The sequence below is a fragment of the Paralichthys olivaceus genome, chromosome 3, assembly GCF_024713975.1.
Source record: "Paralichthys olivaceus isolate ysfri-2021 chromosome 3, ASM2471397v2, whole genome shotgun sequence".
Taxonomy (NCBI): Eukaryota; Metazoa; Chordata; class Actinopteri; order Pleuronectiformes; family Paralichthyidae; genus Paralichthys; species Paralichthys olivaceus.
The window spans coordinates 28,205,302-28,322,722 of NC_091095.1; the positions used below are offsets into that span (position 1 = coordinate 28,205,302).

General features: G+C 39.9%; 5 protein-coding genes and 1 long non-coding RNA gene across 9 annotated transcripts; 4 read left to right on the forward strand and 2 right to left on the reverse strand.

Annotated features, from left to right (window-relative positions):
* Positions 1 to 20,405: 20,405 nt before the first annotated feature.
* On the reverse strand, positions 20,406 to 26,678 carry LOC138407309 (uncharacterized). Its single transcript, XR_011240740.1, has 4 exons — positions 26,594 to 26,678; positions 25,261 to 25,431; positions 21,467 to 21,644; positions 20,406 to 20,603 (listed from the first exon to the last, which is right to left on the reverse strand). It is a non-coding gene; the product is annotated as an uncharacterized lncRNA (long non-coding RNA).
* Positions 26,679 to 26,701: 23 nt separating this feature from the next.
* Positions 26,702 to 38,391, forward strand: thap7 (THAP domain containing 7). The gene is made up of 5 exons (XM_020105287.2): positions 26,702 to 27,005; positions 32,156 to 32,235; positions 35,288 to 35,425; positions 35,526 to 35,636; positions 36,770 to 38,391. Exons 2-5 carry the CDS (start codon positions 32,156 to 32,158, stop codon positions 38,103 to 38,105), a joined length of 1,665 nt encoding a protein of 554 aa, XP_019960846.2. The 5' UTR covers positions 26,702 to 27,005; the 3' UTR covers positions 38,106 to 38,391.
* A 2,778-nt stretch (positions 38,392 to 41,169) lies between these two features.
* On the forward strand, positions 41,170 to 48,220 carry s100v2 (S100 calcium binding protein V2). The gene is made up of 3 exons (XM_020105305.2): positions 41,170 to 41,529; positions 44,126 to 44,257; positions 46,495 to 48,220. Exons 1-3 carry the CDS (start codon positions 41,521 to 41,523, stop codon positions 46,663 to 46,665), a joined length of 312 nt encoding a protein of 103 aa, XP_019960864.1. The 5' UTR covers positions 41,170 to 41,520; the 3' UTR covers positions 46,666 to 48,220.
* Positions 48,221 to 49,763: 1,543 nt separating this feature from the next.
* On the reverse strand, positions 49,764 to 52,981 carry LOC138407310 (uncharacterized). The gene is made up of 3 exons (XM_069522788.1): positions 52,810 to 52,981; positions 52,543 to 52,588; positions 49,764 to 51,653 (listed from the first exon to the last, which is right to left on the reverse strand). The coding sequence occupies exons 1-3, from the start codon at positions 52,871 to 52,873 to the stop codon at positions 49,898 to 49,900; spliced, it is 1,866 nt and encodes a 621-aa protein (XP_069378889.1). The 5' UTR covers positions 52,874 to 52,981; the 3' UTR covers positions 49,764 to 49,897.
* A 1,822-nt stretch (positions 52,982 to 54,803) lies between these two features.
* On the forward strand, positions 54,804 to 82,615 carry sema4ab (sema domain, immunoglobulin domain (Ig), transmembrane domain (TM) and short cytoplasmic domain, (semaphorin) 4Ab). The gene is made up of 15 exons (XM_020105312.2): positions 54,804 to 54,964; positions 56,556 to 56,806; positions 58,458 to 58,618; positions 63,527 to 63,586; positions 63,872 to 63,970; positions 64,145 to 64,238; positions 65,307 to 65,429; positions 68,075 to 68,202; positions 69,514 to 69,695; positions 72,017 to 72,161; positions 72,732 to 72,921; positions 75,242 to 75,357; positions 79,131 to 79,294; positions 80,023 to 80,117; positions 80,996 to 82,615. Exons 2-15 carry the CDS (start codon positions 56,710 to 56,712, stop codon positions 81,823 to 81,825), a joined length of 2,484 nt encoding a protein of 827 aa, XP_019960871.1. The 5' UTR covers positions 54,804 to 54,964; positions 56,556 to 56,709; the 3' UTR covers positions 81,826 to 82,615.
* A 10,519-nt stretch (positions 82,616 to 93,134) lies between these two features.
* On the forward strand, positions 93,135 to 105,605 carry LOC109640997 (membrane-spanning 4-domains subfamily A member 6B). Of its 4 annotated transcripts, none has more exons than XM_020105289.2 (9): positions 93,135 to 93,274; positions 96,465 to 96,561; positions 96,836 to 96,949; positions 98,416 to 98,472; positions 99,118 to 99,255; positions 101,536 to 101,583; positions 101,733 to 101,846; positions 102,628 to 102,717; positions 104,073 to 105,605. In XM_020105289.2, the coding sequence occupies exons 2-9, from the start codon at positions 96,466 to 96,468 to the stop codon at positions 104,178 to 104,180; spliced, it is 765 nt and encodes a 254-aa protein (XP_019960848.1). In that variant the 5' UTR covers positions 93,135 to 93,274; position 96,465; the 3' UTR covers positions 104,181 to 105,605. The 4 variants fall into 4 exon arrangements, with proteins under 4 accessions (XP_019960848.1, XP_019960847.1, XP_019960850.1 ...); XM_020105288.2 differs by having other exon boundaries at positions 104,070 to 104,314; XM_020105291.2 differs by lacking the exon at positions 101,536 to 101,583.
* Positions 105,606 to 117,421: the final 11,816 nt, after the last annotated feature.

Below are 117,421 nucleotides of genomic sequence, written 5' to 3' on the forward strand. Positions count from 1 at the left end.
AAAGGTTTCACAAATCAGAGACTGTGTTATAATGAATGTTTAGCCTCTGTGGGATAATCTAGTCCAGATTTGAGAAGTCTAGGTACAGTGGTTCTTGATCTGGACCTGGTCCAAAGTGGCCTGTATGCTGAAAAAACGCTGAAATGTGCTTTTATTGCATTTTCACAAATAGAATAAAGGTTTCACAAATCAGAGACTGTGTCTGAATGAATATTTAGCCTCTGTGGGATAAACTAGTCCAGATTTGAGAAGTCTAGGTACAGTGGTTTGTGATCTGGACCTGGTCTAATGTGGTCTAGGTATAAAACAAAAACGGTGAATCTCCCCTTTGGCATTTTCACAAATAAAATAAAAGTTTCACAAATACAAGAGTGGGTGTCAGACAAAGTCTTACCTAAAATGTTTTCACATCAAGAAGTGTCACAAAAAGACAGACAATCAGTGGACAAACAGTCGCACTGCACCTTAAGTTAATTTCCCCTTAACTTTCCCGAATCGGAAGCCGGAAGCTAACTTCGTTCGTCAAAGTCCGTGTAGGAACTTTTCTCTGCCAGTCTCTTTCTGTTGTGTCAGGTCTCTGTTTCTAAAGTAACAGAAGCCAGTTCGACGGTCAGTTTAGAATGCTGTGGAAAGCAATTCTAAACCGACGTCAAAATTTCAGAGTCAACCTTTTTTAACCTAGATGGAGTATTTATAACTAGGGGTGAAAAGGTATACTGTATTTCGTCACCGTGAGCTTGGAAATCTTGGTGGTGACACCGCGAGATTTCCAAGCTCACGGTGGCAGTAATTAATTAATTATTTTAATATTATGTAGCGTTGCCAGCGCAACTCCACTTACACGAGTAGGGAACTCACAAATAAAACATTTCACTTCATGTTCATATTAAGATCAGTGGTGGTCAGTCGTCACTCAGTCACATTATAATCTAATTTTACAGCTGCAGCAGTAGATTGAAAAAGCGTTTCCTACCTGTGTGCTGCTCAAATGTATATTCCATTTAGTTCAGGGCAGGCTGCATGGTCAGCATCTTTTAGTTGGTTCAGTGACAGTCCGATCAAAAAGGTAGTTTTGGTAAACACACGCGAGACCCACATGATCCAGGAAGCTAGAAAAAAACATGGCTTGATGATGGCAGACTCCGAACCAGAGGCAGATTTACCCGCGGGCCCGGTTGACCGGGTGTCCCCTACTTCACCACCTCTTTTTATCCTCTGGCCAAGCGACTCTGTTCATTTATTTGGGAGTTTTTTAGCTACCCAAAACAACCGGATCCTTTATGGATCAAGGACGACGGAGAGCCGACTTGCAAACTATGCAAAAGGAAAGTAGTTGCAAGATCGGCGAATACATATAAAAAAAAATACATACAAAAAAGAATATGCACAGCTTAAGTCCAAGCAGGTAAGATGAATCATTATAAATCCCACTGTAGCCGGTCTACGATGTGTCATTCAAAGAGCATTGTTATTGTTGTTGTACGTCACTTTCATTCTCCGTGGAACGGCATGGTCTTGTTGTCTACAGATCTACAAGGCATCACTACGTCGCTTTGCAATGCTTTGTTCACTTGTAGATTAGTTGTTTGTTTGGCGCATGGCAGTGACGTCATGCCAAAGCGCAACCCGAATTTGATAGAGAGAGATTATGGTGGTTTACAGACAGACACACATACACATTTTGCTTAAATAAAGCAATGTTTTTCTTCTAAGAATGATACTTGTCTGTTTTGTTGGTTATTTCATGGCCCTTAGTACCAAAAAAAATCTTCAAAAAAATAAAATACTGTCACCATGAAATACCGTGTTATACTGTACTAACACCATCACCGTAAATCCCATACCGTTACATCCCTATTTACAACTATATGCAGAGTAAATCCACTTTAAGAGTAGAGTTAAAAGTCAGTGTAAAATTCTGTAGACATGCAGTGAAAAATATAACTCTACAGAGTGATGATTACGCGCCGGTCTGCATGACATCTTGAACGCCCTACTGGAGTCAGTCTGGAGAGGTGAGGCGTTCAGGTAAACAATGTTAACATTCCCATGTTCGCAACATTGTTTAAGGATTGTTTTTCAACTAAACACGGTTTTATAGTTTCATAGATGTTGACTAAGGATTTGTTGTGAACATATAACCCTCTATTGGATGACACGGTCGAGTAGCTACATGCAACATACATAGCTACCTACAGCTAACTTGCTAGCAGTTTATAAGTTCGACATGTGCTCTTAAGATGCACTTTCAGTATGTAGCTAACATGTTAACTATGTATTCATTCTGAATGCTGGCGAGACATTAATGCATGCTACTTGTGTTATGGTAGCGTTTTACCTCACTGTTTATTAGCATGCTAATCGCTAATTAGCTTGAAGCATACCACCACGGCAAAGCGACAACTGCCGTGGTGTAATTGCAATTAAAATGGACCAATAGCTGGTAAATAGGTTAAGGTTTGGAACAATATACTTTAATAGGTAACTGTTTAATAGCTTTTTCTCAGTTGTCATTTTTTCCCTTTGTTTAATTTAATAGGATATGCTGCTGCGTGTATTGTTTGGTGGGGAGCAGAAGTATGTTAGGCTGTCTGACCTAACATTCGACGCTTTCATGAAAAAAGGTTAGTGAGTACAGGATAAAATAAAGTCACAACTTTTTTCTTGGTAAATAGACCTAATTCATCTTAAAACCATTCCTTCTAAACTACCTGAGTCGCTAATTTTTTCTGCCGTGCCTTAAAATGGATGGGAATGACCTATAGACTTAAGTTTCATCTCAACAGCATTTTTCTCAGAACATGACACTCACTCTACTTAGTAGATGTTTTGATTCTCATCATAAGGAAATTGTCTTTCCAGTTTTGTTACAATAGATATCATATCCTTTTTCTTTTCATTTACTTCAGTGTGGTATGTAACATACCAGAAGGCAGGCAGCCAGATTCGAAGGTGTTTGACCAATCCGACACAGAAGTTAATGGAGAAGTCTTTAAAGAAATAGTGGAGTCACCTGGAACCTTCAGTCATGTTGAGCAAAGAATCACTGACCATTCACATATCAGAATCAGAAAAGCTTTCATTGCCAAGTAAGTTTACACATACATGGAATTTGTTTCGATGTTGTTGGTGCATGCTAGACATCTCTAAATATAAAAAGATAGGAAATTAAAATTTAACAATATAAATATAAAAATATAAACACAGTATGTTTTTGTATGAATGTAGGAGTGCAATGTCAATGTGATATATGCAGGCAGAGGTGGAGTGTGAAAGAGTGTCAGGGTGGGTTCTAGGCGGTCTAGCCTTGATAAGGCTAGTAGCGGATTGGAAAAAACAGTTCTTGTGGCGTGAGGTTTTGGTCCTGATGGACCTTCTGCCAGAGGGGAGTGTCTCAAAGAGTTTGTGACCGGGGTGGGAGGGATCAGCCACCATCTTTCCTGCACGCTTCAGAGTTCTGGAGGTGTACAGGTCCTGGAGCAAGGGTAGATTGCAGCCAATCACCTTCTCTGCAGACCGAATGACATGATGCAGTCTGCTCTTGTCCTTGGCAGTGGCAGCAGTGTACCAGATGGTGATGGAGGATGTGAGGATGGACTCAATGATGGCTGTGTAGAAGTGCACCATCATTGTTTTTGGCAGGTTGAATTTCTTCAACTGCCGCAGGAAGTACATCCTCTTCTGAGCTTTCTTGATGAGGGAGCTGATGTTCAGCTCCCACTTGAGGTCCTGGGAGATGATAGTTCCCAGGAAGCGGAAAGACTCCACAGTGTCAATGGTGGAGTCACAGAAGGTGATGGGGGCAGGTGAGGCTGAGTTCTTCCTGTAGTCTACAACCATCTCCACTGTCTTTAGAGCATTGAGCTCTAGGTTGTTTTGGCTGCACCAGTTCACCAGATGGTCAACCTCCCACCTGTAGGCAGACTCGTCACCATCAGAGATGAGATCAATAAGAGTGGTGTCGTCCGCGAACTTCAGAAGTTGACAGACTGGTGGCTGGAGGTGCAGCTGTTTGTGTACAGGGAGAAGAGCAGAGGAGAAAGAACACAGCCCTGGGGGGCTCCGGTGCTGATGGTCCGGGAGTCGGAGACATGTTTCCCCAGCTTCACGCGCTGCTTCCTGTCAGACAGGAAGTCGGTGATCCACCTGCAGGTGGAGTCAGGCACACTCAGCAGGGAGAGCGTCTCCTGAAGCAGAGCTGGGATGATGGTGTTGAAAGCAGAGCTGAAATCCACAAACAGGATCCTGGCGTAGGTTCCTGCGGAGTCCAGGTGCTGGAGGATTTAGTGGAGGGCCAAGTTGACTGCATCGTCTACTGACCTGTTGGCTCTGTAGGCAAACTGCAGGGGACCCAGGAGGTGGTTGGTGATGTCTTTCAGGTGTGAAAGCACAAGGTGCTCAAAGGACTTCATAACCACAGAGGTCAGGGCGATGGGTCTGAAGTCGTTAAGGCCAGTTGTCCTTGGCTTCTTGGGAACAGGAATAATTGTAGAGGTCTTGAAGCAGGCTGGCAAGTGACATGTCTCCAGTGAGGTGTTGAAAAAATGTCTGTGAACACAGGAGACAGCTGATCAGCGCAGTGCTTCAAGTTGGATGGCGAGACAGAATCCGGTCCAGCAGCTTTCCGTGGGTTCTGTCTCCTGAAGAGTTTGTTGACGTCCCTCTCATGGAGGGAAAGAGTTGTCACTGAGGTGGGTGGGGGGATGGAAGGGGGACCTTTAAGGTGGGCATTAGTGGAGGTGCCCAGGCCCCTGCTGAAGTGGCGGAGGTGGAGGTGATGCACTGTAGCTGGAGCTGTTGGGAGGTGTTGTGGGGGATGGTTGCAGGACTGTCCCTTTGCTTATATTGCAAATGTTGAAGCGCAAGCTACAAAGAAAACATTTGCGGAGGTGGTTTTTACGACGAGGAAGAAAGACCGGAAAAGCAACTGCCGGAACTTACGTTCTGAGCGGACCAATCACAGCGCTTGCGGTCCGCGTCGACACGACGCGTAGTTAGGATTTTTGGGAAGCGCGCGTCAGGATTTTTGGGAAGCGTGCGTCAGGCTACGGCGTAGGGGTCGCAGAAGCATAAACTAGGCTTTAGGCTTGTAGTTAGTGATCTGCCTGAGCCCTTTCCAGACAGATGCAGAGTCGTTGGCTGAGAACTGGTGTTGGAGCTTCTCAGAGTACAGTCGTTTGGCCTCTTTCACAGCCTTGCTGAACTTGTATTTCGCCTCTTATGTGTTCATATTAAACTTTAAGGTTGGGACATAGGTAATAACAGTTCCATTTAATATGCATCTGTTTTGTTCATATTCTTTATACACAGATGCCTCTCTATCATCATCATCATCATCATCATGCTCAGCAGTATCTGAAGATACTGTCATTCTGAATTTCACGATGTGTGACCCTCCTGAAGAAGCAGCTGCTGTCAAAGAAAGTCAGCCTAAAAAGCCATGCCACATTAAGTGGGCACTTTTAAGTCTAATCTGGATTTGGTTCCATTTGATGGGGAATGTTTTTATGTTATCATTTTCCAGTTGTACATTTGGTTTAAAAATTTGAAAAAATTGAAAAAAAATCATGCAGGAGTATGCAAAAACCAAATCAATGAAAGATGCCACCAGAAGACAGATGATTAACATTCTCACTGCTTAGATGACACAAACACATGGGTGAGAATCAGACATGTAGGCTAAAAAAACATTGTTAGTATTTGGATTGTTGTTAATTGTGCCCAGTTGAGTGACTGTAATCATTGAATTCATACATCAGGACACCCCCCCCCCCCCCCCCCCCCCCCCCCCCAAAAGTGTCAGAGTATTATATGCGCAGTCCATAGTTGCTCTATTTCCACCCATATTCACAGCATGGATATATAAGTAAAAAGGTCCTCACTATGTTAAACACATACTTGCCCTTTGTTGACAGTATAGTCAGTCTGTGTGTATTTTAATTACATATAGGAACATTACTACAACCCAGAGAGTGGGTCCGGATACCTTGCATGGCGGTTGAAAACCATCCAACGAAAAAGTGCGGAGGAAAGATGTGTGTCTGTGAGCAAATTTCCCAAAAGTAAGTTTACTTATCAGTTACATACAGGCTTGTCACAGTAATCAATAACTTGAATGATCGCAATTATTTGAGATAATCGCAATTATTATGCATAGCTGTCGTAATTGTTTACATTCATCGTTACAAAAACAGCAGGATGAAACTAACAGAATATTTCCATCCCTTTTCCATTCCTTCCATCACTATTTCCATGTTGTTTCCCACCATTTAAGGTTTGACTGGTCCTCTTTTAATGACATAATGTCATTACAGATCCACCATCAGCCGTTAGCTATTCCTGAAGATTTCAGACGAGTGTCTAAATATAGATGGTGCATGTTAACAGACAGTTAAGTGTTATCTGATGAGGATGTGGAAGCAGCTATTGCCATTTTGAAACACTCTGCTGATGAAGACACCATTCGTGAGAAGATGAAAGCTACCTTCATGCATGTTTTAAGGAGTTAGAAAATCCTTTCACAGTTCTTAATTCAGAATACAAATGATCAAAATGTTATCAGGCAAGTGGGAAACAGTGGAACCCATTGAATGTGTAATTGGCTCAAGATTTGACACAAGGAGAAATAAAAAGACTGGAACATATGATCAGATAGTCATTCAAGATAAATTCATGTATGTTCCCATTTTATCTACATTGGAGTCAATATTTAAAAGTCAGTATGTTGCAAAAAATGTTGAAAAGCTCAGACACTGATGACTCAAGACTCAGAGATATTCATGATGGATCTTTTTTTAAGACTCACCCTCTGTTTTCAACTGAAAAGCACACAGTGCAGATCCAAATGTTCTATGATGACTTTGAGGTCGCAAATCCTCTCGGTTCCAAGCGAGGTATTCATAAATTGGGTGCAATATATTTTCCCTTAAGAAACTTCTCTCCAAAATGGAATTCTCTTTTGGCCAACATACACCTGTGTGCCTTATTTCATGCACAAGATCTTAAACGGTACGGTTTTAGTGAAATTCTTGCTCCTGTTGTTCGAGATATTAAGGTTTTAGAGAATGATGGTATTGAGATTCCACTATACGCTGGTCGTGTTCCAGGCAGTGTGGTACCGGTTACTGTTTATAATTTAGGCTTACATAGCTTGTTTGGTCTGGTCGAGTCCTTCAGTGCAAGGTACTGTTGCAGATTTTGTTTAGCTGAAAAAGATGACTTTCAAACAGAATTCTCTGAAGATTCTTCCAAAATATTGTTGCGCACCAAAGACACCCACACTGCTCACTGTCAAGTAATGGTTCATAATCCATCTCTTCCTTATGTTTGAGGTGTGAAGAGGTCAAGTTCATTGAATTCATTGTCATATTTTCACACAACTGAGAACTTCTCAGTTGATGTGATGCATGACATTTTGGAAGGGGTAGCCCAGAACTAATTGAAATTCTTGTTTTTGTATTTTAAAGAACAACATGTAACAGTGGGGGAGCTGAATACAAGAATACAAAGTTTTGATTATGGATTCATGGAAAGAAACAATAGGCCTGTATCTGTGAATTTAGGTGGGGAGTGTAATGATCTGGGATTAAATGCAGTTCAGTCATGGTGCTTGTTGAGGAATGCACCACTCCTCTTTAGAGTATTTTCTCCCATGTTATCTCAAGGTCGGTGTGTATATTTGAAACATGTGATTATGGAACACCACAAACTGTTCAAAATGTTGCATCCCCAGAAAAGACTTTTAACAAAGCACAATTCTCTTAACCATTATCCTCGCTGCATCCAGAAAATAGGACCTGTACTTCATAGTTGGTGCATGCGCTATGAAGGCAAGAAACAGCTCAAGTCATTTAAAAATATCACTAAAACACTGGCCAAAAAACACCAGCATCATATGGCATATCTTTGGCGATCAAATTTTAGTCGGTTAGACATTGGTCCTGGGAAAATGGTGTTTTTGGAAATGGTAAAAGGAGGTTCTGAAATTGTCAAGGCAGTGCAAGTGCCTTCCAATGTTCAAGTTATGAAAGTGAATTGGGTTAAACGCAATGGTTTTGTTAACGGCCCACATCTGATTATTTGTGGCAAAGTTGAATCTGAAATGCCTGTCTTTTACCAGATTGAGACAGTGCTGATAATACATGACACATTGTTGCTGCTCACTTTGCCTATATTTAGAGTTACCTTTAAAGAACATTACCATCCATATGAAGTGACCAGGACAAAAACAATTTTGTGGTTTGTCATGCTGACAGCCTGCATTATCCAAGGCCAAATGTCAAATGGAGGGAATGACACAGCTCTTTTTGTTGTTCCATATTGCTTTATCTGTTGAGCATTAAAGCACACTGTTACTGTCACCTTGTTTAAATGTGTTTCTTCCATTTGATAGGTTAGATCACACACATACACATGGACAGATAGATATGTGTGTGTGTGTGTGTGTGTAGCATCATCACTTACATGTAAAAAATAACACTGTACGGAAATAAAAATTAAGATGCAGAGGAATTCCTTGCAATGTACAATGATTCACCGCCCTCAGTCATTCATCATAATAAAAGTCTGTCAAAGACAGTTGTTGAATTAAAGTGGGAGATCCAAGACCTGAAAGAAGAGAATGCTAATTTGAGGGAGTTGCTTGTCCAAGGTATCACTTCTTATCACTTATTTAACAAGTAGACAACCAAAACACTTTAAAAAATCACTTTAGCCATACTTCACAATGTGCTAAAGAGTGATGTTACATTTTTGTTTGTGATCTACTGTGTATAGATGTGCCTGAACTCTTAAAGAAGAATGAAGAATGTAATTGATTTGGCTGAACCTCCTAAGAGATTCAGTTCAGAGCTGACCACACCACGACTGCCCCCCCAAAGTTCTCCGCAGTCCAGGCCCGGATCATCTGCAGCTCCACATCAGAGTCTGTCATTCCATCAACAAAGGACTCCCTGCCATCCAAGGTAATTGATTTTTAAAGAATAAATAAATACAGTGCATAAATTGGATACTGCCTCTCAGATGTACATGTATGAGTATGGCAGATCTAATTTTTGTCTCCTTGTTAAAATAGGTGGAGATCCATCCTGGGACTGGAGTCATGGTAGAGAAACTGGCGTGAGCCTATGCAGTTAATGCAAATTCAGCTACAGTATCTGTGAGGCATCTGCTCACAGCAGTCTTCCCAGTGGAGATACTGCTGGTGAGCAATCTTCGAGGGGGGAAACGAGGCAGAGGAGATGCTCGTCTACCTCTGGACAAAAGTAAACTGGATGCTATCTACAGTAAGTTTTCAGCCTTTTATGGTGTGTGTTTTGACAATAGTCTATACTTTTTTGTTGCTGATTTCAGATGAGGAAAATGTATGGAGTCATACACCATACCAGCATTCTACAGTGTCAGACTTTAGTGGCAGATGTGTTAAATTCTGTTAGAGGCATGGAGAACATATTTACCCAACATTTCTAGACTGTATAACTGTTGATGAAAAATGGATTTGATGACCAATGTAAAGGTAGAGTAGACAAATCTGTCCAACATTGTGAAGTGTGCACTCAGGGAAAGTTTATCCAAACCAGGAACAGGGAGCCTGATGTAAGAGCCAGAGCAGCTCTAGAGTTGGTACACACAGACATAGCGGGACCAACAGACCCAGAGTCCAGAGATGGCTATAGGTTCAAATTATCATTCACTGATGACTATTCCAGTGCAGTATTTGTGTACTTTCTAAAAAGTAAGAGTGACACAGTACAAGCAACAGAGAAGTTTCTTGCTGACACTGCCCCATACGGAAAGGTTAAATGTATGAGGTCTGACAATGGTGCAGAATTCACGGGAAAGAATTACCAGGCACTACTCAGCAAAAGTGGGATTAAACATGATACTTCAGCTCCATACTCGCCACACCAAAATGGTACAGCTGAGCGAAATTGGCGCACTCTTTTTGACATGGCTAGGTGTATGCTAATAGAGAGTGAACTGCCAAAAGAGTTATGGACTTATAGAGTACAGACAGCAGCTGTAGTCAGGAACAGATGCTTTAACAATCGTACAAAACAGACACCATACTTAATGTTGACAGGGAGACGGCCCAACCTCTCTAGGATGCAGAAGTTTGGATCAGTGTGTTACACCTATAAACAAGATAAGCAGTAACTTGACTCAAGGTCTGACAAGGGAATTGTTGTCGGCTACGACAAAAATGGTCCAGCCTACGTAGTCTAGTATCATGACAATGGGAAAGTGCAGAAGCACAGACTACTGTAAAACATGCACTGAGGTATCTAAAAGGCAAAGCTAAGAAAGAGAAAGAGAATGACAATCTAAGACTTCATGCTTACACTGATGCAGATTGGGCGGCTGATGTAACAGACAGACACAGTACTACTGGTTATTGTGTAAGCCTAAGTGAAACTGGACCTTTGATTTCATGGAAAACTAAAAAGCAGCCTACAGTTGCACTATCTACTTGTGAAGCAGAGTATATGGCGTTGGCTGCTACAACACAAGAGAGTTTGTATCTAGTACAACTACTAGAGGGCACTGACGGATGTCAGTACCCACCACCTAAGGTTTATGAAGATAACCAAGGTACAATAGCTTTAGCAAAGAATCCTGTAAGCAGACTGAGATGTAAACATTTTGACATAAAGTACCATTTTGTAGGGTCAACTGTCAGTGATGGAAAAATAAGTTTTTCCCAACAGACCAGATGGTAGCAGATGTGATGAAAAAACCTGCAACAAAGTTTAAGTTGATTATATGTTGGGAGATTAGACTTGTGTGAAATGTACATTATTCAACGTAGAAGAAAAGAACCTTGTGATGTTTTTGGTTAAAGGAGAAAAAATGTGAGAGCAAGTGGGGGTGTTAGCATGAGAAATATGCCCTCAATTTTGTAAAGATATGTTTGTTTTGTCACAAACACTGAACTGGACTAACAGCCAATGATATGCGCTGGGTGAGTGTAAGTGTCAATAAAGTTTTTTCTGCACTGCGCAAGTTCCAGTCAGCAGCACTGATGCCTCACTGAGTTTTTAATGCCTCCGTTATTATTTCACGGTCTATCATTGGGTTCACACGCCAGGATCGTTGAGCAGTACACCTCTGCTAACAGAATACTGTCTGATCTTCCTTTTCTTATGTACTGCATTATATACACGTGTAATATTGATCTTCTCATGATATGCTATTGTAGGCTACCACTTTCTCTGCTGTTTCAAGAGCCTCTGAAATGTTTGGGTTTTTTGTCCAACAGCAAATAAACAAATGAACACATTTTGGAAAATATTTTTTTTCAGCAGCACAATCAATGGCAAGATCACAGAGCTCTGTGCCAAAAGTAAAATTGTTAATGTTACAAAACCCCCTTAAAACACTGTTTACCACACCACAAACATTATCCACCTCGAAGTTACTGTAACTGTTACAGTGTCAAATTTGTAGCCAGGTTTTACCTGTCAGTTCACTGCAAATAAAGCCCATTAAATAAAAAGTTTGCCTAACAGCCATTTTTTTCAGCCTTACAGATATTGAAAGATTGCATTTATAGACTGCAGTTATGTAGCCTGAATGGTAGTAAGTGCAGTAGTAAAGGGACAAATGAAGTTTCATCACTTTCATATGTAAGTTACATGTTTCTTATGATAGAAACTTATATGAAGCTGTACGAAATAATTCATAAAAAGTATGTAATTTTGATAATTGTATTGCAAATTTCATAGGCTGACTTTTAAGAATTCTTATACAAAAGACAGAGAAAACAAAATTATATTCCCTGAACATAAAAAAAATCTATATGTAATGGTTCATATTCCTTTATGTTTTTATAGAGATATTTATTAAATGCCATTTAATAAACCTATATGAAACATATAAGGACACTATAATTTCCCTGGGAAAAAATATTCGCTTCACATACAGAAAACCTACATACCGCCATACCGCCAACTAATAGCCAGGGCGTTTATTTGTTTCAATCACTTAACAGACCAGACGTTTATTTGGGACCAGGCGGTAGTTTGGGACAGACGTTTAATTTCTTCCTCACAAAATCCTTCTGGGCAAAAGTTGTACGTCTTCTGCAAGTGAACTTGTTGCAGCGGAGGAAACGATTTAGCCAACCAGCACTCGCGGCAAACTCCTCATCGCTGCTGTCACTCACGGTGGCGTACATTTGTTTCACTTTGCCCTGATCATTTTGCGGGACATTCTCTTGTGGCGTGCCCGTTTGCTGACATATTTACAAAGCAGAAGCAAATCTTCATCAAGCGCCTCAGATGTGACGAATATAAGCAATAATCAGGCAGTCTTTATTGCTGTCAGTGGCCTCATCCACTTGTATGGCGAAACTAGCGCCTTTCAGTTTTTCCACCAGTTGATTTTCCAGGTCATTGGAAATGTCACATATGTGCCTGGCAACAATGTCATTAGACAGGGGGACAGCTTTGAATTTTTTGGCACTTGTATCATCAATCATAATGGACACCATATCTATAGCTGCGGGGAGGATGAGCTCTTCCGCTATCATGTGTGGCTTCTTACATTTTGCAATTCTGTATTTTTATCACAGAAGGCATAGCAGCAATTCAAATTGTAGTGCAAATGTACGCATTTGGGAGTCAATGCCTGACTGAGTAACTTAGGCAATAATGTCAAAGAAATTAAATTAGCATAGTAGAATCAAAACAAAGGAAACAGAAAATGAAAAATTAATTAATTAATCAGCAAAAAAACAGAACAGACAAAAAAAAAAAAAAAAAAAGAGAGGAAGACCAATTAATCAGTTGAAAGAAGAGTTAGTAGTTGCTGACACCTAGGACGTTGGAACAGGAGTTGAGTATCGTTAACTAACAGAAGTCACGGTGGTTAGAGCACAGATGCCCCTACCGTGTGTTTGTTTGTGGCGGGCAGACAGTGAGGTATGGTGAGGAAAGTACCCAATGCAGACGTTAAAAAAAAAAAGAACCACTACAGTGACATTTCTCCAGGGGAGAGCTGGTTAACATAACTGATCAGTGGCTTCCAATGAAAATCAAATTTATCAGAGGAACCTCTGAGCGTGAACTTTATATTCTCAAGTTTTAAGAGGAACAGAGAATCGCACAGCCAGGCCTTAAATGAGGGTGGTAAGGGTGATTTCCACAAAAACTGAATCTTCCGACATTAACCTGAGTCACTGTCGTTTTGATTTTGTCTGGTGGTCTGCCAAAAATAGCTATATGAGGGGACGGACAGATCTTCAACCCCAAAACCCTTGAGACTGTATCAGAAAAAGACTGCCAGAAGTTGGGCAATTTAGGGCATGACCAGAACATATGGGTCAAGTCACAAGGAGAACATCTATTGCATCCCTCATCAAATCTGCCCGGGTAGATCTTGGCAAGCCTGGCCTTACTGTAATGATTTCTATGTACTACCTTGAATTGTATTAGGCTGAGTCTAGTGCAACTGGAGGAAGAATTGACCGTTTGCAAGGCTTTTTCCCAGAAATCATCCGACAAAGTAATCTGCAGTTCGTTCTCCCAGCTGACCCTAATTTTGTTAACCATGGAGTCTATAGATGGAGAAAGGAGGTTATAATAAAAGATATTGCCCTTAGGAAGAGTTTTAGCTTTGAGTATTAGATCCGCACCATTTGTAGGTGGTATTTGAGGGAACAGGGAGGAGTAAGTCCTAGCAAAATCACATAGCTGAAAATATCTTAGGAAATCTGAGCTAGTCAACTTAAAGATTGTGTGCAATTGTTTAAAACTTGCACATAAGCCACCTATGTACATATCTCTCAAGCAGCAGAGGCCATTCCTATCCAATGACTTATATCGAGGGTTCATTTTAACAGGCATGAATAAATGATTATTGCAAATGGGAGTTGTCTGAGGGAGAGTAATCCAGTCAGAGTGACGCCTAATTTGTTCCCAGATTTTCAAGGTGCCCCTCACAATAGAATTAGATGTGAAATTTAGTGGGGAGAAAGGAAGGCTATTACAAATCAGGGCCTGAAGCGAGGAAGAGGAACATGACTTAGCTTCGATCTGGCTCCAGTCACTCCGAGCTGAGGTGAACCATAGCATAACCTTATGGGCATTTGATGCCCGGGAGTAACCAATAAGACTAGGTAACCCAAGCCCCCCAAGGGATTTACTCCTCTGCAAAACAGATCTACCGACTCTTGCATGCTTACCAGATCAAATAAACAAAGAGATAATGCTTTCTAAGTTAGTGAAAAAAGACCTGGGTAAGAAGATAGAAAGGCACTGAAAAATATATAAGTACCTAGGAAGTAAATTCATCTTGACCGCCTGTACCCTCCCAGCCAAAGAGTGCGGTAGACTGCTACACCTCTGTAAATCAGATTTGACTTTTGTTGTTAAAGCCGTAAGATTCAGTTCCCGTAATGTGCGAATAGATTTTGTAATTTAATTCAGTTCAATTCAATTTTATTTGTATAGCGCCAAATAATAATATACATTATCTCAAGGCACTTTACATAGAAGGTCAGGACCTTAAAATCTAAATATAAAGAAACCCAACAGTTCCCACAATGAGCAAGCACTTTGGCGACTGTGGAGAGGAAAAACTCCCTCATTAACAGGGAGAAACCTCTAGAAGAACCAGGCTCAATGTGGGCAATCATCTGCCTCGACCGGTTGGGGTGAGCAAAGAAAGGGGGGAAGGAGATGAGAAAAGAAGGGAGAGAAGAGAGAGGGATAGTGGGGAGGGGGAAGTAGGTGAGAGAAAGACCGGGGACACTTGGGCGCCATCAGGTATCAGATCTGACTAGTTAAAAATGGAACAACAGTGTAAAGACTATTAATTACTGTGGATAACAGACACATTTTATATCGTAATGAATTACTGCGATATTGTAATTAGTAATAGGAGAAGTTGTTGTCCTGAGGTTCCGGGGTCGGAGATATCTGAAATGAGAGAGAAAAGAGAGAGAGAGAGACTATGGGAGTACAAAGTGAAATAGTCATTGACATGTATTAAAATAAATAAATGAGTGAATGTGGGGGGGTAGAGAGACAGAGAGAAGTGGAGAGGTGCTCAGTGCATGATGGGAGTTCCCCCAGCAGTCTAGACCTATAGCAGCATAACTAAGTGATGGTTCAGGACTCACCTGATCCAGAACTAACTATAGGCTTTATCATAAAGGAACGTTTTAACTTTAACTTTAAATGCCGAGATGGTGTCTGCCTACTGACTCTTGGAACCACAAGAGAGCCTGTGTTTTGTGAACAAAGTGATCTATTTGGATAATATGGTGTTATCAGCTCTTTGATATATGAAGGTGCTTGATTGTTAAGGGCTTTATATGTGAGGAGCAGGATTTTGAAATCTATTCTGAATTTTACAGGGAGCCAATGTAGAGAAGCTAAGACAGGAGTAACATGATCTCTCCTTCTAGTTCCTGTCAGCACTCGTGCTGCGGCATTTTGAACCAACTGGAGATTTTTTACCAATTTCCTGGGGCCTCCTGATAATAAGGAATTACAGTAATCTAGTCTAGAGGTAACGAATGCGTGGACTAGTTTTTCAGCATCCTTCTTAGACAGGATGTTTCTAATTTTGTTAATATTGAGCAGGTGGAAGAAAGCTGTCCTAGAGACTTGTTTTATATGCTGGTCAAATGACATGTCCTGGTCGAACATAACTCCAAGGTTCCTCACAGTTGAGCTGGAGGCCAAGCTGACACCATCCAATGAAACTATCTGGTCAGACAGTGATTCTTTAAGATGTTTAGGGCCGATTACAACAACCTCAGTTTTGTCTGAATTTAGAAGTAGGAAGTTTTGGGTCATCCAGGCCTTGATGTTCTGGAGACATTCCTGAAGTTGAACTAGAATTAGATTCATCATGCTTCATAGAAAATGTACAGCTGGGTGTCATCTGCATAACAATGGTAGTGTATGTGGTACTTTCTGATGATGTTGCCTAAGGGGAGCATGTATAAGGTGAAGAGTATCGGTCCACGGACAGAACCTTGTGGAACTCCATGATTAACTTGCATGTGCATGGAGGGGTCATTGTTGACGTTAACAAATTGAAATCTATCTGATAAATATGATTTAAACCAGTCTAGTGCAGTTCCTCTGATCCCTATATGTTGTTCTAGTCTCTGTACCAGAATCTTATGATCTATGGTGTCAAATGCTGCACTAAGATCCAACAGGACGAGTACAGAGACAAGTCCGTCATCTTAGGCCATGAAAAGGTCATTAGTGACTTTCAATAGTGCTGTTTCTGTGCTGTGATAGGTTCTAAATCCTGACTGAAATTTGTCCAGCAAACCGTTACTATCTAAGTAATCACACAGCTGGTTAGCAACAGCTTTTTCTAAGATTTTAGAAATGAAGGGCAGGTTTGATATGGGTCTATAATTAGCTAGAACCTCTGGATCAAGTGTAGGCTTTTTCAGCAGAGGTTTAATAACAGCTACCTTAAAAGCTTGTGGTACATAGCCGGTTAACAAAGACATGTTAATCTAATTTAATATGGAACTGTCAATCAGGGGGGAAATTTCCTTAAAAAGTCCAGTTGGGACCGAGTCTAATTGACAAGTTGTTGGTTTACATGATGAAACTAATGAGGTCAGTTCAGGAAGGTCAATAGAATAAAATTTGTTCAAACATAAATCTGGTTCTATGGTTTCAGGACCAGGCAATGTTTCTTTGTATGTGATATTCATTGGGAGGAGGTGGTGGCTTTTTATCCCTGATGGTTATAATTTTATTTGTAAAGAAGCTCATGAAATCATTGCTTCTTAGGGTTAGAGGAATAGATGGGTCAGTAGAGGTGTGACTTTCTGTCAGCCTGGCTACAGTGCTGAAGAGGAACCTGGGGTTGTTCTTATTTTCTTCTATTAAAAATGAATAATAAGAAGTTCTGGCATTTCTAAGTGCTTTCTTGTAATTTATCAGGCTATCCTTCCAGGCTAGGTGAAAGTCATGATTATTGGTGGAACGCCACTTCCTCTCTAGTTTCCGTGATGTCTGTTTTAGAACGCGTGTTTGAGAATTATACCACGGAGCTGATCTCCTCTGATTTGCCTTCTTCTTTTTTAGAGGGGCGACAGCGTCAAGGATTGTTTTTAATGAAGCTGCTGTACTATTAACTAAGTTATCAACTAATGTGGGGGTAAAATTTTGATAACTTTCCTGTATTGTACTGACACATGGCTGAGAGGTAAGTGTAGAGGGAAGCAGTTCTTTAAATTTGTTCACAGTTTTATCAGATAAACACCGACTATAGTAGAATTTCTGCCCAGAATCGGTGTAATTAGTAATTGTAAATCCAAATGTAATTAAAAAATGGTCAGACAGAAGAGGGTTCTGTTGAAATATTATTATATTTTCAATGTCTATGCCATATGTCAGAACAAGATCAAGAGTGTGATTCAGACAGTGAGTGGGTTTATTCACATGTTGAATGAAACCAATCGAGTCTATTATTGATTTGAAAGCTGAACTAAGGCTGTCGTTGAATTCTGAGTAAGGGGCAGGCGGACGATATATGATAACTAGATTAATTGGTTTATGTGATTTCAAGCTCGGATGAATGAGGCTGATTATAAGATTTTCAAAGTAGTTATAACTTTGTTTTGGTCGAGGGTTGACAGATAGGTTAGATTTAGAGATTGCTGCAACCCCTCCACCTCTGCCTGTGCTACGAGGAGTATGAGTATTAATATAGCTTGGGGGTGTCGCTTCATTTAAGCCTACATATTCTCCATCTTGCAGCCAGGTTTCTGTTAAACATAATAGATCAATTTGGTGATCGGTAATCAGGTCATTAATAAGTAATCATTTTTGATTGAGCGACCTGATATTTAATAAACTGCATTTTATAATTCTTTGTTTTGCTACCGGTGTATTGGCTGTGTTAACTTTTATTAGGTTTGAATATATTACTCCTGTCCTGTTTGCTTTCGATTTAGTGAGTTTAGGTGGTCGGGGGGCAGACACAGTTTCTATAGGATATTGTGGGGGTGACTGTTCGAATAGAAGCGCAGAGAAGTGTGTAAGACTGTGACTCTGCCTCCTGGTCTCAACTCTGGATTGTCACGGTGTGGACTGTCTAACAAACGTTGTCATGTTTCTAGATATGAGAGCTGCTCCATCCCAAGTGGGATGAATACGATCTCTCCTAATCAGACCAGGTTTCCCCCAAAAAGTTCGCCAATTATCTACGAAGCCCACGTTGTTATTTGGACACCACCTCGACAGCCAGCGGAGTCCGACATTGTCTTTGTGATCTCCGACAGGTTACCGGGGACTGGCTAACTACATCAGCTGAAGATTTACTCTCCATGGTGCAGAGCCGCGATTCAAAATGGCTAATCCTCGCCTCCATCCTGGCAAATAAGTTACATTTAACACACATACCGTTATCGCTAAAGGACGCAGAGGAGTAACTAAACATCAAGCACACTGAGCAGGAGAGTGAGAGGGAGAAGTCATTGTTAGCTGCTAATGCTAAGATAACACGGGTAGTCTCAGGACAACAACTTCTCCTATTACTAATTACAATATCGCAGTAATTCATTACGATATAAAATGTGTCTGTTATCCACAGTAATTAATAGTCTTTACACTGTTGTTCCATTTTTAACTAGTCAGATCTGATACCTGATGGCGCCCAAGTGTCCCCGGTGGTCTGTGTAAATCCCAGTGATTTAGTGAACGAGTCGCTAAGAGAGGGGGTGTGTGTGTAAGGAATTGTACAACTGTAAATGTGACTCAAAGTTAGCTTCAGTGAGACAGAGAGTAGCAGAATAGAGAGACGAAAGAGAGGAGTTCAACACACGGAGTTCAATACACGGACACCGGAAGTAACACAATACGCTCACCGCAATACGTCAGCACGTCAGTATCCACATGTGTCAATGCCTAAATATTTAAATCCTGTATCAGAGAATCTGAAGGGTATTAATGATGAAGGCAGTTCTGCAGATAATTGGTTGATGGCAAAACACTCACTTGTTTAGTTTGTAACCTGAGAGCACTGAAGGATTCCAGGAGTGGCAGAATATATGGGATACTAGATAGAGGGTTGCGAACATATAAAAGAAGATCGTCAGCATATTTTGAGACCTGTCTGTTCCCCATCTCTGAGTCCGCTTAATTCCTTTCTCCGCCTTTAACGGAATTGAGAGTGGCTCGATAGCAACCGCAAATACAAGCAGGGAGAGCGGGCAACCCTGATGGATTCCGCGGACAAGAGGGAAGGATTCGGAGCACTGGGTGTTCGTACAGAATGATGCATAGGTGGAGGAGTAAAGTAATTGAATCCAGGTGATGAAGCTTGCACCAAAACCAAACTGTTGCAGAGAGGAGAACAGATAGGCCCACTCCATCCTGTCAAAAGCCTTCTCAGCATCAAGAGATATAATAACCTCTGGTTCCGTAGGAGAATGTGGAGTGTGAATGACGCTGAGAAGTCTTCTGACATTAGCGAACAAGTGCCTCCCCCTTATGAACCCTGTCTGGTCCTCTGATTTAACTGAAGGCATGATAGACTCTAATCTGCGGGTTAGGACCTTTGCGAGTATTTTAACATCCACAGGTTGAAGCGAGATGCACAGTCCAGAGGGTCGCTGCCTGTTTTAAAAATCAAAGAGATAGAAGCCTGCATAAGAGTGGGCAGCAGGGAACCCTGGGGGTAAGAGTGATTGAACATTACTAATAATAATGGGGCCAATTGACAAGTTGTCCAAGTTGGCGATAGACTTTTCTAACTCTGTTCGACGAGCCTTGCAAGCTTTATTAGCGTGAGATGTAAATTATATAATTTTGCCTCTAACAAAGGCCTTGAGGGTTTCCCACAAAAGTGATGCAGGAGTCTCAGTCAAGTGTGTCAAGGAAAAAGTGTCAAGGAAAAAGAAATGGACTCAGATACATACTTGCAAAAGTTTGCCTCAGCTAACAAAAGAGGATATAAGTGCCAAAATTTGAATCCCTTGGTTTCAAGTCAAAATGAAGGTCCAAGATAAGAGTTGAGTGGTCTGATACAGTTATCGGAGAATACTGGGTGGAAACGATTGATGGGATAAATGTTTTGTCAACTATAAAATAATCTATTCGTGAGTATGAGCAATGCGCGTGGGAGAAGAAAGAATATTGTCTAGCAGAGGAGTGTAAAAACCTCCAGGGGTTGATATAACCATACTGGTCCATAAAGGCAGAGAGAGTCAAGGCCATTTTCGAAAGCGAAATAGGTCTTGGACTGAATCTGTCCAGCACTGGGTCCTTGACGCAATTCATATCCCCTCATAGTATCAGTAAGTGAGAATCTAAGTTTGTGATAGAAGACAAGAATGATTTCATAAAAGAATCATCGTCACAGTTGGGGGCTTTTGGTAAAGTGTGCCAGAAACAATAATGTAGCGGCCATTCGAATCTGCAATTGTGTTATCAGGTGTAAAGTTTATTTTTGACCTTATCAATATTGCAGTACCCCTCATTTTCAAATTAAATTTGGAGTGGAAAATTTGTCCAATCCAGGACCTGTTCAATTTTCAATTATCAAAATTATTTGATAATCTATCTTGTGTGTCTCGCTGCAGCACATTCTCTATTGTCATCATGGTACCACAGCTGCACCTGTAGAGAAAAAAGCGACATTACTAGTGACATAACGGCATGAAAACGTACTGTCATGTGTACGTGGAGACAACTGTAGGAAAACGTTAATTACATAACCACACGATTATACACAATGAAATGCACCTTATGTTTTTGTGATGTAATGTTTCTCTGTACACGGCACTCTAACTGAACTGTAACTCGGGACTGTTAGTTGGGTCATCTATAGCTGTTCTGTGACCGTGGAGAGCGAAGGTTCATTTCTCACTGGATTTTTCATCTATAAAGGTTAAAGAAAAAAATCTTTTAATGGTTTGGCCCATGTATGCTGCATAATACATGGTTTCTGAGACTAATTGGGTCAAGAAATTCATAAATGATGTAGATTTATTGATTTGACCTTAAAATTCAAGATGGCCACCAATTTTTGGCTCTTTAACTGTCAATTTTTCAAAATCGTCATAGAGCCTTAATATTAGGCTCAAATGAAAGCTCTGCTTATACTGAGTTCAGTTGTGGACAGTAAAATTAACACTTACACATAGGTCATCAGATGTCTTGGGTGGAACCAATAAAAGCAGGGAGACAGAGAAGATTCTTTAGCCTGCAGTTCTTTTTATTAACATTTTTCTTTTTTAATATGATTGTGGCGGCACGAGCATAGGATGTTTCAGGGCAGTATCAATTAGTTAAATTGTTACCAGACAACTCCTCCCTGGGAATTTCACCAAGGGACTTAGTTCAATGGATCAACTCAAGAAAAAGGCACTCAGGTCCATTTGACAAGGGAGGCAGAGACGGTAGTTCAAGTGTACAAAGATTGCGTTTCTTTATTAATTACAAATCACTAATTCAAATTTCTAACAGTAAAAATCACTCACTGAGGAGGTAAAAGGGGTCCAACCAGGGCTGAGGCCTACTGTGTCGAGGGGGTCCAAAGTAAAGGGATTCGAGGGACACCACATGTGACGCAAATAAGAGAAAAAGTGAAACACAGCAAACTAACAAGCGTAGGAACACCACCACCAGGACACCAATCCACCACCATAGGCTCAGCACCTGGACGGACAAATCAGAGAGAACAGGTCAGGGATGAAACAAATATAAATAAAATTGCACTTAATCACCAAGAGAAATCAAGGATTACATTTTCAATACTAAACCTATAATAACGAAACAAATTAACGAAAAATCAACATAATCAAATGAAATACAACCCACAATAACAAAAGTAAACACAAAACTAAGAAAATTATTATCTTTAAGGGGTGCCACAAAACCAATTTACTACAAAAGGGAAATAACTATGACCAAAAAGATCAATTAAAACAAACACACAAACAAACATACATAAACATGGTCCTGCACTGCTCTCTCACACACACCCACACACACACATTAAAATGTGGCTGAATACAAATCCGCCAAACAGCGCTGCACACAGTTTCGGCCAGGCGACGATGTGCTTAGCCAGCCGCACCAACTGTCCGGGCCAAGCAAGCTACCGCTGGGGCTGAACAAATCACGTCTTAAGCATAGTTTATGCTTGTGCTTCACGCGTAAAGTAGGTATGCCGTCGACGTGACGCAGTCGTTAAGCATTCGAAGTTCTGCGCCGAGGGAACGCATTGCTCTGCAATTCACCGCCATGCCGCTAGGGGAGTGCGGCTGTGTGTTTGTGTGGTTATAGCCGAATCCTCACTTTTTCTTCCGTAAAGTAAACAACAGTAAACAATGGCGACCGAGGTGGAGCAGCTGTATTTGGAGTTGGAGCTCATCAATATTGAAGAACAAATGTTTATATTGCAAATGTTGAAGCGCGGGCGACAGAGAAAACGTTTGCAGAGGTGGTTTTTACGACGAGGAAGAAAGACCGGAAAAAGCAACTGCCGGAACTTACTTTCTGAGCGGACCAATCACAGCACTTGCGGTCCGCATCAATGCGACGCGTAGTTAGGATTTTTTGGAGGTGCGCATCAGGCTACAGCGTAGGGGTCTGCGTCGACGCGAGGCAGAAGCATAAACTAGGCTTAAGCGTAGAGCAGTTTCAGTTGAGGCAAAAAGCAATTCAAGTCAAGGCAAAGCAGCAGTACTTCAGCGGCGATCAGCTGGCACTGCGCCGATACTTATTTCACCCTACAACAATAATAACAGACAAACAAACGTGAGCAACTTATGAGTGGCTGGAGGAGGAAGCTAGCGTCACCACTTTACCTACTGGTCAGGCCGTCCCCGACCACACGGCGTGGAGCGGAGGTCACGCCTAAGCAGCGCACCTCCCAGCAATGTGCAGCGAGCAGGCAAACAGGGAGCCGCCGACAGCAACGGGCCTACGACGCGGTGAGCAGCGTGCAGCCAACAGCAACACACAAGCGAACTTCCATGGAGCAAAACAACAATTAACACTGAATGACAACAACGGAGAAATACTGCAGCTGCGTCTAACAGCCTACCTGCCACCACACGGGAGCGGAAGCGACGGACGCAGTGAAGTGACATCACCCCACCCAGCCTTCGGCAAGCAAGAGGGTGCTCTCTGCATGCCTTTATACATTCTTCCCCCCCAGCGATTGGCTGGGACTGTAATCAGCTGCAAGGCACTCACAGTACATCCTGCTACATTAACTAAAAAGACTCTCCATCTGAATCTGTTGAATCTCCACACTGACTCCTCTCATTATGAAAGGAAGTTTGTCCTTTCCATATGAAGATTCAAAGAGTCATCATCAGGTGGGAGAAGGATTGTAAACTTATTCTTCAGTTTGTGCCATTTGGAAGCTCTGGCCTGCCTGCAGCTCACATCTGCACTCTCAGCATAAACGATGGAGAGGACAAATACCTTTGACTTCATGTTTTAATTCCAGGCTCTCACCCACTCGTCCCAGGAGCTCTCTTGCCTCAGAATTGGTCTTCACCTTCTCCAACACCGTCTTCTTCCGATGCCCATAGAACCCTGAGGTGTGGTCACTGCCAGTGATCACATGGAGAGGTATGATGATATGTGCAACCTCTTCTGAGAGCATGGCATGGCAGTTGATTAACGCATGCTTGCATTTAATCAGCAGATCACCTCTGACTTGCTACGAGATATAAGCTGCTTGGACATACACATCTGTGTCCTCGCAGTCTAGTGCAACAGGTCCAGTGTACTTACTGGCTCTCACCTTTGCATAGGCAGAGAGCAGCATTGTATCTGCTTCTGGATGTCTGAAGACATAGTCCCCATTAGCCACGCGAGTGCTCAGGTTGGTTGACGTTTCTCCCTCACAGTATATGATGTCACCCTGCACCTGATCCACTTGTCTTTTCAGCTGTTCCTTTACAAGTTTCTTTAGTGACTAATGTTGAGTATAAGAACTTACCTCAAACAAAGTGTCTCAATGCAGCAAGGAATTTTCCAGTGACATGAGCGTGTGGAAACAAACATTAGAGAGTTTGCACATCACTTTGATGTGGGGCTGGCTGATAGTAGTTCAGGTAACTAATGGAAAACATAATCAAAAATAGGTCAAATCAATAAATCTACATCATTTATGAATTTTCTGACCGAAATAGTCTCAGAAACCATGTATTATGCATCACTGTGAGCCAAACCATTAAAAAGTTAATTTCCAGCTTGGCTGACAGTAGCCATTTTGGATACAGGGCTCTCACATTTTTATGAGGGGCCCCCCAGCTAATTTTTTTCTTTAACCTTTATAGATGACAAATCCAGTGAGAAATGAACCTTCGCTCTCCACGGTCACGGAATTGCTGACCCAACTATGTAACCTAGAAGTTAACCTAGAAGTTATTCCTTATTGGCTCATTGTCCTGCTAAAACTTGAACAAACATGAGACGGTGTAATTTACCCTTCAGAAACATCCTGTTGTAACCAACTGTGAATGTGTGGCTGGTCTTCTACAGCAGCATCCAAACATAATAACGTGATTCTCAGCTGTGGTTGTCGCCATTCTTGTTTACTAGAGAGTTTGTCAATGCGCCAGAATGAGGCCGCTGATAGGCCTGGTCACGTTTCACGAGTCAAGTGCTGTCAGCCAATCAGCGAGCTCTATCGTATGTCTCCAACAGGCTTCAGCTGATAGGCCTCGTCGCTTGTCACACAGAGTGCAGTCAGCCAATCACAGGAGGGGTTTATAAATAATTAATGAGGTAGGCGAAAGCAGCCTGTGCTGCCTGCAGTGGCAGATGCAGAAGAGAAGACAAGGAAATACACATTGCAGCAGTTTTTTCGACTTTAAACCACTGTCATATCATCTTGGGGGTACCAATACCTCAAATGAAATCCCATTAAGTTGTAGAATATGGGCCCTCTAATATTTGTAATAATACACAAAGTTAGAGGTTGCACAGTTTACAGCTTTAGTTCTCTGTGATTCTGTTTCATATTCAAGCAGACTTGATATTGGAAAATGAAATATCCTTAACTGAATAGATATTGAAGCAAATTGGAATTTGAATCAGGACATTGTGGATTGGAATCAATCGATTTGGTAAATCACTGGTGAATTTTCATTTTTCTGTGAACTATCTCTTAAAGAAATCACCAATGTATATGTGAACTGTCAAGAGAAGGTATAATAGGTGTATTATTGAGGTGCCAAAAGACAAGGTAATTTAGGTGCAAATTCAGGTGCACCTAAATTACCTGCTGGTGCACCTAAATGAAACTTACCCTACAGGGTTCCATGGTTACAAGCGATTATGCCTTTCCACCTGTTCCATTGATCAGCCAGAACCAGGATCGAAGGAATGGCACTTGGTGATCCTGATAGCTCCAGAGGTTCCTGTGCATGCATGGTCTGTTTACATGCCAGCCATAGGAAATCCATGGCTCGCGGATGCGCTTTCCCAGGCATGGGGAAGAGCATTTAACCTTAGTTAAGTAACGTAACTCCAGATTCTGAGTATAGGCGCAGCCCTTTAAGCTATGGGTCTCACTGGCTTTGTAAATGGCTGAAGAAAAGCTATTAAATGGGAGCAGATTGACCAGTCTCAGCCCAAATAATACCAAGGTGCGCCCACCTAGCATGTGGGTGTGGACATATGTTTTTTTAGTGTTGCACGGCCGCACGAGGGATAAACCATTAGTGATAGCCTTAAAGGGCTGCCACCTGTACTCCTTACGATACGTCACTAACAATGGCACACGTTGTTAAGCACTATAAGGAAAAGTGTGATGTGTGGATATGAATACAATTTGATTGATTGAACTTCAACCACACAGTTGAACTTGCAACTAAAAAGTTTAACATGAGATTAATGGCAGATTTGTCGTAAATGGTTAGCTGAAGGAATATCCAGATCCGTTTACGTATCCTATTCCTTAGAAATATCTAATGTAATTTAAAAAAAGAAATAAGTTATTGACATACATTGAATTATTTTCCAAATCCAAATGACCAGTTATGTTATTTGCCAAGGGGTGTGGTGCAGCTTCTTAGAGGTGCAGAAACTGAAAGGTACATTCAGGTATATTTCTTGAAAAAGCTGACATTGCAGAACATTAATGCTCAAATAAATACATCAGGAATCTCATACAGGCTGCAGCTCACCCCACAGAAGATGCCTTTGGACTTTGCTGTATAGAGATATTAACTGTCTTTTTAAATGTTGCATCAAATATATATCCAGCAAAAGTCAGTACAGATATATATAATTAATATTTAATACCCCCCCCCCCCCCCCCCCTTTTTTTTTTGAACTTGGAGATAAAACATTATTTCACTTTATGTACTCAAATATGTTTTGGGTGGATGTTCAAGTTCGAAATTGAAAAACTTTTCGATTCAATTTCAAGTTACAGGATAGATAAATATTTCTATGTTCCGACTGTAATGAGGTGATTTATGATATTATATTATTTGTCCAATTGATTTTGTCATGTGGGAAATACTACTTTCACAAGAAGATATAGATGCACTCTAAACAGACTTTTTTATCAAGAACTACATCAAAATGGCATCACATTTACAGGAATTAAGAATAAGAAGACAGTTAGAACTTACTGTGTTTGGCAATTATTACAGAGTTTTATTTCCTTTAAGCTGCACCCCTGGCACCTGACAGTCATTGTGTGTGTGTGCTGCAATTGTATCAAAATAACGTTAAATGTTGTAATGTCTCCGCAACAATGTTTGTAAATGTTTCTTTTTTAATAAAGTTTTTTATATAGAATTTGAACGACGTTTTTATGGCTTCCGCTGAAATACTTCCGGGTCACTTCCCCCAAACCTTCCTTAGCAAAATAATCTGTTCAACCGCAGCATAAAAACTGTAAGAGAAAAGGATTCAACATTTGGATTTTAACAATTTTCACAGACAATTGTAGCACTCTCACGCTTCAGCTGGTGGCAGCAATCATCCGCCCGCTGCGATTCGCCATCAGAGGAAGAAAGACGAGGAGGAAGGGGAGGAAAGGTGGGTGAAGGATAGATCGGCCATCTTCGTGAGGTCGAACTTTGCTGTGCGGAGTATCACTTTAATTTGTATATATAACCAGTTACTGTGTGGCGTCCTTTGTTTGACGTGGTCAAGTCTGGTGTTAGCAGGACAACGTAGTGTTTAGTTTATGTTGACGTTGCTTTTGGTCCCATCGCGCGTCAGCTGCAAGTGTCAGACGTGACGAGACTCAGCTGGTAACAACAATGTCAACATACTCGACCAGCCCTGTTTCTGAGCCGCTCTCCTCCGACTTTCAGGGCACAATTCAATTGCAATCGTGCCCTCGAGTTGCCTTCGTCTGTATGGGGCTCTGCGCAGCGCTCTGATACAGGCTGGACCCTCTGGAGGCGGGTAACGGCAGAAAATGTGTCAGATTTTTTCCAGCGCTGCAGAGCGTCATCATGTCACATGACCCTGAAATATCGCGAGTCAGCAGTTACCTCCAGCTGCAGCTTCTGATTCAGATTTATTTTCTGCTGTTTATTTCTCTCTACAGAGTATAACATGTATTGGTCTCCTTCTGACATTTAGTTATGTATTTACACATGGACACTGTACACTTTAGTTAAGATTTTCAGCTGTAAAGACAATTGAGTTCAGGACTTTGTTGGTGTAAAATAAGTAATGCTATTGTGGGTTGTATTTTTATCGCTATTCTTGCACAGTGCTGTTTCTATATGTATTAGACAGCTTCAGCTTAGTTTTTTTTAATGCTGACTAGTCATAATCCACATTCAAGATGTCTTAATTCTAGCTCATGATATCTACAACACCACACTGACTAGTTAAGACTCAATTTAAGGTTAGAATTTAGGTTAATTTTAGATGACTCGTCACAATTAAATTGTATCTGAAACTGGAATTAAAGAATATAATATAACATGATTTAAAATAATAATTCCACTTAATGGTAGATGTATATATAATGAGAAACTAAAAATGAATGACAAAAATAGTTTGAATCTTATGATGTAATTACAAATGTTGAAAGATTGATTTGACTAGTCTGAATGATAAATGTTGCACCAAAATCCTTGGTAGTCACAGTGAAAGTGTGAATTGTCAAGATGATATTGTAAAGTTAATTCTGGGTGTGCCTCTGTTTGACAGAGAGCAACCTGTGTCACCAGTGGTCTGTCTGTCACTCACAGTCTCTGTCACATACAGCAGACGAGCTGCACTGGGCTAAATTCATGTCTGTATTTACTCAAAACTTTCCAACTGGTTTTTCCAACTGTGTCAGGAGCGGCTGACGCACACACCCGACTCTCTCTCTTCCTATTAACTGTTATAAATGTAGCCAAGAGTTTAATTCACCTGTACTGAAAAGTATAATAAGGACATGAAGAATGAGGCTTGAACAAGGACACATTTAGCTTTTCAAAACTAGTCAACATGTCGCTCCCATAACAGAACCACCTCCTTTGCTGATCCTTCAAAATAAAACTCCCACACAGATACACAGCTTATAACAGGACACTCAAATTTAGTGACCAACCTTTCGCAATAAGGTAACTAAATAAAATAGCTTACATAAATTACTTTTAAATAGATAAACATTACACTATAAAATCTAACTGGATAAAGTTGATGATAACAATACATATTTTGGTTCATAAGCTATATTATTAGCTATCTATTAGCTTCATATTGCTTGTTGTGAGTCTTTTTTCTTCTATAGTATCGATAATCACGAAAACCGTGAAGCCGTGATATTTCCTTTGACAATCGTGGCACCAAAATTTAATATCGTGACATCCCTACTCAGTACACAGACGAAGATGTCATAAGAGTTTGTGTTGATGAGTCAAACCATTGTTGATGTGCTGTAAACAAAATCCTGTGATCTCTGCAGCAGAATTAATACATTACATCCTGCTTCTGCCTGCTGTAGAATTTATTGTTGTGAACAAAAATGTCTGCGCAGGAACCCCTGCTGTGTTGCTCGTGTGAAAGTAAAACTACAGAGAAAGTCAATTATATAAATATATATAATTGACTTTCATATATATAATTGACTTTTATATATATAGAAGCTGTTATATCATCAGACGAGGCAAAAGGTTTTGCTGGGGATGTCGTTTAACATTGTGGAGATCTTAAATAAACCAATGCTATTGTCTGCAGTTACAAAATTGACAAACCTTTAATATCCTAATAAGATTCACGCTAATGCAGGTGAATCAACATTTGTGGGTCTCTCTCCCAGCTTGCCAGTGATTCGCAAGGTTTTCTGGGTACCCCTAGGTTTGAAGTGAGGGTGGGAAAAATCTCAGTTTGGAGGGCTATAAAGCCCTAACCCTCCGTCCCAACCACAGTCTATGGTCCCAACAAATATTGGGACAGCCTACCCCTCTACATGTGAACATGCAAAAGGAAGGGGAAGGGCTAAAGGGTAGTGCCAAGGGGTGAAATGGGATTGAGCCATTTTCTATGTTGAAAACTCAAAACCAAAGATCACATTTTGGCATTATGACCTTGTAAGCTTACTTTGATGAAATGTAAACTTAATTCTAACTAAATTCAACTTACACTGTTGTACTCATACATTCACTCATAATGCTTTTATTTTTTTATTTGGATGTTTATCATACTGTTTAGATACATTGCTTTAAAACAATATGAGAATAATATATATGATTATATAAGATATGGCTGGTTAAAAGCTGCTTTCAGGCAGGCACTGAACCCTGGAGATCCTCCAAACATTCTCAAGAGTGGTTTAAGTCTGCAGAAAGTCCAGAGGCGCCAACAGGAGATAACAGCATGATATGCTCTGCAGGATTCACCAAGAACGAGTGGGTGTGTTAATGACAAGCAACAGATTAAACAAATGAAAAGAAATATCTCAGAAGAAATTAGAAGACCCATACATGTAGAAGACACTGACAAAGATCAATCAATCAATCAATCAAATTTTATTTGTATAGCCCATATTCACTAATTACAATTTGTCTCATAGGGCTTTAACAAGCTGTGACATCCTCTGCCCTTAATCCTCAACAAGAGGAAGGAAAAATACCAAAAAAAACTTTTAACAGGTAAAAAAAAACGTAGAAACCTCAGAGAGAGCCACATGTGAGGGATCCCTCTCCCAGGAGAGACAGAAGTGCAATAGATGCCACGTGTAATGGAGAATGTCGGAGAAATAGCAGAGTAATTACAGCATTGGTTAGAGTAAGTAGTTTGTAGCATGATGGAAGGTAAATTAATTGAGGAATTATTGTCAGTAATGGTTGAGTATCTGAGGAGACATATTGTTTATCAAGCAGTCTTGTTGTAGTCATAGTCCACCATCAGCTGCCACCTCCATCATGGTCCACCAATACTATCAGATGCCAGCATGATACAGGATCCGCCATTACTATCGCGATCAGCCAGCATGATACAGGATCCACCATTACCATCATGACCAGCCAGCACAATACAGGATCCTCCATTATGATCGTGATCTCTGATTCACGATCCACCATCGTAATCCACGATGTGGTCGCAGTCGTGGCCCTGGATCTGACAAAGATGTCAAGCTTTTGGTGATAAGGCCCAACGAATGGTGTCTGTGATGTAGAATACGTGATCTTTGTAGCAGAATATATATCTTACATCCTGTATCTGCCTGCTGCACAACCCCTCACCTGAATCATCAGGAGAATCTTCTGCTGCATTATTCATGTGTGAAAGACAACCTATAGAGAAAGTCTGGGCCTAATTCTTTGGAAATTCTTTGCAGGTCACGTTTGCATTGCAACTTGATGAGTCTACAGACATTAGTGGACATGCTCAACTCTTGGCCAATGTGCGTTTTGTGGATGGAGACGCCATCAGAGAAAACTTTCTATTTTGCAAAGCACTGCCGGAAAAAACAACGGGAGAGGAAATCTTTCGGGTCACATCAGAATATTTTGAACAAAGAGGACTTCAGTGGGAAAACTGCACGAGTGTCTGCACTGACGTAGCAGCAGCCATGGTCAGGCGCACCAAAGGCTTCGTTAGCAGAGTTAAAGAGAAACCCCCAGATATTATTGTTACGCACTGTTTTTTGCACCGCGAGGCGCTCGTTGCAAAGACTTTACCAGCAGACCTGTCTCCTGTGTTGGATGATGTCGTGCGGATGGTAAACTTTGTAAAGTCAAGACCCCTGAAAAGCCGCATATTTGCATCTTTGTGTGAGGAAATGGGAGAACAGCATACAACCTTATTGCTCCATACACAAGTCTGATGGCTGTCGCGTGGCAAAGTGCTGGCCCGTGTGTATGAGCTGGGGGAGGAACATCTTGAAAGTGGCAACCTTGGCATGTTCCCCCTCACCCAAAAATGGCAAGATGATGTCAACACTGCTGCACTGTGTGAGATAATAGGTAAACATTTGAAAACTCTTGAGGAGAAGTTGTCATTTTATTTCCCCTCAATCGTCACTGAATCCCTTGACTGGGTTAGGGACCCATACAGCTCAGCAGCAGTCTTTGGAAAGGACATGACCTTGCAGGAGCAGGAGGAACTAACTGAACTGAGACAAGACCGTGGTTTATAGCTAAGCTTTGCTGATCTACCTTTGGACAGTTTTTGGTTGGCTGCTGCCAAAGAGTTTCTCATTCTGGCAAACAGAGCCATTTCAACATTGCTCCCATTTTACACAACATATCTATGTGAGCTGAGCTTTTCAAGCAGGACTGCTATAAAAACTAAAAACAGAGAGAGACTGAGAGCTGTTGAGGAAGAGCTTTGTGTGTGCCTCTCTTCAATTCCTGCCAGGATATCAGCTTTGTGTTCATCTAAACAGGCCCAGGTTTCACACTAAGTGAGTAAATTCAGAAATTATATCGTCATGTGCTGCATTAAGCTACAATGTGTAATTTAGTAACTTTTTTGAATGGTGGTGTGCCGCAGGATTTTTTTAATGTAAAAAAATGTGCCGTGGCTCAAAAAAGGTTTAAAAACACTGAACTAGACTACAATATTCACCCAACTACATTTACTAACTTGAGCAGGCAGAAATATTAGACACACTTCTCAAAGAACCACAAACATTCAGACTGAAATATTTTCATATTTATAATCAACTAAATGTCAAATAATATCAAAATGGAAAAAGTCACATCTTTTCCTCTCTACACTGTCACTTTCAGATGCCAAGACATTGTTCAGCAGGTGGCTGCAAATCCCGGGACAACCGTGAAACTCGTAATGCTGGGATCACCTTTCACAGGTGAGCATTTTCCACATTTTGTTAAACATCAGGGACTAAGAAGAATTGGGTCCGGACTTTCTACAGAGGTTTCCTTTCACACGTATACAACGCAGCGGAAGATTCGCGATTCGGAAGAGAGACGCGTTCATAACAGTAATAAATCCTCTGGAGGATTCAGGTGAGGGGTTGTGGAGCATGCAGTGGCAGGATGTAAGGTATTCATTCTGCAGCAGAGATCAAGAGTTTTTGTTTACAGCACATTGAAAACAGCATCAGCACTTATCACAACAAACTCTTTTGAAATCACCAATTTGCTGGCTAAAGCTAACTAATGTTGGTTTTAAAGCTATGAGCGATGACTACATACACTTTTGTCACAGATGTTTCCTGATGGCTAAGACTGTGGTCGTCCCTAGCCATTTGGCACAGGCAACTGGTACTGAGACTGATGGGACTAAACTGTGCCTGAGGAGCACGCTGGTCCCAAGCTGTTTAGTTGCAGCCGTTCCATGGCTTGGTTTTCATTTCCACTCCCATGTTAAAGGAGAAGTTCTGTTTTTTTCAACCTGGACCTTATTTCCAGCATATGGTATGTAGATCTACTCACCCATAAAGGTTTGGAGTAAGTTGGAGTCCTTCGGACGCTTTAAGACCCACACGCGATCGGCATATATCCATACAACGCAAGTGATTGGGGCACCAACAATACAGCCTCTAAATAACTCATTATCTGCCGCAAAACTCTTTATTTACTATGAATCGCTAGCACTAGTCCCCTGTGAGTCCAAGTTGCTTTATTTACATCCCGGGCTTTCACTGGGGTGACGTCACCGAGGTGCGCAGCCGCAGCACAGATGACGATCAGCTGTGTTTGTTTACACAGAGTTTGCTGCTGAGTTTTGCGCAACATGGCAGAATACTTATCAGGTGCATTACAGTACAGTATTCCATTCATACTTAAAAAATTGTTGTTGATCACATTTTTACACATGTACCGTACTTTTATAACATCTTTTTTTACACATTCATGCTTTTTTTTAACACATCACCACAATTCTTATTTTATTTGGATTTAATTGTGTCTGCCTGCCTGCCATGTCTTTCTGTCTGTCTGTCTATCGTCAATAAGCCTTAAGGTCTCATTATCAAACCTTCATTACAAAGAAATGTAAGTGAGGCTTGGTATTTAACAGTGAAGTGAACCCTTAGAATTAATAGTAGGTGGAACCGTCTTTGGCAGCAATAACCTCAAGCAGGTGATCTGGTAGCTGCGGATCCGACCTGCACAATGTTCAGGAGGAATGTTTGACCGTTCGTCCGTACAGAACTTTTGCTCAGCCGTATTATAAAGGATGTCTGGTGGGAATGGCTCATTTGAGGTTATTCCACTCTCTATTGAGTTATGGTCAGAGCTCTACTTAGGCCATCCCAGAAGGCTCATTCTTGTCATCTTTTTTTCTTCTTTTTCTGTAGCTGCTACTAAGATTTGACGGTAATTGTCCTGCTGCATCACCCAACCACTACTAAGCTTCAGCTGGTTGACAGGGACAGCCACCCTGACATTGTCCTGTAGGATGCTTTAATAAACTTGGGAATTAATTTTCCCTTAATGAGCTGTAAGGCAGCAAAGCAGTCCTAAGTCATGATTCAACCCCCACTTCAGTTTCTGTTTGTAAGCAGTGCCTTTTTACACTACAGCAGAGATGTCAAACTCAAGGCCTGTGGGCCACTGCTGGCCTGTGGTACAATTATATCTGGACCACGATAAAATATATCTGTATCTTAACTGGCCCACAGGTAAATAGGATGCACACTGGCGGTGTGCACAGGCTCCATAGGCCAAGCCAGGGTGGAAATGCCCGGCTAGACGCACACAGAGTGAGGGCTCCTCTCCCTTCACTCACAGAGTATTTGATGATATTAAATTATTTTTCCAGCGTTCCAGAGATCCCAGTGCCTGTCTGCTGCTGTCGTGCTCCATCAAGTTACCCCACATGCTTTTCTCTGTGATGAAGATGAACAAAAACCCACACAGGAGTCATCTCTCTGATGCACACCTTTTACTCCATCTTGAGGGTTTCCACAGCAAAGAACCTAACCCCCAACTTAAATAAACTGGCTAAAAAAATTAATAAAAGAAGAATGTAGCCTACCTAAATATGTTTTCTTTTTGCACTTTATCCAATATCCTGTCTATCCTGTTTAGTAAATGTTGACCCTGTTTGGCCCTGGATGTAGTCCCAGTTTTTAATTTTGGCCCTCTCTGTGATTGAGTTTGACACCACTGCCCTACAGTGTTTTGTGTTCTTCCCCAAAAAAATCAATTTAAGTTTTGTCAGTCCAGTGAATGTTTTCCAAGAAGCATTGTGGAGTGTCATGCTTTTTTTGAGAGCAGTAGGCTTAGGGTTACTCAGTGGTGTCCATGGCAGGACTTCTCAATGTTCTGCATATGGCTGTCTCATCAAGACAGATGCTCCAAAGATTCAATTCAATTCAATTCAATTCAATTTTATTTATATAGCGCCAATTCATAATTTACATTATCTCAAGGCACTTTACATTTAAAGGTCAAGACCTTAAGACAATATTAACATAGAGAAACCCAACAGTTCCCACAATGAGCAAGCACAGGCGACTGTGGAGAGGAAAAACTCCCTCATTAACAGGGAGAAACCTCTGGCAGAACCAGGCTCAATGTGGATTCCTTCAAGCTTTAAGCATTTCAGTCAAGGGTTTTCCTTTAACTCATTAAGGATTCTGCATTGTGCCCTGGGAGTCATCTTGGCTGAACGCCTACCTAGCTTTTCTACCTAATTCTTTCTCAAACTTGGGATTGGGCTTGTGGTGAATTTCTGACTGCCAACAAGATCACAAGCAAAGATGCTCAACTGTTCCAATACAAATACACTTATCACATGACACTATTATTATTAAATGGTTGTAGTGTTAAGTTTTTGTAATGATCTTAAATGTCTCCCTATTTCACATGAACTTGACTATTAAAAGTGACAAATGTAATGATAAGATGGTGTTATATTGATCAATAACAATTAGTCATTGTGATGGCCAGATTACCGAAAGGCGCCACTCGGAGGAACCTTTGGATCACCAACTCCCACCGTGCAGGCTCCTGGGATCCTCAGACTGACTTTGTCTACTTCTGTTCCAAACACTTCACCCCAGAGAGCTTTGAGTTGACTGGATGCAGGTCTGCAAAATCAAGATATCATAGAAACTATCAATCATACATCTACTCTAGACAATGTTCAAAATGCTTCCTGAAATGGGTTTGGCCTTTTCACTCACAGTGGGATCCGAAGACTAAAAGAAGATGCGTTTCCTACAGTTTTTGATTCCTCTTCAAAAATAAAATGCAAAAGGACAGGAACAGCGCAGAAACAAGAAGACATCCTTGTCAGGTAAAAATAATTTTCTCTTTTTTAATCAAGAGTAAAATCTGGGAATACCATCCTTTTTTAATTTCCCTGATGGAGTCTTCCAAAGGGATCCATAAAGTTCGATCTAATCTAATCTCCTTGTATTTTCTCTGAACAGAGAATATAAATGATTCTGAGCCTGTAAAATTATAATTATGTTAGTTTTGGCAGATCGCCCTTCTGCCAAATCCTGTGCCTTGCCCTTGCCCTAGATGTGAAGTGCCCCTGCTGGTAGTGTCCAAACAGAGCCAGGAGGGAGAGGGTTAGAAAATCTTCTCCTAGGAATTGTTACACCACTCACTACCATGAGTAGGGACGTTTTTATCAAACTTCATCTATGGGACATAGAAGATTACTCATTTAGCACAAAATTCTACAAAAGTCTACCCCTTCTTATTTAGGTGTGTCCTGAATATACTAAGGGGTGAATTCGGACAGGGCAAATGTGTCACTACTGTTGTAGGCTATTCCCCAATGTTGTGCAAAATTTAGACGGCACCACATCTGTGGCCCTTTTATTTCTGACTGCACAACACAATTTGACAACCATGAAGCAGTTTTCTAAACATTCTATACGTACTGTCTGTCACAATCAGGTGTATTTTGTCATTCATTTCTTGAGTTTGCCTTTGCTTATACAGTATTCTAACCCACCCTCTGCTGGTCAAAATGAAGATTGGCCCTCAGCCAAACTTCCCTGCTGACCCCTGATATAGTATAATACTGATAATTGATCTAAGATTTCATGTATTATTCTGTTGAATATGGGTTGCTACAATTAAACAGGTTGTAATGAAAATTATGTTTGCTTATGGTCTTTGAAAGTCTTTTTCCATGTACCCCTTTATTACTTCGAGCACCTGCCCCTCTAAAGGTCTGCATGTACTGTAGCCTACCTTTATAATAATTAACTCTATTAATCACAACATACGAGACCCAGTGCACAAGAAACACAACAATAACAAGTGCTGTACTGTACAGCATCAGCTGTAGAGCTGATAAGGGTACTAGAAATATAATGTGCAGGTTTATTATTTTGCTAGTTTATTCTTCAGTTTGTCCCCCCATCTATAAGTTGTGTCAATGGGAAAGTGACTGTATTGTTTTGTCTCTAGGCAAAGTCCCTGCTCAGGTAACCAGGAGGTCACTCCACATGTCACAGACCAGTATCCGTCTTCAGACAAAGTCACAGTCCAGAGGTTGGCGGACGCATCTGAGGAGACTAACGAAAAGAACCCTGCGTCTCTTCGAGAGCCATCATGGGTGGGGGAGCTCTCACCGCAAGAACATGCTTCGTCACCACCACCAGAGTCTCGTTCCATCTCCCCATCACGTTACATGAGGCGCCTGCCCCCTCGTCCAGGCTTCTACCTGTCAAAAGAGCACAGCTATGCTCAGCTCTGCCCCCTGCTATGGAGGAGAAGGTATGACCAGGCTGTTGACTACCTAGAGAAGGCCTTGCGACAGCTGCATGCAACCAGGCGCAGGGAGAACCGCTTGCGGAGCACTGTGCTGAGGCTCCGGGATAAACGGTTGAAGAACACACTACTGGCGTCACAAGATGGTTGTAAACACAAGGGGACACTTGGGAGAAAGAGGAGACGAGGGAAAGAATGTTCTAACCAAGAGGAGACAGGGTTGTTTGAGGACAAATGTGTGGACCACATGGAGTTTGGTCGTCATTTTCTTTCAGACACTAACAGCTGGTCTGAGGAGGACAAGGGACATTGTTTTTACTGTGGGAGAGGGCAGGTTCAAGTTGGTGGTCAGGTAGCACTCACACTTTCAAAGACTGAGAAAGATGTCGAGCCCACAGTGCATGAAGAACCAGAAAGGATTCAGAGAAGTGTTGAAACCAGTATATTTGGCAGAGCCGAAAATACCAAAGATATACAGAATGTAAGGCTGGAAAGACCTCTTGAAAAAACTGTAGAAACCAATGGTTTTGCACATTCCCAAGTCCTGGTCCAGACTCCAAGCCTTCAACATGTAATCCCTGCTGGAGTGTCTGTGCCTGCTACTCACAAGCAGAGTTTACAGTTTCTACACTCTCAGCAGAAGCTGTTCATCTCTGACACAAATGAAGGGAACTTTGAAGCTGTGGACCTGCAGCAGCAGCTGTTTTGGATTCAGGACAGTACTGAGGGCCAGGTCATTGTGTTCCCTGTTCCTGCTGAAGAGGGATTACAAAGCTTTCTCATGACAGAGGGGGTCGCTGATGAATCACAGACTATATTGGTGTCAGAACTAGATTTTAAAAGATACTTGGGACACACAACAAAGAACAGTGGAGGGTTGGGCAGAGTTGAAACAGCCTGTGATGATGAACACAGTGACCAGCGTTCTGTTATCAACAGTGCAGTGTTAGAAAGGAGAGAAGATGTGAGGGAGAAACTTAAAGAACACCTGGAGGGATTTCACCTTCAGCTGAGCAGCGAGTATATAAACTGACATGTTCTGAATGAACACAAAAGTTTGTAATTACAGATTAAATAATTAAATGATTTATCTGTGGTAGTCTTTTCTGCTAGCAGAGTTGAACATTTTGAATGTCGTGTAAACCTTAATGTATATCCAGAGTAAATATTTGAGTATATGAGTCAGATAAGATGACGACGCACTTTCTAAAAAAATGTATTAGATATATTCATATGCTACAGAAACACTTTTTTCAAATGCATTTAAAAATGTGCTTAATTTTAGAAAATGGTCAATAAAGTTTCCCTTTTTTTCTTTATATGCACTCATTTTATCAAGAGTCTCAACAAATTTTCTAACAAATTTATCACATCACATCATAACAAGTGAACAGCTATAACACCTGCTTTTCTCTTCCTTTTCCTGTATACAGTGCAGTGCCCATTGTATACATGTATATTTGGAATGTGCTGTTTGCTTGGCCTGTGGTAGTGCCGGCTGCAGCTTTCTTTCTGAAACAGCAGAAGTGACCTGTAGTAATTGAGCTGCATCAGGTAAAGACTGGCTGCAGAACACAGTCTGCAGAACCCTGAAGCTGCATAACCACTGTTGCACAAAGAGCTGTTCACCTGTTTATTTAAAATTCAGTGAAGCTTGTCAAGGTAAAGCAATACATGCGGTACCTCTCATCAACCAGGCTCCTCTCCTGTGGAACCAGCTCCCAGTTTGGATTAGGGAGGCACATTTTCTACATCTGACACACATGTTTTTGTTTATATCACATCAAAAAAGGCGTCAGCCCCCATCACTAAAAGCTCTCTTGATATACGCGTCTGTGCCTTCTACGTGCGTGGCACCACTGTTTTTGTATTATGTCTTTTTCATTTGTGTATCTGTCGTGTGTTAGAAAAGTCATGCAATGCTTGCAGTGAATCCTGCTGAGGATCTCCTGTTGTGTTCTCATTTTTGGCTCAACAGTCGGACTTTATACTCAGGGACTGGCTAGTGAAAGTCCTGTGGCTGTCACTCAAACATTTGCTTTCACACATACAGCCCCTACAGAATCTCCAGAGGGTCTCCGTTCTGGCAATAGGGGGCAGACAGGCAAAAGTGGCTGCCCAGAGAGGAGAGGCTATGCTCTTGCTGTGATGAGGGAGCTGTAGAGACTACACTTCCGCACACAACTACGAAAATACAGAGACAATAGAGAAATTCCAGGAAAAAAGAAAAAAAAATTCCAAAGTCTGACAGAAAGGGAGAAATTACCCCTCATTCTAGAGGGAAACAAAGAATGTGCAGTGCTGGCAGCTAAATATGTCACTTCCTGCCACATGAAAAGAGACACCAGTGGGACATAGACATGTAATATATCGTGCTTACTCACCACAATCTCCTATGTTTTTTTTGTGTGTTTTTTTTTTCACTCATTGGGTTGTTTTTCACTGTTATTCCTTATAATTTACCTTTGGAATATTTCTGCATACATTATTGTAGTAATAATATGATAATATAATTGTAATTGTGCTTTAGCAACACATTCTAATGTCATGCCATTAAATCCTATAGAATTAAAATTGAGAGAGAGAGAGAGAGATCTCTAGTCAAGGTGGTGACTGTGCTGCACAGTACCTACATAGAATAGAAATTGAATCAAAGGTGACAAACTGAATATGTTTATACTGAGGATGGATCATGAGAAACATATATACTTAAAAGTTGATCAGTGTTTTCTGGCATCATTATCACAAACCACTAGAGAACTAAGGATGTTATCTATATACTCTCCCTTCTCCATAACCACATGAGTGGCACCATACATGAGGTTTCCTTTTTATTCACACTGGTGGTTCAGTTTTTATAGTGTGGACACTCTGAATTACAGTAAAAGACACACATACTCAAACATACCAGCTGCTAAAGAGGTGCATTATTGTCAATAGGTCAAATGGGAAAGGATTTTGACCTGGCGGCCAGGGTCTAACAATAACCCCTGCATGCATGTGTGTGTTTACACCCACATAGTTTTTAATGGTTCCCAAAATTTTGAAACTTTTTCTTAAAAGTATTTTCTTGGGGCGCACTTTTTATTATAGTAGGGATGTTCACTGAAAGTTTAATATATGTCTGTTTTTATATATTCATGTGTGTGTCTGTGTATTAATGCAAAACATCTGGGAGCAGCTCAGTGCGGTGTCACAGAGGATGAAACAGTGGGAAAGGATGATGTTCTCATACTGAAACAATTCACTGCGGCTTCTTCGATTGGGTGTGGCATCAACTCCTCCCACTCAGATAGTCATGGAGGAGAAATAGGGGTAAGGAGGTGGGTCCCTGATCATTGAAATACTTTTTTGTGACACACCTTTCACCCCGAGGATGTCAGTTGCTGTCGACAGTTACCTACATGCTCTCTTTTAGTTTACACTGCAGGTCCTCTGCCTGCTAGAGTTCTGTTTGAGTTGTGCGTGTGCAAGATTTTCTCCTTAGATAAATTCTTGTGGCTACTTTAAGCCAACTTTAAGCTTACCCCTAACTTCTGCACCTACCCCACTGACTGTTAGAGGTCATAAACTGAATAGAAAGAATGTAGTCATGCCAGTTTTATTCTCCCTCCCTGTCTCCCTCCATTTTAAATTTAAAAAAAAAAACTCCTTTCCAACCAGCATTTCCCACAGTCTGAAAGTCTCACATGCAGTCTGGACAGGTTTGCTATAAAGCTGATGTATCACAAGTATCTGTCATATAAGCAGCCGGTAGTGAAAAGGTTAACTTAGTAACAGTCTGGAAGAGAAGAAGAATACCAGCCTAAACTTGCAGGCTGTTATTGCGTAAAACAATAGTGTCCAATTCTTACTAAAGGTTTCCAGATGTGGAATGAGTTGCCTGGTGAATGTGAGCTGAGCTCCAGTGGAGGATCCAAACATATCACGTGTTGTCGTTTTTTTAATTTTGGAGTTAAACTTTTCCTGAAAATTGGATATTCCACTGATCCTGATGTAACACATGGCTGTAGAATAAAGTACATATCGACATGCACCTGAAACTGAATTTCGCATGTGATCATTTCATGGTTATAATACCGTGTCTGATAAGGGCGGTACCATTTATTGGTTTCCTCTGTTTTCGCGTACCACTGAAGGAATGGTGTATACTGTCTTGTTAACCAATGAAGGCTGAAACATTTGGGTGACACTAGAGGTGGATGCAATTAGTCTTTCTTATATCAACGAACATTGGTATTCTGGAGCACAATGGTGTTGATTGACGAGAGGTATGTTGGTGGTGCTGCCTCGGATCTCTGCTCCTTCCTGGCTGCTCTCATGCTGTGGGAGGATCCAGGACAGTTGCCAGCTGGTGACAGAGCAGCTTCACTGACACACAGCAGCAGCAGCAGCGGCAACGGCAACAACAGGCAGCTGTAAACGCAGGAAGAAAACTCCCAGTCGACATGCCTCAGGTATGAACCGATACTTAAACTCTCCTTTTATCTCTGACAATCCAAACCCGCTAATGAGGATTTTTTTTAAACGTTGTATTCCAAGTTTTATGTCGAGGAAACGATTTTTCCTCCCAACTTCCTTCAAATGGGCGAACTTTATAAACTGTACAAGACACGTAATCAGAGTAGGGGCGAGTCATTAAACGACGGTTCCCCACTTCAACCGTTTCAGGATCAATAATTGCACAAGATATAGGGAGGCTGCTGGGTGATGTTGATCAGGGCTAAACCAGAGCTCAGGAGCCTCGAGTTCTTCCTTCAACTTATTTTAATGGAGACGTTGAAGACGCGGCCCCTCCCTGAGAACCATTACTGTGGAGCAGTCAATGTTGACACAAGAGCCCACTCTGTTCTCACAACTTTAACTGCGCTAATCTCTGACAACTTTATACTAGTAACTTAACCAATCAGAACTCTTGTATAGCTGTAATTTAAAAAAAAAAACAGTCTGTGACTCGGGTTGTGGCTCTTTTTGTAAGTGGAGCCCAGGTGACGATCCTTGATTGTGCAATGCAGAATGACATCCTCTTTATTTCAGGAACTTTTCCTCTGCTGCATAGTCTTAATTTAAGCGAACAACCTCGTGTTCAGGCGTCATAGACGGCCTGTCAGCTTCTAGTAGGCAGGGTGCCACCTCCCTGTCCTGAATAATGATAAGAATAGTAATAATATTAACAATTAAGGTTCTTTCCTCAGAGGATCAGCCCAAATCAATAGACTACAATCAGCTACACCCTGAAGCTGAACATATATGATAAATACAGCAGGGAGAGGATATTTAAAAAAAAAAAGATTATTGTAAAGCCTAAAAGTTCTGAATCATGGCTGTGAAGAGTTTCAGACCGGTTGTGAGCTGTGAGAAATGTTTGTAGTTGGGCGTGGTAATGGATCAGTCACTTTAACAAGAAATTAACAAGCTAATGAAACAAACCAGGGAGTCTGTCCTGATTTGCTCTTACTGAAACTAAATCTCAATCCATTAATTTACTTTCTAATGAAGGTTAATAAGTGATTATTTTGTAACACAAATACAAAACATTGTAGTCTTGATAGATTTGACTTATTTGGGATTTTTATATTTACATAATCTGAATGTAATATTTAGGTAATGAAGTGTTGAAATGTTGTACGGTAGTACAACACAATGCCCTGTCTACAGTCAGGATAATGGTGCAGTCTGGGAGGGTTTTGGTTGAGGTAAAGAGGGCTTGCAGTGGCTTGTGGTACATCAGTCAGAAAGGGTGTGGTTTTGACAGAGCTGTTGGCCTACATGTATTGAATAACTGTAGCAAAACTGGAGTGTGTCCCTCTGAGAGGAGACAACCAACTTTACTGATGTTCAAATCCACATTAATATCAACACTGAATCAATTTACCATCATACAAAATATATTCTTACCAACTCCAAAGCTCTGTCCTGTTTTTCAGTCTTTTTCCCTTGTAGTTTTGGTTTTACAGCCTATTTAAAGATTTGTTTCAACCCCCTCTTCATCTGTGTTATTTCCAGCAACAAATCTTTGCAGAGAAACAGCTGTAAAAGGGCACTGTTCCAAAACATTCCACATTGATATGAAGTAGCAAGTCAGTGGGAAAAAGTAGCCAGCTAGGGGGCGTCCAAGCAAAAGAAATATTTGGCCATAAAAGCCCAAATTTGGTGCTTCTACTTCTGTCTAATGCCATAATTCCAATTGTTTTTATGTGGTATTTCTTATTTGAATGTGTTTGTCTACCTGATCATAAACATGTAGTTAGTTATTTGGAGTTGGAGAATTAGCAATTACAAAATTGAGAAAGAACATTCCCTTTGTTTCACACAAGGGAGGAGAGAATGATGATAAACCACAAATGTGATCCATGGATAAAATATATGATAGAGAGAAACATATTAATCATAAATGTTACTGCAGGAAGTCCAATTTAACAATTTGTCACTAAAAACAAACCTAACATTTCACTAAACTCAATAATATTCCTGAGTGAAGTTTAGACAGAAAGACGAATTAAAACATTAGGTGGGTTTGTCTCAAACAATAAATGATGTATGTTGAAGGCTCAGAAACATTTTGAGCACATCAGCTTTTATTTTAGCTTCTCTTCACCATTCAATTAGCTTGAACAGTGTGCTGTGTTTGTGTAAAACATGTCACCTTGAGACTGTGGACTAAACAGTTGAAACTGTTTATTTTCTACAGGTGTTTGATAAAGGACTTAATTGGCTTTTTTCTCTTTTACTGCACAAAAACTATAAAGCATTGTCACTTATGTCCACTGTAACGTCTCCACTTGGAACACTCTGTATGTGTGTGTGCATGTCTGTGTGATGCTCATACTGCTTGTTTGTCAAATAAAGATAAGATAAAAATTTTACATTCTTCCTGCTTATTGGTTGGTACCTAAATTAGTTGCCTCTGCTCAGGTGTAGCTTTAGAATGAATAGCCAATTAGAAAGCCCGTTAGAGGGCAATATCCTTTATGATAGAAGTGGTATTTGTGTGTGCTAGTGTCAAACGCATTCCCTCTTCCTTAATTTTTTTCTTTCACTTCTTCTCCGCAGTTCTCAGACCTGGAGAAGGCCATTAACACGCTGGTCACCCAGTTCCACTCTGCTTCAGCTGACAATGGTCCAACACTGAAAACTGATGAATTCAAAGGTCTTCTGTCCTCCCAGATGCCAAACCTGGTCAAGGTAAAATTCTCATTCTCCATGTGTGTCACCCTCAGATGGGCCTGTTGCTGTCTGCAGTAGCTGGGTGTGGTAACACACCTCCCCTCACACACAGACAGTCAGGAAGAGCAGAGTAAGAACTCCAGTATGTATGGCTTGTACAAACAGCTTACATTTCCTGGTTATATGTTGGATGGTCAACTGTAGGAGCAACAAATAGACACTGTGTTATCAGTCCATCCATCCATCCATCCATCCATCCAGTAGCTGTACCACTTACCCTTTGAAGGTCGCTGGAGCCCATCACAACTGAAATTTGGCAAGAGGCACCCTGGCAATGTCTCAAAATCTCCAATTTAAGTCTGGTACACACTAGATGATTTTAAACTATTGACCAATTTAAAAAACAGGAGAGACCACAGACATAATGACAGATTTAACCAATTTTTTATCTTATCATTGCCAGAAAACACACACTAGATTATTTGGCAAGAACGTGAGGCCGTACACTTGCCGTTTGTAAGTGCGTTGTGTGTTCTGTTCAGCAACACACTGCAACAACTAAGTTAAAACGTAGCGTTAAGTCACAATCTGTTGGAAGAACATCTCTCCCGTCCGCAAGTCTCATAAACTCCAGAGTGAACCAAAGAAAGCACAGCACGGGTCCCAAGAACCTCTGACCATTGAAGTCCACCGTCAACACGCAAAGTGAACGCTTAGGATTGCTGCTGTAAGATTTTGTGTTGACTCCCCAAATTCATCACTATGAGCGGTAAAAAGAATAGAATTTGTACATTTAGTCTTTGTAAGTAGAGCCGGAGGACATGATGGGGCGAATGACAGAGACACAGAAGAGCAGTGAATTACTGACAAAGCCACTAAAAATTGTAAAAAAAAAACAAACTTGACCCAAAGTTAACACTGTAAGTGGACTTAGTGGAGCTGTGCTTGGCTCCCTGGTGTCTGCCCCGGACTTGATAGAGCTGTGGCTGTGGAGCTGTCTGTGGTTTCTGTGTCCTTATAGCCAGGTGGAATGTTTTCAATAAAACCAAGTTGTTGGAATGGAAATAATTTTAATTTTGTGTCTTCATAGGCTACTCACTGTATGTAGTCTATGTTAGCAGTGAAACCAAAGCAGAAAGACTTAAGCGCTGTAAACTTAAACATTTGTGTATTTATTGCAAGTCATATGGTCATAACAATATCCAACAACTTTATCACATATCACGTTTTCCTAATATCGTGCAACTCAGCACTGCACTCAGCTAACCATCTGTGGATACTCGACCTGAGCCTGACATAACTCATTGGGACCGGACATGTCGGGCCAGGTTCAGACAAATACATAATGTATGAAATAAACATCCATAAATATTGTTTCATACTTGTTGACACACTCTTATTTTGAAATATCTACATGTATGTGTTACCCTGACCATTTCCGATTACTGTCCTCTGTTTTGTACCCTTGAAAACACTACATTTGATGAGAACTTATGATTTGGTTTTCACATTTCACATACAGCTATCATGCATTTTCTTTCTGATTGAATGAATTTGGAATTTTACCACCCAAAAGACATTTCTGTGAATTAAAGGTCCACTGTGTAAGATTTAGGTGAAAGGGAACTATTGGCAGAAATTTAATGTGGAATCATCTTCATGATGTTTTCACTAGTTAATTTCATCTAAATTCTATGAATTGTAGTTTTCTTTACCCCAGAAAAGGCCCTTTATATTTAAATACCTTATATTTACATCAAGGAGGTCCTCTCTATGGAGGCTGCCATGTTTTTTACAGTCGTCCAAACTGGACAAACTAAATACCTTTTGAGTTTTTATGACAACTTAAGGCTACCACAGTTTCTTTTTCATGTTTGGAAGGGGAGGATGAGGTGAGGGGTATTCAGCTGCAACATGCAATATCAACACTAGATATCACAAAATTCTAAACACTGTACCTTTAAGCTCATCATAGAAGAAGATAAAATGATCACAGTTTTGGTCATAAATTACATTGGGGTGGTGCTGTTCTGAGAAAATTCTGTCTCTGTCGTCTGATTGTGATCTCTTCTTTTCTGACTTTTATTTAGTGACATCAGAATGTTCCCATTTGTCTGCTAAGCTCAGACAGCAAGTACAGTGTTCCAAATGACTGACATTAAGAGCCAATTAGAAATGAACCATTGGTGTTAGGTTTCAGGAAGCAAACACTAAGCGTTTTAAAAAGGTCATAATGTTGTGTTGTGTTCCCACAGGGCATTGGCACAGAGCAGGGACTGGGCGGGATCATGCAGACGATGGGTGTAGGTGATGGAGAGGGCATCTCTTTCAAGCATTTCTGGAACTTAATCCAGTCAATAGCCACGTCACAGCATGGCCTCCTCAGCGGCCAGAAGGGCACCTCATGCAGCTGCATCCTCCTGTGAAGAGTATGCTTTCTGTCTAACACATCAGCAAGCTCTGAGTTTCCACTCTGGAATTTAACCAAACACAGTAACAAAACGTAAATCATTCTCCTATTCAGGTGTCAGACAGAATACAAAGATGCAAAGTTTTTTCTGCTCACAACAAACATAACAAGTTATCATGCTGTGGTCTCCATCTGACTGGTTTCCATATCATGCTCCTGCCTGTATACTGTCCAGCTTCCTTTGCACCAGTTAAAGTACAAATTAGGCTAGTTAACATTTCTCATATTGTCCTGTGATGAAGCTAAACAAAGACACAGTTTAATAAATGTGTCCAACATTCTGCACGCTTGCTTTCTCTCAATCTCAGGTGTACTTTATTTCTCTCTTTCTCATTTTTGTTGGTGGGCCAATTCAATAATTTCAACCAGTATCATATAATTTCCAACAACAGTGCACCAAAACAGAACAACCTGGGCAGGAGGAGGTCATGAGGTTGAATTGATTATTGCTGGTTGACCCACAGAGATAGTGAGTGGGTCTTAATGGGCTATAATACCTCTGCCTTTACATGTGCTCATACTAGTGTGACACATATTTGACCCCTCAGACAATTGTAGGTGATGCATAAGTTAGTTTGTCTGATTTTGAATTAACTGGTGCAATAGGCTGCTGGACATAATTACAGTTAACATTATCCTTCCATTATTTGCTCTAATTTAGTTTTTAATTTGTTTCCCACATTTAATGTTGAATTTTAATAGTACCTTCTGTCACAAATAACCGTAGGATGAAATTCCCAATGTTGGGGCCTTCACAGCTTCCTCAGTACATTTTCCAACAGCTCAAAGCTCACAAGATGTGAGCTTTAAAATGAAAGCAATATCTCAAAATGGAGAAGATCATTTATAATTTTAGAAAAGGGAATAAGAGCAGGGTCTTGTGGTGTCCATTTTTATCACTAGTTAACCGCTTAAATGCAAATCATATAGTTTATCTACAGTAATATAGTATACTCAACTTTGCTTGTCAGAAATGTTCATTCTTAAGTCTTTTCCAGGCACATTAATATGTGAGCATGCACCATCGGTTGCGTGGAGATCAGATCATTATAAACATAGAAGAAGAACCACCGATTGACTTGCAGAAACTTTGAAACATTTAAATAGAATTCCTTTGTGACTCCATAATAAATTATTATTAACAGTTCACAATATATGTTTAGTCATATCGTAAGCATTATGCTAAGGCTAGGACATTAGCCCTTTTCAGTGTAAAACCTTGTCTGAATCTTTAAGTATGTGATTGTAATCATCTCAATTCAAACTCAAATGCATTAGTAGTTAAACTGAAACTAAAAAATGTCAAATATTTCAGTGTGTTTATTCTGTTTCATCTGGAGAAACCTCCCAAACAGAAACATCTCAAAATGTGTGGTTTGAAAGTTTCAAATAATAATGCTTCATCCTCTGTTATTCTGCTTTTTCTTTGTATTTATATTTTGTAATTCTCTGTATTCTGACCTTTGTGACACCATAAGAAAATTGTATGTAATAAACATATAAATTAAAAAGTGGATTTTTATTGAATAATATTTTATTGGATTAATTAGAAGAAAACAGTAGTTTATATTCATTATCATAATTTTTTTTATTAAGTTGATAAAGATCAAATTTCCATTCTATATTTATTAAAATATTATCTAATGGGTGCCAGCAAGCTTAGTCTATATGAGCGTCCAACACATCTGTTCAAAATACACTCCTCAAAATAATTAAGGGAAGACTTAAATCACCCATCAGATCTTAATGAACAAATTATTCATGTTGAAAATCTTTACTGATGTACATTCTGGAATTTGTTGAAACCAAAATGATGAAACAACGGTCAATGGAAACCAATATCATCAACCCAGTGAGGGCTAGATTCAAAATCACACAGAAAATCAAGGAAAAAAACTGAAATCACAGGGTGATCAGATCCAACTTGTGTGACTTTTATCACAGCAACTCATAATGTTACTGTGTATGGCCCCCACGTGCCTGTATGCACACCCAACAAAGTCTTGGCTTGTCATGATGAATGGGCAGATGGTATCCTGGGGGATATCCTCCCAGACCTGGATCAGGGCATCTGTGAGCTCCTATGTATGTGGTGGTACTTGGTGGTGTCGGATGCACAATACATAATTTCCCATCGGTGCTCAATTGGATTTAGGTCAGGGGAGCAAGAGGTCCAGTCAGCGGCATCAATGCCTTCATCATTAAGGTACTGCCTACACAATCTGGCCACATGAGGCCGGGCATTGTCCTTGTTCCAGGAGGAACCCAGGACCCACTGCACCAGCATAAGGTCTGACAATCTCTCTGAGGATTTTATCCTGGTACCTAACAGCAGTCAGGGAACCGTTGTCTATGACATGGATGTCTGTGTGACCCTCCAAGGATATGCTTCCCCAGACCATCACTGACTCACCGCCAAACCGCTCATGCTGGATGTTGTAACAGGCAGCATAACATTCACCATGGCATCTACAGGCTCTTTCACAACTGTCACATGTGCTCAGTGTGAATGTGCTCTCATCTGTGAAGAGAACAGGGTGCCAATGGTGGACCTGCCAGGTGTTTTCTGGCAAATGCCAATCGAACTGCATGGTGCTGGCCTGTGAGCACAGGTCACACTAAAGGTCATCAGGCCCTCAAGCCATCCTCATGGAGTGTTTCTGACAGTTTGATAAGACTGATTCATTATCACTTGTGCTTCCTAAATGGACAGATTGATTTAAATGACTTGCTGTTATACTGTGACGATTAAGTGTTCCTTTAAAGGTCCAGTGTGTAAGATTTAGGTGAACGATTGGCAGAAATTTATTGTAGAATAATCCTCATGATGTTTTCACTAGTTCATTTCATCTAAATTCTATGAATTGTAGTTTACTTTACTCCAGAAAAGGCCCTTTATATTGAAATACTTAAATATTTACATAGAGGGGGTCCTCTCTACAGAGGCTGCCATGTTTTTTTACAGTATTCCAAACTCGACAAACAAAACACCTTTTGAGTTTTTATGACAACTGAAGTCTGCCACAGGTTCTTTTTCATGTTTGGAAGGGAAGGCCGAGGTGAGGGGTGTTCAGCTGCAACATGCAATTTCAACACTAGATATCACAAAATTCTACACACTGTACCTTTAGTTTTTTTGAGCAGTGTACTAGATGCTATGAATAACATGAATGTAGGTTATACTAATATTATGGATTTTGATTTTCATGGAACATGGGAGTACATCCTCTCTTAAGCTTCTTTCCCTCAGGTGTACCTCGAAAGAATTCTAGATAAGATGAGAAAATGTACTTATTCATGACTTTTACCCGCCCAAAGATGTCCAGTTCTGTTTGCTCGTCTTGGTTGATAGGATTCATCATCTGCTTTGATTTGATGTAAAGCGCATTTTCCTTTGCAACAACTTGATTTAACCAAATCTGTCTGTTTTGTGGAACCATTTCATAGTTGACAACAGCGCAGCCATAGAATCCTCGATGCAGATGATCAGTCCAGGGTTGCTCATCAACCATGGGGTGGTCATCTCCAGCAAATGCTGTGCATAGGGGGCTGTCAATCCCCCGTGAGCGGCCTACTTCACAGCCTATGACACTCATGAGAAAAAGTGAGAAGATTCTGAAGTTACGCACAGATGCTGAAAACACTGCTGCCATGAAGTAATGACCCCATCTTTCACAGTTGTAATTACACTGCTGGAACTGGAAAGTCTGTTGACAGAAGTCATTGAATTCGGATGCTTTGAGACCCTGTCTCAGCTCTTGCAGGGAGAACTTATTCTGTTGCTCATTGAAATTCTGATGGAAACGTTCAATCTCAGCCTGATTTCCAGTCATAATAAACTTGCCTACCAGACTTACATTAAGATCTTTCCTATTTACTTTGTAAATGCATTCATTGAGAACATAGTGAAGATCAGTTGCAACATCCTCTCTGGCATTATATCTAATCTCCACTAGTAGATCCTGAATGTTAACAATATGCTTGAAGACAATGTTTTCTTCTTCTTTGGGTCCTGGCTTTATAAGCCATATTGCCCTCATGTGTCTTAAATCATGGTCCGGGACATAATCAGGAGCACGCCTTCTTTCATTCTCCTCAAAGAACAAGCTCCAAGTAAACCCTTCAAGGCAGTCTATATAAGGGTACTTTTTGCGCAGTTCTATTGGAACAAACATTTGAGGATGGCTTGGCCACTCAAATGTCTGAAGAGACAAAATATTTCCTTTATAATCAGGGATCACTGGCCCTGTGCAGCCAAGTTCCACTTTGGTCAGCAGGTTGCAGCAGGTATGGTCCAGTTCAGCAATGACTCTTCTGCTAATGTCATGGGACCTCCAGACCCCATCATTTCTGGTGATTATCTCACCATCAGAGCTCACAGACAGGAAAGAGTTGTACAGGTGAAGCTTTGTTTCTATATCGAGAGACCGGAGAACTTGAAGGAGTTGCAACATAAAGTGTTGGTCATTTCCAATGTTGCAACTGATGAGGCTAATGGTGCTAAGATGACCAAAGGTGCGTAGAGTTTTTAAGATTGACACAAATCTGGCAAGATTTTCTGAGTCATAACCAGCCAGTCTTGTTGTTTCATTGGTAACTTTGCTGCCATGGCCAACCAGTGTGACACCATGATCTTTAGTAGGAAAAGAACTACTTCCTCTAAGAACAAACAATGCCCCCTTCTTGTACCAAAGCAGAGTTGATGCACTGGGATTCCTCTCATACAGGTAAGTGGCTGAAGCAATAACTGCAGGGTCCTCTTCCATAATAACTATACTCTCATAGCTGTATTTATTGTCTGTAAACCACAAATCTACACTATTATTAATGACTCTCATTTGTTTGGACTTGGTGTCCCTGTAAAGATGAGCCTGCCACTTTCTAGAATCTCCGGGATCAGAGTGTGGTCTGTCAATCCTTGGAGGAATCATCTGAAGATAGGCCCTAGAAACAGAGTGGTGGATAAATAATGAGCCGGTAAATCATCTCCCATAGATCAAATATAGAAGTATTTTATTTAAGTGAATGGTAATATTCCCTTTGATAAACGCAGTGTTCCATTTAATAATGTTGATATTTCATTGATGGTGGAGTATATAAAATAAAGTAGAATGAAGTGTATGTACAGTCTATAAAGGAGCCAGTCACAGGCCCTATCATGGCATCTGCTTCCCAATGTTTTTCAATACATGTATATGATATAACCCCTGGGTGTGTATGCAGAGTTCTGTTATCTTTCATCAATAGAGTATTAGTATTGGGGTATAGTAGTATGGGGTCAGTGTCCCACATAGTAGAGTTGATTCTGTGAGCATGTTTTAACATCTCTCTGAGAATGTGCTTCAAGCTAAATGCTAATGACTGTATTCATGTTATGTTCACCATCTCACTATCCTAATTTCCTAAATTCTGGACAATTGACCTGATGATGGGAGCAGATGAAAATTCAGGTAATCACCAGAGTTTAAAAAGCTGAAATATTCCAGTCTGGACCTTTCCTCGTCTCCATGTTTTCAAAGAACCTCTTGATTATGATGAAAACATATCTCTAATCTGTCAGACATGATAGTGGGGAACAGTTAAACCACATTCAAATATTAGTTTATCTCTCTGATGTAGCTATAATACTCATGAAACCCTGATGTTCTTTATATTTATTATTTCCAAGTTGAAGTAGTTATGACAGTTTTGTAGCATTGTATTAATCCCATTAATACAATGTTATTTTACAGTGGTATATAGTTTTAGTTCCATCGAAGGTCATAAGAATAGTCATGTCATTTCTAAGCGAGGCTTAAAAACAGCAGTGTTATTGCATGATGCGATGTCTTACCTGTTCCCTACATTCAATCTGCTTGAAGTCCTCTGAATGCTCCAAACTGTAAAAACAAAAACACCCCAACAGATAAAACTTAATTTTTCAGTCCACTGGTTTTCAGTTGTTAGTGTAAAATGCTCAAAATGTATGAATGTTATCAAAGTGGAGCAGTCACAGTGTTATTTGCAGTGTTTTAATTGTCTTTTTTTTAAAACGCAATATATAAGGAGACACATTTTCATCTTTCATTTTAGAACTCCTCGAAAAGTGCAGTGAACTTACCAGCAATCATGCCTGCTGCCAAAGACAGCAGAATGATGAGGTTAAATCCACAGGGATTCACCATAGCTGTATGATTCTGTGAAGAGTAGCTGAAGCAAAGATCACTGTGAACTGAGCAGCCATAGGAGTGTCATCATATCTCCCTCCACATTTGGTTAGATAAAAATGGAAATGTTTCAAGCTCACAGTTCATCAGTTACACATTACACTTCAAACTGAATAAACTGCATATATATATGTAAGAGCAGATCAAGGTTTGAATCCTGAACATCACAAGCTTTAGACTGAAAAAATCTTAACTTGTTCTTTTTCCACCTCATTCATGCATGTAATAGCTCCTATGTGGGACATGTGTGAAACTGTTTTAATGATGAAAAGCAGCCATTTGTAGAATACAATATTAGACAGTCACTGTAATCTAAGAAAGTCACCTTCAAATGTCATATAAATATATACTTATATTTATTGTATATTAATATATTAATCCCCCACATGCACACACATACACACACACTACTATTTAGCAGTTGTTGCACACACTAAATTAAATAATTACTTTTTTTGAAAATGAATTGAGCAGTAAACCTTACTGACACTTCACAGGAAAATGGATGTCACTTCCATGTTTTCAGGTTGGTGTTCACATACAATTAAAAACTCTTTGCTCAACATCAACATGTGAGCCAGTAGCTTCATGTTTGATGCTGGGAGGTGTACAGCCTGTTACCACATGGCTGTTTCCAGGTCACTGCTAATCCTCTCCAATCTTCTTTTCTACTCATTAGCCATTAGCCTTACCCACTCATTTCCCTGCTGCTCTCACCATGAAGCCTGTCTATTACAAATTTTACATGCCATAGTTTGAACCAAAGTTTGGTATTGCAGTTACCGCTGAATTCTAATCTGTAATGGTGTGACATGACAGGAAGACAGACAGATATTTTGATCAACAGCAGAACTCTAAGATAAAGCTAGATAGTGAATAAATAGAATAAGCTTTCTGAAGAACCAAGAAAGGATTGTCTCAGAGAGCAAAATCCTCTGTGTGCCTTCTTGTTGTTGAGCGTGTCAGTATGCTTTAACCAATTCTTCAGTAACAGCTTGTATGGGAAGGAATCTGAGGAGATGAGACAACGTGTTAGAAGACAACATCAGAAGATTCTTCAGCAAAATATCAAGACAGAGATTAAGGACAGCGTCAACATACCTAACAGGTACCTACACAGATTACACACTGGTGACCACAGTCAAAGGCTTTTAACTGTATCAAAAACACTGTCCTCACTGTATGCTAATATTACAGATGATGCATCAATAGCTCATCGCTTAAGGAGAAAAAAGTAGTTTGACAAAATGATCTTAACTCAAGGTCTACTTACTTTTTTTCCAAGACTACATCACACAGTCTATTGGTGAATGGTAAACTGTTGCTCTCTGAGCTCTTCTCTACTCCGAGAGATGAAAGCTCTGAGGGGAAAAACTAATAAGTGAAGCCTTGAGTTGAATATAAACCTAAGAACCTAACTCCCTGTATGTGACACAAAGCCTATACAAAGCACAAAACTGAGCCTTCACATGTAAATTATCATTTTGACAGGCGTAATATTCCCAAATTGTAATTTTTGCATATCTAACAGGATGGGACTACAAATGCACCACCTATTAACTGGAGTCTAATAATGATTAGCTAAATCAGGGGCACCTCCTTTTGCAGGGCTCAATGTATGACATTTTTCTTGTGTGAAAGCCTACTGTGACCTCAGTAGTTGTGTACTATGGGCACCAGTCGGAGCTGGGCATGTCTGTCCTAATAGGCAGGGGTGTCTTAGATTCAGTGTCACACTTTAGAGGTGGCTCAACAACATTAGTTCGGGGCCAGAGAGGGGTCCAAACGACCCTGGCTGTAATGTGCGGGGCACGCCTCTAGGTGGAGTCTGGAGCCCGTTGGACCTTCAGATGGGAGGAGGCACCAAGGCTTTGTTGTTATAGTATAGGCTTAACCACGGTCAGCGTTTCCTTCCCACCGGCTAACGTGTAGTCTGTCCTATTTTCACCGGAGCAGAGACAGCGAGGAAGGAGACTGCAGCCTGTGTGTCCGAGCGGTCAAGGAAGAAGAAGTGGGGCGAAAGGAGTGACGGAGGCCACCCGCAAACATGTAAGATCACAGCTCTGCATCAGCTGGAGGACTGTTGTTTCTCTGGAACATTTGCAGACACTCGCTTAATGTGACGGCCGCTGCCTGTTGCACAACAAGAGAAATCACTGGTTCTGAGAAAAGGAAGCATCAAGGTGAAGCAATAATGCAAAACCTCAGTGTTGGAGCAGGATTTCAGGCTCAATGCGGAGCTAAACGTCGCCACCACGTGTTTCATCAGCGGGACGTCCTTTACAGATAACTCACACACACACACGTTTGTCTTTTTACAGTTGTGAAGACCCTGCTTGACGTAATGATTTCCCTTTACCCTTAGCGTATTTATTTAAGAAAAAAATCTTAATCACAAAAAAAAACACGTCTTAACTCTCAAAAGCTCAAGTTGTGAGGACTGATCAAAAAACCAAAGTTTTTAAACGAAAACTTTACAATCATAGAAAGACACAAACGCATGCACCGCTGATGCTGTGGTCAGTGGTGATGAATTGAACTGCTGTCTATATAAAGATATTTCAAATGATCCAGTTTATGTCAACAGTGTGCATAGTCAGAGTATAATGCAGAGAGTGTAAATAAAGATGGACAACACATCTTTACTTCCCCCCACTATCCAGAAATGAATATATGGATATTACCGTAGCCATCTTGTCCAACTTATGTAATCTGGAACCAGAGTCAGCACAGTAATGATTGGTGGATATAGCTACAATATTGAGATCCAGCAGAAAAATGTGCTTGACCAATTGCTCGTCAGTGCATGAACATAGCATACATCGGTGTGATACAAACTACATGAATTGAGAGACTTTCTTTGAGAAACAAAAAAAAATGTAAGTGTATTTTCAACTTTAATTTAGTCCATGTCCCATCCACTAACATTTATGAGACAGGGTTTATGACCTCTACTGCAGCCAGCTATTAGGGGGCATTCAAGATGCTTTGGCTTCACTTTTAGGAACATATAGATGTCGTCCGTCTTTCTATATGGTCTATGGTACAACACTTAAAATGGTACCTTTAACTAGGAGTTGCTGTCAGAACATGAGTGACTGCTGCCCACAACCTGCTTGTACAGCAGGAGATGTCAGTACATATTTCAGGATTACTCCATCTGCATATGGAACACATGACACATGGCAGTGATTCAACAGCAGCACACCAGTAGTCAGCAGTGACACACTGATCACCTGTTTTTAATGTTGCCTTAAATCACAAAGTGACACAGCATCATGGCAGCTTCTACCCAATGCCTGTTGGAAATATGGATAAATAAAAAAATAAAAAAAATTAATTTAAAGGGTAAATTAAAATTGAACGCAAGCTTTGTTTTGCAGAGCACAACCTGCTGATAGACAACTGATTGCTTAAGTGAACATAACACATAGTAAAACTGCACTTACGTTTTTGGGACGGAGAAAGTTCCTGGGATTTAAATAACGATTTAACCAAAAAAACCTGAAATTAAGACTTGTCACTCAGAGAACACCCTGTAAGAACATGTTTGCTGTTGCCCTGAAACAGACCTCTCTGTGTGTCTGTGTGTCTGTGTGTGTGTGTGTGTGTGTGTGTGTGTGTGTGTGCGTGTGCGCAGATTCAACAATGATCTGCTGCACAATCCAGAGTATATGGCTTCAGCAAGGACCTCCACCCCTCCTACAGAGTCTTTGACAAACTGGGGGAACAGACCCAGTGTCGCCCTCTGACCATAAATGTGACTGGTGTCAGACTCCCTCATTCCTGCTGCAATGAAGAGTCACAGCCTGCTGTCCCTCACTGTGGTCTTGCTGGGTTGTCTGAGCCTGTGTCTGGCAAGACTCACTCCTAGAGTCTCCTTCCCAATGGGTGAGTAAAGACTTGTCTTTCTTTTTCCTGTTGGCCATTTAAGACGTGACAAAAACCATTAGGCCTAGGGATGGGTTCCAATAGCAGGTTCCATGTGTGATCTGGTTCCATGTTTTGGTAACATACCTAGATTCATTAAGCTCCATCGCCCACTAATGGCAAGGGCAGACTGCAGATATTGAGGTGGGTGGTACAGCTCCAAATGCTTGAAAAAGGGTTTGATAGGGAAATAACAGTGTCTGTGATAGTCAGTGTTGCCAACTTAGTGCTTTTCTATGACACTGATTTCTTCTATACTTGAATGATCCACACATTGTTCAATTGTTCCATAATTATAAATGAACATTTCATTCAGACTGAATTCATCACACATGAATTACTTCTCTCTTCTCTGCTTTAGCATCAGAAACAGTTTAACATTTGCATGTACAATTCTCAATAAAAACTCAATAAAATGCACATTCTTATTTGAAGCAACCCTCAAAGACTGTTAAATTATATCTATTTAAAAAAAACTTTTTTTGAACACTGCTGTTGGATGTCACTAAAATCAACTCTGCTAGCAGGTGATCTAACCCTGATGTCCTGGCTATGCGCGTTCCATTTCGTGTTGTGTGTGGCAGGTGAACTGCATGTGCACAAAATGTTGTCAAAATACATCTCTCATAAACTTAAGCTAGTCAAAAAAACAAAAAGTAAACTTCAGTACTGTTCAGATCGTAATAGCTTGTGATAAGTGATGGTGTTTATTGTTGACGTGTAAAGTGAACTCAGTTCAGCGCGGGAGTGAGGACATGCGGGAGGGTAATACAGCTGCAAAATGAATGTAGGGAAAACACTGTATTAGGTTCTTAATTCATGGTTCTGATGATGTCACTCATCCAGGACGGCCAATGGTAGTTCCAGTAAACCCAGTTAATGAAAGATATTCTGGGTATCTTGAACTTGCTTTGTAGTATAGGCCCCTTTTCAAACATAGATGAGGGAGGTGTGCATGGACTGAATATTCTGCTGCTGCCAAGAGCTCCTTCAGCCCTTTGTTGCCTTATTGTGTTTGCAAAGCAACACTCACCTTTTTAGAGATACAATCTTAAAAGATGTGATCTAAATTCCTCTTGTGACTCTATAACCTCCATTTCCCTGCGGCTTTGTTTCCTGACTGTCCCTCTTGGAGGATGCTCTGGCCTCTATAGTTTACCTTCTTTGCCTCTCACTTTGACATTTGCATCAGCAGAGTGAGAAATCTAAACTAAAATAAAAAAGAAGCTTGTTTTAATTCAGTGAGACTTTTGTTAACAACAAACATGTTGGACCGGTTTAAATGTTAGTAAAAATTATAGGATTTGAAATGGATTCAGATATTACACACTAAATAAAATGCCGTTGCATCCCATTCCCACACAGGAATTGTTTTGTTACTGGTAGATGGACTAGATTATATTTGACCTTACAAATGTGTTTTAGTTGAACAATTATCCAGAGCATATGTACAGAAAATATTGCATACATTCAGGGTTGTTTCACATGAATAACAACATGAACAATGAATCTCTGTAGATCAGCAAACTGCTTATCTGGATGTTTTTAATTGTCTGTGGAAACTGAATGAAAAACCTAATCCCAGTGTTAACTGCTGTGCTGTGTACAACAGGTAGTCCTGGGAGACGACTCACCCGCTTCAGTAGCCATGATGTCTGCAACACCACCACATTGCTGCTCAGTGAGGGTGGAGACATGCTGTATGTAGGAGCCAGAGATGCTGTGTTAGCACTGGATGTTAGCCACAAGGACGCCATCATACTGAAGACCAAGGTGGGCCAGTGGTCAGAGGCTGACCAATTTCCTTCTACTGCAGTACTAAATATCATGACTTAAAGGCTGTCTATGAGAGGTTTTAAGCATTAATGTAGGCACTAACAACAACCTTCTAGTTTCTATGTAAAGATAAAGTAGAGGAACAGTGTCCTGAGCACTGAATGAAGACTCACTCCCTCTCTGGGTGTTTATTAATCAATCTCAGATCATGATGTCATGAATTCTCAATTCAATGTATCTCCGTTCTCTTCTTTAAAAGAACACCAAGGCGTCAACCAGATACAAAAATGTGAGAGATCCAGACAATTTACAAAATACAAAAATTTGCTGTTTTATTCTAAAGTCACAAAGTAATGCTTTAAAAGGTGCTTTAATTAAAAAACATTAAGTTAAATGGTGCTTTTTAAAATATTAACTCCAAATTCAAATAAATGAAATATAGCAGCAAGTGGGTTTGAGCCTTAATAAATCTTGATTAGAGGAAGCAGCACATTACATGTTCATTTAGCTGACTTTTATCCAAAGGGAAGACATCTTTCCCAAGGACAATTCGGCATGGGCTGGGATTCGTGCTTCTGACCCTCTGGTTGGAGGACTACCACCAAACCCCCTCAGCAACAGCCAACCACAGGAAGCAGCTTCATTAGAGGAAGCAGCTCAATAGGAATGTTTTTGGCGCTCCCTGTGTGCAAAACCTAAAATGCATAAACACAGCTATTCTACTGTACGGTATAGAGGTGGCAGACACCAAAAAATAATAATAATATCAAACCGTAGCAGAAACAATAGGTTTCTGGCCCTGCGGTCTCGAACCCTAAACATAAGGTGTGTAGCCAACTCATTAGTGTTACTGCAGCACAACCACAACAAAACAAGGAACTTCCTCTTACAGTACAGCTATTATTATCTGGAGAACTGGGTCTGGACGCGGCCGCCCTCCAACCAGAAGGTCTGTAGTTCGATCCCAGTCTTTCCCATCTGCATGCTGATGTGTCCTTCAGCAAGATATCCCCTCAGAAAAAAAGCTAATAGCTGCTAATAGATGCACTGTATGAATGTGTGTGTGAATGGGTGACTAGCAAACTGTACTGTGAAGCGTTTTGGGTGGTCATCAAGACTAGAAAAGGGCTATATAAATACAAATCATTTAACAGGTGAAGTTGTGCTATTCTGGCAACTGCTTGGCTAATTTTTCTGTCTATTCAATCTTTAGTTGCCTATTTTAGGGAAGGTTTGAAACTCACATATTTAAAAACAAAATAATAATAATAGAAGGTCTGTAGAAGGTCTGTAGTTCGATCCCAGTCTTTCCCATCTGCATGCTGATGTGTCCTTCAGCAAGATATCCCCTCAGAAAAAAAGCTAATAGCTGCTAATAGATGCACTGTATGAATGTGTGTGTGAATGGGTGACTAGCAAACTGTACTGTGAAGCGTTTTGGGTGGTCATCAAGACTAGAAAAGGGCTATATAAATACAAACCATTTAACAGGTGAAGTTGTGCTATTCTGGCAACTGCTTGGCTAATTTTTCTGTCTATTCAATCTTTAGTTGCCTATTTTAGGGAAGGTTTGAAACTCACATATTTAAAAACACTTGTGGAGCTCTTTCCTTGATTAATTTGTTCACAACAATGTTTATAGAACAAAAATAGCAAAAATATTCCCAATGGTGGACTTTCCAAAGATGATGAGACAAAATAAACTTAAACTTAGATTCCTCCCCTTCTTCTGGAACAACTTGCAATGTGATTACCCAACTGTTTTTCTCAACTCCCCTCTCATTTCAAACAAAAAACTCATCAAGCTGTCACCCCTCCCTCATTGTAAACCTGTTGATGACCTGACTATGGAGGAGAAATCTGTCCCATTTTCACATTCTCTCTGAAGTGTTCCTGTTGCATCTAAAACCTGTTGGCCCATTTGAGGTTTGTTGCCATAACCTTAGTGACAGTTTTAACCCCAGTTGGCTGACAAATTTCAGTTTGTGTGTGAACAATGAAATTAGATGGACTAAAATAAGGAGGCGCTTTCAGACACTGAGTGGCTGTGCTACTTTGTACAATCCAGAAACATCTTGCACAGAAACCAGGTTGTAATCTCAACTACCTAACAACAGTTTTTTCTCACAGGTTGTATCTTGGGCAGATAACACTTTACCTACTTAAAATACACACTCTTACAACACTAGGCACTTCTTTCTCACCAACACCTATATGTTGTGAAGTCCTTTTGCAAAGGTCCACTCAGATCTGCTGAAATAAAACTCGACAATGACAATGTTAGCTTTAATGAATGTGACATTTCTACCACACATCTGCCTCACAGCATTAGTTTTCTGGATTTTGATAAAGGTTTAAGCCATGAATACAAACAGAGCAAAGTGTAAGAAGTCAAAGTTTTCAGACTGTATTTTGCAGAATATTGACAAGAACCAATATAGTGGAGGGCGGGGGGGGGGGGGGGGGGCTTGATTCTCCAAATCGACAATTTGAGTTGCTTTTCGATTGAAACCAATTTTGTTACAGCATTGATCTGTTCAGTTTCCATTAAACCAATATTTAATTTGGCAACTATGCAAAAGTTTCATTTGAAGGCAAGTTTGAAGGACTACGTTTTCAATTTCCCAGTCATCATCAATTTAGTATTCTGTGATGGTCACAAAGCTCTGTGTTGATCTGGAGGCCCAGCACATTCTATTACCGCCTGTAGCCTAGCCTAGCCTACAAACTGTAGTTTTCATGTAACAACAAAATGTCATTTCAATCAGTGCGGCACCTCTGATATAGCATTATCTTCGATGCTAGTGCTGTACCCATTTTTGAATGGGCAGTTTGGTTGGCTTCACATTTGACAATTTTAAAACAACTTCCATATTTAATTGTTTAATTAGTTTTCTCTGCTTACATGACCATTTAACTAAACAGAAAATATAAAATGGCAAAATAACACATTGTGTAATGTAATATTGCAATTAGAGCAGCAGTTCAGAATGTCATTGGACTAATGAGGTACCATTTAGAAAGTCAGAGCTGACAGAACACCATATTGGTGAGCACCACATTGATGGGTCTCTGTCTAAAATACTCCCAACTTTTTCTAATTAAATTATCATTACATTTTTTTGCTAGTAAATATATCCTTGTTTGGTATTTGTATAGATTTTCTTTGCGCCCCTAAAGTTCTCCCAAACTTCATTTTAGGAGCACATGTGGTCCTTGGGGAAAGAGGTAACCATCAAGGATTATGGCGATGTAATTTATTCATAATCTTCTGCTTCAAGTCTCAAACCTCTAGATGCAGTTTTAGATTTTGTCCTTTAAGTCATAACTGGGGATGGCTTTAGGACTCAAAGTTGCATTCTGTATCACAGAGTGTGCTGGCAGTCGCTGACTGAGAGATCATAATCTACAGATCACTTACTGACAATTGTTCTGGGTACCTGACAAGTCTTAATAACTACAGCTCAACTTCACACTGCAGTGAATTCCAAGATGATGTGGTTCTTGTGAATCAAACTGTTAGCACAGAGCCAGGCAACCTGGCTTTTATATTTCCATGCTCCACAGTGCAATCCAAGTGGTATAATAAAATAATCCCAGTTTTCATTCAATCTCACAGAACTGTGTAAATGTGTGTTTCAATTGAGGATGCTGCTTTTATTTCTTTATGTACTTAATATTGTTTGTTGTCTCACTGTTCATATTAGATTTTACATTTACAGATTGTTTCTTATAATGTGTCTCTGTATTGTATTCAGGGCATCATTGGACTTTATAACAAAAGGTTTGAAAAAGTTTTAAGTGGAAGTGGTGGAGACAGTTGTTTTGTTTATACTGTAAGCAGCTGAAGTGTCAGTTGGTATGTAAGCACTGACAGCAGTTAGAATCTCAGTTGACATGAAAGATCAGAAAGTAGTTTGACTGCCAGTTAGAGACTAAATAAAGTTTTATATGTCAATTGTTTAGAGTAAAAGCATTTAAAACAGTTTCAGTTAAACTGAATTTGTGTTAGTGTTATTGAAGTTGCATCTGATGTCTTATGCAGAAGATTTTAATGTAGACTTGATGCATCAAGGAGACCAGAAGCTGCAACAATATACAAACGCTAACAGAGTAACATGAGCAATTGTCACCCCCTAGTCTGAAGATTTCTCCCACAGCATCCCCATATATCTTCCTCTCCTTGCATCACCCATTCTAACAGCACATCAATGACTGGCTAGAATTGCTGTCACTCTCAATGTTACATGAGGTGTTGGAAGCTTAAAGCATGCATACCTAAATCACATTGTGTCCTTACATCTGTCCACTGGTGAAACATGCAAAAGAGATCTTTGTGTATGTCCTATTCTTCCACCAAGTTTTCTGTACCCTTTCAGTAGTTCAGTAGTTTTGTTCAATCCTGTTGACAAACAAACACACCTTAGTGGAGGTAACAGTCAAATAAGATGATAGGATATGAGACAACTGGACCTCTGTATTATGATAATATTTGATATCACGCTTCAAATCCCAATTGATTCTCTGTTCAATTAGAAGCAAAGGCACAGTTCCTGGTTGTTGCTCTACTGTGGCTTTATTGTGATATGAGATGTGAGTGGTCTTAATATGAAGTACGTTGTCAGTCTGTGAAACAAAGGTGTGATAATAATTAAATGTTAATGGTAATGAGAACTGTGTTTCTCCCAGTATATCCTCCTACAAACTAAATACACCTCATGCACAAAAACATTCTGATAAAATTAGTTTAAAGTGATACATTTACAGAGATCTTCCTCTCCACCACTTTGCATTGAAATGGGAATTGTAAGAATGTGTTTGCTGTACAGTTTTCATAGTTCAGCTGTAGCTTGTGGTTAAGACTGATATGGATCTCTGATGAGTGTACATTTTCTCTTCTCTCAGCTGGACTGGAGCCCTTCAGACAAAGATGTAGAGCAATGTTCCATGAAAGGCAAGAAAATGGCAAGTAGCCGATTTGCGCAGATGCACAAATACTTCAAAGTTCAACATTTTTGCTTTGGACTCCAACCAAACCAGACACGTCTGTAACATGTCAACCATACTGATGACACTGTAAACAGTTATTATATGTTATTCAACCCCTTTGAATTAATTGTAGGTGAAGCATACTATGATAGTAGATCCCTGTCTGTTCTTTAAACATTTGGATTGAAGTCCTGCATTAGGCACACACTGCTTGCTGTTAGGGAAACATCTGACTTTATGTCCTTCATCTGCTTGTTCTAGGCTGACTGTCCCAATTTCATCCGTGTACTGCAGTACTTGAACGCCTCCCATATCTACGCTTGTGGAACATTTGCCTTCAGCCCACGCTGCACCTATGTTGTAAGTTTGTTGCTCAAACATTTGAACTGATTTGAGCTGATTGATTTGTTCAACATTGGGGCAGACTGGTAATGATGCATTTTAGTTCAAAGGAGTAAGTTGTGCTTAGTGTGAATTGATTGATTGATTTATTCTTGTGTCTATCAGCATGACTTTGTCCACTTTTCTTTTCAGGACTCAGAGACGTTATCGATGAGCATCAAGCCTGATGAAGGCAGAGGTCGGTGTCCCTATGACCCCTACCAACGCAACACTGCTATCATCGTAGGTAAGGCACAGCTGCTAGAATGCAATGTTAGCTGAGGCTAGTTTAATGTGTCTAGAGTTTAGAGATGACGTTTGTTTGGAGTTATATTTATGTGCCTATTGTCTTGATGACCACTCAAAGAGCTTCACAATAGAGTTTTGCTATTCACCCATTTACACACACATTCCATTTAAGTCTGATTTCTAGTTGGATTAGACCAAGAACTGGTTATCCCTTTGCATATAATGCAGGGGGATATAATGGTCGATATGTCACTCTCTGAAAATCATTATGAAATTTTTCATGGAGCTGGAGATGACAAGGGGCCTCATTCTTAACTGTTGCGTGCACAAACGTGGGTGTGAAAGATGCCTACGCCACTTCTCATGCTAAAGTAAGGATCCATAAAAACAAACTTTGGTAGAGAATGTGCATACTTGTCTCTACTAACTCTGACACATGCGTGCAAACATTTCAGGAAAGTGGAGATGCAAATTTGAGATGGTCAATTGAAGATCGATTTTATTATAAACATTAAACCAACAGTGTTATTTGTGATTGCACGACATAAGTGTTCCATAAAAACCTTCAATTGTAAAAGATATAAAACAACAAAGGTTTGATGCACAGGCAGTCAGATACCATAGAACCTAGAGAGGAGCTTTATTAGGATGGTGTGGGTGCAAATCTCACATCAGCAGCAATGTCAACATACCTTAGAAAAGTGATGTCTAGATTTGCTGACATGGAAGTGAACATATAACTTTATCTTCATTCAATCTATGCTCACTCAATTTGCGTGTAGAGCTCCTGGATTAATAAGGACACAGCCAAGGCATGACCAATTGCATTATGCATCTTGATCTGAAAAATGTTAAATAAATGCAAAGTGTTATTTGTTTTCAGGTGAAAATGAAATCTGTGTGTGTGTGTTCAGTTGGACTCATTCAATTTTGGAGATAGATTTGAATCTTCTGAAATCTTCAGAGAAAAGCTCAGGCCGGGTCCTGTTTAGAACCCAGACCCTGTAATTATGTTTAAAGGGGCATTATCTGCTTTTTATTTTCTATGTGTTTGTATGTTTCTCAGATGGAGAGCTGTATACTGGGACAGTGGCAGACTATAGGGGGAACCGACCAGTTATCTCCCGGCATCTCAGTGAGGGCAGGCGTGTTGACCTGAAGTTGGATGACACATTGGGATGGCTGGAGGGTGAGTCGGGTGTCTCTAAGACAGTTTTCAACGTAATCTTTTATGACAATTAAACATGTTTGAGTGGTTTGTCACAATATGAGAGAGCTGAGTAGCCTGCTACAAGCACAGATGAACAAAATTCAATTGTATTTGTATAGTGCTAAATCATGACATACATTATCTAAAGGCTCTAAACATAGTAAGGTTGAGACCTTATAAAACTAATGAGACTCTGTGACGACTAGGGAGAAACAAATCTCCCTGTAATGGTCAAGGTATTGTTTTTATTGAGTTTTTAAAGCAACATACATGCATAGCAAAGAGACACCTATGCTCTGAATACATGTAGACAAGAAAAGTGTAAGATTTAAACTGAATGAGACGAATTCAGCAGAATAGCTAAAATAGGGGGGGGTGAACACCCTTCGAATTCAAGAGAGTGAGTCTTGAGAGCGCTGAGTATGCCATACTGTTTCATTGTTCTTTTGTCAGGATAAGATCCTCTGATGGTACACCAAAGAGTCCAAGAAAACGGCATGATTCAGTGGTAGGAAATGCAATCTCAGCGTAAACCTCAAATATAGAGAACCAGAATGTAGTTAGGCCGGGACATGACCAAAAATGTGTGGTAAAGGCTGGCAGGTGCCTGCTTATATAGAGCTTGATGTTAGACATGCACATTCTTACTCTGATTAAGGGCATGACTTGCAAAAATGAGTGCTGAATCTTCCATATTAAATTTAGTTGATTAGAGCCTGGACACTATTCCCATCACCTCCGGCTTTCTTAGATTAAGTCAAGAGCAGTTGGCAGGGAGGGAAATTGGGGAAACTGAATTTGTATAAAGTGCCTAATTTGTAGATAGCGGGAAAAGGTTTTGGTAAAGCAAACTCATTCTTGATTTAGTCAAATAACATAAAAATGCCTTGTTTATACTGATGTCTAATGCTCAAAATACCTTTTTTGAACAACCGACCAAATGACAGAGAGCTAGATTCAGTTCACAGCCAAGCAGGAGTTTCAAAGCTGGATGTATCACTTAATTCATCACGTGTTTCACAATATGTTTTTAATATTTGCCAACCAGTAATACATTTGATAATTCTGTAACCCATGCAGCTTTGGCTTTTGTAAAAAATTATTTCTAAATCTGAGGTGTTTTATTGTTCCTTTTATTGACAAAGACATAGTAGAAAACTCTCTTATAACATGAAGTAACCTGTTGCAGATTCAGACTCAATGTGGGCGGTCATCTGCTTGCACCAGTTGGGTTGAGCTGAGAAAACTTGGGGGAGAGAGGAGAGGTGGATGGAGGAGAGAGAGACCACATTGGCCAGACTGGTTGTCATAGTGAAAATAATAATCGTGATATTTATAGATGTAATGATGTTATTAATTATAGCACCAGTATATAAAGAATTAGAATAATGTATATACATTTATTTAAGATAAAGATAAAGTAAAATGTTATGGATATATAAAGCTAGCAATGTTATGTTCAACTGTCTTTAACTGACCTTATAAATATTCTGGTTAAGTTAAAACGTCACATTATTCTCACTGGTATTTATTTATTATTATTTATATTAATACTACACAGAAATAAATGAATGCCAACGTTAGCTGTTTAATGCTAGCTAATAAGCTATCAAATATGTTGTTTGACCTTGAAAGTTGCTGATCAGTCATAGAGACCTTTGAAATGATAACAATTTGTCAGATTCATGACTTGGATGGATCACAGCAGAACGACATTATTCTGCTCATAACAGCATCTGAGCGTGATGTTTGAGAAAAATGTCCGCTGTGTGAATATGGTTGATTGCAAATAGGGTTATACCTGACCAAAGATTCTGTCCTGTGAATCTGATTTGGCTCTTAAATACAAATATTTCATAATTTTTATAATAATATTTAATAATAATAATAACTGTATTTGTATAGCACTTATCTAAACAATTTTACTAAGTGCTTCACAAAGTATGTGGCAACCCCCCCCCCAAAAAAAGCCCTAGAATTAATAAAAATATAAGGTATTTAATTCAATATTAAGCCCTAAATCATAACATATTAAAGTTGAGAACTTAAAATTATTGAGAAACCCAACAGTACCCAGTTGTTTCAAGCAATGCTATATTGAACTGCTAGATTATTTTAATGGGGTCAGAAGTACATTTAGGATGGCTGCCATGCAAATGTAAATAAGCCAAGTTATCTTTGTGAGCTAATGCATGCTACACCAACATGGTATTAAGCTGTTCTTCTAAGCAGAAGACAGAAGATAATGTTATTTCAGAGCCTGAAAGGGCAGCTGCCTCAATTTCGCTCAAACTCACCCTGACTCTGGGTCTGCAGCTGCCTGTACTCATGGCAGGCATCTTCACTAAGAGACACAGACTCACCTAAAATATACTCTAATTGACTTCAAGAATCTTAGTCAAGACTATTGGCACCGATGATTGGATTTGACTTTGTGACATATTTTCTATCATCAACTGAGTAGAAATAGGACTTAGGAGAATCCTAGTCACAAACATGATAATAAGCTGAAATGTATAATTCAGGTTTAATGTAAAAAAAAAAAATCTTTAATGATGCAGACATATGTTCACAGAAAATCCACAAATTATATTTCTGAATACTTTGCCATCTGCTTGCTATAGATCCGACCTTCATCAGTTCCAGTTTCATTCCTGATGAGGAGAAGATCTACTTCTTCTTCAGTGAAGTTGGAAGAGAGTATGACTTCATCGACAAATTTATTGTCTCTCGTGTTTCTCAGATCTGCATGGTAAGGGTAAAACTACAAACTTGATGCAACAACCCCTCATACAAGGAGATTAGTTCTTTAGTGGCACATTTTCACCAATTTTCTTACAGACAGCTTGCCACTCTACACAGGGATATGAGAAGCCATGTAAACCTTAGTACATACTGTACCTCTCACTTATCTCTTATCTTACTCTTCATTCATTCTGCTCCAATATACATATTGTTATTCTCATTTTATGTATTTTTACTCATGCACTCAGTGTTCACTTTGTTAGATGCACCTGTGCAATCCAATACAACTGCCATTAACTTTTAAGGTATCTATAATGTAGAGCGTTATTTTTCATCGTCATAGAGGTATTCATTCAATTCTGTGTTATAGTATTGAAGTCATAGTCAGAGGTGGTGTTGTACAGGACTGCATTACATTCAGAAATGTTACTTATAATCTAACAACCTACTGTATGTTAATCTATAAATCTATAAATTAAAAATATTGGAAACACCTCTCAATATCTGGTGATAGTCCAATAAAAGACCAACTCTACATAAATGTACAGAGGATGTAAGTCAATAAGAACCAGACCATATGAGCTTCATAAATTGTCACTGAGTTTATATATACAGTACATCATGCTTTTGTTTGCTGTGCAGTGGTGGAAAATATTGTTATGGCTTCAGAGCCCGTCCCATTTTACACGCTTGTTTGATTTTGCATCATTTTGATCATTGCAAATTCAGCAACCCATAATTACTCAATGAAGACTTGTTTTCTTGACATTTTAGGACATCTCTCACGTACAAAAATATTCATACCCTATATTCAGCACTATGTTTAAGCCCCTTTGCCAGATTTTATTCTCTCAAGCTCTGTCAGATTGGATAGGAAGTGTCTGTGAGCGGATGGCTTCAGGTCTCTTGACTGAGTTAAAGTCTGGACTCTGTCTGAGACACATTAGAGACTTGTCCTGAAGACACTCCATTGTTGTCTTGGCTGCTACCTCGAGTCAGTCTCTTGCTGAACTGTCATTTATCGCCTAACCCACTGTATTTTGCCACATTTATCCGTCATTCCCTAAAACATCATTTTCAGTAGTACTTAGTCCATCAGCTGACTCCAGTCTTTGCAGACCTGTGAGCCGTTAGAACACCTGACAATGTAACATTACATGCAGAAGGCTTGAATATTCGCTCTGATTTTTGTTGTTGTTCACTCCTCCAGGGGTTGAGGTGCTGTATCTTCATTGGGTTAGATGAAACTGTGTGGGTTCTTACACCAGCAGATAACAGTGTCACATTGTGCTTGATGCCTTCTCCCCCTCTTTGTCAGAGTGACATTGGTGGCCAGAGGACCCTGCAGCGACGCTGGACCACATTTGCAAAGGCTCAGCTATTGTGCCAGGCTGACAATGAGCTACCCTACAATGTGATCCAGGATGTTGACACCCTCCCATCAGCAGAGGGAGCTTCTGCAGATGACACTCTGTTTTATGGCATCTTCACCTCACAGTGGTAAGTAAGCTTAAAGGCCATGAAATGAATTACTCTCCTTTACCTGAAGCTCTGGTGGGCTGTATTCCTACTGCATCACTGTAAATGACTTTACTTTGGTCGCCAAAGGTCAAGGTCACAGTGGTCTCAAAAACTATGTTTATATCTAAAGAATACCTTGATGAAATGTCTTCAAAAAGGTCAAGGTCATGATGGCCTCAAAAAACATGTTTTTGGCCTCTTGAATGTGATATCTCAAGATCACCTTGAGGGAAGTTGTCACAAGGACTCACTAATTAACTGATTAGATTTCAGTGGTGACATATATAATATATGAAAGTATTATATAATAAATGTTTATAATGTATGTTTATTATAAACTTTATTAATGTTGCATAAGTGTGAATTTTGCCAACCTCTATACTCTCGAGACCTCATATCCTTCAACTTTGCTAGTTACTGATGTGGTAATTTTGGTTATAGTTATTAATCAAATTATTAATCAGAGATTCAAATTTGTAGTCAGAAATTTCATGAAACCTAATCAATAAATTGGCTGTCTTTTCCCTTCCATGAAGGGTTGTGCCCTGAGATAGCTTTAATCAATTGAAGTTATTATATAATATTAATATTTTTAATTATTAATATGTAATGTTTTTTTGATTGCCAAATGTATTGAATGCCCAAAGGCACACCATTTAATGATGCCACGCTTAAGGTTTAATAATCACAACATTATGGTGCCCCATGTGAGGCAGAGTAATCATTCATAATTATGTAATATTAATTATTCCTCAACGCCAGAAATTAGTGGACTCTTGGATTTTTAGTCAAGCCAAAGGTTTGAATTCAATTCCACTAGACTTCCACCAGAATATACATTCAACCATACTTACAAACGAGTATATTATGGTGAAATTCATTTTATTCATAAATTAACTGTTTATTGATGATTAATTATTAATAACAACCATTTTAAGTCCTCATAGTGTTACGCTAAGAGCTTGCTATAGTTGTTAATAACTCCTGTTGATTATTCTTTGTTGAAATGTAAAGAATTTCTTTTAAAATTTAAATATCACATATTCAGTGTTGACTGGTCAAGCTGTAAAATTTCCTGTAACTGTTAAGTGCTGTTTAATTAATACATAGCATGCCAACAACCCTATGTAACAGGGCTTGTACCTGGCTGTTTCTGCCAAGCATTCCAGCCTAAATTGAATAAGAGAGCCTGAGAAAGAGCCACAGCCTGCTGCCAGTCCTGTGAATTTATAGAACCTGTAACTGCATATCAGTTGGTGTGATTAAAACATATTGCTAAACTGATTTACCCACCATAGTTTTGGTTGGGCCAGTGTACGACAAAAACTAAACTACAATGTGTCTGCTAGAACAACACCATAGCCAACCACAATGCTTGGTTGATTTATTAAACTTGTAAATCTAATCCTTCAATTTCCGACCCAACAATGGAGAACCCCTGTGTAGAAAAGCTTGCACAAAGCCTGAACCCTGGCTCTCCTGAATCCATCACAAGTTGAATGCCAGTGAGTGTAGGAAAGAAATAGACTCACTACTTAATGACAGGTGTGATGCACAGACACAACATCTAATGGTCCATTGTGGAGATGTTTACCTTTAAATTTCCACAGGCAAACCAACCCTGCCTTTCACAGCAAAACCTTATATGAATCTAGAAAATAAATTATGTAGAAATATGTTAACCAAAACTTCAATGGTTGACTTGGGCAAACAACTGCAGTGTGGTAAATCAAGTTAAATTACATTACATGTCATTTAGCGGACATATCCAAAGCGACTTACAATTAGTGCATTTAGTATCTATGAGGGGCCATTTAGGGGTTCAGTATCTTGCCCAAGGATCCTTCGGCATGCAGATTGGGAAGACTGAGGATCAAACTGCCAACCTTCTGGTTAGAGGACAACTGCTCTACCCCTCAGCCACAGCTGCCCCCAAATGGTGCAATATTAGCTGAACATTTTTTAAATTGTTTCATCACACAAAAAGACGGGTGGAGTGATGTCATTAAAATAAATACCTACTATAATAAAATGCATCTACAGTTTACACAGAGGAAACAAAGGCAGCATACAAAATTTGGACAGAGCAGAGTGGCAGTTTGAAAAGGCAGTAAGGATACACCCTATGTGAAGCTCGATCAGCAGGAAACCTCAATATCTTCACACTGCTCTGGCCCATTTCTGTCATTCCTATTATTTTTTCATGAGGAGAAATCAGTAGTTGTGTGCTGAAGCATGATGTGGATTTTGTCAGTAATTCTCATTTAATAAGTGATTAATGTTTATCTTTTTTTTACCAGGTCTGTAAATTCTGGACAATCAGCAGTGTGTTCATTCCGTTTGAGTGACATCAAATCAGTTTTCTCTGGTAACTACAAAGTCCTGAACCGAGACACGTTACAGTGGAGCACACGTGTTCAAGAGAAGGTCGCAAATCCAGGAGAGGTAAATGGTCACTCCTAATTTATATGAGAAGAAAACAAGTAGTCTCTTTAGGAGTCTGTAAAACAATAAGCCATGCAGGCAGGTATACTGGCCATAACAAGCTGAACTCACCTTATATGTTTCAGTTCCATATAGTTTGAAGCAGCCAAAGATTAAGTTTATTAGCTTTATTTCATCTAGGGCCTTTTTTAAAACCTACAATAACATTCTACTAAGTGAAAAGCTGAGATCGGTGAGCACATCTGTAACAGAAATGAAGAAGCAAAGCAGCCAGACAATCAGACAGGATTGAAACAAACCTCCTGAGAGAAACATGAAACAAAGAAAAAGTGAAAATGAACAATTAAAATGATAACACACGTCTGTTGTAAGTATAATGGTTCACAGATCAACTCCTCAGTTAGATTGAATAATAAATAACAAATGATGGGCAAAACTGTGACAATAAGACCCAGGACATGATGGATCGGATAAATGCAGTTCTACATGTAAGAATCATTTTAATACAATGAAACTGTAAACAAATTAGTTTCATTAGTACTACTGTCTAATTGCCTTGTTGTGTGGTAGTGTGGACTGCACAATGCATCAGACAACGCCCTGCGCTTTGTCAAAGAAAATTTCCTGACAGACGACAGTGTTCGGCCAGTTGGAAGAAGTCTGACCATGGTATCTGCCGAGCATAAGTACAGCCACCTGACTGTTCAGAGGGTCCAGGCTGCCAACAGCAGAGACTACACTGTCCTGTTTCTGCTTACAGGTAGGTACGATTTTAGCTGGTTTGAGTTGGGTGCCAGTCAGAGTTACGTCAGATAAAACAAACTCATTGCACAGCACAAACGAGCACTGTTCATCTCATCAGTTCTCAGTTCATTTCCGGACAGAGTACGCTGCCTCGCAAACTGGAGGCAGTGTTTCCGACTAATTATCTAGATTTTGGCAGCCAACCATATTATAATTTTTTCTGTCAATATTTCATAAAGAACGAAAACAAGTTTAACAATTCAGGGGTAAACAGTGTTTCAGCCAAGGTGCCCTCTTCTTCAGACGTAGCAAAACTGAAAAAAAACTTAACTTCATAATGCTCATGGTGTCATCCAAGTGTCCGCAAACCCAGAAACAAGATCATTTTTGTTTTCATTTCCTGTAATGCTGCTGGAATTTTAATTTCCCTGAGGGAGTCTTCCCAAAGGGATCAATAAAGTTCTATCTAATCTAATATCACGTTGTAGTTGTGGACAACTGCACACGCTAGGCTGAGTTACATCCACGAGGAAGGCCACAGCAGAAACAGTATCCAAATTACTGACAAGATCTGCAACCAGTGGGGCATCTCAGATCTTTTTGAAGACTGTAGAGACAAACTGAGAGCTCTGGTCCAAGAGGATGTAACCTGTTAGACATGGAACCTGAACAGAGAGCCACTTTTGTGTACCCTCCACAAACAAACCTTACAGGGAGTCAAGACGATATTTAAAGCTATGATCACATACTACTTCGCTGACAACCACAAACAATGATCTAAATGATAACCCATCAGCAAGGGAGTTAAAAGAACCTGAGCAGCAACAGACCCTGGACATCTTTAATTAGGAGAGTAATAAAGTTGATGAGGATTTATACCATTAAGGCACCGCATGAGAACATGAGGGGGTTATGTGATCACCAATCATTTCACAGCATCAATGTTCAGGTATTTTAACAGATCCTATTTTAACTATCATGATTATTTCACTTTGTCTTTAAACATTTTTTTCCTCTTTATTCTGAAATTTAGGTGGATAGAATGATCTCTGAATAAGAAGGTGCACACAGGTGCAATAGAGTTTCATACTGAAGGAATCATGCATTATACAATGTGCAACTTAGATGTTGTCCTTTTGTTTAGCTTTTTTAAATCAAAAGAGATTTTCTATGAGATATTTGTAGAAATGTGTGAACCCAATGGAAAGAATGTGAACATATTTGTGAACTGTACATTGTGGTTGCAGCTAAAATTTTTAGAATCAAGTAAATGCTTAACACAACAACATAGTACAAGTATTTTCCATTTCAACAGCATCATACACAAACAATCTAATGACCAAGTGCTTTAGGGAGAATTTCTAGATTCATTATTAGTGAGTAACAGATCAATTTCAGAAATTGAGTACATACATAGATTATAATTCAAGTATCCTCATAGTTTTGGCATATTTTAAGTGCACTTACATGTCATTCCAATGTCATATTAAGATTAAAGAGACCATGTGACAAAAATACTTCCCTTATGAATGACCAACATCTTAACCAGCTTTGTAGTACCATTTAACATGAGTCAGGGTTTGTAAACCCTGTTTGTTAACCTTGAGTTAAATCAGAGGATGTTGAACCAGCTTCACAGTACAGTAGACACTATTTTCTCCTTAAGTTATTGAGAACATGGGCTGAACACTTTTTTTCTTACTTTTTCACCTACCCCACCTGCAACATTTTCTAGAAATTGATTAACATATGCAGACACAATAAAAATGTGCTATTTTTTGTGCACTAAATTTGAGCTAAAAATAGATTCTGCTGTAGCCGAACTCTTAGATGAACTGAAAACTCTACTGCATAAGTTAGCATGATCACTGGTGAACTCTCTATAGATCAATATTAAAGTGCTTGTATGTCATTTTACACCAGCCAAGAATTCATCTATATTCCATACACACTGTCATGCTGCCTGGTGAATAGTGTCACTCTTATGAATATTGTAGGCACTTCAGTGAGGATTATCTTGGTAATCTTTGTTCATTTCAGTCCCGAGATGTTGAAATGTTAAGTTGAGTATTTAACAGATAGGGATAAAACTATTTGGGAAGTTGTGGAAGTTCACTAAGTGTATTGTGCTTATGAAACATACTCTTCTTCTTAACCTTCATCTCTTTTGTTACATTTCAGTGTATTGTGTAGAGTTAAACTGGTCTCACATGTTGAGGGGAACAGTTTGGAGATATGGATTGAAACACAATGTAAATGGATGTTCCTGTCAACTCAATATTATGTCTGTCCACTGTATTAAAATTATCTTTAACTTTTCACTAACTGTGTTTCAGAATCTGGTTACTTACACAAAGCAGTGCTGCTGCCAAGTGGGGCCCATATCATTGAGGAGGTCCAGGTCTTTGAACAGTCTCAGCCTATCAAGAGCCTGAAGCTATCCATACCCAAGGTAAACACTGAGAGGGCCATTTACTCCCAGATTTAGTTCAAGTAAAGCTTAGATAACTAGATACATGCAATCCAAAGCTCAATGTCTGGACATCAACAAAGTCTCTCACCATTGCAACAAGTAAAATAGTTCACATTTTATGAATGATGTGTCCTGTGGGCCAGGAGGGCAAGAAGTCACATTAAGTCAAGTTTATTTATTTAGCACATTTCAGACTCAATGTGCTCCAAGATAAGCAAAGCAACGATATATGACGATTACATGCCATGACTAAACACATTATAAGAAAAAAGGATATGACAGATATAAAAACATAGAGGAAGTGTGAAAATTAAAAATAAATAGAAGACAATAAAAACATATAAAACCAAAAAAACAGCAAGAATGATAAAAATATTGTATAGTTGGTATAGATACAAAAATATTGATTCAGCCATTAATAAAATGGGGGGGGGGGATACCATTTAACCACACACTCAAAAAAATCATACTTTGTAGCATACCATAGGTAAAGTGGTAGAGAATTCCAGACAGTGGATCCATATAGTTTGTTCATTGAGCATGTCAGTAATATCAAATCAAATTTTATTTTATTAATATATATTTTCACAAATCAGAGTTTGCTTCGTAGGGCTTGTAACGGTCATTCTTGGTTCTATATAACCACTATGGTGGCTGAGGAAATATTGTGTGTGACTCGACATATCCTTAAAGTCCAATGTCCAAAGAACCTTTTTTTTTAAAGAAACGTTATTTATTATAAGTAAAAATGTATCACAACACTTGGTAGGTACATTTTAAATCAAAATAAGGATTCTACAGATTAATTAAAGATTCTATTCAATCTTAAACAGGGACAGTCTCTCTCACAGGATGTGAGGTCAGTGACTATTCTTAGTGCTCCGGCCACACCCTCCAGGCAGCCTCTGCTGGCCTTTATTCCCATCCAGCCACAGACACTAGATGGGGCCAACATAAGAAACCGAAATTAGATCATGCAAACAATACTTTTTCCTTCTATAGGGCTTAACAATCTGTATAATGTGTGACAACCTCTGTCCTTTACCCTTGACTAGGTGAGGGAGCCCTCTTCCTGGATAGACAGTGGTGCAATAGATGTGACTTGAACGGAGCACATAAAAAAAAATCAATATTTAAAACATTCATGAGAAAATACAGTGTCTGACATAAATGGAATAATGTTTTTTTTTTTAAATGTTTATAGCAATTATGCAAAAAGGAAAGATGTCTAAGGGAGCAGCAATGTCATTTGTAATGAATGATAGTGGTAACGTCCATAATGGTAGTGGGCAGGAACATGATATATCCAAACAATCTAGTTGTAGCTGCAGTCTTTAAAGAGTTAGTGGGGGAGCCTGATAATTAAATGTTCTGTATTTCTTAGCGTTGTTCTAGTCTTGATGACAACTCAAAGCGCTTTACAATACAGTTTTTGTTCATCCCCTTTTCACACAAATGCACAGTACGTGCATTTGGAATGGGGAGGAATTGGATTAAATCACCAACCCTCTGGTTAGAGGTCAACCTGCTCTTCACCCTGAATTAGGACAGGCCTAATTTTTACAATTATAAAAGCAGTCTTTGAAATTTGTTTTTAAAAATGAATCAAAGGACATGTCCAGGTCAAAGATAACTCTCAGATTCCACACAGTTTATTTGGAAGCCAGGGCGATGCCATCCAGAGAAGCTATATCATTAGATAATTCATCTCTAAGGTGATAAAGGCCAAGTATTACAGGCTCACAGCTGTACAAAGCTGTGCAAAGCCCTGGGACCCACTAAAACAATCCCTGTCTTGAAATTTTGGCCATACACATTTTGAATAAGGTAATTTGATGGGCTAAGGTTTTACTGATACATATATGTAAAGCTGTGTATCATCAGCATATACTCAATCAATCAATCAATCACATTTTATTTGTATAGCCCATATTCACAAATCACAATTTGTCTCATAAGTGATATGAAATGTTTTTTGCTGATGATAGATCCAAGTTCAAGCAGTGGACCAAGAATTAACCCAAATGGGACTCAATAAGTAATCAATTTCATCAGATTTAAAATGACTAATTAAAACTGAGAAACATCCAGAGAGAACCAGTTAAGAATTGTGCCTGTAAGGCTGTAAGACAATGTGACATGCATGTCACATGTGCTACAGAAATAACAGTTGGTGAGCGAATTTACCACTGTTCCCAGTCAAATCAGATCAAATCAAATTTTATTTGTATAGCCCAAATTCACAAAACACATTTGGCCTCAGAGGGCTTTACAATCTGTACAGGTAGTGACACCCTCTGTCCTTAGACCCTCGGTTCGAGTGAGGAAAAACTTGCCCACAAAAAACACTTTTAACAGGGAAAAGAAGGTGGAAGACACCTCAGGGAGAGCCACAGAGGGGGGATCCCTCTCCCAAGACGGAAAGACGTGCAATGGATGTCACGTGTACAGAACAAAGCAACAGAAACATATTGTACAATTACGACCACCACAGTTACCAGTGAGATATAGTTTTATGTGTGTACGTGTGTCTGAAACACAGCCTCATATGTGTGTGTGATCTAGAGGCAGCTATAGAGGGTGGCTGTGGTGGTCATCTTCCAACCAGAAGGTCAATGGTTCAATCAAAGTCTTTCCCATCTGCATGCTGAAGCAGCAATTTGGGCAAACCCCAAATTGACGTTCATAGAAAAAAAGTGCTGCCCATAGATGTACAGTATGAATGTGTGTGTGAATGGGTGAATAGCAACAAAAAAAACTGCACAGTGCTTTGAGTGGTCATCAAGACTAGACAATCGCTATGTAAATACAGACCATTTACCACAGCTCTCACTCTTACAACAATAATGGGATGATCTCTGTGGATCGACGACCTTGATCCTGTGTGCATGCAGCCCCTTCCAGCAGCTGTAGTCCAGCTGCTACTGCAGAAGAAGAAGAGCGTGATAACTCAAAACAGCCGTGCCAATAAACTGACCTGGCATATCATCAATTCACCTTCACAAAGGTGAAGTGATTATCAAACCCTAACTAACAAGGCCATGAGGTTGTTCTCCTCTTAGAGGGCTCGCATGTACTGAATATATACACACACAGTTGCAGGTGTGGCTCAGGGAGAAGAGCGGGTCATCCTCTCAGCAGAAGGTCGATAGTGTCCTTGAGCAAGATACTGGATCTGAAATTTCTCCTGACGGCTGAAAGTGTTGCACATAGATGCACTGTATGAATGTGTGTGTGAATGGCAAAAAACTGTACTGTAAAGCACTGTGAGTGGTCATCAAGACAAGAAAAGCACTATATAAATGCAGACCATGTATACACAAGTGTATAAATGTGTTTCTATTAAGTGATACAATCAAAGAAAGATCTCTGACAATGTGGAATCCTTTGTTTTAAGCATTGCAAAGTATCTAGTCACTGAAGGTAAGCCACCATTGTGATCACTCTTTAACCAAGGGGTTTGTGTGTGTGTTAGGGGGTGCAAACATAATTAACACAAGATGCATATTATCATTCTATTTAAATGTATATACAGTAGTTATGTTTGCAATCATTTTGAGGGAGATGGCTGTTATTTCTTGGATGGAGGGGATTTGGACACCAGCACCACTCACCCCCCTGCACGCCCCAAAAAATCCACCCCTGCATTTATCTAAAACTGTTGTTCAAGATTTGTCTGCACAAAGAGGTTTATGTCAAAAAAATCTTACAGTTATGTTAGAATTGCCTGATCCTGTTCTCTCCCACTGCAGGGTGTGATATATGTTGGTACATCAGAGGGTGTGGTGAGGGTTCCAACAGCAAACTGTTCCTTTTACTGGACCTGTGCTCAGTGTGTGCTGGCCCGAGACCCCTTCTGTGGTTGGGACACTGCCAACAGGGCCTGCGTGGAGGCATCTATCACTCAGATCAGTTTGTGAGTACAACTTAATTTTGCCATTTTTATTTATTTTGTTAGAAATGTGTCTTGATGAGTCCTTTGATGAAAAACATGTTGATAGAATGGAAATGAGAGCACTAGCCTATTGGCCTACATTGGTTTATTAAGCTGTATAGCTTTGATATGTTAATATTTGTCTCTATGGGTTGTAGATAACATGTGACATTTTGTTTGCAGATTCTTCTTTATTTCAAACAAATGCAAGACTTTTTGTATTAAAATACAAAAGTATTAAAAAACTTTTCCTCACATAAAGCTATACTATTGGATATGTTAACAGGACTGGGGGGATGTTGTTTATATTTAATTGAACTATTTAACACATTTTCAGACATTTTCTGTCCTGGAAGACATCATGGTGTTACTTGATTGTTCACATATATAGTTTATGTAAAAAATAAAAAGAGTTGCGAGAGAAGTACAAATGGCTAATTTACCTAAATTCACAGCTGCCCAATCACTGAGTCAGGTTGGGGTGGATGTCAGATCAACTGAAGTAACAAACACAATTACATACCTTGGGTCTCTGAAGGTACCAGAGTTGCGTTGGGGTATAAATGCCCCTTCGCATGCTGTCAGTTTCAGTATGGCAGATGTGACATTCAGGTTAGGAGTAGCACAGTAAGATTGCCATTATGTCTTTAGGTAATACTGTAATAGAAAAATAACTGTGCCAAGCTCTGAATGTAGTTTTACCTCTGCAGAAGCCAGGATGTAGACACAGGCAATGTTGAGGAGGCATGCAACAGTGTTACAATACCACATCGAGCCAGATTCGGACCAACCAAACTGTCTGCAAGTAAGTGTCACTTAGCTCAACTGTTTTACTTTGCATAAGCTAGTCACATACTTCATGTAAGAAACACTGACATTCACAGTATTAATTCTAGAAATGTTCTTCAATAAATATTAAGAATAAGGATCCAGTAAAAGGTTGTTTCCAAGAAGTGTGACTACGATATGTACTGATGTACTAAAGACAGTGATGAATTGGTACATAAAAGAGATAGTTCTTCAGAATGCATTGTTTGTTGGCTTTAAAGATGTTATGGAGCACCGATTTCTTCTCTGTGATCCCAAGCCAACATACAGAGGCAACATTGTGTGCATGAATTGGTTCTAACCAAGGATACTGTATACTTTTATAATGTAAGCTGGAAATATGTGTATACCACAACCTATGTCAGAGTATAGAGTCTTCATGGAGCAAGTAAATTGTCTGTATTTATTTATTATTATTTATTATTAAGTGCCTTTCTAGTCTTGACGAACACTTCAAATGTTTTACAATGCAGTTTTGCCATCCACACACACACACACACACATTCATACAGTGTATCTACTGTATGTGCAGCACTTTCTCTTATCACACACTGCCAGCACAGCTGCCAGTGGCAATTTGGGTTTCAGTGTCTTGCCGAAGGAAACTTCAGCAAGTGGAATGGTGGAGACTGGGATTGAACTGCCGATGATCCACTCCACCTTCTGAGCCACAGTTAATGTAATGTAATGCGCTGTGGACAATTTCACACATGTATGCATTTACTGAGTGAGCAGCAGATTCTTTAGCAGGTTTAGACTGGTGCTGAAAGTTTTCATATCTGATGACAATGTGTAGAACAGCATGGAGGCTCCTTGTGTATTTTGGCCTCTGTTGAATTGTAATCTCTATGTCAGCATCATGTCCTATAGGTGAGCTGGTGTCTGTCACTCTAAATGAAGTGGTGCGACTTCAGTGTCCCGCGGCATCACAGCTGTCCCAGGAGATGTGGGAGCGTCCTAACAGCCGGCTGTCCTCAGACCTATACCTGCACCTGGGGGACGGGAGTCTCAGCTTTGTGGCCACCCCTGCCACACTGGGACACTACCTCTGTCTGTCCACTGAGAATGGCTACCGGCAGACTATGGCCATTTATCATGTAAAACAGAAGAGCAGTCCAGTGGCTCAAATTCCAACCAACTACACCCAGCCTCAGACACAACCCATAACCACAACACAGACTGTGTCTAGAGGTGGACCTGGATTGCACACCTCTGGGACTCAAAGACAGGAAATAAGAAATGGAGAGACTGAGCCAACACTTTCAAGCAGGGACACTCAGGTCATCACCAGGCAGCAGGGCAGGAACCTGACTATGTGGACACATCAATCTGGGCAGAAGGAGGTTGGCTTTCAGGATGGGGAGTCTCTGCACTTAGCTCGAGGCCCCTGCTATCTAAAGGAGCTGGTGGCTGTATCAGTTCTGCTGGTGCTTTCCCTTAGTTTACTGATCACCATGCTTTTGTACGTCATCAGACAGCGGTGCCACAGCCGAACAGCACCACATGCAGGGACTCCAACCAGAGACTCAGACAGAAGGACCCCTGTGGAGCAGGAGGCCCTCAGGGGGAACCAGTCTCTTAGTAAACGCAATGGACAAACCCTGCACAGTGTACAAGCCAGTGGTTCAGGCTGTAAAGGATCACTGACAGGCTCTAATGGACATCTGCCCAACACTCCCATCTGAACAGTTCCAGAAATTTTAGCTGTTACAGATAAGACCAGATGAGAGTGGTGTAGGGGGTGAGGGGGTTGGTAATTCCAGTGGTACTTAATTGCAGACATATACTTCTTTTTTGTGTCCAGAAGCTAAAAAACAGGCTGTGACATTCTGGATGTTTCACTTACTAGAATGTGAAAGCTGATCCAGTACAATTTGTTCTCTCTGTATTTTTATAGTACAGTCAGTCTTTGATCTACAGCTGCACAATATTAGGAAAACATGCGAAAAACGTTGTTGAATATTGCAATGATGATATCACTTAATAATAATAAACAAATGCTAGTATACGGTGTTAAAGTCTTTCTGCTTCAGTTTCATTGCTAACATGGGAGGAGGAGCCTATGCAGAAATGAAAAGCATTATTTTCATTCCAACAACATGGGTTTATTGAAAGAAATCTACCTAGCTACCGATGCAGGGACCACAGACAGCTCCACAGCGCCACCAAGTCCGGGCCAGACAGCTAGACAGCCATGTACACCTTCACTAAGTCTAACAGTGATCATTTGGGGTCTTTTCATACACCTTTGGACTGTGAAAAGTTAATTTTTTACAGTTTTAGCAGTTCTGTCAGTAATTTACTGTCTGTATCATTCACGCTGCGCACTGTGCCAACTGCATTCAGCCAAACCAAGCTTGCCCCGCTATCTTCTTCAATGTCTTGTGTGTGTGTGTGTGTGTGTGTGTGTGTGTGTGTGTGTGTGTGTGTGTGTGTGTGTGTGTGTGTGTGTGTGTGTGTGTGTGTGTGTGTGTGTGTGTGTGTGTGTGTGTGTGTGTGTGTGAGAGAGTGTGTGATAAATAAGCTACACAAATCTTTTATATAATCAACCGCTCGCAGTGATGGTTTTGACTCAGGACAAATGTGATCATAGATAGAAGTTTCCACAGTAGAATTTAGTCAGGAGCAGGCGGCACAAGATTCAATGGAGCTGTCTTGCGATTCCTTGTTCTCTCTCTGTTGTCTTCTTCTGACAATGACTCATTGATGGAAAAACCTGTCAATGATCTGAATATCTTTTATTTATTATCTAGGATGACCACACACAAATTCATCTGCAACATGGTGTATTCATGTCTCCTCGCTCCTCTGTGACACAGGGGGCAGCCTGGAAGAAACATGAGCAATGATACCAGTAACCTTTCTTCACTTAAATCTGATCCAAACACCCTTTGATTAGAAATGTTCTGCTGACTGATTAAGTTTGATTTTATTTGTGTTCCAACTCACCATTTAGTCACAATGATTGGATCTGTGGAAACTGTTGGACTGATTGATTAATGAAGCATAAACACCTTTCTTAAACCTGTAATGTGTGCAATCTTACAGACAGCGAGAAGAAAGTCAGTAATCTTTCAGCATTAAATATTGAAGTTGTCTTTTTTTCTGTACAATTGTCCGCACTCCCTACGAGATATTCAACTAAATCAGTATATAACCTGTATACTTACATATTGTCTTCACGAACATGTAACTCAAGCATTGTTGGCTTTGTGCTTCAGTTGTTTGAGCAGTAACCTAATAAACTGTGATGTGAAAATCTGTTTAGTCCAATGAGTTGACGTCTTTAGATGAGTGTTCAGAATAAAATACGCCTGATATGTCTTAAAACATGTTTCATCACTTCCTCTCTCCTCAAATCTTTACTTGCATCCAAGATTTGAAAGAAGCAAACACAGAGTTTAAGAACAAATGAGAAGCAGCAATTCTCTCTGTTCTCTGGACAGGAGATGAGATGGATTTCAGAAAGAATTCTCCTGAAAAACACCAATGGTGTTGGCCATGCATTCTTATATGGAAGTGGAATCTACGTCAGTATAACCGGTCGTTGCATTTTGTTGTGCCATTCAACATCTGCTGGGAAGTGTGAATAGGCTTGGTGAGGTTAATGATTAACTGGTGAAGAATTATGGAATGATTCTACTGCCTCATAGAAAATCAGCATTATTAGATACATTTCTGGTTAATAAAATAATTATTTCCTTTATAATACCTCCAGCCTTTCAATGTTTTGAACACTTTTTCTAAATGATGAGGAAATGCTCATCACTACTTATTCAGATGATTGCCACCATTTTTTGATGCAATGAAAATTCAGAATGGATAAAAATCATTTGTCATATCAACAACTGCATTGTACTTTTTGTCAAACTCTACAGAACCTTGTGCAGTCAAAATCCTTCACAATTCACAAATGTTATGCTCAATCTCAGTTATTGATTGCAAAGGTGGGAAAATCTGATGGCTGGAAAATAGTGAAGTCCTCTAAAAAGTGTTCTCACATAGACATTCTGATATGGTTCATTTCATTCATTTTGATCATCTGATATACAAAGTCATATTGAACTATACTGACATTTTTATTGATATAAAAACGACATGTTCTGTCAAGTTTTTATGAGCCTTTGTGAGGAGGGACCCTCTACTTTACATACATCAGATTTGAAACTTGTCATTAGTGAGCCTTCCTCAAACCGTTCTACAATTTACTATGACTTTTTTAGTTGAGTTTGTGTGCAGAGCTGTTTATATAGTCTATGGTGCAGAGTGTAGTTAGAAAAGTTTGCAGTCATTCTACCTGGTTTATCTGCAATGAACGTTTTATATTTTATACATTATTAAACAAAAGTGAGTTTGTCCATGTGTGTGTTTTATATATGGGTTTGAATGATTTATTTAAAGGTACAGTGTGTAGAATTTAGTGACATCTAGTGTTGAAATTGCAAGTTGCAGCTGAAAGCCCCTCACCTCACCCTCCCCTTCCAAACATGAAAAAGAACCTGTGGTTTTCATGAAAACTCAAAAGGTGTTTAGTTTGTCCAGTCTGGAATACTGAAAAAAACATGGTGGCCTCAACATTTATATATTTAAATATAAAGGGTCTTTTCTGGAGAAAACTAAACTAAAATTCAAACTAGTGAAAACATCATGAGGATTATTCTACATTACATTTCTGCCATTAGATACCTTTCACTTAAATCTTACACACTGGTTACTAAACTAGTGTTTATTACATTTTATTGAATGTATTGCATGTCACTTGACACTCTTTGGGCAATTTACAATACATATGCCTAGTGTGAGGTCGAAAAAAAAATTATATTAGTGTGCAGCAGTCTTTGCCCTACTCTCTCCTGCACATACACACTGATGAGCTGTGACAGTCAGACCGACCATCAGCAGCACCAGAAAAAGTCCTCCCTGCATCCATAAAGCTTTGGAGGTTTGTGGAATTAGTTGTCAGAAGTAAATGAATACTGGCTGATGATAAATGTATGTTTTTCAGGTGTGGGGAAGTGACTGGCTCACACTCATACTCTCTCTCTGCACTGAATGCAGCCTTACTGTTGGAAAATGGATCAATCTCCACATGCAACTTGCAGTTAAGATAAAAAATGAGAACTTCCCTGAACTGATTTTGTTGAAATCAGTATGAGGATGGGTCGGGGAAGAACCCATTCAATTTTAGTATGCATCTGCATCAGTAGCCTGATCCAGGAATGTTTTTCACCTTCTTTAACATTGTGAGATAGGCCACAGTTCAACATTTTCATTGTTTTCCCAGGGAATAACTCATGGTTCTTGATGAAATCAATCAATGAGTTTGTGTAATTTAGTGCAGCCTAGATGAATTTTAGGGGACTGTTGGGCCTTTGCAGAGGTATGAGCTCTACTGAGTGCCATTCTAGTTGTGATATTGTATCCAACCAGCTGCAGTCTCCTTAAAGTTGTGATCTCTGAAAAAATTGCATTTTTCAAGTTCCACAACATGACACTGAACACAGCTGTTGCAACAAGACACGGATTTGCTGGCTGCTGGGATAGCACACAGAGCTTTGCAAGATGAAAAGACAGGCCTATTGTTATTGAGAGATTTTACCTAAACCCACACATGTAAGGAATCAAAACTAGCCCTACAATTGACCCTGACCAAGGCATTTTAGCTGCACACTGTTGCTATTGGTTTTAAATATATTGAACACACTTCGCTAGAGAGCTTAAAATACTTATAAAATATACTGTTAAGATGTGTTCAAGAAGTGAGGGAGAGTGGTGTGTTTGAATGCACGTCACAGTTTTTAAACTGTATGTGTATCAAATCCCATATAAGGCAACTTTCTGAGGATTCTTAAGACTAAAGAGGTTTCTTAAGACTAAAGACCCGTCTGTTAAACTCCTGAAATTTGCAGACGACACAACGATCATTGGCCTCATCCAGGACGGTGACGAGTCTGCTTACAGACGGGAGGTTGAACGGCTGGTCTGCTGGTGTGGTCAGAACAATCTGGAGCTGAACATGCTCAAAACTGTGGAGATGACAGTGCACTTTAGGAGACGCTCCCCCACTCTGCCGTCCATCACCATCACCAACAACTCTGTGACTGCTGTTGAAAATTTCAAGTTTCTGGGCTCCACAATCTCCCGGGACCTGAAGTGGGAGACCACCACAGTCACCATGATCAAAAAGGCCCAGCAGAGGTTGAACTTCCTGCGCCAGCTCAGGAAGCTCAACCTGCCTAAGGAGCTGCTGTCACAATTCTACTCTGCCATCATTCAGTCTGTTTTCTGCTCCTCAGTAACTGTTTGGTTTGGATCGGACACAAAACAGGAGAAGAACAGACTGCGGACAGTAAGGACTGCAGAGAAAATGATGGTGTCAGCCTGCCCTCCATCCAGGACCTGCTCCTGACCAGAGTCAGGAAACGGGCAGGTAACATCTCTGCAGACCCATCACACCCTGGATACAAACTGTTTAAACTTCTCCCCTCCGGTAGGCGCTACAGAACACTATACGCCAAACAACAGCTTTTTCCCTCAGGCTGTCTCTTTGTCAAACAGCTAAACCGGACTGAAATATCAGAAACATCACCTGTAATATATCTGTACATTCAATATACTGTACAAACTGTATATGTATATTTATTATTTCATGCTTGCACTATGCACCATTTGCACCAACTATTTAGCTTTTTTGTACATGTACATAGCTTTTGTTATTGTCTTTTGTCCTTGTTCATCTCTGTTTGTTTGTTGTTTTTTTTAAACTGTTGTACTAAGAGAACAAAAGAGTCAAATTCCTTGTGTGTGTTCACATACCTGGCAATAAAAGCGATTCTGATTCTGATTCTCTAAAGAATTGCACATGACATAGGCCTTCACAGACCCAAAGTACTATACAGTACAACAACATTTAAAGTATCAGTAATTTCCTTTTTTAGCATTGAAGTCATACTACTGTTCGACTGCTGCAGGTGCTGACAAACACTGTGATGGCCAGATACAGACTGGTTGCCTTCTAGCACCACCTTGTGACCAAAATGTATTTCAAACTGAACCCTACCCTTCACTTCTCACTAACCTGTAACTGTTGGGAGTGGTGGTGTGTTGTGCTAACTTCTCTGGAATTAGAAGATCACAAACTGCAAAGGGCTTTGTTTTTGAGGCCTAACAGAGAAAGAATGAGACTATTTTCCAACGGGAAAAATCCAACTGGAAAATCCAAATGGTCATTCATTTAAAGGAATTCATTTAAATGTTTTCCACACTATGCAAATGAGCAAAAAAATCCAATATGGTCTAACAAGCATTTTGTAGAGGATATTGAGCTTGTGTGTTAAATTTCAAGTCAATCATCAACAGTGTAGAGGCATGTCGGTACCAAAATTTAAATATTATAATGCCATCCCTGGTTCCAAAGTATCTAGATGACTGTCAGTTCACCAGAGTTAAACCCCATGTGAAGCCACCCAGCGATTTGCCACAGGAAGCAAATATTTCATTCGCCTCCCAGACTGGAAGTAACAGGAGGGGGATGTTTGCCACTGAAAAATATGTGTGACTGGGCCAGATGTCACTGTACTGTGTACTGTGGTCAAATGTCAATGTCAAATTTATTTATATAGTACATTTAAAACAACTTGGTTGACCAAAGAATGATTAAGATTTTAACTAAGTAAAATATAAGATACATAATAAAATAAAATAAAGTCAGCTGGGACAAAAATTTACTCAACTCGAGGAGAAGGCCAATGAGATATATACCAGATATATTTTTAGTAGTGATTTGAAGTGTGAAAGAGAGGGGGCAGATCTAATGTGGACTGGTAAGTTTTCCATAAGTTTGAGGCACGATCACCTTTTGTTATGAGTCTTGCTTTAGGTCGGTCCGGGAGGAGCTGAGTGGCTGATCTCAGCTCCCTAACTGGAGTGTGTGTATGAAGAAGTTTGGCTCTGCAAGGCGGTGCCAGTCTGATTTAAAAGTTAACAGTAAAATTTTTGATCGATCCTGTAACGAACAGGAAGCCAGTGGAGGGAGTGCAACACAGGTGTGATATGGTGTCTCTATGCTTACATACAGGGAATTACAGTAGTCTAGTCGAGAGGTTATGAAGGCATGGATAACCCTTTTGATTTTGTGGGAGATAGGACTGTACTTTGGCTATTAGTCTTATATGAAAGAAGCCACACCTGACAACTAGGCTGGTCAAATTTATCAAAATGAATGCCAAGACTCCTCATGGTGGAGTGAATATTAGGAGCTAGGAGGCCAAGGGTGCTCACATCCAGCAATTTAGAGTGTCCAAATACAATAACCTCAGTCTTATTTCCATTTAATTTGAGGAAGTTTGTATTAATTCATAATTTGATGTCATTTAGACAGTCAAGCAGGGGATGTAGTGAAGTCTTAGTTTTTAGGTTCAGGGGCAAGTATATTTGTATGTCATCTGCAAAGCAGTGGAAGAAGATATTGTATTTTCTAAAAATTGAGCTCCAATGTGAGGAACCTTGGAGTTATGTTTGACCAGGACATGTCATTTGACCAAACTATAAAACAAGTCTCTAGGACAGCTTTCTTCCACCTGCACAATATTAAGAAAATTAGGAACAGCCTGTCTCAGAAGGATGCTGAGAAACTAGTCCACGCATTTATTACCTTTAGACTAGATTACTGTAATTCTTTATTATCAGGATGTAACAGGAAGTCTGTGAATCAATCAATCAATCAAATTTATTTATATAGCACAGTATCACAACAAACAGTCTCAGGGTGCTGCACAATTTCAATTAAATTCAATTCAATTTTATTTATATAGCGCCAATTCATAATTTACATTATCTCAAGGCACTTTACATTTAAAGGTCAAGACCTTTAAATGCGACTGTGGAGAGGAAAAACTCCCTCATTAACAGGGAGAAATCTCTGGCAGAACCAGGCTCAATGTGGGCGGTCATCTGCCTCGACTGGTTGGGGTGAGGAAAGAAAAGTAAGGGGGGAGGAAAGGAGAGATGGGTGGAAAGCGGGGGAGAGAAGAGAGAGATGAGGTGGAGAGAGAGAGACCGGGAACAATTGGGCACCAATCACTATCAGGGCTGACTATAACAATAACAATGTATAGATCTACAACAGGATTAGATATATTAATGAATTACTGAGTTATTTTAATAAATGCAGACAATGGTGATGGTGGTCGTTGTTGTCCTGCAGTCCGGGTGCCGGAGTTATCTGAAACGAGATAGAGAGAAGAGCCAGAGGGACTATGGGAGGACAAAGTGACACTTTGATATGATGACATGTTAAAACTAATAAATAAATAAATAAACAGGTGTGGGGGGGCAGAGAGACAGAGAGACAGAGGGAAGTGAAGAAGTGCTCAGTGCATGATGGGAGTCCCCCCAGCAGTCTAAACCTATAGCAGCACAAGTAAGGCATGGTTCAGGACTCACCTGATCCAGCCCTAACTATAGGCTTTGTCAAAGAGGAAGGTTTTTAGTTTTACTTTAAATGCTGGGACAGTGTCTGCCTCCCGAACCCAGAGTGGGAGCTGGTTCCACAGGAGAGGAGCCTGATAGCTAAATGTTCTACCTCCTGCTCTACTCTTACAGACTCTTGGAACCACTAGAGAGCCTGTGTTTTGGGAACGAAGTGATCTACTTGGATAATAAGGTGTTATCAGCTCTTTGATATATGAGGGGGCGTGATTGTTGAGGGCTTTAAAAGTGAGGAGCAGGATCTTGAATTCTATTCTATTCTATCTTGGACTTTTGGACAAAAAGTCCAAGATCTTAAAAAGACAAAATCCAACTTGTTCCACACCGAGCAAGCCTGAGCAACAGTGGGAAGGAAAAACTCCCAGGTGGAAGAAACCTCTGTCAGAAACGGGCTCAGTGTGGACAGCCTCTGCCAGGACCAGTTGGGGTGATTGGAGAAAAAAATAGGGGAACAAAAGGAAATAAAGGGGGGGGTGGAGTCACAGTCTCAGGTCATGGGCTTAAATCCAGCCCGGGAATCTCCACATGGACGTTGGCATGGTCTTCAAAGGGTGCGTTGGTCCCCCCGGGCACTCCTGCCTCCCTCATGGTCCAACATGCACAGTACCCATGGCTCCAAAGATGAGAGGTCCTCAGGTCAAAGTGCTGGTGGTTGGGTGACCCTCCATGTCAGCCCTGCGACAGACCAACGACCTCCACTAGGTCCATCCCTCATCAAGATCCGAGCGAGGACGGGCTCCGGAGAGCCGCACAGCATGGACCAAGGAGGGGAGGAGAAGACCGAAGGAATTAGAGACATGTAATAAGATACAACAAAATAAACAAGGCAGAGAGTGAAGAAGAGAGAGTGAGGTGATCCCCCAGCAGTGTAGGCCTATAGCAACACAACTATGGATGACTACGGCTCATGGTTGAGCTAAAAGCTTTATCAAAAAGGAAGGTTTTAAGTCTAGCCTTAAATGTAGAGACAGTGTCTGCCTCCCTCACTGAGAGTGGGAGCTGGTTCCACAGGAGAGGAGCTTGGTGAAAAGCCCCCAGTTGGTCCAAAATGCTGCAGTATGAGTGCTGACAGGAACTAGAAGGGGAGATCATATTACTCCTGTTGTAGCTTCTCTACATTGGCTCCCTGTAAAATTCAGAATAGATTTCAAGATCCTGCTCCTCACATTTAAAGCCATTTACAATCAAGCCCCTTCATATATCAAAGAGCTCATCACTTCATTCCCAAAACACAGGCTCTCTTGTGGTTCCAAGAGTCTGTAAGAGTAGAACAGGAGGTAGAGAATTCAGCTACCAGGCTCCTCTCCTGTGGAACCAGCTCCCACTCTGGGTTCGGGAGGCAGACACCATCTCGGCATTTAAAGTTAAACTTCAAACGTTCCTTTTTGATAATGCCTATAGTTAGCTCTGGATCAGGTGAGTCCTGAACCATCCCTTAGTTATGCTGCTATAGGTCTAGACTGCTGGGGGAACTCCCATCATGCACTGAGCACTTCTCCACTTCTCTCTGTCTCTCTACCCCCCACATTCATTCATTTATTTATTTTAATACATGTCAATGACTATTTCACTTTGTACTCCCATAGTCTCTCTCTCTCTTTTACTCTCCCATTGCAGATATCTCTGACCCCGGAACCTCAAGACAACAACTTTGACCATTATTAGTATTATTAATTACACTATTTCAGTAATTGTAATTATTATATGAATTGTGCTAAGAAACAATAATTAATAGTGTTCCCGGTCTTTCTCGCCTCTCTTGCATTCCACATCATATTCACAAGGCAAAATATTCACAAGGCAAAACGTGTTTTCAGAGGTTACAGTGACCGGTGTGCGAATGCAGAGAAGCTAATACAGGAGTAATATGATCTGTTCTTCTGGCACCTGTCAGTGCTTACGCAGCATTTTGGATCAACTGTTGGCTTTTCTCACTGGGACATCCTGATAATAAAGAATTATAAGAATCCAGTCTAGTCCAGTAACAAATGCATGGACTAGTTTTTCAGCATCTTTTCAAGAAAGGATGTGTCTAATTTTCATGATATTGGTGGAGGAAGGTGGAGGAAGGCTGTCCTATAGAGACTTGTTTTAGGTCTGAATCAAATGACAACTCCCTGTCATACATAACTCAAAGGGTTCTCACAGTAGAGCTGGGGCCAAGCTTCGGGGGCCTGACCTATCTGGTCAGACAACGTTTCTCAGAGGTGTTTCGAGCTAATGCCATTAAGCTAGTGCTATTTGTTGCAATTTTGAAAGCTTAATCTTTTTTTAATTGGGAAATGTGGTTAAAGTTGTAACAATAGCAAACCTCTGTAAAATGAATGCTGGTTATATAAAAATGTGTCTGCTGCAACTGCCAGACATAGTTTTCTGCAGTGTTACAATTCGATGCACTGTTCATAGATTTTTTTGACTGTAGTTTCCTCATGGCACCATGCACCCATACACAATACATAAATATCACCAATTCACATTAGCATTGCATATTGTACAACAGCACATATCCATTATGGATACAAATGTCACAATTATACAAATATAAGAATACAACTTTACTTTGGCAAATGTATCATGAAAAATACCTAGATTTTACATTTTACATTTAAAAGCTACACTTTACATTTTCTGAGTATATATATATATATATATTTTTTTTTTTTCCCCATTGTTTTGAAGTTGCCAGCAGCAGAGTATGAGTGGCAGTGTAACTGAGCAGGGATCAGTGAGGAGGAGGTCGTATTCAAAGGGACCGCTTTGTTGAGAGAATGGGCTGCGATTGGTCAGTGACTGACGAGAACCCATAAAATAAATCGGTCAATCATCAATCATAATAAAGCAGTAGCTGACAGCTAATGACAGCTGAGCACATGACTCTGTGTCCTGCATGAACTAACACGATGCTTCATTTATGTGATTAATGTACCAGCCTATTATATTATAGTTCCAGGAAAACAGACTGACATGTTTGACTAGCTGACACAGGATAGGGACGACTGCTCAGAGGGAACAGCTCACACATTTTCTTTGTCTCCCTCTCTTGTAATGATGTGTTTAGGTATTCTTGTAGTCTTTCCAGAGCTTCATGGTAGACCTGTAAGTCACTCCATGTCCTTCCATATCATTCGTTGTTATGTTTACAATACATCTCAGTAATTGACTTACTTGGTTGTTATATCTATCTAACCAAAATCCCTAACTAAAATGGATTTCAAAATATAAAGATAAAATAGCTGTATTTGGCAGTTGGCAGAAGTAAGTGGCAAGTAAACGATATAGAGCATAATGTGTATTTAGTGTGTGTGTGTGTGTGTGTGTGTGTGTGTGTGTGTGTGTGTGTGTGGAGCTCACTTTCTACGTTTAAACTTTTATTTATTATTTATTTCCATTGACAAAGCAGCATTTCCACAGAATCTAGATTTTTTTTGGGCGGGGATTTGGACTTGTCAGGATCCAGGGTTATGTAATGCTCTGGCTGCTGGAGGCTGCGGTCATGCTTGTGAATTGCATCAGACAAAATAGTGGCAGCATTACTTTGCTGCAGTGAATCCCAGCTCTGGAACACACCCCGCTGCAGCCTGCAGAGCAGCCACACTGAGCTCATTCTGCTGTGAACATTCGGTGAGCTGCTAGAACACAGTTCAGGTAAGATGTTCTGTTCACCTTCTTATCTTACGCAGGACAAACAAGGACAGGTCGTCTGAGACAGTGGAGACGGCGGAGTGTCCTTGGAAACAAGCGTCAGTGTTCATTTTGCGTCAATGTTTGCGTGTGTATGGAATCATTACTTCGGATACTGATCATGTATATCATGTATATCCAATGAATCCACGTGGAACACCTGGACATTTCATGTTCATTTGGTATGTCGCGTCGGCTCCTGGAGCGGTGCCAGGTCCCGCTGCGGACTTTTCAGGCATCATGTGTCCTCATTTTAAATTCCATGAAGGACTGGATGGATGTCAGCTCTGTGTTTGTGCTCTTGAGTTCACACAAATACACTTGTGCTGTGGCTGCTGCTGCAGCCGACAGAGGTCGTCATGTTCATACATGACAGAGCGATGCTAGAGAAGCAGAGGTCCTTGGTTTTGCTGACTCACGTCTAATTGCAGGTCCGAGCTGGGAGTCAGCCTGCAGGCTTTCTGCACAAAGACAGGCCTAGATGAGACACATCCACATCACCTGCATGCAGCATGTTTACTCTCTCAGTGTTGATAGAGGCTATTGGAAATGATCCCATGTTGAAAACATCTGTGTGACATCTGTGTTTACTCATCTCTGAGGAGAAAGAGAGAGAGATCATCTCAATAACGTGGTCACAGTCAGACTAACACATCATATGGTAAATGGTTTGTATTTATATAGCACTTTTCTAGTCTTGATGACCACTCAAAGCAGTTTTGCCATCCATTCACTCAGACACACATTCATACAGTGCATCTATGTGGAACCTTTTCTCTATTGTACACCACCGTACACTGCCAGCACAGTCGTCAGGGGCAATTCAGGCTTCAGTATCTTGCCCATGCCCAGCACACGGGATGAGGAAGACGTGGATGGAATTTACAACCCTTAAGAGAACGATCTGCTCCACCTCCTTAGATAACATTATATCAGGGGACAACATGACAGCGCCTGGAATTACATCCTCAGCCCAATTGTTCCACAGGGGACATGACGCTGCTTTTTGTTCATTCCAGAATGAGAAACTGTAGCTTTGGTGATATACTTTTTTACAGTTATATTCCTTTGGAGAAATGTTCAAGTCTGAATAAAGTCCTTATGTCCACAGAAGTCTCCTTATGAATTTGTCCGTCTGACACAAATATTATACCATTGTCAATCCATTCTTTTATGTATCTGGGTTTGTTTCTAAACAAAACATGCTCATGTTCCAGATCTGGCATGAATGTAAAGAAGAATTATGCTTGAAAGCCACTATCCAAGCTTCAAGGGCTTGTTTGTAAAAACTGGTGAGCTTGATTTAGTTTGTTACTGTTATAATTACAATAAGATAACATAAATCTTAGACCAACATACTTATCAAATATTACATTAAGAATATAAAACAAATGAAAAACATTGCTGAAAGGGATAGTTCACCCAAAAATGAAAATTCACTCATTATACTCAACAGTATGCCAATGGAGGGGTGGGTGAACAGTTTGAGTCCACAAAACACTTTTGGAGTTTCAGGGGTAAACAGCATTGCAGCCAACTCCAATATAATTGAAATAAATGGCGACCGATTCTTCAAATGTAAAAAAACAACATGATTGAATATTAAATGCCTCCACACTGCTCCTGTGGTGTCAGCCAAGTGACTGTAAGCCCCCACATTCAAATTCGACTTGAAACAGCATCATTTAGACCATGTGTTATCCTGTTCCTTGTCTGCTGCAGCTGTTGTGGAAGTTTTTGCAATATCGCCAATCTCGTCTCGCGAGAACTTGCGAGTTAGTTGATCGCTCAAGGCTGCCATAGATTACATCTCATATAAATTAACTATATATTTCTTAGATAAAAAAGAAAAGTTAAATCTATTGCACTTTTCCCAGGAACCCTGTATGTTGAATGTGTCAAAAAGGCGATGGTCTTGGGTCCTTAATGTTGATCTTGCCTTTTTTAAGACCTGGAGATGAAAGATATTGGACAAGAACACCTGCTGCCTACCAATGATCTTGATTGTCCCTTTCACTATATTTCTTCTTATGTTTTGGAAATGCAACTTTCTGTACCAGGATATCAATCAAATGTATTAGTTTTATTTGTATAGCCCATATTCACAAATCACAATTTGTCTCACAGTGCTTTAACAAGCTGTGACATCCTCAGTCCTTAACCCTCAACAAGAGTAAGGAAAAACTACCAAAAACAGGGAAAAAAATAACTTAGAAACCTTAGAGAGAGCCACATGTGAGGGATCCCTCTCCCAGGACAGATATGAATGGGATACGAAGTCCCAGGGCTTCTGTCTCATATCAACCCTGTGGATTTTCTTCCTCTAGTGGCACTGTAGAGCCGCTCCCCTTCTACATGCACACAAAGACACATATATGCAAACACATATACACACATGGAGGAACTATATTTGGATTTTTATTACAATATCTGGTGGACTGAACTCTGGTGTCCCAACAGTCATATAATTTGCACCCCCTCAACACTATTGGCCAGAGCATACCACAACACAGGTGAAACTGTTCCCAGTACACACCGGCTTGTGATTACTCTTAAAGCTGAAGAGACACTTTTAAGGTGTTTCTTTCCTCTTGGAGCATACACTGTGTACATCTTTCAGCTATTCAATTCAATTCAGTTTTATTTGTATAGCGCCAAATCATAATATACATTATCTCAAGGCACTTTACATAGAAGGTCAAGACCTTAATATAGAGAAACCCAACAGTTCCCACAATGAGCAGCACTTTGGTGACTGTGGAGGAAAAACTCCCTCATTAACAGGGAGGAACCTCTAGAAGAACCAGGCTCAATGTGGGCAGTCATCTGCCTCGACTGGTTGGGGGGGGACAGAGAAAAATGGGGAGGAGAGGGGAGATGGGTGGAAACGAGGGGAGAGAAGATAGAGCTAGCTAGAGCTAGTAGTCTTCCCTCCCTTGTGTCAGCAATCAATGTATTTCTTATTCATTGGCATGTTCCTGCCAGCACCTCAGTTGAATTCTGTTAAACCATTCTGTTAAGGCACATAATTAGACAGACCAGTCTCTGAGGTCAATCCCTTCCATTACTTTCCCATTACCCATTACTTTCTCTTGGACTAAATACATCTCTATCTACTGTTCTGTTAAAGCTGTCATTTGTCTTTCTTCAACAGGATGGCTCTAAATGATAAAGACCCAATACCTGCAGTGGGGACACTCTCCTCAGGTCAACTGCAGTCCCACCTCAAGATGGAGCCCAAAACTCTGGGGGTGAGCATTCAATTCAATTAAAATCAATTCAGTTCAATAAAATTTTATTATATTCAGTTATATTTTATTTATTTAGTAGTATCTAGATCGTAAGGTCAAGACTTACAGTATTATTGAGAAACCTAATAGTTAGTTACCATAACAAGCAAGCACCCTGTCAGTCAGTGATTCTACAGCATCTCATGTGCATTTGTCTCAAACAAACATCCAATTCTTTTCTGTTCTGTTCTGATAAGGCTACATGCACTGACTTCATGACTTTTCCCTCACTCAGGCAATCCAGATTGTTATTGGGGCTTTGATTCTTTGTCTCAGTGGGTCTGTGCTCCAGATCCATGAGGTCCACTTTACAGGGGATGTGGCCCTCTTCCTGATCGTTGTCATACAGGTCAGTTCATCTGCTTTCAAACGTGTACTGAACTCTATAGAATCTCTGGAGATTCTCTGAAGGAGCTGCATGTGAAAACACAAATGTCCAAGTGAGATGCTCCAAACTTTCTCCAGGAGTTTCTCTGGCCTCTCTGGAGTCATATTCAGATAATACCTAAATGAGCCAATGTGAGAAAACTGCAGGAGATCCTTTAGTGGATTGACTTTGAGCAATTGGCAGAGGTGTAGCACAAGATTCTGGGCCCTATTCACAAGCAGTCTCTGTGGGCCCCCTTCCTCTGGATTTATGATGTTCCTAATGCATATTTAGTGTGAAGGCCCTATTGAAGTTCGTCCGATTATAATTATTTGGGCGATTTGGGGGGCTTTTTCAGGCCCTAAACATGCCCCAAAACTCATGAAATTTTGCAGATAATTCAAAGTGGTGAAAATTCATGTGTTCTGGAGTCATTTAAAATGGTGTGGCAAAATGGCTGAACGCAGCCCCTGAGTTTGCTTTCACCGGTCCTCACAAAATTCAGATCGGCACCACAATTGACTAACAAGTCGTCCTGGTTCAGGTCTATCACCTCTCACCTTTCTATGGAAAGAGGTGTTTAGATCTATAATATCACAGGTTCAAAGCTAAAAAAGACAAACAAATAAATACAAATATCTCAGATTGAAAAAGAGGTCCCATACACAGAAGATACCGACGAAGATGTCAAGAGAGCTTTTGGTGATTAAGGCAGACAGCAGGTGTCAATCTGCGAAATTCATCTGTTACGTCTTGCCTCTGCATGCTGCACCACACCTCACCTAAATGCTACAAAGGTTTGTGTGTTGTTGTGACCAGATAATGTCCTGCTATGTTATTAATGTATGAAAATCAATATCTGGAGGAGGTGTGGAACTAATTGTGCGGACATCCTCTGGAGTTCATGTCTGTAAATGGCTTTAAAGGCATTTTGGAGCCAGCTAGTATTGTTTGTAATGTTAAGTTTGTTGCTATGGTCACATACGGGGATCTGAGTCACGTGGTGGTGGTACGTCAGCAGGTAGTAGTAAAATCAGATGTTCCTCACCGGGTGAATGAAGGAACGAGAGGGTGAGGGGGGAAGTCCTACTTTGCTGACCGCATTATATCAACCAAATGCACTGACTTGATATTTATTGGAGAATGGGAACATTTCACTGCTTGTTTTTTCTAGCCCTAAATAAATATACACAAACCAGCAGTCTTTTGGATTGAAGTCTTATTGAACAGCAAGCGCGTCTGGCGACTATCCTGTAGCGAATTTGATAGTCACTCTACAGGCATGGAAAGTGTGGGTACTGTTAATCAATGCATAGATAGATCCCAACTCAGTGTGTCTTTCTTATTTTTCTCAGTACTGCATGATGATGGACTTGAATATTTCATTAAAAAAACTTACATTTCTTCCAAATTCTGTATGTAAGTGTGTTGTACTGTAACCCCTCCAGGTGACCCTGTCTGGTTCTGTGTTGGTCCATAGTGGGAGGAGACCTACTCTATTCTGGGTAAGTCTGGCTTCTACAGAAATCAAAGCTCTGTGATACAGTCTGGACCATTTCAAGTTGTGATGCAGATCACCCTACAGCACTCTTCAGCACTTAGGACTTGAGTTTCACTGTGAGGAAGTAGCAGTAACAGCAGATACGGCTGCAGCTCTGTGTTCAGTTTGATATATTTTGTGTAACTCCACCAAGGCCCACCAGTCCCCTGATGAAATCACATTTAAATCCATTAGATCCATGGTTTTATTTGGATCTGCACCAAATTTAATTTACGCACAGATATTGTTTCAGTTTTTATTATCAAGATCCATGCAATATTCCTTGGGGGGAAAAAAAATCTTAATGTAAAAAAAAAAAAGACCTCATCTTTCAAGGTTTAAGTGGGTGACAAAAAATTCCTGGATCTTCCCCTATGGGCCCTAATGTTTTTTTCTTGGCCTATGTCACATATCTCACATTCCTCTGTCAAGTTTTGTGGAAATTTGTTTTGCATAATCCTTACAAAAAACACATAGGGCCTACATAAATAATATTAATAATAATAATAGAACATAAATAAAGCAGTATCATAAAACAGTTGTTTTCTAGTTTTTTATGTTTTTGGGTTTGTGTACTTACACTATTGTACATGTGCACTGTCATTTGCAGGTGAAATGCATGCTCGTGCTGCATCTCATCAGTGCCGCATTTGCCACTGCTGCCCTGGGTCTGATGTCCAAACACCTCCCCTACCGCCAGGACTCTTACCACTGTGAACACTGTCGCAGACTGGAGCTACATGCTGTGGTAATGTCTTTAAAACCTACACAGAGGGGTTTTAATAGTGGCAGACACAGCCATATTTGTAGCTAGTTCTGCAACAAAATGTACTGTGATTCTCTGTGGCTTATCATGGCACAGCCTGATTTGAACCAACATCCAAAGTTCATCACGGAATTCCAAAATCAGCAGTTATTCCGATTGACTGGCCCTAACACCATTACAAAATGGCTTCCAGAAAATTCAGTTTGGGGTTAAAATCAGTTTCTGATTTTCTCTTATAAATATGAGTCTTGCCTGGTGCAAGAATGAAACAATGTTTGCAGGACAGAAATGTATCCCTAGATACATAAAACACCTTTCTCTTTGTCTGTTAGTTTTAATCAAAATAAGAAAATGTCACAGTCACTGTGAAAAGTACTGTTACTCATATATTAATGAGGGTTTTTCATCTCCGCAGTCTCCAAAAGTGCTGCTCATTGTGGGAACTCTTGATTTTCTCTATATTAAATAAGATTTTAAGGTCTTGACCTTCTACGTAAAGTGCCTTGAGATAATGTATAGTATGATTTGGAGCTATACAAATAAAATTGAATTGAACTGAAGTGGATAAACACATTTATTTCATATACACAAATTACAAGTATTTAATGACCATGATTAGTTGGTAGTGTCTATCTTTGCCTATGAACTGTTGGACTTTAATGTGTCAAATCCACTTACTATCATTATAAAAGTGCAGTCCATGATTTTGTCTGTTATTATTATTATTATTATTGTGTGAATTCAAAACCAGCGTTTCAAAAACAAAAATGAACCTGACCAAAATTTCGGAATAAGAAGGAGCAATATTACAATTTCAATAAAAAGTGGAATTGCAATGTTACAAAAATAAAATCATTGGGCTTCATATTTAAAACATCCAAGCTAAACATGGCTCCTAACTGTCCATGTTGACACTGACCATTGTCATAGGACACACCTGTTTACTCAGACTGGATTGGTGCAAACGTACCTAAATGATGTACCTAATTACTTGCATATGAAGTGGGGAAGTGAGATCTAATCATAAGTGGTCACTGGAGACACATCTTGCACACAATTTAATGCCAGGTGCGACAAGACAAACTTAATGCAGCCCATTTGTGATCTGATCACTTAGGACGTTAATACCAGGTCAGACATGGCCACAGGCAGGCAAACAGGCAGACAGACAGAGCAAACCCTGTTCACCACAGCCCCACTGTGTGTGATTTCACCAACTTCAAACTTGTATAGACCCAGTCTAACTTTCAGACTGACTCAAGATGTAATTATTTTGAAATACTGTATGAGGATTCTTTACTCCTTGTAATTGCCCTTCTGTTCGTCCAGCTGCTCACTGTGTTTTCATTATAGTGATCATTCTCTCATTTACTGCCTAGATTTACTGCCTTTTTCTACAGGGTGGTCCCTCTTGGCTGTGTCAGGTCATGGACAGAATAAATGAAATGCATCATGGAGACAACTAAAGAGGAGTATGGAATGTAGTGCTTTCCTAGAAGAAAAAGACAAACCAGTGTCAGGATCCAGTCACATTGATGAAAAACTCAACAATCTTATACATCATCACAGTTGGAAAGATGAAGCTAAACTGGATGAGTAGAAGAAAAATGCTTTGGATCAAGTTAAGAGTCTTTGGCTGAGTTTGGTTTCGAACAAGCTGCTGTTACAAGACCACATTCTGAAAAAGAAAACGTTATTCAGGTCGATTTTGTGGTGTCATCACCACCATTAAACCTATTCCATTTGGTGATGAATGTTACTCTCAATAACATGGTGACTAGAGGACACTAGAGTGACTAGAGAATACTGTATATGTACATATATATATATACAGACCATTTTGTATATATATGTATATATACAGGCCATTTTACATACACAAAAATTGATTTACAAAGGATGATTTGGACTTAAAAGAAAAACTTGATTTTTTGAAAACAGAAATCTATTTTAAAAAATGGAATGTTAAAGAAAGTGAAAACAATTCCTGGATTTGCCACGTGATCAGCATCCACACTAAAATGTAATAGGTTCTTCCTTGGGTCATGTTCCACTCTTCAATTTCATGGAAATTGGCTGTGTTTTGTTTGTCTTTGGTGGAGGGAATGAGTAAACCTATAGGAGCCTGTGTACACAGGCTATGTAGCATATATAGAGACATCCCTGCTATATGACTGCACATTTTGAACCACATGAATTTATAGTAGACACAACATGTTGTGAAAAAGCACACTCCATGATTCTTTGTCTTTACTACTGCAGCAACATTGTTTCAGGAAATGCACCGGGCTGATCGAGCAAAAATGTAAAGTAAGTGACTTACTACTGTTACAAGTAACACTTTGGTCAGATAGGTCATGCTGATGTAATGTCTTGATCAGTGCATGTAGAAGACAAAAATGTCTTAAACTCCTAAAAAAACATTTCCTGAGACTTTCCTTTGTTCTGACTACACTTAGCTGTTGATTGACGGGATCCTGGGGACGCTGGTGGTCTTCCTGGTGCTGGAGCTGTTGATCTGTATCACTGCCATGCTGTTTGGACTCAGTGTCCTCGCTGCTGGTGCAACTCAGGTGAACTTTGATATCTTAAGTCTCTTCAAGTTATAATTTACCCAGAAGGGGCAGCGAAACTGCTCAATTTAGTTACATAGGCTACACACACTGCACACAACCTCTCGCCCACGGGCACACGCAGGGTGCATTGTTACTTTCACTAGCAGACTTTTAGGCTTATAACATGGTGTAAATGATGCAATTTCAAGTTGAATTTGAATGTTGGGGCTTACAGACACTTGGATGAAACCACAGGAGCAGCATGGAGGCATTTTATGTTTTTATTCTGTAGTTTTTTTTTTTTTACGTTTGATGCTGATTATGTTTATTGGCCTGGTAAAATATATCCTGAACCAAATGTTTAATATTCAAGAGCAATGTTTGTTAACAGAGCCAAAGAATCCATTGTATTAATTGTAGGATATTTTAATATTGTTAATTCAAATTCAAATGTCAGACTTAATATTCTTTAGAATTAAGTTCAATGCTCGTTGCATTTGATTTCATTTTTTTTTTTACAAAAATAACTAAAGAATAGGAAAGAGGTGAGTGTGTGCGTGTGTGTTTCTCCAACAGTCCAATGTCCAGAGTTTAATCTGTATATTTACAGAAAGGGAAGCGCTTCAATAAATTGAAGCAACTGTACCCTGACCTATTTTCTATTCTTGTTGTAACAACACCATTACATTAACATACATTACATTATATCCATACATATATTCATATTTATATACTGTATAAATGCATATACACTATACCCAAACCCAAAAAACTGTGTCTGTGTGTGTGTGTGCTGCAGGCTCCCAGCCAGAGACCTGTCTATCCACAGACCCGCCCCCCACTTGCTCCAGCTGTGCAGGCTGCTCCAGCTGCAGCTGGACCACCTCAGGTATGTGGGTGACCATGACAACCATTATCCCATCCATAATAACACTATGGTTCCACATGTCTCTGATTTGTGCTCTGAATGATAATAGAGCGTTTCAGTTGTGTTGACATCTGCTGCCTGCTCTTCTTGGGCCAAGTCAAAGCAGGACATACCTTACCTCGCAATGCTTTTGCATTGTCTTGCATCAGCTTTGTGTTACCTCACAATACTTTTCCTATACCTCCAAGTACTTTTCTTCAATTGCTTCAGAGCCATATGTAGCAGAGTGCGGCTCGGGCAGCATTTTCTGTCTGAACCCATCTGAGCCCAAGAGAAAACTAGGTGCTTTGTATTTCATGGCAAAAATGTTTTTTAGTGCAATCAACCTTCTCATTGATACTAGATCCCCTGCTAATTGACTGCTAACAGATTCATTCCATCTCTTGCTCCTGGCTTAAATTTAGTAACTCTGTGCTGTCTGTCTAGTCAGCGTACTCACCATCTCTGAAGACTGTTGGCTGTTATCCACCGATCAGCTGTTGGCTTCCCCTCATCGTCAGCTACAATACTGCTCTTTCCCTCTGTCTCGACTCTCTCGCCCTCCTCAAAACCCAAACTGTGTCCTTCACCTGGCCAGACCCCCAGTTCACAGCTGAACCCCAACCCCCACTCCCCGAATCCATGGCAAAAACCCTCATTCATGCCTTCATCACCTCCCGCCGGGATTACTGTAGAGTCATGTCCTGTGTACCAGGCAATGTCCTGAACAGACATCAGTATGTGCAGAACTCTGCCACCAGGGTCTCAGCCCTGGCAGCACATCACCCAGACCCTCATTCACCTCCGCTGGCTCCCAATAAAGGCCTGCATCAATTACAAACTCCTCCTTCTCACCTATAAATCCCTCCATGCCCTAGCCCCACCATGTTTAACTGACTTCCTACACTCTGCACTCTAGAACTCTCTCCGTGCTGAAATCTGCAACGCTCTCTGGACAGCTTAAAAAATCTCCTCAAACACCACCTGTTCACCAAGGCCTTTAGCCTCAGTTAACGCTCCACCCTGCCATTAGTGCTGTTTATTTCTATCCTGTTTTGTCCCCATGGAAACATGCAAATTGTCTTTGGGTCTCCTCAAAGGTGCCATATAAATTCAAGCTATTATTCTCAGAATAGGATTAGAGCAGCAGTGTTTCCACTAAGCAAACACAACACACTGATGCTTTTATCCAAAGTGACTTCCAATTAGTGCATTCAACATCTATGAGGGGCTATTCCAGGTTCAGCATCTTGCCCAAGGACACTTCGGCATGCAGATGTTGGTATTTTCTGGAAGCCATGTTCACACTTCAACTTTTGTTTTCTGTGTGTCAGCAGGTGGCTGTAGTTGTGACTGAACCAGATTCAGAGCAGGTGGAGGAGATCTCCACCCCACCCACTGAACCCCAGGTGGAGCCCATAGAGACTGTGACTACAGAACCCTGAACTCAGCACTCACTGCCCTCTGTGGTGTCATGTCAGACAGAGAGGGAATATGGATGTTAACTAGGTAAAACTACTCCTGTCAGCCCTCTGGTCATTATAATTAGAACTTGTTTATCCTGATGACACATGCATCAACTCAGTTAACAAAGTGACTAGAATCAGTGTTAATACTCCAATAAACCATATCCACAAGATTGCCATTTTCCTCTGACATCACAGTTAGGGTGGGGAGCTCAAATACTTTTATAAACAAAATAATGTTGTACTGCTGTGATTCAGGCTAATAAATCATATAAACACAGGGAATCTGACTAATGGTTATCATTTCATAAGTCCATAACCAATCAGTTTCAGAAAAGACAAGGGATATCTGGAGGTACATGAGACCTGTGCCTAATGTCAGAGAAAAGTGGCAGCCGTTTGAATATGGTCTATTGACTGCATATATAAATAACAGATTCTTATAGTAAGGAGAAAGCAAAAACTGTGTAAGGTATATTCACTTCACTAACAGTGTGCTCACATTTAGTGTCAATTAGAATGAAGTAGATTTGTAACCTGGTACTATTTTGCCTTTCGAAAGTCTCAAACTCATTTAAACTAAAACATATTTCACCGCTGAAAGGACTTGTTTCTCATTTATTAAAGTAACTTTGAGTTTATATAAAGATATTCTCAAGTTGTCTTAATGCCTGTCTACAATGAACTGATGAAAAAGTGACAGCAGTCAAGCTAAAACTGTTCATCGTCCGTTTTCATATTTATACATATTATTATTATTCAAACGTAAAGGAGTACTTCAGTGATTTAGTGCTCTTATTATGTTGGCAGATTAACAGAAAATAAACAGATAAAAACAGAATGTTGAAACTCTTAAGTAGCAGATGCTGAGATATAGGGATATATCTATAGCTTTTCATAGAGACAGTGAGATATGTATTGTATGTTGTGACCACAAAAGATAAATAATTGGTGATCTTTGATAATATTATCTACTTACAAACACTGAAATACAAAGATATATGTGAAGCCATTTAAACAGGAGGCACCTATACTGAGTCCAATTTTAATGAAAACTGACATTTTTGTGTCACTTCTCTCATCACATATACACATCATTTAATATTTTGCTTATCTGTTTCCCAGAAATGTGCTGACAAGCAGACATGATACTGCTGAGAACTTTTGCATAGAAGTGATTCTGTAGCTAGAGTTCTTGTACTTTGTCACACTCGTTACACATCAAAATTCAGGATTTGAGACTCATAATGTCAGTATTCCCTAAAATCTACTGAGCCACGTGTCACACAGTTTTCCTGCACTGGTTTGTTTGTATTTGTGGAAACCACTGGACGGCATGATTTACTGTAAATGAATGTATGATCATTTAAATCAATGCAAATAAAGTAAACGGTAAATGTACAACACTTTTCTGTTCTTAACAAGTAACAACCACTCAAAGCATAGTGTCTAACTAAATGAGACTGAACATGATATACCTTCAGAATGCTGATTAATGAGATAATTGAAATTATAATGCTGTCATAATTTTAAAATAAATGTTAGACAATGTTTGACTCTTCAGCACTGGCGCAGCTCTAAAACAGAGTGTGTGGATAGGTCTGACTGCAACACTAATGTTTGTAATAGTATTTATAAAGTATAATAATATTATTGTTTTTATATTCAAATTCAATTCAGAAGACTTTATTGTCATTGCACAGTCGTACTTCGTACACTAGCACAGCGAAATTGTGGCACAGTCTTCCTCCTCAATGCCAAACACAATTAACAAGACACAAGACACAAACCGCTACACAAATTGAGATAAAAATAAGGGGATTCCAGGACTAAAGGCATTTAACGAAGTGGATGTACTATACAAAAAAGAATAATCGTACCGATACATGCAGATAATATGCATATTTGGAGAAGTGCAAACTGTACAGAATAAATACTAGATACTATATACCGATAATGCACTGATATATTTGGATAATCTGGGTAAGATAGATAGATAGATAGAGTACTTTATTCATCCCCGGAGGGAAATTAAGGTGTCATAGCAGCTTGTGTATCGGAACACAACAAAACACAATGCAATAGAACAAAACAAAACAAAACATTTAGGTAAAAAGAACAGAAACAGAAACACAAGATGAAAATAAATAATAATATACAAAATGTTTTATTGTTTTATTGTGTGTTATATTATATTATAATAGCTGCTGAGCTCGATCCTATGTTTTCCCTAATCTTTGGCCACATTTTCCTTTGTTTTCTAAGCTAACATTCATACACACTGTTGGCAGAGTGGAAGAGAGGCATCCATTTTGTTTTGTCACATAATCATTAAGGGTGCGCCAATCAAGTGGCGCCTAGTGTTAAAATCTATTGGGGGTGCAGTGTTGTGGGGCACAAACTAAAACCAGACTCAACAAAAACAACACAACACACAATGCCAATCCTGTAGCCTTCATCGACACAAAATGTAGCCTCATTATGTTTTCTAAACGACTGTGGCAACTTTCATGCCGTTTGCAATTTTCAGAAAGGTTTTAGGTATTGCACTGACGTCATTGTCCACAGTACCTCCATGCCGACACTTTGAAACAGCAAACAGGGTAAGCAATAAAAGACATTACTTACACCACATCCTGTTTGTCAAAATCTGCAACAACCAATTTCCTGTGGTTGACAAACGTTTAGCACTTACATTCACTCTATTTTGGTTGGTGACCCGTACCAGGAAGTATATGTTTAGATAGAAATTAACCAAATACAATTTGAAAACAACTCATATTGAATGTTCACAGGTGCTTATTGTCTAGGAGCATAGTATGAGTAAATTATTATTATATAATTAAATTATGTATAATATATCTAAAATAGGCCTCAAGTACCCATGGGCGAGAGCTTGTGTGCGTGCGAACATGAATACGGTTCCAGAGGGAGATATCAGAGGACATTTAGGCTTAAAACATGATGTAAATGATGCAGTATGAGTCAAATTGGAATGTCAGGGCTTTTTTTTTTTACGTTTGAGGAGTCCCTGCTACTTCAATTGTATTGGATTTGGCTGCAACACTGTTTATTCCTGAAACTCCAAAAGTATTTTGTGGACTCAAACACTTCACCCACCCCTCCTTTGGCATTGTGGTGAGTAGATAATGAGTGAATTTTTATTTTTCAGTAAATTATCCATGTAAAGGTTCAGTGTATAGAATTAAGTGACATCTAGTGGTGAAGTTGCATTTTGCTGCTGAATGCCCCTCACCTCACCCTCCCCTTCCAAACATGAAAGAGAACCTGTGGTAGCCTTCAGTTGTCATAAAAACCCAAAAGGTGTTTTGTTTGTCCAGAGAGAGGAGAGAGAGACCAGGAACAGTTGTGTACCATCATGTTCAAGCTCTGACAGACTAGTTATAATTAAAAAAATAAGAGTGATAGTTGGATGTAAAAAATGTATTAATGTTAGCAGCAACAGTTCATAATAATAATAATAATAATAAAATAGTTGCTGTTTGAATCCTGCAGCTCTGGAGTCAGATACCTGCTGAGAGAGAGAAAGAGAGAAAGTGAGGGGGAAGCTCACCGGATCCAGTCATAACTACAGGCTTTATCAAAAAGGAACGATGTATGAGTTCAGGGTCAATTCAATCTGAAAGACTTTCCCCCATTCAATCAATCTCAAATCTCTCACTTTCTCTATGCTTGTAGATCAGCTGATTGTGGGTGTCAGTGGCCAGTCAGACTCTCTGCAGGTATCTCAAACTCCAGAGCTGCAGGATTCAGACAACAATAATGATAATTATTATTATTATACTTGTTTTGGATAGGCCTAGATGTGAATACGGGATAACCGTAGATGAGAAGGAAAGAGTAAATGCATGAATGATTGCCATGAATGACATTAGTGTGAAGTGACATGACTGTGCGATGAAGAAATATATTCTGCACAGTTGTCTGATGAGGACATTGATGATGACTGAATAAAGGAACTACTCGATGAGCCTCAGTTGTTCATACTTGAACAAGTCTCTCCCAAGATATGTACACCTGCAGGCACAACCAGGTACTCAAATGCCTTGGAGCAATAATAGAAACAGGAGAACTTCTATCGATGCCTTGTCATCCAAAAGATCAAACAGAAAAACATTTTTCTGTGAGGGGGAACAGGGACACAGAGGGCCTCCTTCACTGACCAGGAGTGGTCAGTTGGAGCATGCCCAAGACTGGGAGATGTTGGTGGCTTACAGTCCCATCACATATTGTCACCACCACCCTAAGACCAGACCTGATACTCTGGTCCAACACCCTGCACGTAATCTACTTTGTGGAATTGACAGTAGCCTGGGAGGATAATGTTGATGAAGCAAATGACAGGAAAGGGCTGTGGTATGGAGACATGGCATTTGAGGCAGAGCAACGTGGCTGGAAAGCAATAGTTTGCCCTGTGGAGGTTGGCTGCAGGTGTTTCCTTGCAACATCCACCATTAGGTTGCTCAAAGATCTGGGGATCCATGGACAAGCCTTGCACCAGATTATAAAAGAAACATCACACACTGCAGAATGCAGCAGCCAATGGTTCTGGATCAGGAGGAAAGATCCCAGCTGGCCCCCAAGATGCAATGGCATGCACCCAGGTCTGATGAACCTGCCTTAGAAGAGGGTATCTTGCGATTAAAAGGCAGAAACATCTGATGACCCTAGGTACACAACTAAAGAAATGTCCCATCTGCTGGTGGTCACTATCATCCGATAACATCAACTGGCGGTAGGCATTAATTAGTGTGGCAGAATGTACATTACTTATTCTTCATCTTGTCCTATGTTCAAAAAAGGGCAAGTGTTTAGTTTAAAAAGGTGTAGAGGTAATGATGTCTGAGCCACATGGCATTCATAGTACTGCCATACAAGCCAGTAGCCAGTCAGATTTACTTTTAGCCTAAGCCTACCCTCAAGTTGAGTTATGTCCCTAACATCTGCTGGTGGCCACTAACACCTGCTACTGGTAGAGCGTAACCTAAATTGTACAGAAGACCTTCAAACGTACAAGGACAATTCAACATCTTGTCTTAAATTCTAAGCAGCAGTGCTGTTTTGGATCTATAGACGGTGAAGATTTTTGGTCTATTTTACATGGAGAAAGTCAAATCAAAAAGCTTAGAGTATAGCAGATGCTTCACAGTATTATATTCTGAAGAAGGAATAAAAGATACTCTCTAGACACACAGACAGACAGGCTGGCATCTTCCTTACACAGACATCATAAATCCCACAGTGACAAATTACATGATTGTTTGATTAAGAAATATCTTCAGAGGATCTAATGACTTCAGGTCAACCACTTATCAACATGGTTGGGTTCCGGCCGAGTGTAAGTCTCAACAACAAGTAAAGATCATTATTACATACAGGAACCATACTGCAAATGTCCTTACAGTCTGCGGAAAGAACCAGGAGTCCCCTGATGGTTGTAAATTCTAACACTTTTGAAGACAAAAGTGATTTTGTGACTTGTTTGGGATGAGCCTAGATGTGCAGGTGGATCCACTTTGATAGTTGGTTGTGGTAAGGGTGGAATAATTCTTCATAATAAATATATAGGACATTAACTTTAATTCACACAATGAACGTTGTTCCTATTTTTGTGTGGGTGTGTGTGTACTTGTACTTATATATTTGTGAAGACCATTTTGAGCATAGACCTTGAAGAGTGACAACATTTTTGGAAAGTGAAGACATTTTGGCTGGTCTTTTTTCAGAGGAAGGTGTGAGGATAGTACTTACTTTTAAAGATTCAGTGTAAACTTCAGGTGAAAGAGATCTATTGGCAGAAAATGAAGATAACATTATCCTGGTGATATTTTCACTCGTGTGTAATCATCTAAATTGTATGATTTTTTTACCCTAGAATTGGCCCTATATTTAAATACTTTATTTACATCAGGAGTGGGTCCTCTGTATGACCATGTTTTTTACAGTAGCCCAGCCTGGACAAACTAAACACCTCTTGAGTTTTTTATGACAATTAAAGGCCACAGGTTCTCTTTCATGTTTGGTAGAGGAGGGTGATGTCAGGGGTATTCAGCTGCAATATTCAACTTCACCACTAGATGTCACTAAATTTTACACACTGAGCCTTCAAGGTTAGGATTAGAATTAGGTTTAGGTTAAGGTTAGGTTTGGGTTACAATTTAGCAGCTCAAATAAGTACTATGAGGTGCACAGGCACAGGGGGACTGAATGTGTTAAAATACTTAAAATATTCCTTATTGAGGCCATGGTTGGTTTATTAGAATCCAACAATTAAAATTATATAAAAACAAACAGGTGGGGGTAAAACAAGTCATTATTACGTTATTCATTTATGAATCTGATACCAAAAAACAAACAACGGTTTGTTTTTTTCATAGTTTGGATTTTTTGCTCAGATCAAAAATAGGAAATGAAAAAACAGGTCACGGGCGGAACTTGATTTTAATATTAAATATTAATATTTAGATATTTAGCGTATCAGTGTGGATAACTCATCTAGCGTCCCAGTAACACACCCGACCCGATTTTCCTTCCACTGCCCACACTTACCCTCATATATGTGAGATCACAGCTCGCGCATTTTTTGATTGCTAAATTTGGATTCATTTATTTCACATATATATTTGAACAAATATTATTGCAGTTTTTTTCAATAGCTTCCATGTCATGTCACCCAGTGACTCTAAAATAATGCCAAATTGTATTACTACACTGGGCAAATTGAACACACCTCTTTTATTGGATTTTAGTGTTTTTTTATTTTAAAAGAAAAATAATGATTTTTTTTTAATAGCTTCCATGTCATGTGAACCAGTGACTCCAAATCACTCCCAAATCAAGAATGCCCCCAGACAGACTTTCATTGTTCACTGATGCAAAACAGCTTAATTGCAGGTAAAGCAGGTCGGATGACCGCAACTTCACTGTAGACATTGCCTGTTTATTAAAAAAATAAATAATTACAGTGTATTGTAGAACTGTTTGAGCTAATGACAAATTTATGTCTGTAAAACATATATCATTAAGAGCATCTCATTTGTCCAGTTATTCCAGTAATCTGTCTATCACAGCTCTTTGTGCAGCAGCAGTCTTTACTTGCCGTGGCTCCATTACTGCTGTTATTTATAAACGCCAAGCAAACAGCGAATTCCAAACAGGTTAGATTAGAACAGGCAGTGCACTACTTTAAAAATTATAACCGAGACAACACTGACAATGATGGCGTACAGAATCACTCGGATATTGAGTGTGTTGACAATGGAGGGAATCTTGATTATATAAGCTGCTGCATGTGATCACAGACACACCTCCAACACAGCTGTTGTTGTGTACATTTCATAATCACTATCATTTTTTGTTTTGTGATTGAAACGTTAACCTTCACGGATGTGAAACAATCAGTGAAAATGCACTTCATCATTGTTCTTCCTACTGATTACTTAAAGAGTTTTTAGTGCTGCCAGAAGACCATACTTAAACATGTTTGAGAGCATGTCTGTGTTTTTCTGTCAAACTTTGGGAGGCTAAATGAGGCCCAGTTCTACATGATTGAGCTTTCTATAATAGAACCAACCATACATCTTTTTAAAAGATGTATGGTTGGTATGAGAAACAGTTGTACAGTTTTATGTAGTTTCCAATATTTCTAAAAAAGCAGGCAGTATTTGTCGTCCTCTCCACGTGGCTGCCTGACCATATCAAGACATTCTCCATTCACTGTTTAGACAGACAACAAGTTAGACAGAATTCCTACAGATAGACAGAAAGCCTAAAACCTGCCCCAACACATCATCAACCTTGACCTAAGACAATGGAATCTCACCTAGCAAAAACGTGGACGGATGTTTAAAAATAGCTTAAACATAAGGTAGAGTATGTGTGGTTTTCGTCCATTCATGTGGCCACATTACCATTGTATTTGGTTACACCCTACATTGTTTTGCTGCTTTTCTACAGTGGAATGCTGCCTACTGTTCTGCTGTATTGTAATATAGTAGCAATTAATTGTCCTGTAACCAGCACTGCGCAAGTGTTTCTACCCAAACATGGAAGGAGTGGAGCTGTATGGAGTGGCGTTTATCTTGATGGTTGTATACACAGCACTCGTTATTTTCGCATTGGGATGTATGCACTGATAAGAGCATCGTCACTGGTGTTACCTGCCCAGTTATGTAGCAACACAATACCAGTTGTACAATAGTTGGAATTAGACAATAAGTGCCAAGCAGGTACTCATGGGAGGAACAAGAGCAATCAGTCATACAGGTGGTTTAAGTGGTCACAATTTCTCACTCTCTCTCTTTCACACACACACTGACACACACACACCATAATGATACATCTGCCCCCCTTTCAGAGCTCCAGTTACTCCAAGCCTTGCCAGAGGTCTACAGACCTACCCAACACCCAACACCCCCCCGGCAGCCTACTTTAACCGGCTCACATAGCCAACCAGCCAAGGTTTCTGCACTGCTCTAGCAGCTCTTGGTATTTGGCAAGCTTTCTCTTGTGAGCCTCTATTGTGTTTTCTTCCCATGGCACAGTCAGCTCTCACATAATGAATTAATTGTTGTTTTGGTATTTGGTGGAGTCTGAGAAAATGAGGAGGTCCCACTGGCGTGTTGTGCGAGTAACTTCAGGGGCAGTGGGCAGAAGGCATGGTCAAGTCTGTGGTAGGGAAAGAGGCTTCTCAATGGAATGAATAGCTGGATTTGGGGAAGCTGCTGTGTAGATGTTAGAGGGATCCTCTCACAGCACACAGAGAGCAGGAGGGTGTCTGACTCTTGCCCCATGTGTGAGGGTTTGTTGGACTTGGTAATGTTTCGGAGTACTAACATCTTGCTGATGCGCACCTCCTCTATACTTCCACACACTTCTTCCTGGAGGAGATATTGTCACTCCATTCCTTTTGCTTTGCTGATTTGGAGGCTTGGAAAATAGCCAAAGTCTCAACGCCCTATTTCCATCCATCCCAACAAGAGCCTTTTGCATTTGCAATGTCTCCGCCACCTGCAACTCCTAGGCAGCACTTCACTACCAGCCTGTGTAGACCTCAATGCCAGCTTCTGCAGCATGATTTCTCTTGTTTGTGTCACCACAAATTCTTCAGAGGGTCCACTCAAGGCATGGAGTTTGGGGGTACAAGTGAATGGAGGGGCTGGGCTCTGTGGGGTGATGCCTGGCCTTTTTCCTCCTGAGTCTCACCAGGAACTGTTCCTGTGTGTTGCACCTGTCTCTCACTTTTAAAACCACACAGATTCTTTCACATTTGCCCCCTCCAGAATCCCCTGAAGATGTGTTTCAGAAGATGCACTCGTAGCTTGTCGTGGTTTGCTCCTCACATAACAAAACAGTTGGGTGCTTGCTCAACTTGTCGTCTTTCCTGTTGACTCTTCAGTGTTGATATCACAGTTTGATCCAGAAACACAAGGGTGGGGTGCATTATGCATCATCAGTGATTAATAGACTTGGTAAATTCAAACATCACCTGGTCAGCACAGTTTCATTCTTATGGACAGCCAACACAAATCCAAAACATCCCTTGCTTGAATTTACTGCCCAAATAGCAGGAGACAATTTTGCTTTTTGTGTGTAAAATCCCTGGCAGTTGGCAAAGTTTCATTGGAGCATGTGAGCCATGCTTTTTATAATACTATTTTACACACACACACACACACACACACACACAAATACACAAACAAACAGCCTCTTTGTATTGTATTGTTGGTGTGAGTGTCATACATCGTCTAATGAGTAAGCCCTGATTACAGTAAGATACTGTTGTCACAGTGGGAGAGGTCAGAGACACTTCACTCCCTCTGCATTATAGATAAGCTAATTCATCAGTATGTATTTATTTTGCCATCTCTCACAATGTTGCTGTAGATAGAAAAAAACATGAATCACAAACATGTCACCGCCTCATGAACTGAATTTGACAAGGTCATTATTGGGATAATGTGAAACTTCAACTCAAATTTAAAGATGTAAAAATTAAAAAACCCTCATCAGATGAAACAGCTTATTATATTTAGCCAGTGCCTGGGCAACAGAATGTGACTGATTTACTTGTTTATCATTGTCACAATTCTATTCATATTATAACATTGGTCAAAAACCACCATCATTGTTAGGAGGTTAACTGAGTGCAAACATCACTCCGTAGATGTGTCACACTTTATTTAAAAATTCAGAACAAAGTTCATGAGTTTTCTCACAGTGGGAAAGACATGATTAACTTAATCTAAATAAAGTTGGAGTCCATCAATTAGCTATACCATTTATACTTTCAAGGTCTCAGGTGGAGCCAATCGGCTGACACTGGGTGAGAGACAGGATACAGGTCTATCACAAGGCTGTATAGCGCCAAATAATAAAATACACACAACAGTTCCCACAATGAGTGAGCACTTTGGTGACTGTGGAGAGTAAAAAAACTCCTTCATTAACTAGAAGAAAACCTCTATGAATAATCAGAATGTTTCACACTCAAAATTTGGTCCCCAGTAATAAAAACGTTTGGGTGGAGCTCAGGCTCTTCTTGGTTCCAAATCATTCTGGTAATCGATCCCACTCCAAAGTCTCTTGGTTTAGGCCTATACAGTTAAAAAATGAATTTGATCTACAACATATACATTTCTGCAGATACTTATAGAGAACTGAATTCCACATCCTTCCCTAATATTTAGAGCGCAGTTCCCCAATGGAATTTATTTAATTTAAAGAAAAGCTTTGCAAAATGTTCCAAAATATAAATCCTGTATGTGATTCAAAGTGGGAGGTCAACAGCTTTACCTGCCCACATGTTCTGGCACTGCCTAATGGCAAAACATGTTTTTTGTCAATCAGTCATCATCAGCTGTGGAGCCTGACCTATTGATAGCTGTCTTCAGACTCTGCCCTAATGAGAGATACAACAGTTACATTTGGTAAAAAGACATCTGGCAGCCCTTTGTAGACTGCTTTAATAACATTACACCCACTGTTCTCACAAAATAGTATAGTATTAATGTGAATAGTGGACATAATGGATTTATCTGACATCCAACTAAAAACCCTTTTACTTACATACATTATTTGTAGTTTATTTACCAAATTTGTTTTCTTTCTTTTGATGAATCTTGCGTGGATTATTTTCTACAGAAGGAAACATTTAATATTATGAATCAAATCAGTCTAATACTTTAGGCCATGACTTCTCAATTCAAAGGAACACAGGCAATGACAGGTTGAAATAAAGAACATTTATTAACTACTGCCTACACATCACAATAACATAGCAGTGGAACAAAATACATTCATTAGTAGTGATGATAGTGTGATGGGACAAGTTTTGAATAGTTTCATCTCAAGACATCCATCTTCAGGCATGACCCGTTTAATGTTGAATAAATATAATATATTGTACAAATTATAAACTGCTATTAATGTAAGGAAAACATTGTAGGCATGTATATCATTCAAACCCTCAACAAGTGACTTATTACTAGAACAGAATGGTTCTTAAGAACAATAATACATTATCTGTATTATTGTTCAACAGTTCCTCGATAAGATAAAAACATAATTGCTTTTGTGTGGAGGAGGCTGATTAGATTACAGTTTGGTCACATGTTAGATATTTGACTCAAAAGCAATTACTGAGTGATATTCACCAGGTTACTTTGGATAGTTATTTTCATGTTATTTGAGAGATGTTGAGAAAATAATATTTCCAAGTCAATATTGGAATGCGGCACCATTTAGGAGTGAGGTTATTTATTTTTTAATTTGGGGACAAGTGAGGACAGCAGGAGGGGGGAGGACTGCTGTGTTTGCGTGTGGGCTTGCACCTCAGTGATTATTACAGCGTATGTCACACAGAGGAATGTTATTGTTGCAAATATTTAATTCTGTGGAGATTTAACTAGTATTCTTCCATTTAGCTAAATCCATAAGATGGTCATAAATCTGTATGGTGTGTTAAATTGCTGTGGTCTTCAGAGAAGGTTCTTTTGTCTATTTCCTTTCTGTGTGTTAGTTTCATTGTGGGAGAGGAGGAATGGGGAGGCTTTGTTTCACAAACACTGAATACCCTTACCATGACCTCCTAAATTACATGCCAAGCCGGCCAGTACAGCCAATGCCCACGACAACAATCTTGGATGAAAGACGTAGTCAATCTGTTGCTTCGAATCTTAGGGATTCACTGCATAAAACCCAGTCTTCATCTTCTTGGGTGTGTCTTCCTATTGACATACATTTCAAGACCAAAATTAAACATAAAGGGTAAACAGTGGGTAATATACCCTCTTCATTATGGCCATTTTGACAGGAAATAGCAGGTTAACACACGTGTTACCAATCACATTAATGTAGGTTGTGTTCTATTTAGATAGAGCCTTAATTCATATGATAACTATCACCTGTGTTTACCTACTATTTCATTTTAAAATGGCTGCTGTGAAAAAGGTGCATTTCATGTACAAAGTGAAACAAACATATTAACAAACTGTGGCATTGCAGTACTTACGATAATAAAAGGGGCTGAGCCTGGTGTCTGTGTCATTGGGGTTTGAGGTGAGTACACTGGCAAAGGTTCCTGGGGGAGTTGTTTCTTCTCAGTGTAATATTGATCTTCAGCATATTGGATACTTTCAGTCTTCTTACACCATTGAACACACTGAAAAACAGCATCAAAACACAGTTCTGATTTAAGAAGGTAGAGTCTTAATTCAATTCCTACAATAAATGATAATATTTAAAAAAAGTAGTCAAAGAGACTCAAACCCTGCACCTGGCCTACCCAGATAAAAATCTTAATTGTGACCAGTGCTGAGTAGATTTCAGGTAGGGACCAGAGATGAGGTTTTCTGTAATGTATTAAAACATGCACTTGAAAGGACACCAAATATTCATAGGCATGGCCACTGGCACTGGCTTGTATGCAACCTATCCTAATTTTATTGGTTATGTCTGAATGAATCTATCATTACAAAAGTGTATTCAAATAATAATTTTTGAAACTGAGTATAAATGTTTTTTTTGAAACAGTTTCTAATGAAAACTCAAGGTGGAATTTATGTCATCAAAATAAGTAATTATTGTGTAACGTTATATAAGGCTGACAGAGTGAAATATCGTAGTACATTTTCTTGATGACTCACCATCATAACAAAGATGATTATGAGCAGCAATAAGATTGCAGCAGCTAATACTAA

Excerpts from the sequence above, each read along its gene's own strand:
- thap7 (XM_020105287.2), top strand. The coding sequence starts at position 32,156 with ATGCCAAGACATTGTTCAGCAGGTGGCTGCAAATCCCGGGACAACCGT. Across the intron at positions 32,236-35,287 it reads GCTGGGATCACCTTTCACAG|ATTACCGAAAGGCGCCACTC; the intron begins GTGAGCATTTTC and ends TGTGATGGCCAG. Across the intron at positions 35,426-35,525 it reads TTTGAGTTGACTGGATGCAG|TGGGATCCGAAGACTAAAAG; the intron begins GTCTGCAAAATC and ends TTTCACTCACAG.
- s100v2 (XM_020105305.2), top strand. Across the intron at positions 44,258-46,494 it reads AGATGCCAAACCTGGTCAAG|GGCATTGGCACAGAGCAGGG; the intron begins GTAAAATTCTCA and ends GTGTTCCCACAG.
- LOC138407310 (XM_069522788.1), bottom strand. The coding sequence starts at position 52,873 with ATGGTGAATCCCTGTGGATTTAACCTCATCATTCTGCTGTCTTTGGCA. Across the intron at positions 52,589-52,809 it reads GGCAGCAGGCATGATTGCTG|TTTGGAGCATTCAGAGGACT; the intron begins GTAAGTTCACTG and ends TTGTTTTTACAG. Across the intron at positions 51,654-52,542 it reads AGATTGAATGTAGGGAACAG|GGCCTATCTTCAGATGATTC; the intron begins GTAAGACATCGC and ends CTCTGTTTCTAG.
- sema4ab (XM_020105312.2), top strand. The coding sequence starts at position 56,710 with ATGAAGAGTCACAGCCTGCTGTCCCTCACTGTGGTCTTGCTGGGTTGT. Across the intron at positions 65,430-68,074 it reads CACATTGGGATGGCTGGAGG|ATCCGACCTTCATCAGTTCC; the intron begins GTGAGTCGGGTG and ends TGCTTGCTATAG. Across the intron at positions 72,922-75,241 it reads TGTCCTGTTTCTGCTTACAG|AATCTGGTTACTTACACAAA; the intron begins GTAGGTACGATT and ends ACTGTGTTTCAG.
- LOC109640997 (XM_020105288.2), top strand. The coding sequence starts at position 96,466 with ATGGCTCTAAATGATAAAGACCCAATACCTGCAGTGGGGACACTCTCC. Across the intron at positions 101,584-101,732 it reads TGATCGAGCAAAAATGTAAA|CTGTTGATTGACGGGATCCT; the intron begins GTAAGTGACTTA and ends GACTACACTTAG. Across the intron at positions 101,847-102,627 it reads TCGCTGCTGGTGCAACTCAG|GCTCCCAGCCAGAGACCTGT; the intron begins GTGAACTTTGAT and ends TGTGTGCTGCAG.